Source organism: Taudactylus pleione, unplaced genomic scaffold (genome assembly GCF_031769625.1).
Source record: "Taudactylus pleione unplaced genomic scaffold, aTauple2 ptg000800l, whole genome shotgun sequence".
NCBI classification, from domain to species: Eukaryota; Metazoa; Chordata; class Amphibia; order Anura; family Myobatrachidae; genus Taudactylus; species Taudactylus pleione.
Window position 1 is genome coordinate 1,479,846 of NW_028285202.1, and position 144,179 is coordinate 1,624,024.

General features: G+C 45.7%; 2 protein-coding genes and 2 pseudogenes across 3 annotated transcripts in view; 2 read left to right on the forward strand and 2 right to left on the reverse strand.

Annotated features, from left to right (window-relative positions):
- Nucleotides 1–1,018: 1,018 nt before the first annotated feature.
- On the reverse strand, nt 1,019–66,039 carry LOC148474924 (uncharacterized; annotated as a pseudogene). The gene is made up of 5 exons (XR_015872814.1): nt 65,917–66,039; nt 64,335–64,923; nt 62,075–62,950; nt 43,068–43,562; nt 1,019–5,177 (listed from the first exon to the last, which is right to left on the reverse strand). The product of XR_015872814.1 is annotated as an uncharacterized LOC148474924 (transcript).
- A 30,019-nt stretch (nt 66,040–96,058) lies between these two features.
- Nucleotides 96,059–144,179, forward strand: part of LOC148474925 (uncharacterized) — a 49,955-nt pseudogene continuing 1,834 nt past the window's right edge.
- LOC148474926 (uncharacterized) lies at nt 119,603–139,044 on the reverse strand. The gene is made up of 7 exons (XM_088457993.1): nt 138,993–139,044; nt 137,671–137,817; nt 136,286–136,477; nt 135,887–136,010; nt 135,671–135,768; nt 135,304–135,508; nt 119,603–123,200 (listed from the first exon to the last, which is right to left on the reverse strand). The coding sequence occupies exons 2-7, from the start codon at nt 137,746–137,748 to the stop codon at nt 121,717–121,719; spliced, it is 2,181 nt and encodes a 726-aa protein (XP_088314119.1). The 5' UTR covers nt 137,749–137,817; nt 138,993–139,044; the 3' UTR covers nt 119,603–121,716.
- LOC148474927 (uncharacterized) overlaps nt 140,582–144,179 on the forward strand; it is a gene marked incomplete at its 3' end in the record, with an annotated part of 4,456 nt that continues 858 nt past the window's right edge. Inside the window, exons 1-2 of the mRNA XM_088457974.1 lie at nt 140,582–140,647; nt 142,151–142,262. Of these exons, the coding sequence (XP_088314100.1) occupies nt 140,582–140,647; nt 142,151–142,262 (178 nt within the window). The remainder of the gene's footprint in view (nt 140,648–142,150; nt 142,263–144,179) is intronic.

Genomic DNA, 144,179 nt, shown 5'->3' on the forward strand with positions numbered 1-144,179 from the left:
AGATTCCTCGAAAACTGCGGAATCAGTGTTTTCCCTCGAGCACGAGGCCGAATAGGCCATTTTTACGCGGATTTTACCTCACACCTCCGTGAGGTGCAAGGTAAAGTTAGACTGCGGGGACTCCCGTGTGAGGAATCCCCCCTAATTGAATTGGATCAGCACCACAATTAGCCGCGGGGTGAACTCCCATGGCTAATTGAATATGCCACTATGGACGAGATCCCTAAGAGGTCTGTGGGCTGATTAGTATCTGCCTACAGCGGGCATGAGAAACTCTCAGACCGCGGTGTGTCCTGTAGTGCGGCCAGGCCACCAGTCCAGGATTCCTAAGCTTGCCAATCCCAGGCAGTTACCGGGAAATCCTAAGAAACGATGCAGGTGATGTCCCTGCCAATGCGGCACCTGCTGGCCCGGGCCCGCTCTGCAGCCACGGGTGCAGGCACTGGAGACAAGTGTTGTTGAGCCTAGTTTCCCCTCAGACAGCTGAAGGTAAGCTTGAGACTGGGCTGGCAGCATATAAGGGCATGAGCAGCTCTGGCATATTAGGGGGCACTTAATGTGTGTGTGACATGTTCTAGGATATGCTTAAGAATATACGCGGTGTCAGGCATTAATAGGGAATAGGAGAGGTTGTACTGAACTCATGTCTCAGGTTACAGTCTCCATTAGGTGCTGAACTTCTGCTCAAAGAGAAACTATTTTGGGGCACCACCACCAAAAGGGACAGAGGAACCTGGATAGATGCAGACAGACTTGTACAGACAAGGTACCGACTTTCATGAATCAGATACAAAAAAAAACTTAAACTTTTTGGAACTTGCCTGCTGTGGCTAAAACAATTCTCTGATGTATTTCCTATGGAGGGAGCCCAGCCAGGGAGAAATTCTTCACAAGTGGCCTGGAATGACCACACCGATCATTGCAACGGTTTATGAGCATTGTGAGGATACAGGGTTCTTCAATCACCAAGACACCGAACAGATGACACCAAAGTAATGATTTATTTTTTTTACCGCGCACAGAAATCAGTAACACCCAGGAACAGGATGTAAGTGTTGCAAAGAAACAATAGGCAGGAAGGGACTGGCCTTATAGTTCAGATATGGCCAATCCCTGTAGATTATAAAATTCCACCACAATTCTACACAGTAATTAGAGACACAGGAAAAGTCACTGGACACAGGAGTGATAGCGAATTAGTCCACACTAGAGAATTAAATACTCAAACTCTCTGTCACCAGTGCCACTTCCATGTGGTAACCCACAGGGTTCTATACTATCTCCCATGCTTTTTGCAGTATACATGCTACCACTAGGTGAAATAATCAGACATCATGGCCTGTTCTACCACTGCTATGCAGCTGATACACAACTGTACCTGTCCTTTGCTCCAGGTACTGAGAACTCAATAACAACCCTAAATGGGCGAGCTCCAGGATTGAATGAGCGGGAGTTGGCTGCAACTGAACCCTGAGGTCCTGATGATAGGTCACAGGTCAAGGCTGCAGTATAGCCAACCAACAGGACTTACGCTTGGTGGCTTAAAACTACAAAACACTGGACTTGTGCCAAATCTTGGTGTTGTCCTGGATAATGGCTTGTGACACTTAAACAGCAGGTGTCAGGCACAATCAAATCTTTCTTACATCTGAGGAACACAGCTAGAATCAAGCACTTAATTTCCTTGGAAGATCTGCCTAAAGTCAATATCAACACGCCTAGACTACTGCCACCTCCTCTACCTTGGTCTCCCAGCAAAAGAATTGCAGTCTACAGATGGTACAAAATTCAGCTGCCAGGCTATTAACCAACCAGCCTCGTTCCAGCCACCTAACAGCCATTCTCTACCCCCTTCACTGGCCCTACATAACCAGGGCCCGATGTACTTGAAGCAGTTTCTGATCCCTTACTCTCCCACTCGATTACTGCGATCCTTTGTTGAAGGACTATTAACAGTACCTAGAATCTCTCGGAATTCATTTGGGGGTTGAGCTTTCAGCTTTGTGTCTCTGACTCTATGGAACTTGCCTCCCCGCACAGTTCAAAATGCCTCCACTCTAGAATCCTTCAAAAATAGACTCAATTGTATTTTGTGCAGATACAATTAGCCGTTGGTTGAGTTGCACGATCTGATCTCCCAGGTAAAGTACAAGGAGCTATTCAGTTACAGACCCACGAGCAGCCCCAAGGCAGCAGGTGACACTTATATCTGCTCGCTCATTCATGAGGGTGTGAGCAGAATAAGCAGTAATTGCTGCCTTGTGGCTGTTCACAGGTCTGTTAATTGTAAATGTTTTTTTTTTCAGTTGTGTAGGATATAACAAAGATGAAACAAGTACGATTGGATCATGCACAGTAAAAGCATCGGTAAACAGTTAGATATTAGGCAGAGTAGGCAACAATTGGTGAATAGAAACAGCCTGGGATAGTAACTGTTAGAGAGTGAGAACCAGGAGGAGAGTTAGATCTACAGGGATCTGGGAATGGGAAGGTTGTGGCCAGTGGGATAACAAGTGTTAAGGAGACATGTGGTAGGGAGTAAGGAGTTCAGTGGCGGGTAACAAGGGAGTAAAAGCAGGGTAGGGAGGTAGAAGAGAGGGAGGTAATAGGTTGAGGTAAAACAAAGGGAGAAAAAAAACTGACATATTGTGTAATTGTATTATCTGGGCAGTAGCCTGAACCAGGAAGGTGGTATTACAGTGAGCGTACCCAGGTTCCCAAACAGCATGGATCTTATCGGCTGTGTTGTGCTGAACGTTAGTAATAAACTCCATTCTATTTTATTGTAGATTCTCTTTAGTGAAGATTTTATGGTATTAACATAGGAAATATACACAAGAAGTAAACATATACAGAAATAAAGAATTGAGCAGGAAATTACAAACATGTCGAGGCCGCCATATTATAATATCGTAGATCGCTAATATAATAGAAAAATAATAGAGGACGGGGAGGTGGGTAAAGGGGTCAGTCGGTGTAGGCTGTGAGCAATAAAAAGGTGAGGTAGTAGGAAGGAAAACTATAGCAGCTAAGGGAGATTCCGCCTCAAAATAGGTGGTCCAGGGAGCCCAAACCTACACAAAGTGCCCTGGGGTGTCGTGCCGGACAGGTGCTCCATTCGTTATGTGGACCACATGGCATTTATAGCGGCTGACATAGGAGAGGACAATTTCCAGTGCGGGGCAATTGGACATTTACCTGTATTGAGCATGTGCTTAATACATTTCTATGTTGGGCATGAGACACTTTCTCCGCAAAGCCTTGACGCGTTTCTCCAGGTCAAAAAGCTTCTGGTTTCCTCTGAAGACTTTGCCTTCTGAGGAAACCAGGAGCTATTTGGAGAAATGCGTCAAGGCTTTGCTGATACTGCTGACATAGGCATTTTCTCCAAGCTTTCTAGCCTTTTGCACTGTGTATATATCCCCGTTTGAACAGGACTACTGCACCTTACCGCAAGTCCACCGGCGCGGTTACCACTGGGCTGCACAGCTATTACACACTGCCTTTGTGCAGGCTAACAAGTAACCTATCCGGCGATGTTACCACTGAGCTGCGTGGCCACTGCCTACTGTCTTGTACAGGTTTGGACTGTGATTCCTGTGGCCGGCTCAGAGACCATACAAACAGGTCTCATTTGGGGCAAACCAAATATACCGTAAAAGACCCGTGGCCCAGGAACATAGGAGGATTTGTATAGGTCTCCAGTACTTTGCCTGTGAGTACCACTTCTGGTTAAAGATTAAACGGGACCCTTTACTGCAACCTAAAGCAATATTTAAAAACAACGAACTTTCATTTCTACACCCGTATTGTTCTGCAATATAAACGGGATATATACAACTCAGTGTAGTATCTAAGTGGTAACTCATTTGCTACCATTATTCTACCAATTTGTACGCAGAGTTACTCTACTTATTAATCAAGAAGTATAGTGTGTCAGTTCATAGATGTTACAACGGTGATACTTTATTGATAGTGTTTGCTTGGCTTTAGGAAATACTGATTGCTGTATTATGCCTGTCTGTCTTCATACATTTTCTTTTAAAGTGTTGTTGTATATGAAATATACATTTTATTGCTAATAAACAACATTTTGCTCATCTACTGTTTTTGAATTAGTGCTCACATCTTTTTTTCCGTTACAAGGCATGCTGGGATTTGTAGTTCAACAGCAGCTGGAGGGCCGCTTATTGCCCACCCTTGCCATACATTATACATTTACTCACATCAGAGGCAATAGCGCTCTCATTTACTGTTTATTCTATGCATCAATGCTTTATATTGATTGGGAGCAGCTTTTCACATCCCCCAGTGGAGAGCCTTCATAATCATTGCGAATTTCGAGTTTTGAATTGTCCTCCATAACTGATAGGTGATGTTAATATACCTTAGAGTATACACTCTGTAACTAAAATGTAATCATTAATATCAACGACTTTTACAATATGTAGATTGCAGCAAACCTGTTTCATTTCTGTCAGCTCATTAATATTGGGTTCATCTTATGTGAATTTTTTGATGTTTAACAAGAGCTGATTTATCTATAAAACATTTCCTAAACTCGGAGCATGGAAATGGTTTCTACCCTGTGTGATGTCTTATCTGATGTGTAACCAGCTGTGACTTATGTGTAAAACATTTCCCACACTCAAAACATGGAAATGGCTTATTACCTGTGTGACTTCTCTGATGTGTAACAAGAGTCGATTTATCTATAAAACATTTCCCACACTCAGAGCATGGAAATGGCTTCTCCCCTGTGTGACTTCTCTGATGTATAACAAGGGATCGTTTAGATGCAAAACATTTCCCGCACTCAGAACATGAAAATGGCTTCTCCCCTGTGTGACTTCTCTGATGTGAAACAAGATGTGATTTCTGTGTATAACATTTCCCACACTCAGAGCATGTAAACGGCTTCTCACCTGTGTGACTTCTCTGATGTGAAACAAGATGTGCTTTCTGTGTATAACATTTCTCACACTCAGAGCATGGAAATGGCCTCTCACCTGTGTGACTTCTCTGATGTATAACAAGATGTACTTTCTGTGTAAAACATTTCCCACACTCAGAGCAAGTAAATGGTTTCTCACCTGTGTGACATATCTGATGTGTAACAAGAAGTGATTTCCATCTAAAACATTTCCCACACTCAGAGCATGGATATTGTTTCTTACGTGTGCGCTTCTTCTGTCTAATAAAGACTGACTGATTATTAAGGCATTTATCAATTTTAGAACAGGAAAAGACTGCAGCATCTGCATGAGCTGTACTATGTGCACCAACATCTGAATTAATGGGACACTCCTCATGGTTAGAGGGATCAGATGATATATCTGCACTGTGATGTGCTGGGTGTATAATTGGGGTACTGGGGATTACTCCTGCAGAATCTCGAGTGATGTTCTTCTCTTCTAATGTAACATCTGGAAGCAAAGATAGACATCCCTCCAAGGTATTCCTGCCTTTATGTTCATCTGCTGGAAGGAACACAAATATATGGGAATAAGTTAAGAGTTATGGCAGACTTACCTTTGTTAACTATTTCTTTGAAGTCCACAGGGATACCATGGGGTGTATGTGGTTGGAGAGGTCCGGGCACCAAACAGTTAAGCTTTAGCTGCCAGGATGCATTGGTCCCCCTCCACATATACCCCGGCCCCAGCCATACAGATTTGTAAACAAGCCCAATGTAGGGGCAGGAAAGAAAAGAAGGAAGAACATTACACTCAAGAAACTCTCCCAGAAGATGAAGGAATCAGGGATCAAGAAAGAAAAAAACTCATTGAGGCCAGGTGCGTCATAGTGGGTGCCCTGTGGATCCTATGGACTTCGAAGAAATACAGTTAACAAAAGGTAAGTCTACCATAACTCTTAATTTCTTCTTCAGGATCCATAGGGGATGTCCCATAGCAGGTTCCCTAAGGGTGGGGACGCTCCTGAGCAGAAAGGAGAATCTGACGACCCAAAGGAACCATCCTGAGAGGCAAAGGTATCAAAGGCATACAACCTAAGAAAGGTGACAGAAGACCACATGGCCGCCTTGCACAATTGTTCAGCAGAAGCGCCACGTCGAACTGCCCACGAGTAGAATGTGCTGTAACCCTGTTTGGAACAGGAAGATCAGCTTGCATGTAGGCCTGAGAGATTGTTATGCGGAGCCATTGAGCCAGAGTCTATTTGTTAGCTGGCCAGCCCCGTTTGTGAAAGCCGCACAACACAAAGAGAGAATCTGATTTCCTTAAGGAATTAGAACGATCCACGTAGATCTGAAGAGCACTGACCACATCCTTGGAGGCTTCACTTGCAGAAATATCCGAGGAACGGAAGGCCAGAACCACAATCTTTTAATTCAAATGGGAACGGGATACCCTTTACGGAGGTACCCGGCCCTGGTACGGAGCAGTTCTATCTGGATGAAAAATCAAAAATGGGGAGCGACAGGAGAGCGCTGCCAAATCAGATACCCTGCAAGCATAGGAGATAGCAAGGAACAAGAGCATCTTCGTTGTCAGCCACTTGAGGTCTACCGAGTCTAAAGGTTCAAACAGGACCCTGTAGTGCCCAGAGAACCAAGGACAAATCCCACGGAGCCTCCGGAGAGACAAAGGAGGTTGAATGCGGAGGACACCCTAAAAGAATGTTCTGACATCAGGTAGGGGAGCAATCCTTCGCTGGAACCAGACTGACAGAGCAGAAACTTGAACTCTAAGGGAGGTCAGCCATAGACCAAGGTCTACCCCAGCCTGGAAAAAGGCAAGCATTGGGAGACCCTATGTAGGGTCATAGCCTCTGGGGGAGCAACATTGAAAGAAAGAGTGCCAAACTCTGTAATAGATGTGAGCTGAGGCAGGTTTACGTGCCCTGAGCAACCGAAGTAGGTCCAGGTGCAGGCAAGGGCCCTGCATTAACAGGTCCTGCCAGAGGGAGGAAATGGAAAAGTAGCGTCTATGGAGAGACTCCGTAGGTTGGTGAACCAATGCCGCCTGGGCCAGGCTGGGGCTATTAGTATCACTGTGCCGCCTTCTTGCTTGAACTTTCTAAGTACCCTCGGGAGTAGGGAGATCGGAGGATAGAGGTATGCGAGACTGAAGTCCCACCTTACTGCCAGAGCGACCACAAATGCGGCTGAGGGGGCCTCTGGCCCTTGACCCATACCTGGGTGATTGTGACGTGAGGCCATGAAGTCAATGTCTGGTAGGCCCAATTTGTCCACCAGGAGTTGAAAGACATCAGCTGGTTATATGCAAATCCTGTCTTGTGGGCTTGTCTCTTCAGGATTCTATACAGGATGGTTTGTGTGCCAATTGTACTCACCAGTCCACATTACCAGCTTCTGTCCAGGAGACACCTTGGGTGTCCTCCTTATCCCAGCTTATGACGCAGCTAGTGGATCTTTATCAACTCCCATTAGCGTTCCCGCTAGGCTGTTTTAGCGGGGCGCGGCGCCCTGCCCTCTTTCTGGAAGGCAAAAAGCGCCCTGCCCTCCAGAAGGAGGGAAAAAAGCGCCCTGCCCTAACAGACTGCGGGAGCCGTCTTCACCCACGGGTCGCAGTGTCCCGCGGGTGAAGAAATGTGCGGTGACCCGGTCACCGCCGGAGAATAGACACCGGACGCATGCGCCCGGCATCTATTCTCCCTGTCTGCAGGGCTTGGGGGCTTCCCGGCGTGTCTGTAAGTGCCGGGCATGCCCCCAAGAGTGGCGAAAAGGGGACGCGTCTTATAGACACGCCCCCTTTTCGATGACCACGCCCCCATCTTGGGCGCGCGCACGAACGTGCCCTCTCTAGCTCCGGCGCCCTGCCTCATGCCGGAGCTAGAGTGAACACTACCCCCTTCCTGCTGCCTACCATGGGGTACCCTCAGCTATTACAGCCTACTATGTTGGTACCCCGTATGAATCCTCATTGCAAAGATGTTTATGCCCACTCAGCTTAGAAAATGGCTCAAACATCTGCCGCCTATCAGCCAAGATTACAGACGGACAGACCAGTAGTCACCAAAGCACATAGGTGAACTGTATCGTCCTCTCAGTCTACCCAGCTTTAAAATTCTGATGTATCATCTGAGAAGGCAGATGATGCACAAGGTTCTCTCTCTAGGTCGCACTCGGGTGAGGAGCACCGTCAATCAACAGTGGATGTTCCTGCTTTAGTGAGGGCGGGTAAATCAGTCCTGAATATAGAGGATGATGAACCAGCCACTAAACCTAAAACCCTGATGTTTAAACGTCAGAGGGTGACTAAGGCTGAATTCCATCAATCAGAACAGTTCACTGAGCTCATGGGAGAAGCTTGGGGTACTCCTGGCAAACTGTTCCAGGTCCCAAAAAGACTAGCGTCTTTTTACTCTTTCTATGCTGGTGAATGTACTAAATGGGAAATCCCTCTAGTGGTTTATTCGCATGTGGCATGTTTAGTCAGAAGCTCTAAGCTACATTTACCGTCTACATCCTCCCTTAAGGATGCCACAGATAGAAAATTGGAAAAATTAGTCTACTCGCTTTCGGGCACTATCACTAGGCAGAGTATGGCTACAGCCTGGGTGGCTAAGGCTATCGAAGGATGAGCAGAGGCACTGGGAGAGAGCCTGCCATCAGACACTACCAGGGAACAACTGGCATTCATCTCCTATATTCAGAAGGCGGCCTCTTATTTTGGAGAAGCTGCATTGGATACTGGGCTCCTTACCTCTAAGGCATCTGCGAATTCTGTAGTCGCCCGCCAGGTACTCTGGCTACGGTCCGGACATGGGATCCAAGAGGGCACTCAAATCCTTACCCTTCTCTGGAGATAGACTGTTCCGAGCAGAGTTGGACAAGATTGTGGCAGCTTCAAAATCTGCTTTTTCGCCATCAGCGGCTGCCTTTAAGCCTAGGCTGTCCTCTTCTCGGTCCTTTCACCCCCAGGGTAAGGCAAGAGGACAGTACTTTCCCAGGCAGTCTAGTTCTCACAAGACCACCAAGCCATGGTCCAAGCAGTCCTGATCCGGCTGACGTCCAGCTTCCAAACCATAAAAACTGTAGGGTCATAGCCTCTGGGGGAGCACCATTGAAAGTAAAAGTGCCAAACTCTATAATAGATGCGTGCTGAGGCAAGCTTACGCACCCTGAGCATTGTCTGGACCACAGAGCTAGGAGAAACCTTTAGCCTTTAAGAGGGATGACTCAAGAGCCATGCCATCAAAGACAGCCAGAGTAAATTTGGGTGCAGGCAAGGGCCCTGCGTTAACAGGTCCTGCTGTAGGTTCTACAGCAACATTACCAGTTTCAGGCACTGCCCTTTGGTCGATCAACAGCCCCTTGGGTCTTTACCAAAATAATGGCAGTGATGGCGGCACACCTCAGACACCAGGGAGTCAGAATCCTGCCACACTCACTGGTTGTGTTACAACGCCATCTCCAGCTGACTGTGGACTGTCTGCAAACACACGGCTGGATCAATAATTGGGAAAAAGTCCTCCCTGTCTCTGTACATCTGGGGGCACTCCTGGATTCTCTAATACAGAGGATCTTTCTGCCAGCAGACAAGATTTTGACACTACATTTGCATGTGCACAGAGTACTCCACAATCGGAGGATATCACTCAGCAATTCAGATCCAGGGGTCCATGGTTTCCAGATGCCAGCCTTCCAGGATGGGGTGCGGTAATCAGTCATCAGACCTTTTAGGGACGGTCGACAACCCAGGAAAGTCACATGCCCATAAACATTCTGGAGCTTTGAGCAGTGTACAGAGCACTCACTCAGGCGCAAGACCTTCTTCGGGGCAGGCCGATATAGATCCAGTCCAACAACGCAACTGCGGTAGCGTATATCAATCATCAGGGAGGCACGCAAAGTCCTAAGCAGAAAAGAGAATCCAAATGCCCAAAGAAGGCATTATGAGAGGCAAAGGTATCAAATCCATATAACCTAAGAAAGGTGTGGACGGAAGATCACATAGCCGCTTTGCACAATTGTTCAGCAGAAGCGCCACGTCAAACCGCCCACGAGGGTCCCACAGACCTAGTAAAATGTGCTGTAACCCTGTTTGGAACAGGAAGAAAATCAGCTGGCAAGAAGGCCTGAGAGATTGTCATGCGGAGCCATCTAGCCAGAGTCTGTTTGTTAGCTGGCCAGCCCCGTTTGTGAAAGCCGTACAACACAAAGAGAGAATCTGATTTCCTAAAGGAATTAGAACGATCCATGTAGATCCACAGAGCACGGACCACATCCAAGGAGGCTTCACCTGCAGAAAGATCCAAGGACTGAAAGGCCAAAACCACAATCTCCTCATGCAAATGGAATCAGGATACCACTTTAGGGAGGTACCTGGCCCTGGTCCGGAGGACAGGTCTGTCTAGATGAAAAACAGAAATGGGGAGTGACAGGAGAGCACTGCCAAATCAGATATCCTGTGAGCAGAGGAGATAGCGATGAGAAAGAGTGTCTTTGCTGTCAGCCACTTAAGGTCCATTGATTCCAGAGGTTCAAATGGAGGAGCCTGTAGGGCCCTGAGAACCAAGGACAAATCCCACGGAGCAAAGGGAGGTTGAATGCGGAGAAAACCTTGAAAGAATATTCTGACATCAGGCAGGGGAGCAATCCTTCACTGGAACCAGATTGACAAAGCAGAAACCTGAACTCTAAGGAAGGCCAGGTCTAACCCAGCGTGGAGAAAGCCAAGCAGCCGGGAGACCTTAAAAACTGTAGGGTCATAGCCTCCGGGGAGCACCATTGAAAGTAAGAGTGCCAAAATCTGTAATAGATGCGGACGGAGGAAAACTTATGCACCCTGAGCATCATCTAGACCACAGAGCGAAAGAAACCTTTAACCTTTAAGAGGGAGACTCAAGAGTCATGCCGTCAAAGACAGCCGAAGTAAGTCCGGGTGCATTAACAGGTCCTGCCGTAAAGGAAGTAGGTAGAGAGTGTCTATGGAGAGACTCCGTAGGTCGGTGAACTAATGACGCCTGGGCCAGGGTGGAGTTATTAGTATCAGTGTGCCGCCTTCTTGCTTGAACTTTTGTATTACCCTCGGGAGGAGGGAGATCAGAGGAAAGAGGTATGCAAGTTTGAAGTCCAACCTCACTGCCAGAGCGTCCATAAAAGCGGCTGATGGGTCTCTGGTACAGGACCCATACCTGGGGACCTTGTGGTTGTGATGTGAGGCCATGAGGTCTACGTCTGGCAGGCCCCATTTGTCCACCAGGAGTTTAAGGACTTCCCGGTGGAGAGTCCACTCTCTACGGCGTGTATGTCCTGTCGACTTAGGAAGTCCGCTTCCCAGTTGAGGACTTCTGGAATGAACACGGCAGAGATTGCTGGGAGAGGACATTCGGCCCAGACCTGGAGGTTTGCCACTTCTCACATGGCTGTCCGACTTTGCGTCCCTGATGGTTGAGGTACGCTACCTCAGTTGCGGTAGCGTACCTCAACCATCAGGCAGATGTTTGAGCCATAATCTGATGAGCATAAACATCCATCCAAAGGGAATGCATAGGGGGTACAGACATAGTAGGTTGTAATAGCTGTGGGTACCCCATAGTGGAAGGCAGCAAGGGAATTGATAAATTATCCACAACCTGCGACATAACCTGGGATATGGAGGACACCCAAGGTGGCTCCTGGACAGATGCTGGTAATGTGGACTGGTGTGTAATTTTATAGCAATTAGTACACAAATCATCATGTATGGAATCCTGAAGGGACAAGCCCACAAGACAGGATTTGCATGTAACCCGCACAGGGGCATCAGCATATCTGTAGAAGACATAGGCAGTAAATAGCACACAATAAGTGTAAGCTAACAATGCAATGCGACAGCCTTCACAAGTACAAGTAAATGTGAAGTAATAGAGAACCCCTACACACCTGGTGGTTGAGGGTCAAGGAGAAATAACAGTGATAGGAATAACGGACAGTCAGAAAGTTAAAGTGTATCACCACAGCCGAGCTAGCACAAGTCACATATGATGCATATAAATACAATGGGCTCTAAATCAACTACACAAACACCTAGGTTGGAAGCATTTAAGTGCTGTATAACCTGGCCCCTGGGAGACTGGACCCAAAACTCATGAGACCAGCACCTTCAGTAGAGCACCGAATAATGGTTACTGAGCGTCTCAAATAGGGAGGAGGGTAGGTGGAGGAGCAGCACAGAAGCGGAAAAGCTATTAGTGAGGGATCACTGTCTGGGTTTGGGGAGGGGCTGCCGGGGGAGGGCCTACCTGCCTTGTGCTGCATTAACCCCCGGGTGCGCTGGCCTCATGAAACATGGCCGATGCCACAGTCCCCGGCGCCAGACTAACTTGACCAGGTTGTCTAGTGGGAGAGCGGACGAACCAGTCGCCCCACTGCAGCACCCTCCGGCACATAACCACCACCGCAGGCGGTAAGGACTGCCACTTACCCGCATCTCTGCTGCCCGGCTGCAGTCCTGGGTCCCCAGTCGTGCTGCTAGCTAAGCCCCACTGGTGCCAACCAAAATCACTAGACCAGTTACCAGTGTTGCGGAGCCGGCGGAGGTAGACAGAGCAGCAGCACAGGCGTCCATTAGGACGCCTAGCGCTGCTTGCTCAGAAGTAAAATAAAATAAACTCATAAAAATAAAAGCTAGGGACTGCTAAAGCAGTCCTCGTTAAAAAGTGCAACCGTATCCTTCCGCACCAAACGAAAAAAAAACTGTCTGCCAGTGGCTGGCGATGGGGTATATGTGGAGGATGTATCGGCATCTCAGCGTGCGGGATGCCGACGGTCTGAATACCAGCGCAGAAATCCCGGCAGGTTGGGATCCTGGCACCAGCATCCCGATCGCCAACATCCTGAATGTATGTAGGTGTTAGGGGGAGGTTAGGGTTAGGTAGAGGGGTTAATGTTAGGCACCAGGGAGGGAAGGTTAAGGGTGCGGGGAGTTGGAGGATAGGTTTAGGCATTAGGGGGGAGGTTAAGTTTAGTCACCAGGGAGGGCATGTTAGGTTTTGGGAGCGGAAAGGGGGAGATTAGGCTTAGGCACTGGGGAGGGGGGGTTAGGTTTAGGCAACGGGAAGGAAGGGTTAGGGTAGGGGTTAGGAAAGCACTGACCTGTGTATCCTATGAGTGTCGGGATCCTGGCTGTCGGTATGCCGCTGTCAGTATTCTGACCAGCGGCATCCCGACAGCTGGGATTTCATACCCAACCCATGTACGGCAGAGGACCGAAGCAACCTGGGAGCCAAAGCTTAACTGTTTGGTGATCGGACCTCTCCGACCACACACCCCATGGAATTCCTATGGATCTCCTATGGACCCTGGAGAAGAAAAACGAAATGGCTCATAAAAATAAAAGCTTGGGACTACTGAAGCAGCCCCCCCGTTAAAAAGGTGCAACCGTATCCTGGTGCACCAAACAAAAAACAGTCTGCCTGTGGCTGGGGGCGGGGTATATGTGGAGGGGCACCGATGCATCCTGGGAGCTAAAGCTTAACTGTTTGGTGCTCGGACCTCTCCAACCACACATATCCCATGGTATCACTGTGGATCCCCTAAAAAGCCTGAAGAAGACACTTTTCTTTTTTTCTTAATTGAGGTGGTGAGTACAATATGTCCATCTGGTCAAAACTCCTTGGATCCAGCTACTCATACAGGTTGAAACTTCGGTATAGAGCTTACAGAGAGAGGAACTATCTGCTACTTTGCTTTGGTATTGCAGTGTTAGTTAAATATATTGAGACTCTTAGATCTTAGATGTAATGTCACATGGACTCACACCATTGATTATCTCATACATCAGTATAAGGGGAATGTCCCTAATAGTGATGTTTGAGATACACCAGAGAGTGTGGGGAGGAGACTGGTCAGATCTCTGGGCTGGTAACACACAGTGACATGATGTGAGGAGGAGAGCAGGAGTATAATAGGGGCTGATGGCTCCTGATGTATGAGATACACCAGAGAGTGTGAGGAGAAGACTGGTCAGATCTCTGGACTGGTAACACACAGTGACATGATGTGAGGGGGAGAGCAGGAGTATAATAGGGGCTGATGGCTCCTGATGTATGAGATACACCAGAGAGTGTGAGGAGGAGACTGGTCAGATATCTGGGCTGGTAACACACAGTGACATGATGTGAGGGGGGAGAGCAGGAGTATAATAGGGGCTGATGGCTCCTGATGTATGAGATACACCAGAGAGTGTGGGGAGGAGACTGGTCAGATCTCTGGGCTGGTAACAAACAGTGACATGATGTGAGGGGGAGAGCAGGAGTATAATAGGGGCTGATGGCTACTGATGTATGAGATACACCAGAGAGTGTGGGGAGGAGACTGGTCAGATATCTGGGCTGGTAACACACAGTGACATGATGTGAGGGGGGAGAGCAGGAGTATAATAGGGGCTGATGGATCCAGACTGCCCCACTGGGCAGATACATTTCCCTCATTAGTCTGTAGTGACAGAGGAGAGTGTATGATAAGAGATTGCTGTAGTGACTGGGCAAGGAGAATATTTGACTGTTCTGTAATGTGTTTATTACTCACCTGTGCTGATATCTGTAGGGATTTCTTCCACTTTACACTGCTGATCATCTCTCACATACGTCTCTTCTTTTAACTCTATATCTTCTGCCATCATGTCAGTCACATACGTCTCTTCTTCTGCCTCTATATCTTTTGCTTTTATATCGGTCACATACGTCTCTTCTTCCTCTATATCTTCTGCCTTCATATCAGTCACATATGTCTCTTCTTCCTCTATATCTTTTGCCTTTATATCAGTCACATACGTCTCTTCTTCCTTCTCTGTATTTGTTGATTCATTATCAGTCAGTTGATCACCCTAAATAACCCACAGCATAATAAAATAACTATTTAATAATGTCTGATGTCATTACTTGAGACTAAACAAATTAGATTTAGATTAGATATAAGACAGCTGCTGTACAGATCATATAGTGACAGTCACTCTAGTATATTGGAGAGACCCTAAATCCCATCTACCTGATGCTCCTGTGGGGTCCTGTGATTCTCCTCTGTACAGTCCTTTGAATAAAGAGGATGGGGACATCTCTCTGGGGTATTTCTGTTACTGGTTCTATCTGTAGGAGACACACAATGACTGCGTACATTGTATACAGTCACATATACAGCCATGGCCACAAGTTTTGAGAATGACACAAGTATTGGTTTTCACAAAGTTTGCTGCTTCAGTGTTTTTAGACCTTTTTGTCAGATGTTACTATGGTATACTGTCAGATGTTACTATGGTATACTGAAGTAACATTACAAGCATTTCATAAGTGTCAAAGGCTTTTATTGACAATTACATTAAGTTTATGCAAAGAGTCAACATTTGCAGTGTTGCCCCTCTTTTTCAAGACCTCTGCAATTCGCCCTGGCATGCTGTCAACAGCTTCTGGGCCACATACTGACTGATGGCCGCCCATTCTTGCCTAATCAACGCTTGGAGTTTGTCAGAATTTGTGGGTTTTTGTTTGTCCACCCGCCTCTTGAGGATTGACCACAAGTTCTCAATGGGATTAAGGTCTGGGGAGTTTCCTTACTATGGATGCAAAATTTCAATGTTTTGTTCCCCGATCCACTTAGTTATCACTTTTACCTTACGGCAAGGTGCTCCATCATGCTGGAAAAGCCATTATTCATCACCAAACTGTTCTTGGATGGTTGTGAGAAGTTGCTCTTGGAGGATGTTTTGGTACCATCCTTTATTCATGGCTGTGTTCTTAGGCAAAATTGTGAGTGATCCCACTCCCTTGGCTGAGAAGCAACCCCACACATGAATGGTCTCAGGATGCTTTACTGTTGGCATGACACAGGACTGATGGTAGCGCTCACCTTTCCTTCTCCGGACAAGCCTTTTTCCAGATGCCCCAAACAATCTGAAAGGGGATTCATCAGAGAAATTAACCTTACCCCAGTCCTCAGCAGTCCAATCCCTGTACCTTTTGCAGAATATCAGTCTGTCCCTGATGTTTTTCCTGGAGAGAAGTGGCTTCTTTGCTGTCCTTCTTGACACCACGCCATCCTCTAAAAGTCTTTGCCTCACTGTGCGTGAAGATGCACTCACACCTGCCTGCTGCCATTCCTCAGCAAGCTCTGCACTGGTGGTGCCCCGATCCCGCAGCTGAATCAACTTTAGGAGATGGCCCTGGCGCTTGCTGGACATTCTTGGGCGCCCTAAAGCCTTCTTCACAACTATTGAACCTCTCTCCTTTAAGTACTTGATGATCCGGTAAATGGTTTATTTAGGTGCAATATTACTAGCAGCTCTATCCTTGCCTATGAAGCCCTTTTTGTGCAAAGCAATGATGTTTCCTTGATGGTTAACAGAGGAAGAACAATGATTTCAAGCATCACCCTTTTTTAAAGCTTCCAGTGCTATTCTAACTCAATCAGCATGACAGAGTGATCTCCAGCCTTGTCCTCGTCAACACTCACACCTTAACGTGATAATCGCTGACATGATGTCAACTGGTCCTTTTGTGTCAGGGCTGAAATGCAGTGGAAATGTTGTTTTGGGGATTAAGGACCGGATTCAAACCCGCTCGCAAGATGCGATCACTCGCTGGCAAAAAGGGGCCGGTTATGTAAATTAAGCGCTCGCACTGCGTCGCGTAAAGAAGCCCACTGTGTGTTAGCGAGCTACGGCAAAGTGCGCTCGCAAGTGTCTGAAGACGGCCCCTTGCAACAAACGTCATCTCCGGGAAATGTATGATTAATCGGGACATCATGAGCCATCGGAGCTGCTCGCAGCTCTTGGGGTTGCCTTTCCCCGCCGCAAGCACTGCGATCAGTGCGGGCTGAAATACATGCAGGTGACTTGTACAATGACACTACTTTGCTAATTATGCGCGCCCTTTAAACTGCGTTTTGGCGGGCAGACACGTCTGCGTTGGCAACACCCACGTTCACATGCACCTTCCCGTTACCACCCACAGACGGCACAATCTGTCACTCAAAGCAGCGACCTGATAGTGGCTTACGAGCTACCAAAATCAGATCGCAACGAATGGTTTGCGCACGCGCACTGCGAATTATACGAATGCGCAGCTGGGCGAAAATTGCTCACAGCGAGCGGGTCTGAATCAGGTCCTAAGTTCATTGTCCTGGCAAAGAGGGACTTTGCAATTCATCTGATCACTGTTCAGGACATTCTGTAGTATATGTAAATTGGCATCATAAAAACTGAAACAGCAGACGTTGTAATAACCAATACTTGTGTCATTCTCAAAACTTTTGGCCATGGCTATATATGTGATTATCAGGTGATGTGTGTATATAGAGGGCCCCAATACCTCTCCTCTGTACAATAAATGACAGTCTCCTCTTACCCAGTGATGTGAGGGGCCGGTGATTCTCCATCATCCCGTCCTTGTACAGACCCCTGTGTTCCTCTATATACTCCCCCTCCTGCATGGAGACATAGACAGTGACATCCTGACACCTTATAGGAACCTGACACACACAATGATACAGTCATCACCCAGATACATCCCCTGGTGTTACTGTATAATGTCCCATTCCCAGCAGTCACCTCTCCAGTCATCACCCAGACACATCCCCTGGTGTTACTGTATAATGTCCCATTCCCAGCAGTCACCTTTTCAGTCATCACCCAGACACATCCCCCGGTGTTACTGTATAATGTCCCATTCCCAGAAGTCACCACCCAGACACATCCCCTAGTGTTACTGTATAATGTCCCATTCCCAGAAGTCACCTCTCCAGTCATCACCCAGACACATCCCCTGGTGTTACTGTATAATGTCCCATTCCCAGAAGTCACCACCCAGACACATCCCCTGGTGTTACTGTATAATGTCCCATTTCCAGCAGTCACCTCTCCAGTCATCACCCAGACACATCCCCTGGTGTTACTGTATAATGTCCCATTCCCAGCAATCACCTGTCCAGTCATCACCCAGACACATCCCCTGGTGTTACTGTATCATGTCCCATTCCCAGCAGTCACCTCTCCAGTCATCACCCAGACACATCCCCCGGTGTTACTGTATAATGTCCCATTCCCAGCAGTCACCTCTCCAGTCATCACCCAGACACATCCCCTGGTGTTACTGTATAATGTCCCATTCCCAGCAGTCACCTCTCCAGTCATCACCCAGACACATCCCCTGGTGTTACTGTATAATGTCCCATTCCCAGCAGTCACCTCTCCAGTCATCACCCAGACACATCCCCTGGTGTTACAGTATAATGTCCCAGTCCCAGCAGTCACCTCTCCAGTCAGCAGCTGATTGATCTTGTTGTTGAGTTCCAGGATCTTCTGGTCATTGTGTCTCTCATGTATCAGTGAGTGAGGTGGAGGCACCGTGATGGAGGCACATCTGATGGATGTTTTCTTCACTACTATATAATCCTGTGTATTGAGAGAGACCACATTGAAAAGTGAAATAAAAGACAACTATTTGGAGTTATTCTTTGGGAAGGAAATATAACAGTGTAATATGTAAGGACATCCCCCATCTTATATGTAACCATTACCTATATACAGGATAGTGGAGTGTATATAGCACAACTCCTGCAATACTCAGTGGGCCCAACATTTAGCATCCTCTGTCTATGGTCGGCACCCACAGAAGAATCACCTGCTTTGGACGTAGTAGTACAAACAATAAGATGATGATGTGATGGGAGCTGGAAAAAACAGGACTGAGAACAGCCGCCCACTGAGGGTGACAGGAGCTGCAGGAGACGTCGGCTGTAAGACTGTAATACTATTGTACCTATAACTGATCCCACAGAGGGCAGAAGTGATGTCACCATTATTACTATAGATATAAGTGATGTCACTGTGACACTCCCAGATCCCCTCACCTCCCCAGTCATGTCCCTGTATTATTACTATAGATATAAGTGGTGTCACTGTGACACTCCCAGATCCCCTCACCTCCCCAGTCATGTCCCTGTATTATTACTATAGATATAAGTGGTGTCACTGTTACACTCCCAGATCTCCTCACCTCCCCAGTCATGTCCCTGTATTATTACTATAGATATAAGTGATATCACTGTGACACTCCCAGATCCCCTCACCTCCCCAGTCATGTCCCTGTATTATTACTATAGATATAAGTGGTGTCACGGTGACATTCCCAGACCCCCTCACCTCCCCAGTCATGTCCCTGTATTATTACTATAGATATAAGTGATGTCACTGTATTATTACTATAGATATAAGTGATGTCACTGTGACACTCCCAGATCCCCTCACCTCCCCAGTCATGTCCCTGTATTATTACTATAGATATAAGTGGTGTCACTGTGACACTCCCAGACCCCCTCACCTCCCCAGTCATGTCCCTGTATTATTACTATAGATATAAGTGATGTCACTGTGACACTCCCAGATCCTCTCACCTCCCCAGTCATGTCCCTGTATTATTACTATAGATATAAGTGATGTCACTGTGACACTCCCAGATCCTCTCACCTCCCCAGTCATGTCCCTGTATTATTACTATAGATATAAGTGATGTCACTGTGACACTCCCAGATCCTCTCACCTCCCCAGTCATGTCCCTGTATTATTACTATAGATATAAGTGATGTCACTGTGACACTCCCAGATCCCCTCACCTCCCCAGTCATGTCCCTGTATTATTACTATAGATATATAAGTGATGTCACTGTGACAGACACTCCCAGATCCCTTCACCTCCCCAGTCATGTCCCTGTATTATTACTATAGATATAAGTGATGTCACTGTGACAGACACTCCCAGATCCCTTCACCTCCCCAGTCATGTCCCTGTATTATTACTATAGATATAAGTGATGTCACTGTGACACTCCCAGATCCCCTCACCTCCCCAGTCATGTCCCTGTATTATTACTATAGATATAAGTGATGTCACTGTGACACTCCCAGATCCACTCACCTCCCCAGTCATGTCCCTGTATTATTACTATAGATATAAGTGATGTCACTGTGACACTCCCAGATCCCCTCACCTCCCCAGTCATGTCCCTGTATTACTACTATAGATATAAGTGATGTCACTGTGACACTCCCAGATCCCCTCACCTCCCCAGTCATGTCCCTGTATTACTACTATAGATATAAGTGATGTCACTGTGACACTCCCAGATCCTCTCACCTCCCCAGTCATGTCCCTGTATTATTACTATAGATATAAGTGATGTCACTGTGACACTCCCAGATCCCCTCACCTCCCCAGTCATGTCCCTGTATTATTACTATAGATATAAGTGATGTCACTGTGACACTCCCAGACCCTCTCACCTCCCCAGTCATGTCCCTGTATTATTACTATAGATATAAGTGATGTCACTGTGACACTCCCAGATACCCTCACCTCCCCAGTCATGTCCCTGTATTATTACTATAGATATAAGTGGTGTCACGGTGACATTCCCAGACCCCCTCACCTCCCCAGTCATGTCCCTGTATTACTACTATAGATATAAGTGGTGTCACTGTGACACTCCCAGACCCTCTCACCTCCCCAGTCATGTCCCTGTATTATTACTATAGATATAAGTGATGTCACTGTGACACTCCCAGATCCCCTCACCTCCCCAGTCATGTCCCTGTATTATTACTATAGATATAAGTGATGTCACGGTGACATTCCCAGACCCCCTCACCTCCCCAGTCATGTCCCTGTATTATTACTATAGATATAAGTGATGTCACTGTGACACTCCCAGCTCCTCTCACCTCCTCAGTCATGTCCCTGTATTATTACTATAGATATAAGTGATGTCACTGTGACACTCCCAGATCCCCTCACCTCCCCAGTCATGTCTCTGTATTATTACTATAGATATTAGTGATGTCACTGTGACACTCCCAGATCCTCTCACCTCCCCAGTCATGTCTCTGTATTATTACTATAGATATTAGTGATGTCACTGTGACACTCCCAGATCCCCTCACCTCCCCAGTCATGTCCCTGTATTATTACTATAGATATAAGTGATGTCACTGTGACACTCCCAGATCCTCTCACCTCCCCAGTCATGTCCCTGTATTATTACTATAGATATAAGTGGTCACTGTGACACTCCCAGATCCCCTCACCTCCCCAGTCATGTCCCTGTATTATTACTATAGATATAAGTGATGTCACTGTGACACTCTCAGATCCCCTCACCTCCCCAGTCATGTCCCTGTATTATTACTATAGATATAAGTGATGTCACGGTGACATTCCCAGACCCCCTCACCTCCCCAGTCATGTCCCTGTATTATTACTATAGATATATAAAGTGATGTCACTGTGACACTCCCAGATCCCCTCACCTCCCCAGTCATGTCCCTGTATTATTACTATAGATATAAGTGGTGTCACTGTGACACTCCCAGACCCTCTCACCTCCCCAGTCATGTCCCTGTATTATTACTATAGATATAAGTGATGTCACTGTGACACTCCCAGATCCCCTCACCTCCCCAGTCATGTCCCTGTATTATTACTATAGATATATAAGTGATGTCACTGTGACACTCCCAGATCCCCTCACCTCCCCCAGTCATGTCCCTGTATTATTACTATAGATATAAGTGCTGTCATTGTGACACTCCCAGATCCCCTCACCTCCCCCAGTCATGTCCCTGTATTATTACTATAGATATAAGTGCTGTCATTGTGACACTCCCAGATCCCCTCACCTCCCCAGTCATGTCCCTGTATTATTACTATAGATATATAAGTGATGTCACTGTGACACTCCCAGATCCCCTCACCTCCCCAGTCATGTCCCTGTATTATTACTATAGATATAAGTGATATCACTGTGACAGACACTCCCAGATCCCTTCACCTCCCCAGTCATGTCCCTGTATTATTACTATAGATATAAGTGATGTCACTGTGACACTCCCAGATCCCCTCACCTCCCCAGTCATGTCCCTGTATTATTACTATAGATATAAGTGATGTCACTGTGACACTCCCAGATCCCTTCACCTCCCCAGTCATGTCCCTGTATTATTACTATAGATATAAGTGATGTCACTGTGACACTCCCAGATCCCCTCACCTCCCCAGTCATGTCCCTGTATTATTACTATAGATATGTGATGTCACTGTGACACTCCCAGATCCTCTCACCTCCCCAGTCATGTCCCTGTATTATTACTATAGATATAAGTGATGAAACTGTGACACTCCCAGATCCCCTCACCTCCCCAGTCATGTCCCTGTATTATTACTATAGATATAAGTGATGTCACGGTGACATTCCCAGACCCCCTCACCTCCCCAGTCATGTCCCTGTATTATTACTATAGATATAAGTGATGTCACTGTGACACTCCCAGATCCCCTCACCTCCCCAGTCATGTCCCTGTATTATTACTATAGATATAAGTGATGTCACTGTGACACTCCCAGATCCTCTCCCCAGTCATATCCTGTATTATTACTATAGATATATAAGTGATGTCACTGTGACACTCCCAGATCCCCTCATCTCCCCAGTCATGTCCCTGTATTATTACTATAGATATAAGTGATGTCACTGTGACACTCCCAGATCCCCTCACCTCCCCCAGTCATGTCCCTGTATTATTACTATAGATATAAGTGCTGTCATTGTGACACTCCCAGATCCCCTCACCTCCCCCAGTCATGTCCCTGTATTATTACTATAGATATAAGTGCTGTCATTGTGACACTCCCAGATCCCCTCACCTCCCCAGTCATGTCCCTGTATTATTACTATAGATATATAAGTGATGTCACTGTGACACTCCCAGATCCCCTCACCTCCCCAGTCATGTCCCTGTATTATTACTATAGATATAAGTGATATCACTGTGACAGACACTCCCAGATCCCTTCACCTCCCCAGTCATGTCCCTGTATTATTACTATAGATATAAGTGATGTCACTGTGACACTCCCAGATCCCCTCACCTCCCCAGTCATGTCCCTGTATTATTACTATAGATATAAGTGATGTCACTGTGACACTCCCAGATCCCTTCACCTCCCCAGTCATGTCCCTGTATTATTACTATAGATATAAGTGATGTCACTGTGACACTCCCAGATCCCCTCACCTCCCCAGTCATGTCCCTGTATTATTACTATAGATATGTGATGTCACTGTGACACTCCCAGATCCTCTCACCTCCCCAGTCATGTCCCTGTATTATTACTATAGATATAAGTGATGTCACTGTGACACTCCCAGATCCCCGCACCTCCCCAGTCATGTCCCTGTATTACTACTATAGATATAAGTGATGTCACTGTGACACTCCCAGACCCTCTCACCTCCCCAGTCATGTCCCTGTATTATTACTATAGATATAAGTGATGTCACTGTGACACTCCCAGATCCCATCACCTCCCCAGTCATGTCCCTGTATTATTACTATAGATATAAGTGATGTCACTGTGACACTCCCAGATCCCCTCACCTCCCCAGTCATGTCCCTGTATTATTACTATAGATATAAGTGGTGTCACGGTGACATTCCCAGACCCCCTCACCTACCCAGTCATGTCCCTGTATTACTACTATAGATATAAGTGATGTCACTGTGACACTCCCAGATCCTCTCACCTCCCCAGTCATGTCCCTGCATTATTACTATAGATATAAGTGATGTCACTGTGACACTCCCAGATCCCCTCGCCTCCCCAGTCATGTCCCTGTATTATTACTATAGATATAAGTGATGTCACTGTGACACTCCCAGATCCCCTCACCTCCCCAGTCATGTCCCTGTATTATTACTATAGATATAAGTGGTCACTGTGACACTCCCAGATCCCCTCACCTCCCCAGTCATGTCCCTGTATTATTACTATAGATATAAGTGATGTCACTGTGACACTCCCAGATCCCCTCACCTCCCCAGTCATGTCCCTGTATTATTACTATAGATATAAGTGATGTCACGGTGACATTCCCAGACCCCCTCACCTCCCCAGTCATGTCCCTGTATTATTACTATAGATATATAAGTGATGTCACTGTGACACTCCCAGATCCCCTCACCTCCCCAGTCATGTCCTGTATTATTACTATAGATATAAGTGGTCACTGTGACACTCCCAGATCCCCTCACCTCCCCAGTCATGTCCCTGTATTATTACTATAGATATAAGTGATGTCACTGTGACACTCCCAGACCCTCTCACCTCCCCAGTCATGTCCCTGTATTATTACTATAGATATATAAGTGATGTCACTGTGACACTCCCAGATCCCCTCACCTCCCCAGTCATGTCCCTGTATTATTACTATAGATATAAGTGATGTCACTGTGACACTCCCAGATCCCCTCACCTCCCCAGTCATGTCCCTGTATTATTACTATAGATATATAAGTGATGTCACTGTGACACTCCCAGACCCTCTCACCTTCCCAGTCATGTCCCTGTATTATTACTATAGATATATAAGTGATGTCACTGTGACACTCCCAGATCCCCATCACCTCCCCAATCATGTCCCTGTATTATTACTATAGATATAAGTGATGTCACTGTGACTCTCCCAGATCCCCTCACCTCCCCAGTCATGTCCCTGTATTATTACTATAGATATAAGTGATGTCACTGTGACACTCCCAGATCCCCTCACCTCCCCAGTCATGTCCCTGTATTATTACTATAGATATAAGTGGTGTCACTGTGACACTCCCAGATCCCCTCACCTCCCCAGTCATGTCCCTGTATTATTACTATAGATATAAGTGATGTCACTGTGACACTCCCAGATCCCCTCACCTCCCCAGTCATGTCCCTGTATTATTACTATAGATATAAGTGATGTCACTGTGACTCTCCCAGATCCCCTCACCTCCCCAGTCATGTCCCTGTATTATTACTATAGATATAAGTGATGTCACTGTGACACTCCCAGATCCCCTCACCTCCCCAGTCATGTCCCTGTATTATTACTATAGATATAAGTGATGTCACTGTGACACTCCCAGATCCCCTCACCTCCCCAGTCATGTCCCTGTATTATTACTATAGATATAAGTGATGTCACTGTGACACTCCCAGATCCCCTCACCTCCCCAGTCATGTCCCTGTATTATTACTATAGATATATAAGTGATGTCACTGTGACACTCCCAGACCCTCTCACCTTCCCAGTCATGTCCCTGTATTATTACTATAGATATATAAGTGATGTCACTGTGACACTCCCAGATCCCCATCACCTCCCCAATCATGTCCCTGTATTATTACTATAGATATAAGTGATGTCACTGTGACTCTCCCAGATCCCCTCACCTCCCCAGTCATGTCCCTGTATTATTACTATAGATATAAGTGATGTCACTGTGACACTCCCAGATCCCCTCACCTCCCCAGTCATGTCCCTGTATTATTACTATAGATATAAGTGGTGTCACTGTGACACTCCCAGATCCCCTCACCTCCCCAGTCATGTCCCTGTATTATTACTATAGATATAAGTGATGTCACTGTGACACTCCCAGATCCCCTCACCTCCCCAGTCATGTCCCTGTATTATTACTATAGATATATAAGTGATGTCACTGTGACACTCCCAGACCCTCTCACCTCCCCAGTCAGCAGGTAGATGATCTCCAGGGTGAGATGTAATATCCTCTCAGACGTGTGACTCAGGTCCGTGTCCATCCTCAGTGACTTATACAGGACGCGTCACACAATCACGTGACGTATAAAAGTAAACTCTCTGGATCCACTCCGTGTAATTGTCTAGGAATAAATATAATCATTAAAATAATGTAAATAACATCACATTGTACACATGTAATATAATCAAATACGTGACCATTCCCATTAGTACAAGGAACCAACACCTGAGCATTAATCAGCCGATGTTCTGGTATCTAACAATATAGAGAAAGTTGCAGCCTCTCACACTGTGATAGTGACAGCACTACAGGGGACTTATACACGTCACCAACATCCGATCACTACTATTATCACTATAAGCCAAGGCTTGACAAACTTTTCTAATATCTAGGAGCCAGGATGAACGTGTAGGAGCCAGACCGCTGTCCCCCCAATAAAATTACAGGAGTGAGAGAGGAGCACAAGCTCTGTGTTATGCAACTGTTATACACACGATACTAGTCCACAAAATGTACGCAGTTGAATGGATATAGTAAAATGGAGGCCCCCTCTCTTCTCTGCAGAGCTCCCCCGGGGGCCACATTCCTGAGCACCTACCCCGCCCCCAGGCAACCAACCCCCACAGCCACACTACTGGGGGGTCCCTCCAGGCAAACCCCCGCTCTGCAGCGACATTGCTGTGCAGCTTCCCCCCCCGGTCAAACAACCCCCCTACAGTCACATTACTGAGCAGCTAGCCCCCCCAATGGCCACACAACTAAGGGGGTACCCACCGGCAATCCACTCATCCGCAGCCATGCCGCCCCCCTCGTGGTCACACCACTATCCCTCTGAAGCCACTCCGCAATCCTTGGCCACACATAGACCCTCTTTCCGGAGAGCTCTATGCAGCCGGAGTTAGGATACAGCAGACAGCCGGGTTTTGCAGGAGGATAAACACAGACTGGGACAGACAGCAGGAGTCACAGCAGGCCCAGGATGGAGAAGAGAAGTCAGCGCAGGATGGGACGTACAGGAGAAGCCAGCGCAGGCCAGGACAGAAAGACACAGCAGTCACCGCGGGTGACCCAGCACATGCACTCCTGTGCATAAATTGACCACTGCAATACTACAGACACTAATCTGCACTGGGGCTGACGAAGGTCTGCTTCCGCCCTCCCTGCAAAATCTGGTCGCCAGGCAGCAAAATCTGGTCGCCATGGCGACCTGGCCCCCAGGATTTGTCAAGCCCTGTTATAAGCCTTCTCTCAGGGGAATATTGCAGTGTGGACACCTCTGTCACTCTACCACATACATCAGATATGGTTTGGAATAGATATCACCTGTATAGTAGTGTAAGGAGAGCTGTATTATGCTCTTAGAAAAAATCTCTAAGTAACTACATACTGTATATGGGATGTAACATGTCTGGGATGCCCCCATCATGCGTCATTCATTGCGGTGTCCCCTCTCTCTATCCTGGGCTGCCAGTGCTTCATTCTGATTGGCTCCCCCAGGAGACATTAAGTGGTGAGTGAAAGGGGCAGGAACCAATCACAGAGAGATGATAGGAGATCCTGTATCATGATGAGCTAGTCAACACAGTGAGTGGAATACCGCGGCACCAAGCACATTGCTGGGACAGGCAGCAGTGCAGGGTCTCTATGATCTCACGTGAGAAAGGTTCTAGGCATCAGGAATCCCCCTTATGTGCGCACCTGCAGATTTATTTTTTAATTAGCTCACAATTAATATCAGCTGCATTATAATTTACCCCCATGTACTGAGCAGAAGGATTAAATAAAAAATATGAGATATGGTAAGAACTTACCCTTGTTATCTCTATTTCTATGAAGTCCATAGGGTTCCACAGGATACCTTGGGGTATAGGTGTGACGTCAGTCGCTGGGCACCATAGAGTTAAGCTTTTCAGCCTCCCAGGATGCACTAGGGTCCCCCTCCTATACCCCGCCCCCGAGCCAAGGCACCTCAGGTAGTTATCAAGCCATAGGCCGGAGGAGGAGAAGGAAGAGAGAGAAAAAAGATCTGGACACATACAAGAATCACATTCTCACCAGAGGGAGACGGAAAACCGGTGACCAGAGCAAAGCCCATCTGCAGCACAGGTGCGACAGGGCGGGAGTCCTTTGGAACCCTATGGACTTCGTAGAAATAGAGATAACAAGGGTAAGTTCTTACCATATCTCATATTTTCTACTTCAGGGTCCATAGGGTATCCACAGGATACCTTGGGGATGTCCCAAAGCAGTATCCTTTAAGGGTGGGGACGCTCCTGTGCAGAAAGGAGAATCCGCCGCCCGAAGGAAGCATCCTGAGAGGCGAAGGTGTCAAACCTGTAATACCTCACGAAGGTATGGACAGAGGACCACGTAGCAGCCTTGCAGATCTGAACTGCCGAGGCACCACGTCGAGCTGCCCACGAAGGACCCACAGACCTAGTGGAATGAGCCTTCAGAGAAGGAGGAACTGGTAGGCCTTCATGAAGATAAGCTTCAGAAATAGCCATACGGATCCAGGCTGCCAAAGTTTGCTTTGAAGCAGGCCAACCCTTTTTACGGAAGCCATAGAGGACAAACAAAGCGTCCGACTTCCTAAACGAAGAAGTGCGGTCAACATAAGTCCTTAATGCCCGCACAACATCCAAAGAGGCCTCACCCACGGAAAGACCCGGTGAGTTAAAGGCCGGAACAACGATTTCCTCGTTAACATGAAACTGGGAAACAACTTTGGGAAGAAACTCGGGCCGAGTGCGGAGCACTGCCCTGTTCCCATGAAAAACCAAGAAAGGGGGTCTACAAGAAAGAGCCCCTAACTCAGAAACACGTCTGGCCGAAGCAATAGCCAGAAGGAAAACAGTCTTAGCTGTTAGCCATTTAAGATCCACTGAGCCCAGTGGTTCAAACGGCGGTCTTTGGAGAGCCCTCAGGATCACAGCCAAATCCCAAGGCGCCACAGGTGGAACAAAGGGCGGCTGAATGCGGAGAACACCTTGCAGAAAGGTGCGCACATCCGGGATTGTAGCAATCCTACGGTGAAACCAGACAGATAGGGCCGAAACCTGTACCTTCAAAGAAGCAAGGCGAAGCCCATGATCTAGTCCCGCTTGCAGGAAGGCGAGAATCCGAGACAGACGAAACTCCCGCGGTGCATAACCTATCGGTCGACACCACTGGAAGAACGTATGCCACACGCGATGGTATATCCTCGCGGAAGACGGTTTCCGAGCTCGCAACATGGTACGCACCACAGAGCTGGAAAACCCCCGGGACCTCAGCATGGCCGTCTCAACAGCCACGCCGTCAAAGACAGTCGAGTCAGGTCCGGGCGAAGACAAGGACCCTGAGACAGAAGGTCCGGTCGTAGCGGCAACCGCAGAGGACTGTCCACGGACAGACCCTGAAGGTCTGAGAACCAGTGCCGTCTGGGCCACGCGGGAGCTATCAACAGGAGCGTCCCTCCTTCCTGTTTGAATTTCCGGATTACCCGTGGAAGAAGGGAGACCGGAGGGAACAAGTATGCGAACCGGAACGTCCACCGGACGGACAGAGCATCCACCAGAGATGCCCCTTCGTCTCTTGTGCGAGACCCGTACACCGGCAACTTGTTGTTGTGCCGGGACGCCATGAGGTCGATCTCTGGAAGACCCCACCTGTCCACCAGCAGTTGAAAAACGCCCGGGTGCAGGGACCATTCCCCCGGATGAACGTCCTGGCGACTTAGAAAGTCTGCCTCTCAATTTAGCACTCCCGGGATGAAGACCGCTGAAATGGCCGGAAGATTGCGCTCCGCCCAAACCAGGATCCGAGAGACCTCTACGAGAGCCGCCCGACTGCGAGTTCCTCCTTGCCTGTTTATGTAGGCCACGGTGGTAGCGTTGTCCGACTGGACCTGCACCGGGTGACCCTGGAGAAACCGATGTGCCTGCTGGAGAGCATTGAAGACCGCACAGAGTTCCAAGATATTTATTGGAAGCTCCGCTTCTGTCGGCGTCCACCTGCCCTGGAACAAGTGTGGACCCGAAACTGCTCCCCAGCCCCGAAGACTGGTGTCCGTTGTCAACAGGACCCAATTTGGAACCCAGAACGGACGTCCCTTCTTGAGGTGGGTCGTCTGTAACCACCACGCAAGGGACAGGCGAACCTCCGGGGTGATCACAATCGTCTGGGACTTCAGAGACTGAGGCAGCCCGTTCCACTTGGACAGGATCAGGTGCTGCAGAGGTCTGGAGTGAAACTGGGCGTATTCCACCATGTCGAACACCGACACCATGGAGCCCAGTAACCTCATCGCCGAGTGTAGGGACACCCGGCGGCTGTGCAGACAACTGCGCACCCTTGCCTGTAAAGCAGAGATCTTGTCCTCCGTCACGAAGATCCTTTGCTGTCCCGAGTCCAATAAGGCTCCAAAATGCAGAATCCTCCGAGACGGGATTAGAGTGGACTTCTGCCAGTTGATTAGCCAGCCGTGCCGTTGCAGCAGTGCAATGGTCAGGTCCAAGTGGCGTAACAGGAGCTCTGGAGATCCTGCCACCAATAACAGGTCGTCCAAGTACGGCAACATGCGGACTCCCTGCAGCCGCAGAGAAGCCGCCATGACCGCCATCACCTTGGTGAAAACACATGGTGCTGTCGCCAGGCCAAAAGGTAACGCCCGAAACTGGAAGTAGTCGCTGCGGATTGCAAACCTGAGGAACTGTTGATGGCGCAAAAGAATAGGGACATGCAGGTAAGCGTCCTGTATGTCCAATGACACCATGTAGTCCCCAGGTTCCAGCGCCAGAATGATGGACCGTAGGGTCTCCATCCGAAACTTCGGAACCCGCAAAGACTTGTTGAGTGCTTTGAGGTTGAGAATCGGACGATACGACCCATTGGGTTTCTGTACCAAAAATAGATTTGAATAGAAACCATGGCCCCTCTGGGAGAATGGAACAGGCACTATAACTCCAGCCTGGAGCATAGTGTGCAATACCTTCCGCAGCTCCGTAGTCTTGTTCCGGTCTGATGGTAGACCCGTGGTGAAGAATCGAGCCGGGGGTCTGTGTTGGAAGGAGAGGGCGTATCCGTGGGAAACCACCTCCAGAACCCAAGTGTCTGTCGTAGTGGCCGACCAACACTGGGCGAACTGCAGCAGGCGGCCTCCCACCCTGGGATCCCCCAAAGGGAGGCCCGGACCGTCAGGCCGCAGGCTTGTCATCTGGCTTGGGAGCCGGACATCTGGTACTCCATGCCTGCTTCCGGGGCTTGGCCGATTTCTTAGGGCCAGCCTGTCGAGGAAACGACTGTGGTTTGGGCCTGCCCTGAGCCCTAGATGACCGAAAGGACGATGGTCCAGAACCAGAAGGAGCAGCGGCCGACGGGAGACAAGCCGATTTGGCTGCCGCCAGCGTGGCCACAATCTTATCCAGATCCGGACCGAAGAGAACTTCTCCGGTAAACGGCAACGCCTCCAGACCCTTTTTGGAATCTGCATCCGCCTTCCAGGATCGCAGCCACAAGGTGCGACGAGCAGCCACCGCTGCTGAAGAAATTCTAGACACCAGAGTACTAATGTCTAGGGCCGACTCGTTGATATAAGTGGCCGAATCACGTACAGTCGGAACCAAAAGAAGCCTCTAATGAATCCGCCCAGCGCTCCATCGCTCTGGCAACCCAGCAAATGGCCATAGCCAGCCGTGCTGCCCCCCCCCGCAAGGGAATAAGCGGACTTCAGGCAGATCTCCACCTTGCGGTCCGTAGCATCCTTAAGGGAGGACATAGATGGCATCGGCAATGTGGCACTACGGACAAGACGGGTCACGTGAGAATCCACCTGTGGAGGGGATTCCCACTTTGCAAAATAATTATCCGCGAACGGATAAGCCACCGCCAGGCGTCTCTGCGGCTGGTATCTTTTGCCAGGCTGTTTCCACGCCTCCTCTAAATGGTCCACCAACTGACCCGAAAGAGGAAAGACTGTAGCATCGCCCTTCACATCTTTGAAAAAGGCATACTTAGATTTAGCCGCACTTTGGACTTAGCATCAGTGTCCTTAGCGTGGAGAGGTTCCTGATCGTAAGGATCCAGAATCTCCCCATCATCAGACGTCCCCTCGTCATCCTCATAAGGAGCCGACAGAGACGCCACCGGCCGTTTATGCGGCCGCATCACAGACTCCCCTTGCAACACATCCGACAAGTGCTGTACAGAACTCGTCAGGGAGTTAACCCACGCTGGCTCCTGAGAAACCGGGAGCGGGGAAATAGGGAGACTGTGGGGTACCACCAATTGTCGTGGGAAACCCTGCATGGGTGACGACACCACTGACTGCTGGGACAAATCCATCGGTGTAAACGCGGGCTGCGGAGCTAGCTGGCCCACTAAGGCTGTAAGCGCCTGAGCAAAACAAGCCCAGGGCGGCTCCTGTACCGGTGCTGTAACCGTAAGCGGCCGCGCCATGGACAAACACTGCCGGCAAAGGCCCTCCGCGCTACCCTCCCCCTCCGCTAACGGTACTTTACACGTAGTACACTGTAGCCGGAGGGGAAAATCACTTTCGGACATGATGGCACCACGTATGTGACCTCTCTCACCAATTATATCTTAAATAGGCTAGAGACCACCCTGCAGCACCGCACCGCAAGGGCTTAGCAGAAAGAACAGGGACAGTAATAAAGATGACAGTTTAGAGAAAAGTTACAGGCAGCAGCGCTAGCACAGTCACATACAATGCAAAGAAAATCAATTCCTGCACTAACAGCGCTGATCACTCAACTACGCAGACACAGGGCCTGGTAGGACACAGCGCTGCATACACAGACCTGACCACAGCGGAGGAGAGGTATGCGGGGGGACCCAGACCACGATGCTTCCGTCCAGCGCTTCCAGCAGCGTTCACCATGCGTTCTGGAGAAGAAGGCCGCCGAGGAGCAGAGAGCAGGCTGGCCTGGGGGAGGAGCGCTGCCACAGGACCAGTCGGCAGCATGCAGAGAGGGCTGTGTGCAGCGGGGGAGGCGCCGGCTGTGAGACAGGGAAGGCGCGCTCCCCTGGCATGCATTTAACCCCCGGGACGCCGCAGCGCTACCGCTCTGCTGCGGTCCGCTGTCCCAGGGGGTAGTGGAAAGCGCAGGTTGGTCGCCTGGCTCCATGCCGCAGCCAGTCCCCAGGGAGCCCCCTGCCTGGGGACTTAGGACCATGTGACCAGCGGGGACCCACCGCGGGACCCCGCTGCTTACCTTTGTCCCCCTTGGATCCGGCCATGGTCCGGAACATCTGGGGTCACCGCTAGCTGTGACCCCAGATGCTCACCAGCATCCCCGGATCGGTACCGGCGTTCTGGTACCGGCGGGGGTGTAGGGAAGACAGCATGGACGTCAGGACTGACTGTCCATGCTGTACATCCAGATGTGCAGCCACAGCTGCACTGAAGAAAGCTTCAGGGGCTCTTCTAGCCCCCACTCCGACAGGTGCACCCGACTCCGGCCGGGCACCAAACTAAACTGAGGTGCCTTGGCTCGGGGGCGGGGTATAGGAGGGGGACCCTAGTGCATCCTGGGAGGCTGAAAAGCTTAACTCTATGGTGCCCAGCGACTGACGTCACACCTATACCCCAAGGTATCCTGTGGATACCCTATGGACCCTGAAGTAGAAAAAGACAGATGAACTTAATTAGTAAAGAGTTCTGCTGAGAGTATATGAGTTGTACAGAATTGGGAATAAGACGGGGAGGATGGGAGATTTGGAAGGCGAACAGAATAAAAGAGGTTAATAAAACAGGGACAGGATAGCAATGAGAATGATGGAAAGGATAAAGAAATTGATTTCACTGGGCTTAGACAAAAATAGTACACCACAGGCTGCTCTCCCTGTATAATAGGACAATACAGGCTGCTCCCCCTGTATAAGACACCACGGGCTGCTCCCCCTGTATAATATGACACCACAGGCTGCTCCCCCGTATAATAGGACGCCACAGGCTGCTCCCCCTGTATAATAATAGGACACCACAGGCTGCTCTCCCTGTATAATAGGACAATACAGGCTGCTCCCCCTGTATAATAGGACACCACAGGCTGCTCCCCCTGTATAATAGGACACCACAGGCTGCTCCCCCTGTATAATAGGACAATACAGGCTGCTCCCCCTGTATAAGAGGACACCACGGGCTGCTCCCCCTGTATAATATGACACCACAGGCTGCTCCCCCTGTATAAGATGACACCACAGGCTGCTCCCCCGTATAATAGGACGCCACAGGCTGCTCCCCCTGTATAATAATAGGACACCACAGGCTGCTCTCCCTGTATAATAGGACAATACAGGCTGCTCCCCCTGTATAATAGGACACCACAGGCTGCTCCCCCTGTATAATAATAGGACACCACAGGCTGCTCTCCCTGTATAATAGGACAATACAGGCTGCTCCCCCTGTATAAGAGGACACCACGGGCTGCTCCCCCTGTATAAGATGACACCACGGGCTGCTCCCCCGTATAATAGGACGCCACAGGCTGCTCCCCCCCTTATAATAGGATGCCACAGGCTGCTCCCCCTGTATAATAGGACGCCACAGGCTGCTCCCCCTGTATAATATGACACCACAGGCTGCTCCCCCTGTATAAGACACCACGGGCTGCTCCCCCTGTATAATATGACACCACAGGCTGCTCCCCCGTATAATAGGACGCCACAGGCTGCTCCCCCTGTATAATAATAGGACACCACAGGCTGCTCTCCCTGTATAATAGGACAATACAGGCTGCTCCCCCTGTATAATAGGACACCACAGGCTGCTCCCCCTGTATAATAGGACACCACAGGCTGCTCCCCCTGTATAATAGGACAATACAGGCTGCTCCCCCTGTATAAGAGGACACCACGGGCTGCTCCCCCTGTATAATATGACACCACAGGCTGCTCCCCCTGTATAAGATGACACCACAGGCTGCTCCCCCGTATAATAGGACGCCACAGGCTGCTCCCCCTGTATAATAATAGGACACCACAGGCTGCTCTCCCTGTATAATAGGACAATACAGGCTGCTCCCCCTGTATAATAGGACACCACAGGCTGCTCCCCCTGTATAATAATAGGACACCACAGGCTGCTCTCCCTGTATAATAGGACAATACAGGCTGCTCCCCCTGTATAAGAGGACACCACGGGCTGCTCCCCCTGTATAAGATGACACCACGGGCTGCTCCCCCGTATAATAGGACGCCACAGGCTGCTCCCCCCCTTATAATAGGATGCCACAGGCTGCTCCCCCTGTATAATAGGACGCCACAGGCTGCTCCCCCTGTATAATATGACACCACAGGCTGCTCCCCCCCCGTATAATAGGACGCTACAAGCTGCTCCCCCTGTATAACAGGACGCCACAGGCTGCTCCCCCTGTATAATGGGACACCACAGGCTGCTCCCCCTGTATAATAGGACGCCACAGGCTGCTCCCCGTGTATAATAATGACACCACAGGCTGCTCCCCCCGTATAATAGGACACCACAGGCTGCTCCCCCTGTATAAGTTGACACCACACGCTGCTCCCCCCGTATAACAGGACACCCCAGGCTGCTCCCCCTGTATAACAGGACGCCACAGGCTGCTCCCCCTGTATAATAGGACGCCACAGGCTGCTCCCCCTGTATAATAGGACGCCACAGGCTGCTCCTCCTGTATAATAGGACGCCACAGGCTGCTCCCCCTGTATAATAGGACGCCACAGGCTGCTCCTCCTGTATAATAGGACGCCACAGGCTGCTCCTCCTGTATAATAGGACGCCACAGGCTGCTCCTCCTGTATAATAGGACGCCACAGGCTGCTCCCCCTGTATAATAGGACGCCACAGGCTGCTCCTCCTGTATAATAGGACGCCACAGGCTGCTCCTCCTGTATAATAGGACGCCACAGGCTGCTCCTCCTGTATAATAGGACGCCACAGGCTGCTCCCCCTGTATAATAGGACGCCACAGGCTGCTCCTCCTGTATAATAGGACGCCACAGGCTGCTCCTCCTGTATAATAGGACGCCACAGGCTGCTCCTCCTGTATAATAGGACGCCATTACCTGCACACAGGACACTGGTAAGCTGCAGTCGCCTCGGAGGGGAAGAATCAGGCGGAACTCATACACCGGAAGTCATGTGGAACACTGAAGACGGGAAGTGTAGTGGAGCGCACAGAGCGGAAGTGGGGTGTGCGTGTGTTTCCGGGTCAGCAGGCAGGGGGGTGATAGGAGGAGACATGGATACAGAGGGAGGGGTGAGAGCCGGACCGTGCAGCTGCCTCTCTGGGGAGCTGTGTAATGCGCCTCCCCGCCCGTGGGTGTCAGTGCCTGGGGAGGGAGAGAGCACAGCCGGCTCCCCGCACCCTGCTGCTGTATGGGGAGCAGGGAGATGGCTGGGGGATGGTGGAGGGGAGCAGGGAGATGGCTGGGGGATGGTGGAGGGGAGCAGGGAGATGGCTGGGGGATGGTGGAGGGGAGCAGGGAGATGGCTGGGGGATGGTGGAGGGGAGCAGGGAGATGGCTGGGGGATGGTGGAGGGGAGCAGGGAGATGGCTGGGGGATGGTGGAGGGGAGCAGGGAGATGGCTGGGGGATGGTGGAGGGGAGCAGGGAGATGGCTGGGGGATGGTGGAGGGGAGCAGGGAGATGGCTGGGGGATGGTGGAGGGGAGCAGGGAGATGGCTGGGGGATGGTGGAGGGGAGCAGGGAGATGGCTGGGGGATGGTGGAGGGGAGCAGGGAGATGGCTGGGGGATGGTGGAGGGGAGCAGGGAGATGGCTGCTGGTGCTAAAACTGATAGATCACACACTTGCTGCATATGGGGAGTAGGGTGACAGATATTCTGACTACAGTATTGCCTGTAATTAATAAGGAATTACCCATTGCCCAGTGTAATATTAGGAGGGTAGGGGGCAGTGATTGTGAATGCCAGTGTGCAGACCACCTGCCATACTGTGTGCCGTAACGGGGCACTGGCATTTGGCCCCCTTAGATAATTGTCATAGTGTTACAAATTGTCCAGCAAACTGTTGCACTTTAAAAGAGAGTTGGGGGCTTGAACTAATATTTGTAATTAATATTCAAAGTCACAGTCACTTAACACTCGGTAATCGGGGGAGAGGTACCTCCAGTGGATGTATATTCCTTGTAGGGGCAAATACAGGGTATATATAGTGATCACCGGTAGCCTTGAAATAAGTTTTCCCAATGAAATGTCTTAATATATGTATAAATACATTTTTAGGATATATTTATCCAGACATGTGTTTTATGTATTGACATCAGCGCAGACACCTACTGTGTTGTTTCCCAATGAAAGCCTCAGCGTGCTGGGAGACTGTATCATGCACTTACCTGATGCTGGTAGGGACCTTTATGTTATGGCAAACGGCTGTATGGTATTTGTAGTACACCGGCTGTCTGATGAAATAAATGACCACGGCATTCAGCTTATGCTTCCCTATGGGCTGTACCAGTGCCTCCGTGGCCATACTGCTACTCCTCGTTACCTAGAGGATTCTGGTAGATGGCTTGTGCCCTGATTTCATCTATTGCAGCGGGGAGAAGCCCACAGCGGTAATACAAATTACCCTCATATTAGTAGAAATTAATAATCCGTATAAATAGCACTATAAAGCCATATCACAGTATATCCATCATCCATAGACATAGGGGTCAATCTACTTAGGTGTGAACTGCAAGGTGCATAGCTAATTCATTTTGCAATCCAATTAGCAACTCGCACTGGTCAGTCAGACTGAATTCACAACTTTCCATTCGCACCTCCCTGATGGTGAGAGATGGAAAGGAAAATGTTTATTTTAAGGTTAAAATGTGGGGACACTGTGCTGAACCCCTTGGATACCCCCTCCCTGATGACTAGTTAGGCATTTCGAAGTTTTAAAGTTCGCTTAAGTATTTCAAAAATTACATGTAATTTTTGGGGAGTAAAAAAAAATGTCCTCCAGTTACCCCTAAATCAACTTTTTGGTTAGTTAAGGCACCCCAAAGTTAATTACAATAATTTTTTAGTTGAAAGATAATTGTGTTTATATATTTTTTTCAATGTGCCCTAAAAGTACCCCCAAATCACCCTTTTTCTTGCATTTTTTGTTTCATTCGTTTGAGATTAAAACGAGAAGTTTGTTTTTTATAATTTTCTTGCATTTTTCTAAAAAAGCACAAATCAGCCATTTGACACCATTTGAAAACCTACAGTAACCTCCTAATGGTCACAAACAGCCGTCTATACGGTCCTGCTAACGAAATTATCCATTTTGGGGGTTCCAGGATGGTCTCCCCACATTTTCATGCATTTCTCGCAAATCTCATTTGCGAGTAGTGCGAATAGGTATTTTTAATTGGATTGGAGAATTCTCGGGAGCGCGCTTTGCGGCGAAGTGTGCGAGTTTAAAGAAACAAACTCGCTACTTGCAATTCGCACCTAATTGGATCGAGCCCATAGTCTATACAAATCACACTATAAATCCATATCACATTATATCCACCATCCATGAAAATTCACTTTCAATGACAAATGTAATGTCTCCTCCTGTCCTGCAAAGAAGACAGATGCTGGGTGTTTTTGAGAAAGCATGTTCTCTAAAAGGCCACAATTGTGTGCGTATGCTAAGTTACAAATGTCTCAAGGTGTGAGCAAGTCTTCGCCCACATTACGTCAGGCATAGGTCACGTTCACCTGCGACCATTTTTTTAATACATTTATCCTGTTAAAAACAGCAGGTACAGCTCATCGCATGCAAATAATCTTCCTAAGTTACAGTCGCAAAATCACTATAATGGCACAAGCAATGCAAAACACACCTAGCAGTGCCAGCGATTATTCTGCTATCAGCCAATCAGGAGCAATTAGGCTGCGTCACCATCATTATCAACATGTATTTGCGTTTCCCTCAGTCACCTGCTAACAACACCTTGTTATTAAATGTGTATAATATACTAATAATACATCCAATATGTGTCCATTATATGAGACAGGAACACCTACATCTATACTCTGATCACATGACACCTTGCTCCGCCCCTCCATATCATGTGATTACACAGGAATAATGTACCCAATACATCCGCTCATTATATGAGAGTCACCTAACTATACACTGGTCACATGACACCAGGCTCCTCCCCTCCATATCATGTGATTACACAGGAATAATGTACCCAATACATCCGCTCATTATATGAGACAGTCACCTACCTATAACTATACACTGGTCACATGACACCAGGCTCCTCCCCTCCATATCATGTGATTATACAGGAATAATGTACCCAATACATCTACACTCTGATCACAGTACTAAAGACGTGGTCTGTGGCTTTAGCCCTCTGTAGAGGAAGGGAGGTAATATCACTGGTCTCTGTATATTATCCTCATACTTCATATGTCAGCATTTCAGTTTTTAAAGTTGTACCTTAAATAAATATGAGAAACTCAAATTAATATGACATTTGTGACTTTTTTATTTTCTTTATAAAACTGTGCCCCCTCTACTGTAATATGGTGCAGGTGCATTTTCCCATGAAAAATATTATACCCGCAGATCACCGATATCTGTTACAGAAGTAAATACTGCAAGTAATTCAGAGCAGAAGGACTTTGGAACCTAAGATACCAGTTGGGGAAGCCCTGGACACAAACAGAAATGATCACCTGCAACGAGAAGATCCTGCACAGCTGAGATGCATCATGGAACCTGAGTACTACAGAGAAGTGGGTGATGGAATCTCAGAGATGGGGAAGTTACGGGGAATGCACAAGTCATCTATATCTACATACATAACTCTGCGCAACAGTGACCATGTTTCCTACAGGAAATAGTTCTAATTGATTTCAGAATGCAAAGAACGAATACGACTCTCAGCTCTGAGATATAGCCCATTTATGATGATGTAGGGGTATATTGTTGCGTACTAAGTTTTGGCATCTAGAGAATATATAGTCAGGTGCATAAATATTGGGGCATTGACAGAATTTTCATGTCTTTTGGTCTCTATTCACCACCACAATGGCTTTGAAATGAAACAAACAAGATGTGCTATAACTGCAGACTTTCAGATTTAATTTGAGGGTAATTACATCCAAAACAGGTGAACGGTGTAGGAATTACAACGGTTTCTATATGTGCCTCCCACTTTTTAAAGGGGCCAAAAGTAATGGGACAAACTAAACAATCCTAAATCTAACTTTCACTTTTTAATACTTTGTTGCAAATCCTTTGCAGGCAATTACAGCCTGAAGTCTGGAACGCATAGACATCACCAGACACTGGGTTTCATCCCTGGTGATGCTCTGCCAGGCCTCTACTGCAAATGTCTTCAGTTCATGCTTGTTCTTGGGGCATTTTCCCTTCAGTTTTGTCTTCATCAAGTGAAATGCATGCTCAATCGGATTCAGGTCAGGGGATTGACTTGGCCATTGCATAACATTCAAGTTTTTAGCCTTAAAAAACTCTTTGGTTGCTTTTGCAGTATGCTTCGGGTCATTGTCCATCTGCACTGTGAAGCGCCGTCCAATGAGTTCTGAAGCATTTGACTGAATATGAGCATATAATATTGCCCGAAACACTTCAGAATTAATTCGGCTGCTTTTGTCAGCAGCCACATCATCAATAAATACAAGGGAACCAGTTCCATTGGCAGCCATACATGCCCACGCCATGACACTACCACCACCATGCTTCACTGATGAGGTGGTATTATTTTGGATTCCTAGGCTAATTCCAGACAGTTACCGGGAAATCCTGACACAATGGCAGTACAGCATTGTGTCAGGCCCTCTCTGCTGCTATTTCTCCAGTCTGCCCCATGGCCTGCCTCCTCTGTTTCAGCCACGGGTGCTGGCATGGGAGACAAGTATTGCTGAGCCTAGTTCCCCATCACACAGCTGAAGGAAAGCTTTGAGACTGGGCTGGCAACATATAAGGACATAACCAAGAAGAGAGTTAAGTCTTCAGGGATTTCGGAACGTTGTGGCCAGTAGACTAACAAGTGATAATACATATGGTAGGGGAATGGGATAAGTGTTAAGACGTGGTAGGGGGTAAGGAGTTCAGTGGTGTGTAACAGGGAAGTAAAAGTAGGGTAGGGGATTGAAAGAGAGGGAGGTAATAGGTTGAGGTAGATAGAAAGAAGAAAAGGGGGGACAAGTCCAAGGGACAAATTGTGTCATTGTATTATCTGGGCAGTAGCCTGAATCAGGAAGATGGTATTATAGTGAGCACACCCGGGTTCCCAAACTGCGTGGATCTTATCGGCTGTGTTGTGCTGGAAGCTAGTAATAAACTCCATTTTATTTTATTGTAATTTCTATTTATTGAAGATTTTGTGGTATTAACATGGAAATATACACAAGAACAAAACAAGGTCAGCATATATACAGAAAAGATGTGCAGGAAATTACAAACAACAACGTGTTAAGGTCACTATTTAACAACATTATACATAGCTAATATAACAGAAAAATAATAGAGAAAGACAGGGAGAGGTGGGACATTTAGGTTTTGTCTGCTGAGATAGTTGGCATTCCAAATCCTAATGCCAGAAAAATACACTGCGGTGAGAGCTTGCACATTCTTCTCTACCCAAAGGAATATCCTTGATGTCTCCATGGTCTGGGCACTCTTGAGGTCCCCTGATTATTCAAATATGCTCCTGAGATAGCACTGTCTGTATGAACGTAGATTGGCCGACCCTTTACGTAGACCTGAGCTAGAAACAGGTCTATGTAAAGGAAATTTCGGGCATTGAAGACAGCCCAAAAGGTCCAGAACATATTGTACATGATATGGAGTGAAGAATCTTTCAACATCCAACTGCCCTGAAACCTGGACTGTAGGAGCACTACTCCTCAACTTCAGAGACTGAAGTCCCTTGTTCGAAGGATTTAATCTGACATCACCAAAGGATGACCACTGTTTAGGTTGCCCATCAACAACCACCAGTGAAGAGAATGGTATACTACAGATGAGGATGGGATCTGTACCACTTAAATCTATTTCTGGAACTTCCAAGAGTCAAATTAGGCAAATTAGACTGCCTCATAAGTGGTGACCATCTTGTCCAATGCCTTCAAGCATAAAAGTACAGAGAGACATCTTTTTTTTTTTTAGGAGCTATTTTAACAATCTCTCTCAGAAGAGACTCTTATTGCCCAGAAGGAAAGACCCTTCTGAGTCTGGTATCGAACAGCCTGCCCAGGAAAAGCCTCTTTTGAGATAAAACTAGATATATTACCCAACCATGGGAAACCAAATCTGTTACTCTACATTGATCTAACAATCTCTTGAGAAACCAAAACCACTTTTATCAAAAGGGCATCTCACCCCTCTGGACCTTAGAAATGCCATCAATACTGCTAAGACTTTGGTAAAGACGCTGAGTGCAGTAACCCAAAAGACCTGTTTGGCATCTGAACAACAAAAGATTTAATTAAATCTTATACCTCTCTGTCTGGCGGGCACCGGGATAAATCCTGCTGAAAGCAACTTCTGAATTGCCTATTGTAGAGCCAGACACTTCCTTTGATCCACCGAACTGGTAGAAGTGAAGATCTATCATATGAACCCATGTATCTATACCTCTTACCCAAGTGTCTTAAAATAAATCTAACCACTTATCCCTGAAGCATAACAGATGAGCTTCCACCAAGGGCTTCTCCTTATGGGCGTCCTGTCCATCATGCCTAATGTTTGTGTGTTGGTCTGGGGCCTGGATTGCTGTCTGACCAATCTGGTTTGTCCCAACCATGGAACACTGTGAGGTTTTGTCTTGAATCCAACATACTTTCCTCCTCTGTTCTGGGCCCTGAAAGGAATGTGAGGGAAGGAAAAAAAACTAACCCATCTTCAACCTTGGCAGCCACAAAGGTAAGAACAAAAACATAAAAACTGCCAAAATGAAAAGAGGCTGAAGAAGTGCAGTTCAGAACACTAGCTCTACTCGGCACTAACAAAAACTGATCTCGGAATGACTGATGGGAATAAGAGAGAGAAGCTACTGATGGCGCCGGTTTTCAAAATGCCCAAGCTCTTCACACCACACACAGTATCCATTGTGTCCAGTCTCCCCCAGGGATGAAAGTTTCTTATAACCACCATATCTCTCGGCTGGAGAGCATGACAGGCATTTTCGATTGGAGCTGTTTGTATGCCTGTCACAACTTATTAAATCTGTTTTAGTTGATGGAAACAAGATCACAGTCAAAAGAAATCAACTCCTTGGCTTTGGAAGAGGCAGAGCAGGTACAGACATCTGACAGAATAAGTAGACTGCAATAAGACCCATAGATGTGGTTCTGTTCCAGGCTTATGTAGATGAATCACATTTCACCTATGTCTGTGGATGGCAACAACTCGATTTTTAAATTGCCCTCCGTAACTGATAGGTGATATTAATGTTTACAATTCAGTTAAAGAGTTATATTAACATCAATGACTTTTACAATATGTAGATTGTTGCCACCCTGTTGCATAACTATCAGCTCATTGATATTGTTTTCATCTTGTGTGAATTTTCTGATGTGAAACAAGATCTGATTTGTGTGCAAAGCATTTCCCACACTCAGTACATGGAAATGGTTTCTCACCTGTGTGAATTTTCTGATGTGAAATAAGATGCGATTTCTGCGTAAAACATTTCCCACACTCAGTACATAGAAAAGGTTTCTCACCTGTGTGAAGTCTCTGGTGTTTAATAAGATCTGATATCTGTGTAAAACATTTCCCACACTCAGGGCATGGAAACGGTCTCTCACCTGTGTGAGTTCTCTGATGTCTTACAAGATATGTTTTATGTGGAAAGCACTTCCCACACTCAGAGCATGGAAATGCTTTTTTATCTGTGTGATTTGTGAGATGTGAAACAAGAATTGACTTCCGTGTAAAACATTTCCCACACTCAGGACATGAATATGGTTTCTCACCTGTATGACTTCTTATGTGTGTAACAAGAGATGATTTTCGTGTAAAACATTTCCCACACTCAGAGCATGTACATTGTTTCTTATATGTGAGATTCTTCTGCCTAATAAAGACTGACTGATTATTAAGGCATTTATCAATTTCAGGACAGGAAAAGACTGCAGCATTAGTATGAGCTGTACTATGTGCACCAACATCTGAATTAATGGGACACTCCTCTTTGTTAGAGGGATCAGCTGATATAGCTGCACTGTGATGTACTAGGGGTATTTTTGGGTTAATGGAGATTTTTCCTCCAGAATTTTGTGTGATGTTCTTCTCTTCAAATGTAACATCTGGAAACCTAGTTAGACATCCATCTGAGGTATTCCTGCCTTTGTGTCCATCTGCTAGGAGGAAAAGAAATATATGGGAATAAACTTCTTTTTTTTCTATTTAATTGAGGTGAAAGCATCTATACTATTAGTGAGTTCAATATGTCCTTCTGGTCAAAAATGCCGGAGACCAGCTACTTATACAGGAGGAAGCTTCAGTATATATCTTATGGAGAGGGAAATAACCTGCTAATTTGTTTTGGTATTGCATTAGTTAAACTATATTGAGAAATAAAGATTCATGTATCATAAGACAAGGAATATAAAGAATAATATCACATGTGGTAGTGCAGAGAAATGATCATGGGTAATGTCACAAGGGGTCTCACACCATTGATCAGTGATGGATGAGATACACCAGTGAATGTGGGGAGGAGACTGGTCAGATCTCTGGGCTGGTAACACACAGTGACATGATGTGAGGAGGAGAGCAGGACTATAATAGGGGCTGATGGCTCCTGATCTATGAGATACACCAGAGTGTGTGGGGAGGAGACTGGTCAGATCTCTGGGCTGGTAACACACAGTGACATGATGTGAGGGGGAGTACAGGAGTATAATAGGGGGTTGTGGATCCTGATGTATGAGATACACCAGAGAGTGTGGGGAGGAGACTGGTCAGATCTCTGGGCTGGTAACACACAGTGACATGATGTGAGGAGGAGAGCAGGAGTATAATAGGGACTGATGGCTCCTGATCTATGAGATACACCAGAGTGTGTGGGGAGGAGACTGGTCAGATCTCTGGGCTGGTAACACACAGTGACATGATGTGAGGGGGAGTACAGGAGTATAATAGGGGGTTGTGGATCCTGATGTATGAGATACACCAGAGAGTGTGGGGAGGAGACTGGTCAGATCTCTGGGCTGGTAACACACAGTGACATGATGTGAGGGGGAGAGCAGGAGTATAATAGGGGGTGATGGATCCTGATGTGTGAGATACACCAGAGAGTGTGGGGAGGAGACAGATAAGATCTCTGGGCAGTTAACACAGTGACATGATGTAAGCAAGGGGGGGAGTAGGAGTGCAATAGGGGCTTACGGATCCTGACTCCCTCACTGGGCAGATACATTTCCCTCATTAGTCTGTACCGACGGAGGATGTAGGATAAAAGATTGTTGCAGGGACTGAGCAAGGAGAATATGTGAATGTTCTGAAATAAGTGTTTTTAACTCACCTGTGTTGATATCTGTAGGGATTTCCTCCTCCTTACACTGCCGATCAACCCTCACATATGTCTCTTTTTCTCCCTCTATATCTTCTGCCTTATTATTAGTCACATATGTCTCTTCTTCTCCCTCTATATCTTCTGCCTTCATATCAGTCACATACGTCTCTTCTTCTCCCTCTATATCTTCTGCCTTCATATCAGTCACATACGTCTCTTCTTCTCCCTCTATATCTTCTGCCTTTATATCAGTCACATATGTCTCTTCTCCCATCATATCAGTCACATACATTTCTTCTTCCTCTGTATCTTCTGATTTATTATCTGTCAGATCTTCACCCTAAATAACCCACAAAATAATAAAATTACTTAATAATGTCTGATGTCATTAGTTGATACTAAACAGATTCATATCAGTGTATAAGACACACACAGTTGCTTTACAGATCATACAGTGAAAAGGCACTTTGGTAGATTGGTGAGACCCTTTATCCCATCTACCTGATGCTCCTGTGGGAACCTGTGATTCTCCTCTGTACAATCCTGTGAAAGAGGACGGGGACATCTCTCTGAGGTATTTCTGTTACTGGGTCTATCTGTAGGAGACACACAGTGACTGAGTACATTGTATATATGTCATTATCAGATGATGTGTGTATATAGGGGGCCCCATACCTGCTCTCCCCTGTACAATAAACGACACTCCCCTCTTGCCCAGTGATGTGAGGGGCCGGAGATTCTCCATCATCACGTCCTTGTACAGACCCCTGTGTTCTTCTATATACTCCCCCTCCTGCATGGAGACATAGACAGTGACATCCTGACACCTAATAGGAACCTGACAAACACAATGATACAGTCATCACCCAGACACATCCCCTGGTGTTACTGTATAATGTCCCATTCCCAGCAGTCACCTCTCCAGGCATCACCCAGACACATCCCCTGGTGTTACTGTATAATATCCCATTCCCAGCAGTCACCTCTCCAGGCATCACCCAGACACATCCCCCGGTGTTACTGTATAATGTCCCATTCCCAGCAATCACCTCTCCAGTCATCACCCAGACACATCCCCCGGTGTTACAGTATAATGTCCCCTTCCCAGCAATCACCTCTCCAGTCATCACCCAGACACATCCCCTGGTGTTACTGTATAATGTCCCATTCCCAGCAGTCACCTCTCCAGTCATCGCCCAGACACATCCCCTGGTGTGACTGTATAATGTCCCATTCCCAGCAATCACCTCTCCAGTTATCACCCAGACACATCCCCCGGTGTTACTGTATGTCCCATTCCCAGCAGTCACCTCTCCAGGCATCACCCAGACACATCCCCTGGTGTTACTGTATAATGTCCCATTCCCAGCAGTCACCTCTCCAGTCATCACCCAGACACATCCCCTGGTGTTACTGTATAATGTCCCATTCCCAGCAATCACCTCTCCAGTCATCACCCAGACACATCCCCCGGTGTTACTGTATAATGTCCCCTTCCCAGCAATCACCTCTCCAGTCATCACCCAGACACATCCCCTGGTGTTACTGTATAATGTCCCATTCCCAGCAGTCACCTCTCCAGTCATTACCCAGACACATCCCCCGGTGTTACTGTATAATGTCCCAGCAGTCACCTCTCCAGTCATCACCCAGACACATCCCCTGGTGTTACTGTATAATGTCCCATTCCCAGCAGTCACCTCTCCAGTCATCACCCAGACACATCCCCTGGTGTTACTGTATAATGTCCCATTCCCAGAAGTCATCTCTCCAGTCAGCAGCTGAATGATCTTGTTGGTGAGTTCCAGGATCTTCTGGTCATTGTGTCTCTCATGTATCAGTGAGTGAGGTGGAGGCACCGTGATGGAGGCACATCTGATGGGTGTTTTCTTCACTACTGTGTAATTCTGTGAATTGAGAGAGAACAACATTGAAAAGTGAAATAAAAGACAACTATTTGGAGTTATTTTTTGGGAAGGAAATATAACAGTGTAATATGTAAGGACATTCCCCATCTTATATGTAACAATTTCCTATATACAGGAAAGTGGAGTGTTTATAGCACAACTCCTGCTATCCTGAGTGGGCCCAACATTTAGCGTCCTCTGTCTATGGTCGGCACCCACAGAAGAATCACCTGCTTTGGACGTAGTAGTACAAACAATAAGATGATGATGTGATGGGAGCTGGAAAAAACAGGACTGAGAACAGCCGCCCACTGAGGGTGACAGGAGCTGCAGGAGACGTTGGCTGTAAGACTGTAATACTATTGTATCTATAAAGGATTCCACAGAGGACAGAAGTGATGTCACTGTGACACTCCCAGATCCCCTCACCTCTCCAGTCATGTCCCTGTATTATTACTATAGATATAAGTGATGTCACTGTGACACTCCCAGACCCTCTCACCTCCCCAGTCATGTCCCTGTATTATTACTATAGATATAAGTGATGTCACTGTGACACTCCCAGACCCTCTCACCTCCCCAGTCATGTACCTGTATTATTACTATAGATATAAGTGATGTCACTGTGACACTTCCAGATCCCCTCACCTCCCCAGTCATGTACCTGTATTATTACTATAGGTATAAGTGATGTCACTGTGACACTCCCAGACCCTCTCACCTCCCCAGTCATGTCCCTGTATTATTACTATAGATATAAGTGATGTCACTGTGACACCCCCAGATCCTCTCACCTCCCCAGTCATGTCCCTGTATTATTACTATAGATATAAGTGATGTCACTGTGATACTCCCAGATCCCCTCACCTCTCCAGTCATGTCCCTGTATTATTACTATAGGTATAAGTGATGTCACTGTGACACTTCCAGATCCCCTCGCCTCCCCAGTCATGTCCCTGTATTATTACTATAGATATAAGTGATGTCACTGTGACACTCCCAGATCCCCTCACCTCTCCAGTCATGTCCCTGTATTATTACTATAGGTATAAGTGATGTCACTGTGACACTTCCAGATCCCCTCACCTCCCCAGTCATGTCCCTGTGTTATTACCAAAGATATAAGTGATGTCACTGTGACACTCCCAGATCCCCTCACCTCCCCGGTCCTGTCTCTGTATTATTACTATAGATATAAGTGATGTCACTGTGACTCTCCCATATCCCCTCACCTCCCCAGTCATGTCCCTGTATTATTACTATAGATATAAGTGATGTCACTGTGACACTCCCAGATCTCCTCCCCAGTCATGTCCCTGTATTATTACTATAGATATAAGTGATGTCACAGTGACACTCCCAGATCCCCTTACCTTCCCAGTCTTGTCCGTTTATTATTACTATAGATATAAGTGATGTCACTGTTACACTCCCAAATCCCCTCACCTCCCCAGTCATGTCTCTGTATTATTACTATAGATATAAGTGATGTCACTGTGACACTCCCAGACCCTCTCACCTCACCAGTCAGCAGGTAGATGATCTCCAGGGTGAGATGTAATATCCTATCAGACGTGTGACTCAGGTCCGTGTCCATCCTTAGTGATTTAAACAGGACACGTCACACAATCATGTGACGTATAAAAGAAAACTCTCTGGATCCACACCGCGTAATTGTCTAGGAATAAATATAATCATTAAAATAATGTAAATAACATCACATTGTACACATGTAATATAATCAAATACGTGACCATTCCCATTAGTACAAGGAACCAACACCTGAGCATTAATCAGCTGACGTTCTGGTATCCAACAATATTGAGAAAGTTGCAGCCTGTCACACTGTGATAGTGACAGCACTACAGGGGACTTATACACATCACCAACATCCGATCACTACTTTCCCAACAGAAAAATAAATATCACTATAAGCCTTCTCCCAGGGTAATATTGCAGTGTGGACACCTCTGTCACTTTATCACACATATCAGATATGGTTTGGCATAGATAACATCTGTATAGTGATGTAATGAGAGCTGTATTATGCTATGATAACAATCCCCCTCCAAGTAACTACATATAAGGGCTGTAACATATCTGGGATGCCCCCTTCATGCGTCATTCATTGAGGTATCCCCTCTCTCCATCCTGGGCTTTCAGCGTTTCATTCTGATTGGCTTTCCCAGGACACAGTAAGTGGTGAGTGAATGGGGGAGCAGCCAGTCACAGGGAGATGATAGGCAATAGTGTATCATGATGAGCTGGAGCACACAGTGAGCAGAAAACCGCGGCACCAAGCTCATTGCTGGGACAGGCAGCTTTGCAGGGTCTCTATGATCTCACTTGAGAAAGGTTCTGAGCAACAGGAATCCCCCTTATGTGCGCACCTGCAGATTATTATACTCAGAATCATCTCACGATATCAGCTGTGTTATAATTTACCCCCCATGTACTGAGCAGAAGGATTAAATAAAAAAGAAAAGTGAGCCAAATGAGTGAAGATTTTGCTGAGAATATATCAGTTGTACAGACATGGGAATAAAACAGGCAGGGGGGGGGGGGGACTTGAAAAGTGAGCAGGATAAAATAGTTCAATAAAAGAGGGACATCAATGAGGGAAATGATAAGCAAAACTGGATTTCATTAGACTTGTAACTTCACAGTTGTACTGGAATCATAAGTCACAGCATGCCCTGTCATGCAATCAGACAGTTACGTTGCCAGTGCCACTGCCCTAATATGTATGTCTCATGACCTTTCCAGGCATACGTATGTAGGGTAGGCCGGGGTGAGACATTTGCTGCTCCACCTGTATAATAACAATAATAGGACACCGCAGGCTTTGTCCCCTGTATAATAACAGGACACCACAGGCTGCTCCTTCTGTATAATAAAGGGACACCACAGGTTGTGTCCCCTGTATAATAACGGGACACCACAGGCTGCTCCTTATGTATAATAGGACACCACAGGCTGCGTCCCCTGTATAATAGGAAACCACAGGCAGCTCCCCTGTATAATAGGAAACCACAGGCAGCTCCCCTGTATAATAGGAAACCACAGGCAGCTCCCCTGTATAATAGGACACCACAGGCTGCTCCCCTGTATAATAGGACACCACAGGCTGCTCCCCTGTATAATAGGACACCACAGGCAGCTCCCCTGTATAATAGGACACCACAGGCTGCTCCCCTGTATAATAGGACACCACAGGCTGCTCCCCTGTATAATAGGAAACCACAGGCAGCTCCCCTGTATAATAGGACACCACAGGCCGCTCCCCCTATACAATAGGACACCACAGGCCGCTCCCCCTGTATAATAGGACACCACAGGCCGCTCCCCCTGTATAATAGGACACCACAGGCCGCTCCCTTTGTATAATAGGACACCACAGGCCGCTCCCCCTGTATAATAGGACACCACAGGCCGCTCCCCCTGTATAATAGGACACCACAGGCCGCTCCCCCTGTATAATAGGACACCACAGGCCGCTCCCCCTGTATAATAGGACACCACAGGCCGCTCCCCCACGTATAATAGGACACCACAGGCCGCTCCCCCACGTATAATAGGACACCACAGGCCGCTCCCCCTGTATAATAGGACACCACAGGCCGCTCCCCCTGTATAATAGGACACCACAGGCCGCTCCCCCACGTATAATAGGACACCACAGGCCGCTCCCCCACGTATAATAGGACACCACAGGCCGCTCCCCCTGTATAATAGGACACCACAGGCCGCTCCCTCTGTATAATAGGACACCACAGGCCGCTCCCCCTGTATAATAGGACACCACAGGCCGTTCCCCCTGTATAATAGGACACCACAGGCCGCTCCCCCTGTATAATAGGACACCACAGGCCGCTCCCCCTGTATAATAGGACACCACAGGCCGCTCCCCCTGTATAATAGGACACCACAGGCCGCTCCCCCTGTATAATAGGACACCACAGGCCGCTCCCCCTGTATAATAGGACACCACAGGCCGCTCCCCCTGTATAATAGGACACCACAGGCCGCTCCCCCTGTATAATAGGACACCACAGGCCGCTCCCCCTGTATAATAGGACACCACAGGCCGCTCCCCCTGTATAATAGGACACCACAGGCCGCTCCCCCTGTATAATAGGACACCACAGGCCGCTCCCCCTGTATAATAGGACACCACAGGCCGCTCCCCCTGTATAATAGGACACCACAGGCCGCTCCCCCTGTATAATAGGACACCACAGGCCGCTCCCCCTGTATAATAGGACACCACAGGCCGCTCCCCCTGTATAATAGGACACCACAGGCCGCTCCCCCTGTATAATAGGACACCACAGGCCGCTCCCCCTGTATAATAGGACACCACAGGCCGCTCCCCCTGTATAATAGGACACCACAGGCCGCTCCCCCTGTATAATAGGACACCACAGGCCGCTCCCCCTGTATAATAGGACACCACAGGCCGCTCCCCCTGTATAATAGGACACCACAGGCCGCTCCCCCTGTATAATAGGACACCACAGGCCGCTCCCTCTGTATAATAGGACACCACAGGCCGCTCCCCCTGTATAATAGGACACCACAGGCCGCTCCCCCTGTATAATAGGACACCACAGGCCGCTCCCCCTGTATAATAGGACACCACAGGCCGCTCCCCCTGTATAATAGGACACCACAGGCCGCTCCCCCTGTATAATAGGACACCACAGGCCGCTCCCCCTGTATAATAGGACACCACAGGCCGCTCCCCCTGTATAATAGGACACCACAGGCCGCTCCCCCTGTATAATAGGACACCACAGGCCGCTCCCTCTGTATAATAGGACACCACAGGCCGCTCCCCCTGTATAATAGGACACCACAGGCCGCTCCCCCTGTATAATAGGACACCACAGGCCGCTCCCCCTGTATAATAGGACACCACAGGCCGCTCCCCCTGTATAATAGGACACCACAGGCCGCTCCCCCTGTATAATAGGACACCACAGGCCGCTCCCCCTGTATAATAGGACACCACAGGCCGCTCCCCCTGTATAATAGGACACCACAGGCCGCTCCCCCTGTATAATAGGACACCACAGGCCGCTCCCCCTGTATAATAGGACACCACAGGCCGCTCCCCCTGTATAATAGGACACCACAGGCCGCTCCCCCTGTATAATAGGACACCACAGGCCGCTCCCCCTGTATAATAGGACACCACAGGCCGCTCCCCCTGTATAATAGGATACCACAGGCCGCTCCCCCTGTATAATAGGACACCACAGGCCGCTCCCCCTGTATAATAGGACACCACAGGCCGCTCCCCCTGTATTATAGGACACCACAGGCCGCTCCCCCTGTATAATAGGACACCATTACCTGCTCACAGGACACCGGGAAGCTGTTGCAGACGCCTCGGAGGGGAAGAATCAGGCGGAACTCATACACCGGAAGTCATGTGGAACACTGAAGACGGGAAGTGTAGTGGAGCGCACAGAGCGGAAGTGGGGTGTGCGTGTGTTTCCGGGTCAGCAGGCAGGGGGGTGATAGGAGGAGACATGGATACAGAGGGAGGGGTGAGAGCCGGACCGTGCAGCTGCCTCTCTGGGGAGCTGTGTAATGCGCCTCCCCGCCCGTGGGTGTCAGTGCCTGGGGAGGGAGAGAGCACAGCCGGCTCCCCGCACCCTGCTGCTGTATGGGGAGCAGGGAGATGGCTGGGGGATGGTGGAGGGGAGCAGGGAGATGGCTGGGGGATGGTGGAGGGGAGCAGGGAGATGGCTGGGGGATGGTGGAGGGGAGCAGGGAGATGGCTGGGGGATGGTGGAGGGGAGCAGGGAGATGGCTGGGGGATGGTGGAGGGGAGCAGGGAGATGGCTGGGGGATGGTGGAGGGGAGCAGGGAGATGGCTGGGGGATGGTGGAGGGGAGCAGGGAGATGGCTGGGGGATGGTGGAGGGGAGCAGGGAGATGGCTGGGGGATGGTGGAGGGGAGCAGGGAGATGGCTGGGGGATGGTGGAGGGGAGCAGGGAGATGGCTGGGGGATGGTGGAGGGGAGCAGGGAGATGGCTGCTGGTGCTAAAACTGATAGATCACACACTTGCTGCATATGGGGAGTAGGGTGACAGATATTCTGACTACAGTATTGCCTGTAATTAATAAGGAATTACCCATTGCCCAGTGTAATATTAGGAGGGTAGGGGGCAGTGATTGTGAATGCCAGTGTGTAGACCACCTGCCATAGGTTATGCCTAGAATAGAGGGCTGCAGGGGACCTGTGACGTCACACCCACGTGACCTGGCATGAAAGGGGGAAGGGCGGGGATGCTAACGGGGGACCAAAAGTGTCCCCTCGCGGGCTCGCCATGCTTCGGGCACGGTGGCTCGCGCAAATATTTATTCCCCCTCTATGTCCTCGTGGATGGTAACACGAGCGGTCCACCCCTCCTGCAGCGGTCACGTGTTTGGTATGTCACAGAGGTCCTTTCTGCACATGGGATCTAGCATCAACCACCTAGGTGCCATACTGTGTGCCGTAACGGGGCATTGGCCCCCTTAGATTGTACTATTGTTACAATTTGTCCAGCAAACTGTTTCACTTTAAAAAAGAGTTGGGGGGCTTGAACTAATATTTTAAATTAATATTTAAAGTCAGTCACTTAAAACTCGGTAATCGGGGGAGTGGTACCTCCAGTGGATGTATATTCCTTGTAGGGGCAAATACAGGTAGCTTTGAAATAAGTTTTCCCAATGAAAGCCTCAGCGTGCGGGGAGACTGTGTGCACTTACCTGGTGCCGGTAGGGAGCATTATGTTATGGCAACAGCAGTATGGTATTTGTAGTACACTGGTTGTCTGATTAAATAAACAACCTTGCCTAGTTCAGCTGGTGGTGGAGAGCCTTATGCTTCAACATCGGCGGTGCGGTAATTATGGGACGCCACTCCCCTACAGCAGACGAGGACCGCGGTGTGCTGTTTCCCACGTGTCTGCTATACTTGCAGTCTGTGTCCCATCCCTAAGGGCTTCTTAAAGCTGCAGGATTGGAGCAACAAACAACAATGCATCAAAAGGGAACATTTCTAGCTGCCTCCATATGGGTATGCAGTCGGGAAGCCGGCGGACCTAATCCTGACAGCCGAGTTCCCGACTGCTTAATCCCGGCGAGGGTTAAATGACAGGCGTCTAAATCGAGACGCCTGTCATTTTACCGACACCAGGAGCCCGGCATCCCGATCGAAGGGATGCCGGGCAACACTGCGGACAGCCGCTGGGGGGGGGGTAGGTTTAGGGATCCCGGGAAGGATTTAGGGTTAGACACCCCCCATGGGAGGTTAGGATTAGGCTAGGGGGAGGGAGGGTTAGGCACTCCCGGGGGGAGGTTAGGGTTAGGAACCCCCTTGCTGGACTTAGGTTTAGGCACTGGGGGGGAAGGTTAGGTTTAGGCACCCCTAAGGGAGTATATAGGAAAGGTTCCTCGACTGCACACCCTGAATATATATAATGGGAGGTGCTACCTGATGAGACTAATTGCAGGCACAGAAACAGACAAATCTCAGGTGCACAACTCCAAATTATTGATAATATATAAATGCAATAAAATTTTGCACTCAATAGAGGTTTTTAGCATAATCATGGCCAAGGTTATGGGCCTACCCACCATATCCAGGTAACCTCTACAGGGTAGGAGACTAAAGAGGCCCAGCTAAGCCGCCCCAGGGCACCGCCATAGTAAGAAAAGTGCAGGGTAAAAGAGAGAGTTAAGAGCAGCCACAGCTGCATATAACACATTCTAACTGTTTATTATACATGTACTTCACTTTTTTCTTTTCATTCTTTATATGCAGCTGTGGCTGCTCTTAACTATCTTTTACCCTGCACTTTTCTTACTATGGCGGTGCCCTGGGGCGGCTTAGCTGGGCCAGTTTGGGGGTGTCCTGCGCTCTGGATTTGAATCCAAGTATGTTAGGGACCTACCCTAAAGAGGTTACCTGGATATGGTGGGTTTCATGTACCCCAAATTTGATAGGAATAGTTCTTTTCCCCCCCCAAAAAATTAAGTGCTATTCTTCACCCCTCCTTCATAGCTGCACATATGCACCTGCCACGGCTATTACAAACCCCGACTTCCTTCAGCAGGCAATAATGGGGGTACCCATAGTGATTCCCCATGTCTGGACATCTTTAGGGGTGTCCCAGGCACATTTCCCGAAAATTCCCGTTTTTTTTTTTCATAGATCCAATGTGAACAAGTCTTCACCCACATTACGTCAGGCACAGGTCACGTTCACCTGCGACCATTTTTTTTATACATTTATCCTGTTAAACACAGCAGGTACAGCTCATCACATGCAAATAATCTTCCTAAATTATGGTCGCAAAATCACTACAATGGCACAAGCAATGCAAAACACACCTAGCAGCGCCAGCGGTTAGTCTGCATCACCATCATTAACATGTATTTGCGCTTTCCCTCAGTCACCTGCTAACAGTATACCTCGTTATTAATGTGTATAATATACTAATAATACATCCAATACGTGTCCATTATAAGAGACAGTGACATCTACATCTATACTCTGATCACATGACACCAAGCTCCGCCCCTCCATACCATGTGATTACACAGGAATAATGTACCCAATACATCCGCTCATTATATGAGACAGTCACCTACCTATAACTATATTCTGATCACATGACACCAGGCTCCTCCCCTCCATATCGTGTGCTTTAGCCCTCTGTAGAGGAAGGGAGGTAATATCACTGGTCTCTGTATATTATCCTCATGCTTCATATGTCAGCATTTCAGTTTTTAAAGTTGTACCTTAAATAAATATGGGAAACTCAAATTAATATGACATCTGTGACTTTTTTTTCCCCCGTTTTAATTGTGCCCCCTCTCTACTGTAATATGGTGCGGGTGCATTTTCCCATGATCAAAATATTATACTTGCAGATCACAGATACCTGTTACAGAAGTAAATACTCCAAGTAATTCAGAGCAGAAGGACTTTGGAACCTAAGATACCAGTTGGGGAAGCCCTGGGCACAAACAGAGATGATCACCTGCAACGAGAAGATCCTGCACAGCTGAGATGCATCATGGAACCTGAGTACTACGGAGAAGTGGGTGATGGAATCTCAGAGATGGGGAAAAGTTATGGGGAATGCACAAGTCATCTATATCTACATACATAACACTGCGCAACAGTGACCATGTTTCCTATGGGAAATAGTTCTAATTGATTTCAGAATGCAAAGAACGAATACGACTCAGTTCTGATATATAGCCCATTTATGATGATGTAGGGGTATATTGTTGCATACTAAGGAGTTTTGACATCTAGAGAATATATAGGTTGGCAAACCTGAATACAGGAATGCTGAGACATTATAGGCCACGTTTTGTTTACTGTCTGCGAAATAAATGTCCATCAGTGTCCTCTGGGTGATCTAAGCAAAATTCTTCTGCCCCCATTACACATCAAAATTGGATTTCTGAAGAACTTTGTAAAGGGGGTGAACAAAGATGGAGAAGGTTTCAAGTACCTGATTGGAAATTCCCACTTCTTTAGTGAGGCTAAAAGTAAGGAAGGGATCTTTGTTGGTCCACAAATTCATCAACTTCCTATGGATAAAAATTTTGATGGAGTCCTCCAGGTTGCTGAGAAAATTTAGGCAGCAACATGTCGCACAAAATCCACTTTATAGACTCTCATCTGGACATGTTCCCTGACAGCAGCGGTGCAGCGAGTTACGAGTACGGTGAGCGATTCCACTAGGACATGTCAGCGATGGAAGGAAGATATCAGGGTAGGTGGATCACTTCTACGCTTGCTGACTACTGTTGGACAGTGACAATAGATGCCCCAGAAAAGGACCACACGTTACAAGAAAAGAGCGCTCTCGTGAATAAGCCATTATTTGAGTGGCCTATTTCGGTTGCTATATGTTGTTTCGTATTGTGTTCTCATTTGCGATTGATTGAATTGAAACAACTATTTAAGGATAACCATGCCTGGGCGCAGGTGACTTAAATAGTACCTCAGTCTTTTTGATTTAACCATCTGTGCTTAACCATGGACATCCTTAAAACCTGGACCATTATGGTGCCTTGAGGACCAAGTTTGGGAGTCTCTGGTGTAGCTCAAAACCTAGAGCTAATAAAAACATTCTAAAGTCATATTTGTTTTTCATGACCTCAAATTAGTAAAGTATGACAATTCTTAGAAAGGAAACACATTTAAAAGTATTTTTGTTGTACAGTGTAATTAGTCAAATACCATTCAGCACCCACCAGTATCTCTCATATTTCATGCAGAATTCCCCTGAGGAAATCGTCAGCTAATGAAATGCGTTGGATTATACTCACTGCGTCTAATGACAAATGGTTGACACAGGTTTTACAATTTGCCGAGGGCTAATCATCGGACTCCTGGAGAATTCTAAGGAGACAGTTTTTCTGAGCTTACTGTACTTCTATTCAGGATATCTGCAGAATATAATTGGGGATCCCTGGACCTAACTATAACCATTTAAACACATATATTGGAATCTAAGGATATATCTTATAGTTTAAGATATAAAACACAAAACTATTTGTTATATAGTACTATTATTTTATTGAAACCCAGCAAACTAAATAAAGTTTTAATTCTCATTGGAACAATATTTGTATGGTTTTTGTTACATATGTCCCTCCCCCCACAGCCTCATCTCATTGTATTGTAGAACAGCTGAGAGTAAATATTTCCTAAACTTAAGGCTTACATTAGAACAATGCTTCCTGGTCACTAGCACTTTGGTGGCTTCTGGTCTCTTGTACAACCTGTGGACCTCATTCAGTCGGTCGTTACGGTCGTAGGGGAAAGGGGCCGGATATGCAAATGAAGCGATCGCAAGTTGCGTTGCTAAGATGAGATCGTTAGCTGAACGACCGAGGGTAAGAAGCGGTCGTAAGACTAAATCACGCCCCCTTCTCGATCACAACACACGTCATCTCCTGGGATATAAGGATTAATCGGGACCCATCGGAGATGGTCGTAGAGCTTAAGGCTGACCATACCCTCTTTTAAGCACTACGATCTAGTCTACTCAGTGCAATAACCACCATGTCACCTGTGCCATGACACTACTTTGTTAATTGTGCACTCCCATTAAACGCCGTTCGCATAGTCAGGCACGCCTGTGTTCGGATCTCCACTCCCCTGTTTTCAAGCACCTTCCCCTGTTACCACCCACAAACGGTTCATTCTGTCACTCTAACGACCTGGCTGTGTTCAAGGAGAGAAATTTCTGATCGTAACAGCTAGTTTGCGCACGCACATTGCGAATTTTACGCATGCAGTTTAGCGAACATCGACTGTGTACGACCGTGTGGCCGCAACGACCGACTCTGAATGAGGTCCAGTGCGTGGTACTGAATTACTGCAATGGTGGCTTTCTAGTATTCATATTACGTAGCCCTTAATACAATGGCATTGGGATAAAAGTAGGAAATGTTCCACATTTTACCTCTTATAAATGTGATTCCCTGCACCTGGCACTCTCAGGGATATGGTGGGGATGTCGCCATCTATGTACAAGATCCCTATTTCCAGTGCTTTAGGATGGACACAAGAGGTCTATGTGTTACCTTCTATGAGACACTACTGGGAAATGACTACTCCCTGTTCATCCCTAATTTATCAATTGTAGGGCAACAAGGAGCACAACAGAGACCAATAATTAATGTGAAACGCGTGGCCTTCTGTAGTGCACCCCAACAACTAGATTCCTAGGCTAATTCCAGACAGTTACCGGGAAATCCTGACACAATGGCAGTACAGCATTGTGTCAGGCCCTCTCTGCTGCTATTTCTCCAGTCTGCCCCATGGCCTGCCTCCTCTGTTTCAGCCACGGGTGCTGGCATGGGAGACAAGTATTGCTGAGCCTAGTTCCCCATCAGACAGCTGAAGGAAAGCTTTGAGACTGGGCTGGCAACATATAAGGGCACAAGGAGCTCTGGCATATAAGGGGACACTTAATGTGTGTGTGTTACATGCTAGGGTATAATTAGGAATATTTGGGATATAGCACATTAATAGGGAATAGGAGAGGTTGTACTGAACTCAGGTTACAGTCTCCATTAGGTGCTGCACTTCTGCCCAAACAGAAGATATTTTGGGGCACCACCACACAAGAGACAGAGCCTTTGCATCCATATGTTCTCCAACAAAGGTACCTGATAGATGGCAGGCGGTCTTGTATGGACAAGGAACTATCGCTAAAACAATTTGAGCTTTTTCACTTATTTTAACACACACTGAGCACAGTGGAGCAGGTTGAGCACACAGAGCTATTCAGTTACAGACCCACGAGCAGCCCCAAGGCAGCAGGTGACGCTTATATCTGCTCGCTCATTCATGAGGGTGTGAAAAGAAATAAGCAGTAACTGCTGCCTTGGGGCTGTTCATGGGTCTGTAATTGTAAATTGTTTTATTTCGTTGTGTTGGATATAACAAAAATTAAAACAAGTATGATTGAAACATGCACAGTAAAAGCATCAGTTAGCCAACAAGTGGTGACTAGAGACATCCTGGGATAGTAAGTGTTAGAGAGTGAGAACCAAGAAGAGAGTTAAGTCTACAGGGATTTCAGAATATTGTGGCTAGTTATAAGACATGTGATGGGGGAATGGGATGTGGATAGTGGGATAACAAGTGTTAAGACATGGTAGGGGGTAAGGAGTTCAGTGGCGTGTAACAGGGAAGTAAAAGTAGGGTAGGGGATTGAAAGAGAAGGAGGTAATAGGTTGAGGTAGATTGAAAGAGGAAAAGGGGGGACAAGTCCAAGGGACAAATTGTGTCATTGTATTATCTGGGCAGTAGCCTGAATCAGGAAGATGGTATTGTAGTGACCCGGGTTCCCAAACGGCGTGGATCTCATCGGCTGTGTTGTGCTGGACGCTAGTAATAAACTACATTTTAGTTTATTGTAATTTCTATTTATTGAAGATTTTGTGGTATTAACATGGAAATATACACAAGAACAAAACAAGGTCAGTGCATATACAGAAAAGATGTGCAGGAAATTACAAACAACATCGTGTTAAGGTCACCATTTAACAACATTATACATAGCTAATATAATAGAAAAATAATAGTGAAAGACAGGGAGAGGTGGGACATTTAGGTTTTGTCTGCTGAGATAGTTGGCATTTCAATTCCTAATCCCAGAAAAATACACTGCGGTGAGAGCTTGCACATTCTTCTCTACCCAAAGGAATATCCTTGTTGTCTCCATGGTCTGAGCACTTTTGATGCCCCTTGATTATTCAAATATGCTCCTGAGATAGCACTGTCTGTATGAACGTAGATTGGCCGACCCTTAACATAGACCTGAGCTAGAAACAGGTCTATGTAAAGGGAACTTCGGGCATTGAAGACAGGCCAAAAGGTCCAGAACATATTGTACATGATATGGAGTGAAGAATCCTTCAACATCCAACTGCCCTGAAACCTGGACTGTATGAGCTCTACTCTTCAACCTCAGAGACTGAAGTGCCTTGTTAAAAGGATTTAATCTGACATCACAAAAGGATGACCACTATTTAGGTTGCCCATCAACAACCACCAGTGAAGAGAATGGCATACTACAGATGACAGATGAGGATGGGATCTGTACCACTTAAATCTATTTCTGGAACTTCCAAGAGTCAAATTAGGCAAATTAGACTGCCTCATAAGTGGTGACCATCTTGCCCAATGCCTTCAAGCATAAAAGTACAGAGACGCTTCTATTTTTAAGAGCTATTTTAAGAATCTAAGAAAACCCCTTCTGAGTCTGGTATCGAACAGCCTGCCCAGGAAAAGCCTCTTTTGAGATCGAACTAGATATATGCCAACCATGGGAAACCAAATCTGTTACTCTGCATTGCTCTAACAATCTCTGGAGAAACCAAAACCACTTTTATCAAAAGAGCATCTCACCCCTCTGGACCTTAGAAATGCCGTCATTACTGCTAAGATTTTGGTAAAGAGGCTGAGTGCAGTAACCCAAAAGACCTGTTTGGCATCTGAACAACAAAAGATTTAAATTAAATCTTATACCTCTCTGTCTGGCGGGCACCGGGACAACTCCTGCTGAAAGAAACTTCTGAATTGCCTATTGTAGAGCCAGACACTTCCTTGGATGCACCGAACTGGTAGAAGTGAAGATCTATCATATGAACCCATGTATCTATAACTCTTACCCAAGTGTCTTGAGTTAAATCTAACCACTTGTCCCTGGAGCATAACAGATGAGCTTCCACTAAGGGCTTCTCCTTATGGGCGTCCTGTCAATCATGCCTAATGTTTGTGGGGCCTGGATGGCTGTCTGACCAATCTGGTTTGTCCCAACCATGGAACACTGAGATTTTGTCTTAAATCCAACATACTTTCCTCCTCTGTTCTGGGCCCTGAAAGGAATGTGATAAAGAACAAAGCAGAAGAGGGAAGGAAAAAAACTCACCCATCTTCAACCTTGGCAGCCAAAAAGGTAAGAACAAAAACATAAAAACTGCCAAAATGAAAAGAGGCTGAAGAAGTGCAGTTCAGAACACTAGCTCTGCTTGGCACTAACAAAAACTGATGTCGGAAGGACTGATTAGGGTATAAGAGAGAGGAGCTTCTGATGGCGACGGTTTTCAAAGTGCCCAAGCTCCTCACACCACACACAGTACCCATTGTGTCCAGTCCCCCCCAGTGATGAAGGTTTCTTATAACCACCATATCTCTCAGCTGGAGAGAATGACAGGCATCCTTGATTGGAGCTGGTTGTATGCCTGTCACAACTTATTAAATCTGTTTTAGTTGATGGAAACAAGATCACAGTCAAAAGAAATCAACTCCTTGGCTTTGGAAGAGACAGAGCAGGTACAGACATCTAACAGAATATGTAGACTGCAATAAGACCCATAGATGTGGTTCTGTTCCAGGCTTATGTCAATGAATCACATTTCACCTACGTCTGTGGATGGCAACAACTCGAGTTTTGAATTGCCCTACGTAACTGATAGGTGATGTTAATATACCTTTAAGAATAAACTCTGTAACTGAATTGTAAATATTAATATCAATGACTTTTACAATATGTAGATTGTTGCCACCCTGTTGCATAACTGTCAGCTCATTGATAGTTTCATCTAGTGTGAATTTTCTGATGTGAAACAAGATCTGATTTGTGTGCAAAGCATTTCCCACAATCAGTACAGAGAAATGGTTTTTCACCTGTGTGAATTTTCTGATGTGAAACAAGATGCGATTTCTGCGTAAAACATTTCCCACACTCAGTACATAGAAAAGGTTTCTCACCTGTGTGAAGTCTCTGATGTTTAATAAGATCTGATGTACGATTAAAACATTTCCCACACTCAGAGCATGGAAATGGTTTCTCACCTGTGTGTGTTCTCTGATGTGCAACAAGAACTGATATCTGTGTAAACCATTTCCCACACTCAGGGCATGGAAATGGTCTCTCACCTGTGTGAGTTCTCTGATGTCTTACAAGATATGGTTTAAGATTAAAGCATTTCCCACACTCTGAGCATGGAAATGCTTTCTTATCTGTGTGATTTGTGAGATGTAAATCAAGATTTGACTTCCGTGTAAAACATTTCCCACACTCAGGACATGCATATGGTTTCTCACCTGTATGACTTCTTATGTGTGTAACAAGAGATGATTTTTGTGTAAAACATTTCCCACACTGAGAGCAAGTACATTGTTTCTTATATGTGAGATTCTTCTGTCTAATAAAGACTGACTGATTATTAAGGCATTTATCAATTTCAGAACATGGAAAGACTGCATCATCTGTATGAGCTGTACTATGTGTACCAACATCTGAATTAATGGGACACTCCTCATGGTTCAAGGGATCAGCTGATATATCTGCACTGTGATGTACTGGGGGTATTTTTGGGGTAATGGAGATTTTTCCTCCAGAATTTTGTGTGACATCTGGAAACCTAGTTAGACATCCATCCAAGGTATTCCTGCCTTTGTGTCCATCTACAAGGAGGAAAAGAAATATATGGGAAAAAATTCCTTATTTTTTTTTTTAATTGAGGTGGAAGCATCTATACGATTAGTGAGTTCAATATGTCGGAGACCAGCTACTTATACAGGAGAAAGTTTCAGTATATATCTTACGGAGAGGGAAACAACCTGCTAATTTATTTTGGTACTACAGTGTTAAACTATATTGAGAAATAAAGATTCACGTATCACAAGACAAGAAATATAAAGAATAATGACCTCATTCAGAGTCTCTCGCAAGCGGCCGCTCGCTTGCATCAAGCGTATGCAAATTATTCAAAGTGACGCCACAGGAAGCGATCGCTCGCCAAGGCATAAGCACGCCCACCATGTCTTAGCGAGTGGCCAGCGTACGCCCTATCGCACATGGAGAGCCGCCCACCAGCACACGTCATCTCCAGGAAGTGTATTAAAACATTGGTACATCGAGCACCATCGGTAGTGATCGCAGCGCTTGTGGTTGCCTTACCCTACCGCAAGCACTGCAAGGACTTCAGTGTAAAAATCAGGCATGTGACGTGTACTGTGACGCTGCCTGTTAATTATGCACGCCTTAAAAACGGCGTTGAAACACCTAGGCACGCCTGCGTTTGCAAGTCCACTCCCCCGTTATTAGTGTCCTGCCCGTTACCACCCACAAACGGCCTCTCCTGTCACTTATTTCACTGGGCTGTCTTTGCTGGGCGAGCCAGCAGCCTGCGATCGCACAGAGTAGTTCGCGCATGCACAGAACGAGGCATGCGCATGCGTGTACGCAAACCATCGGGCCGCTTGCGAGAGCACAGCGCTAGCGAGAGACTCTGAATGAGGTCCTAATATCACATGTGGTAGTGCACAGAAATGATCATGAGTAATGTCACATAGGGTCTCACACCATTGATCAGTGATGGATGAGATACACCAGAGAGTGTGAGGAGACTGGTCAGATCTCTGGGCTGGTAACACACAGTGACATGATGTGAGGGGGAGAGCAGGAGTGTAAAAGGGGCTGATGGCTCCTGATGTATGAGATACACCAGAGTGTGGAGAGGAGACTGGTCAGATCTCTGGGCTGGTAACACACAGAGACATGATGTGAGGAGGAGAGCAGGAGTATAATAGGGGCTGATGGCACCTGATGTATGAGATACACCAGAGAGTGTGGGGAGGAGACTGGTCAGATCTCTGGGCTGGTAACATATAGTGATGTGAGGGGGAGAGCAGGAGTGTAATAGGGGCTTATAGATCCTCACTTTCCTACTGGGCACATACATTTCCCTCATTAGTCTGTACTCACAGAGGAGGATATAGGATAAAAGATTGTTGCAGAGACTGAGCAAAAATAAGTGAATGTTCTGTAATAAGTGTTTTAACTCACCTGTGTTGATATATGTAGGGATTTCCTCCTCCTTACACTGCTGATCACCCCTCACATACGTCTCATTTTCTCCCTTTATATCTTCTGCCTTCATATCAGTCACATACGTCTCTTCTCCCTCTGTATCTTCTGCCTTCATATCAGTCACATACGTCTCTTCTTCTCCCTCTATATCTTCTGCCTTCATATCAGTCACATACGTCTCTTCTTCTCCCTCTATATCTTCTGCCTTCATATCAGTCACATACGTCTCTTCTTCTCCCTCTATATCTTCTGCCTTCATATCAGTCACATACGTCTCTTCTTCTCCCTCTATATCTTCAGCCTTTATATCAGTCACATACGTCTCTTCTTCTCCCTCTATATCTTCTGCCTTCATATCAGTCACATACGTCTCCTCTTCTCTCTTTATATCTTCTACCTTAATGTCAGTCATATATGTTTTTTCTTCTTCCTCTGTATCTTCTGCCTTCATATCAGTCACGTACATCTCTTCTTCTCCCTCTATATCTTCTGCCTTAATATCAGTCACATACGTCTCTTCTTCTTCCTCTGTATCTTCTGATTTATTATCTGTCAGATCTTCACCCTAAATAACCCACAAAATAATAAAGTAACTGTTTAATAATGTCTGATGTCATTTGTTGATACTAAACAGATTAATATCAGTGTATAAGACACACACAGCTGCTCTACAGATCATACAGTGGAAAGTCACTTGGTATATTGGTGAGACCCTAAATCCCATCTACCTGATGCTCCTGTGGGAACCTGTGATTCTCCTCTATAAACCCCTGTGAATACAGAGGACGGGGACATCTCTCTGGGGTATGTTTGTTACTGGGTCCATCTGTAGGAGACACACAATGACTAAGCATACTATATATATGTGATTATGTAAGTCACTGGTCAAACTATTTGTTAATGTACTTGGTAAGGCGCTGCGGAACACTTGTGGCGCCATATAAATAAATGACAATAATAATAATTATCAGGTGATGTGTGTATATAGGGGGACCCCATACCTGTTCTCCCCTGTACAATAAATGACAGTCTCCTCACCCAGTGATGTTTGGGGCTGGTGATTCTCCATCATCACGTCCTTGTACAGACCCCTGTGTTCCTCTCCCCCTCCTACATGGAGACAGTGCCATCCTGACACCTTATAGGAACCCGACACACACAATGATACAATCATCACCAAGACACATCCCCTGGTGTTACTGTATAATGTCCCATTCCCAGCATTCACCTCTCCAGTCATCACCCAGACACATCCCCTGGTGTTACTGTATAATGTCCCATTCCAAGCAGTCACCTCTCCAGTCATCACCCAGACACATCCCCTGGTGTTACTGTATAATGTCCCATTCCCAGCAGTCACCTCTCCAGTCATCACCCAGACACATCCCCTGGTGTTACTGTATAATGTCCCATTCCAAGCAGTCACCTCTCCAGTCATCACCCAGACACATCCCCTGGTGTTACTGTATACTATCCCATTCCCAGCAGTCACCTCTCCAATCATCACCCAGACACATCCCCTGGTGTTACTGTATAATTTCCCATTCCCAGCAGTCACCTCTCCAGTCAGCAGCTGAATGATCTTGTTGGTGAGTTCCAGGATCTTCTGGTCATTGTGTCTCTCATGTATCAGTGAGTGAGGTGGAGGCACCGGGATGGGGCTCTGGGTCCTGCTACATGGGGACGGCTGCTGGGTGTCTCACACTCACCGGATGTCTTCTTCACTAGTATGTAATCCTGTGTATTGGGGGAAGACATCAATGAGAAGGTGAATTAAACTCTACCTAAATATAGCTGTGTATTCAGGCGCAATCAAATAATTAAATAATTAATCTCTTAGAGAATGACACAGCTCCTACTGAGTACCTCTCAAATACTCTAGAACGAAATAATTTAATGAAATATCTTTAAAAAGAGCGCAATCTATTAATTTAGTAGACAATTAGACTTTAATTTAATTCTCAGATTAACAAAATACATATAAAATCACATATCAATAGATATAGAATCTCACACATCATAATAAAATTCAAGTGATCCCAAAGCTCTCAGGAGCAAGTGTATAACTGGCCAGCACCAAAACATTTATTTCGTGACTTAAATGCTTTGTGATTCCGGATGTGTTAATGGGAATCGGTATGACATGTCGGCTGTCGGGATGCCTCCTGTAAGAATACCGACAGTGGCAACCCGATGGATGGTATCCTGACGGGGGACTGGTAAGTATACTTACCCTACCCCCTAACCCTCCCTTCTGGTAGCCTAACCCTCCCCACCCCGTACCCTAACCCTCCCCGTGAATTCCTGAACCTAGGTCCCCCTCCTTCATGCCTAAACCTAACCCTCCCCCTTAGTGCCTAAACCTAACCACCCCTTGTGGTGCCTCACAGTAACCCTCCCCCCTAGGGGTGCCTAACCCTAACCTCCCCCCCCAAAAGCTAATGCTAACCCCGCTAAGTGCCCTAACCCTCTCCCCCCCAAAAGCTAATGCTAACCCCGCTAAGTGCCCTAACCCTAACCCTCCCACCCAAAACCTAATGCAAAACCCGCTAAGTGCCCTAACCCTAACCTTCCTCCCCGCGGCTAAGAGGACGGGCGCCCCGTAATTACCTTGTTCGGGCATCCGCCGCCTGCTTTCCGGAATCAGGATTAAGACAGGAGTCTGCATTTAGACCAGCGGCTGAAGCAGCTGACTACATCCCGTGTTAACGTACCTATACAGTGTAATATGTAAGGACATTCCCCATCTTATATGTAACCATTTCCTATATACAGGAAAGTGGAGTGTTTATAGCACAACTCCTGCAATCCACAGTGGGCCCAACATTTAGCGTCCTCTGTCTATGGTCGGCACCCACAGAAGAATCACCTGCTTTGGACGTAGTAGTACAAACAATAAGATGATGATGTGATGGGAGCTGGAAGAAAACAGGACTGAGAACAGCCGCCCACTGAGGGTGACAGGAGCTGCAGGAGACGTTGGCTGTAAGACTGTAATACTATTGTATCTATAAAGGATTCCACAGAGGACAGAAGTGATGTCACTGTGACACTCCCAGATCCCCTCACCTCTCCAGTCATGTCCCTGTATTATTACTATAGGTATAAGTGATGTCACTGTGACACTTCCAGATCCCCTCACCTCCCCAGTCATGTCCCTGTATTATTACTATAGATATAAGTGATGTCACTGTGACACTCCCAGATCCCCTCACCTCCCCAGTCATGTCCCTGTATTATTACTATAGATATAAGTGATGTCACTGTGACACTCCCAGATCCCCTCACCTCCCCAGTCATGTCCCTGTATTATTACTATAGATATAAGTGATGTCACTGTGACACTCCCAGATCCCCTCACCTCTCCAGTCATGTCCCTGTATTATTACTATAGGTATAAGTGATGTCACTGTGACACTTCCAGATCCCCTCACCTCCCCAGTCATGTCCCTGTATTATTACTATATAGATATAAGTGATGTCACTGTGACACTCCCAGATCCCCTCACCTCCCCAGTCATGTCCCTGTATTATTACTATAGATATAAGTGATGTCACTGTGACACTCCCAGATCCCCTCACCTCCCCAGTCATGTCCCTGTATTATTACTATAGATATAAGTGATGATACTGTGACTCTCCCAGATCCCCTCACCTCCCCAGTCATGTCCCCATATTTTTCTATAGATATACGTGAGATCACTGTGACTCCCTATGTCTGAACGTGAGATCGCCAGGTAAAGTTAGACTCCACCAGTCATGAGTAAAGACGCCCACTTTCAGACGTCATCTCCAGGAAGTGTATGAAAACATTGGTACCATCGGGCGACATCAAACCACACACAGTGCTTGAGGTAGATTATAGGCTACCGAAAGCACTGCGATCACCGCTGCCTTTATTTCACTCGTATGACGCGTATGCTGATGCTACGTGTTAATTATTCACACCCTTAAGTTGGTGTAAAAATGCCCAGCCATGCCTGTGCTAGTGCAAGCACACCCCATTTACACAGACTTGCCCCAGTCACCACCCACAGATGCCCCGTTCTGTCACTCAAACTAGCTCTCTGGAAGTATGCAGAGAGCCATCGTTTCTTGATCACAGTGACTGGTTCGTGCACGCACACTACGGCTTATACGCATGTGCAGTTTGCTACAATCGCCCGGCTATGAACGAACGCAGCCTAACGAACGGGTCTGAATCGGGCCCTCTGTATTATAATAACAGGACACCACTAACTGCTCACCCTGTATAATAATAACAGGATACCACAGGCTTCTCTTCCTGTAGAATAATAATAACATGACACCACAGGCTGCTCCCCTTATATAAAAGGACACCCCAGGCTGCTCCCATTGTATAATAGGACACCCCAGGCTGATCCCACTGTGTAATAGGACACCCCAGGCTGCTCCCCTGTATAACAGGACTCCCTAGGCTGCTCCCCCTGTATAATAATAACAGGACACCACAGGCTGCTCTTTCTGTATAATAATAACAGGACCCACAGGCTGCTCCCCATATATAATAATACCAGGATACCACAGACTGCTCCCCCTGTATAATAGGACACCACAGGCTGCTCCTCCTGTATAATAGGACACCCCAGGCTGTTCCCACTGTATAATAGGACCCCACAGGCCGTTCCCCCTGTATAATGGGGACACAACAGGCCGCTCCCCCTGTATAATAGGACACCACAGGCCACTCCCCCTGTATAATAAGACGCCACAGGCTTGTCCCCCTTTATAATATTAACAGGACAACCACAGGCCGCTCTTTTTATAATAAAGACACCACAGGCTGCTCCCCCTGTATAATAGGACACCACAGGCTGCTAACCCTGTATAATAGGACACCACAGGCCCCTCCACCTGTATAATAGGATACCACAGGCCCCTCCACCTGTATAATAATACACCACAGGCCGCTTCACCTGTATAATAGGACGCCACAGGCTGCTCCCCCTTTATAATATTAACAGGACACCACAGGCTGCTGCCCCTGTATAATAATAATAATAATAACAACAACAACAGGACAGCACAGGCCGCTCCCTCTTTATAATAGGATACCACAGACCGCTTCCCCTGTATAATAGGACACCACAGGCCACTTCCCCTGTATAATAGGACACCACAGGCCGCTTCCCCTGTATAATAGGACGCCATTACCTGCACACAGGACACCGGGAGGCTGCTGCTGTAGCCTGGGAGGGCGGAGAATCAGACAGAACTCATATACCGGAAATCATGTGGAACACAGAAGGGCGGAAGTGTTGTGGAGCACACAGAGCTGAAGTGAGGTGTGAGTGTGTTTCCGGGTGAGCAGGCAGCGGCTGGCAGGGGGGTGATGGAAGGAGACATAGATACAGAGAGATACATGGAGGGGGAGGGGTCAGAGCCGGACCCCGAAGCCACCTCTACCGCTTGGGAGCTGTGTGTAATGCGCCTCCACGCCCAGGGATGTCAGTGACCGGGAAGGGAGAGAGCACAGCCAGCTCCCCGCACCCTGCTGCCGCCCCCTGGCAGAGGTAGGGAGGCGGAGCAGGGAGATGGCTGCTGATGCTAAAACTGATTAAACACTTGCTGCATGTGGGGGCAACAGATGTTTTGAATACAGTATTACCTATAATATTAATGAATTACCCATTACCCACTGTAATATTAGGAGGGTAGGGGAGTTCTTGTGAATGCCAGTGCGCAGACCACCTTAGATTGCTGTTCCGGGTGCCGGAATGGGAAGATAACCACTTAAGACAGACATTCCTGGTGCCAGAATGGGGCATTGGCCTCTTTATATAGTCATTCAGAAATTGCATGTGAAGGAGCTGATTCCCACCGAAGGAAGAGGTATAGAGAGAAAGGAAGAGGTGTAGAGAGAAAGGAAGAGGTGTAGAGAGAAAGGAAGAGGTGTAGAGAGAAAAAAGGGATCCAAGGACAGAGTCTTGAGGGACATTAATAATAAGAGGAAAAGGGGCGATGTAGTGTGAGGTGTGTAGACAGAGGAATAGCACTTGAACGGGTAGGAAAAAAGCTGTTTCACTGAAGCCAACGGAGTGGAGAACTTCATGGAGGAGGGTGTAGACAACTGTGCGAAGAGCCGCTATTAGGTCAAGAAGGTTCAGTAGAGAAAATTGATCCTTGGGTTTAGCAGATAGGTAGTCAATACTGTCATTGGTTAGGGTGGTTTTGGTAGAATGGCGAGGTCCAAGATCAGATTTGAGAGGAATGAGGGGAGTCTGTTGTTCTAGGGGTAAAGTGAGATGAGGAGGTAGTTGGAGAGGGAATAAGTCAGTTTGGTTTATTAAGAATGTGGTGACAACAGCATATCAGAAGAAAGAGGTGGAGGTACCTGAGAAGTGGGATACATTGTGTAGGTAGGCATGTGGGAGAATGAGTCAGGAAGAGGCAGCAGTGGAGGTGTGAAAGTTGAGGGGATAGGTGAAGGGAGGAGGGGAGGAGAATGGATTTCAACACCTGGCAGGGTGGAATAAAGACAGAAGAATTGGCAGGCTAGGAGTCTGCAAGGTGGAGATGTTTTGGCTGATCTAATTGATTTTGTTAGGAAAAGTGGGGGGAAAAATTGTGATGAGAGGGGGTTTAGGGCTGGAGTGCACATCCCTCTGTCTGCTATGGCTTTGTGTCTGCGTGAGTGATCGCAATACTAACCCACACGCACTGCGAAGCATGCACAATATGTACCATCGGCCGATCTGCGTACGCCGTTTCAGTTGCGATCCTTAATGAATCGGGCCCATAAAGCGTTTTAATAGTAAAAGCCGCTGCTGTAGAGTCAAAGACAGAGGAAAGGGTTTGGCCGTAGAGGGAGGACAGTGTGGTCTGACAGAGTGGAGATTGTGGATAGGAGACAAAGGATAAGGTGAAACTATCGTGAACAAGGTCGCTGCTAATGAGATTAGCCTTAGAGGAGGTGTACGGTACAGTGCTAGGGAAGGGAAATGCTGAAGAACAAGAGGTGGTGGTCATAGTGAGGAAGGGGAAGTTGTAGATAACACAAAGGTGAATGAAAAATAAGTAGAGGGATTGGCTGTTGTGACAGGAAGGGGTAAAAGTCCATTGAGAGAGGCCAAATGAGGAAAGGAGGATAAGAAGTTTGGAGGTAGCAGGTTTGGTGGGATCATCAATTGAACTATTAAAGTCACCTAGAATGAGGGAGGGGAGAACAGAAGAAAGATGGTGGGGAGCTAGGTAGAGAACTTAGCAAGAAAATGGGAGACAGAAACAGGTGTGACAGATGGTGGCTACACGAAGATGGGCAATATGGAAGAGGCAGAAGCATAGGTATTGGACTTTGTGCAATTAACTAAAAACATTTCAATTACAGTCACACGTAGTTTAAACCACTTTGCTTATGGGTAAAAATTGCATTTGCCATACGACATCATTTAAATTCTTATAACCACTTTAATACAACAAAAACACATCCCCACTTTGTTTACACTAAGAAACTCCCCAAACTTGAATTGCTTAAATACGCTCTCAAAGGCATATTCTATGCCCACGCGGCGAATGAATCGCTGTCAGCCGAGTTCACAAACAGCCAATCATAGACGTTTCAGTAGCTCAAGCCCTGTCATCATCATTGCGCATTTGTAATTACCATGAATGCCCGCAGATTATATGGCTTTACAAGCATATTCCACCGCTTTTGTATAGACTGACAATAGACATTAGCATATCTATGATGGGTGCAGGGTGCGCATAATTATACTTACCTCTCCGGAGTACAGCTGTAATCACTGGGACAATGGCGCGGGATGTAGTTTTGCGGCTGCTGGTCACAATCCCGGTGCCGGAATGCCGACAGGCGTCAAGATACCGGCGCCTGGCATAATCCCAACGCCGGATTGCAGAACGACGCGGGCCCAAATGAGGCAAGTATGGGCGGCCGTCCTCTTAGGCACGTGGGGGGTGGTTTAGGTTTAGGGCAACCCAGGTCGACTTAGGGTTAGGCCCCCCGGGGAAGGTTAGGGTTAGGCACTCCCCCAGGAGGGTTAGGTTTAGGGAGCGTGGAGGGGGGTAAGGTTTAGGCACTAGGTGGGGAGGTTAGGGTTAGGCACCCCTAAAGGAGGGTTGGGGGGGGGATAGGGGAGGGTCAGCTGTACTTACCTCTGCTGTCGGGATTTGAACCGGCGGCAATACAATTCCATTCCAATGGTGCAGCATTCTAAATGCTCACTGCAATGCCCTGCAGCCACAGTCTGTCATGCTCTTCTAGCATAGCCTGGCACTACATAACTTTGGCCTACTAAACTAGCCGCTAGTTGGCGTCAGTGCCCAGAGCAGTGAGTGTATGAGAGTTTTAAACTCTTCCTGTTCCTCAGTGATGAACTGCAGCAGGGTCTATGTAACTGTGAAAACCCAAAGTTCCAAATCTCCCTTGCTGCAAACTGGACAGAGGCCCTCATTCAGAGCCGTACGCTCTGAGCAGAGCGCACGCTCTGCATGAGGGCCGGGCTCCATTTTCATGGAGCGTCCTCCTGGACGCTCGTATAGCTGTGGGTCACCACCCACAGGCTATACGAGCGTGCATTTTGATGGCCGCGATGGTCGTGACCATCGCGACCATCGAAATTGCGAGCCGGAGCCTGCGGTTGAGGTTTTCAACCGCAAGCTCCGGAGTGATTTTGGCTCTATCAGAGCCAAAATCACTCCCACTGACATCACTAGTGATGTCAGTGGGCCGGCTTCTGACGGGAGGCGTTCCCGTGGGAACGCCCCCGTCAGGGAGGCACGCCCCCGGCACGCCCACCAAAGGGGGCGTGCTGTCAATCAACATTGACAGCACGCCCCCTTTGATCGGACACAACGAGCGAAGGAAAGTCCTTCGCTCGTCGTGTCTGGCGCATGCGCACGACGGAGCTCCCTCCGTCGTGCGCATGCTCAGTGCAGACCATCGACCCACTTGCGAGCGGACAGCCGCTCGCGAGTGGGTCTGAATCAGGCCCAGACTTCACTATAGACTTCCTTGGAGGAAGCTGATCCCACAGGAATGTGGGCAATTCAGATGAGAGACAACCCCTCTCACCACATATTATAATTAACTTTTATTATAAGGTGCCACAAACTGTCTATAGCGCCATACAGGGTAAACTTAGCATCACAGAGGTAGACCTTAACGGAAGTAATAAATATTAACATCACACCAAGAGCAAGAGGAAGGCGAGTCCTGCCTGTAAGAGATAATATACTAATGGCAAGGGGTGACCAGTTGGAGGGTGAAGTAAAAAGGTATGTTTTAAAGGCACATTTAAAATTGGGGAGAATGGTGAAGAGTTTGACAGAGCAAAGGAGTGAGGGCCTGATTCAGACCCGCTCGCGAGCGCTAAGCGGGTCGATGGTGGCCCAGTGCGCATGCGCACAACGGAGCTGGCTCCGTCGTGTATATGCACGAGACCCGGATAGCGATGGGCAATCCGTCGCTCCGGGTCTCGTACCAAAGGGGGCGTGCTGTCGATGTTGAGTGACAGCATGCCCCCTTTGGTGGGCAGGCCGGGGGAGTGGCTGCCCAAACGGAGGCATTCCCATGTGAACGCCTCCGTTTGGGGCGGCCCCACTGACATCACGAGTGATGTCAGTGGGAGAGATTTTGGCTCTGTGAGAGCCAAAATCTCTCTGGGGTTTGCGGCCACGAGACCCTACCACAAGGGTTTTGTCGCAAGCCCGATGGTCACGATGGTCTTGACCATCGCGACCATCTTCCTGGCCGCTCGCTATAGCTGTGTGTGGTCACCCACAGCTATGCGAGTGGCCAGGAGGCCGCTCTAAAAAACCAGAAGGCCGGCCCTGATTCAGAGCAAGCGCTCTGTCAGAGTGTCCGGCTCTGAATCAGGCCCTGACTTCCAGGCGATGGGGTACATGGAGCAAAATCTTGGAAGTGAGCTTGTAAGGAGGTGACCAGACTGAAGCTCAGAGAAGAAGCAGATAGGGTGGGTGGGGGTGGGAGATTAGAGATGTAAGGGGATGAGTGGTTTAAGGCTTTGTATATGAGATTGAAGGTTTTGAGCTGGACTCTGGGCCTGCTTAATAAATGGAAGCAGTGTTGATGTCTGATGCAGTTGGCCATTGTTGCAAGTCTACGCAAGTCTCACAGCACCTGTGTAACCCTCAGGTAACTCAGGTTGGCGGGGATTTTCCTGCAGCCAAGGCCAGTGAAGCTGCGTCGGAAGATGCAGCGACTGGCCTTGGCACAGACAGAAGATAGGATCCAGGTGACCCAATGTTCTGGGACGCTTACTGCCCTCGGTCCAACTTCCAAAACTTAGGGGGCACTGTGAGCGACAATGCAGCCAAGATCTGCACATCCCAAAACATTGCGTTTACATAATCCATCGATAGAGGACATCTAAGCGGGACTGGGAGCCCATGGAGCATGTTGCAAAGGAAGAAACATTGTGAATGAGAATAAATTGAAGTGGAGAGAGGCCAGGGAGGAGGTTACAGTAGTGTAAACAGGAAATGAAGGACAGTGTTGGTGGCTTTGGGAATAAGAAGGGTCTGATTCTGGTGATGTTCTGGAGGTGGAAGCAGCAAGATGGCCTGAATGTGGGGAGTGAAGGAGAAAGTGGAGTCGAGGATGACACCAAGGGCCTGATTGAGAGGTGGACGCAGTGTTGCATGTAGATGGCCAATGTTGCAAGTCTACGCATGCGTCTAAGTTGCACAGCTCATGCATCCCGATGGTTAATGCACGGGACGAAGCAACGATTTGGATGCAGAGTCTGTGGATTTCCTGGAGGAAATGAAAGTGGAAGAGAGAATGGAGGGAGAAGGGTCAGGGGAGGAGAGAGATATTTGAGTGTCATCATCTTATAGATGGTCTTCAATGAGCTGATAAGATTAACAAGAGTGGAGGTGTAAATAGAGAAGATAAGGCAGCCAAGAAGGAACCCTCTACACGTAGTGGAAGTGAGGCGGAGGTGCAGTCAAAGGAAGAGACAGAAAAGGAGTGGCTGGTAAGATTGGAGCCAAACCAAGATAGAGCAGAGGCAGATGGAGTGGAAAGGGTGCTCGTTAGTGTTGAAGGCAGCAGACAGATAAGATCCTCGGATTTGGCAGTGATAAGATCATTGGTGTCTGGTGAGGGCACTTTCAGTGGAGTAGATTGAAGAGGGTAGAGTACAGTAGTGAGTGAGTGGAAAGGAATGAGATGAGTATGAGATAGACAATCCACTCAAAGATCTTGGAGGAATAGGGGAGGAGAGAGGGGAGTAGTTTTGGAGTAACCAAATATTGGAATGACTTAAGTACGCATAATTGCAGCCTAAGTAACAAGTAGAAAAGGTGCTACATCTCTGCTCCACAATTAACAGGTCAGGTATGGGATGACGGTGGCCAGAAAAACGATGCTGGCATCCTGACCAGGTTAAAATACTAACACCTATCGGTAAGTATCTTAACCCTAAATCTAACCCTCCCTCCTTGCTCCCTAAACCTAACTCCCTCCCTAGTGCCTAACCCCACTACTTACCATCGGGATGCCTGTGCCAGGATTTTGACTGGTGTTGGGATTCTGGCGCCGGCACGTTGAATGGCGGGATTATGACTACATTCCTAATTAACACCAAGCAGTACGATTATACGTGCATGCACTGGTGCTATAATTATACTATATGTACTATAGCACCGGTGCATACATTCGTATAGTTTTCCTGTTGGATATTGATTGTGGAGCAGAGGTGTAACTCCGCTTCTACTTGTGTTACATAGGCTGCTATTTATGTACACTGAAGTGATTCCAATATTTGGTCACTATATTTCTTTATTACACCTACGGTAGAGTATCACTTTGTGCAGCATGGTAACTGTAGCGCCAGTGCATACACTTCATCACCCACAATACTTCAGGCATAGGTCACGTTCACCTGTTCCCGTTGTTTTATACATTTATCCTGTTAAATACAACAGGTACAACTCAACACATGCAAATAAACTTCCTAAATCACGGTTTCACAATCTATATAATGGCTATCATGCTATCAGCCAATCAGGAAGAGTTAGGCTTCGTCTCCATCATTATCAGCGTGTATTTGCGCTTCACATCAGACACCGGCAAACAATATGCCTCGTTATTAATGTGTATAATATACTAATCAGTGCTCGCCATTAGCGGCTACAAATTACATGGCAGCAACCAGACTGCACCACTGAGCAAGACCATGTTGCTCGGTGGTGTGAAAGACAGTTGAAAAAAAACCATCGGCAATGAAAGGCGCTGTGGTTAAATGAAGTAGTGTGAAGTATTGTTAATCTACCTGCTGCTCTCTAAAAGTGGTGACTAGTCACTCCGGTGGGAAACCCAAGAAATGCAGAAATGGATGAAAGCGCAATGAGATATAACAATTAAATAATAAATGGTAATTTATTCTTAATGAATGATGAATGATAAATTATATTAAAACTAGCAATTTATGCTATAGTGAATTATTAATGCACCTCTGTCTGTGGAACGAGGTAAAATAATAGTCTTGAATAATGCAGGTAAAACCAGTAAAAGTAATCCTGGTATAGGTATATTAACGGTGGTATTGTGCACAATACAGGCTAACCTTAAAGTTGTGGCTCCCGGTTAAAACTTCACTTGAAAACAGAGGGCAGTGTCCGGAATGCCTCTCACCGAACAATAGATGTTCTGACCTCCTACCAATGTAGGGGAATGAGTATAAAGTGCGGTGGCAGGGAAAGTTCAATTGGGAATAACCAAGGGGACCAATGCACCCACTTCTGTTTCATATCCATTTTATGGACTTTATACGAGCACCATACGGAATTTAATAGAGCAATCATACGGTGGCTCTGAACCATTCATTGCCGATCATCTGACGGAGGTCGGAGTTTGTCAGCACGGCCTTTTCCATCACGGCCACTCACCAGCTGACACTGGGTGCATTGGTCCCCTTGGCTCTCCTGCACACGGAGTCCCGATAGCCGACAGCAGAGGCTAATAACAGGTACCGCCGCTTACAGGACGTGGCATGGACCAGTCCTCAGACCTCTATTTAGGGCTTCACACTAGCGGTTATTCCCAATTGAACTTTCCCTGCCACCGTTAATATACCTATACCAGGATTACTTTTACTGGTTTTACCTGCATTATTCGAGACTATTATTTTACCTCGTTCCACAGACAGAGGTGCATTAATAATTCACTATAGCATAAATATCAAATTGAATATTTAGTATTTTGTGTTGTATTGAATTTAATACATGTACATGCTGTATCGATGCCAACAGTGTTAAATGTATTTTTATATCTTGTGTATTCATTCATTTATTGTGACACATTGCTAGTTTTAATATAATTTATCATTCATCATTCATTAAGAATAAATTACCATTTATTATTTAATTGTTATATCTCATTGCGCTTTCATCCATTTCTGACAGACAGCTCCTCCACTCCCACAGTTTCACAGGGCAGGGCTGCTAGGAGGCCTGGGGCTTGGCGCACTTCTCGCGTCCCTTTCTTCTTTCACAGCCCTCCTCGGCTCCTGCCTCCTCCTCAAAGAAAAAGCGACGAAGGCTGGTCGGTTGTTATTGAAGCAGGGAATATTGGGTGGGCGGGTGGGGATGCAAGGAGTAGTGTGAGATATATTCTGATCACATGACACCAGGCTCCTCCCCTCCATATCATGTGATTATACAGGAATAATGTACCCAATACATCTACACTCTGATCACAGTACTAAAGACGTGGTCTGTGGCTTTAGCCCTCTGTAGAGGAAGGGAGGTAATATCACTGGTCTCTGTACATTATCCTCATACTTCATATGTCAGCATTTCAGTTTTTAAAGTTGTACCTTAAATAAATATGAGAAACTCAAATTAATATGACATCTGTGACTTTTTTATTTTCTTTATAAAACAGTGCCCCCTGTTTTTTTCTTGACCTCATATTAGTGCATTATGACAATTTTTAGAAAAGTCACAAATTAAAAGTATTTCTTTGTTGTACAGTGAAATAAATCAAATACCATTCCGTGCCCACCAGTATCTCTCTCATTTCATGTATAATTTTCCTGAGGGAATCAGCAAACAGTTAATGAAATCCGTTGGTTCATATTCACTGCGTCTACTTTGATTTGAATGAAATCTCATATCTCTCTGTCCGATGGGCACCAGGACAACTCTTGCTGAAAGCAACTTCTGAATTGCCTCCTGTAGAGCCAGACACTTCCTTGGATCCACCAAACTGATAGAAGTAAAGATCTATTATATGAACCTATGTATCTATACCTTACCAAAGTGTCTTAAGTTAAATCTAACCACTTGCCCCTGAAGCATAACAGATGAGCTTTCACCCTGGGCTTCTCCTTATGGGCATCCTGTCCATCATGCCTAATGTTTGTGTGTTGGTCTGGGTCCTGGATGGCTGTGTGACCAATCTGGTTTGCCCCAACCATGGAACACTGTGAGGTTTTGTATGGAATCGAACACACTTTCCTCCTCTGTTCTGAGCCCTGAAAAGATGTGTGGGACATGAGGTCCCTGGAAGCAGATGAGGGAAGGAACACCAGCTCTACTTGGGACCTAACAAAAACTAATGTCAGAAGGACTGGTCGGGGTTTATGAGAGGGAAAAGCTTTAGATGGCACCAGTTTTCAAACTGCCCAAGCTCCTCACACCACACACAGTACCCATTGTATCTAGTCTCCTCCAGGGATGAAAGAGTTTCTTATCACCACCATATCTCTTGGCTTGTACTGATGACACTTTAAAAACCACTGAGGTATTGTCAAACTATCTTTAGCTAACATTCTTGACTGACTAATGGTGGGTACACACTATACAGATATATCTGCAGATCGAGTGATCTACAAATATATCTGCAGATGATGGATGTTCGTACACACTGAACAAAAGGTGGGGGGGGCGTGTCCAGCCCCCCTCCTCGCTGCTTCCGCTGTGTGTGTGTACGGGCAGTCGTACACACCTGCCGATGCACAGTTCTGTTTGCAGACATATTTGCAGCACAGCCAATGCCGACGTTCACCGACATATCGCGGGTACACACTGCCCGACGGGCAGCAGATACATTGGCCGATCAATTGATCAGCCAATGTATCTGTCAGTGTGTACCCAGCTTAATACAATGTCAAGTATTTCTATTCAATCTATTCAACTTGATATATATAATTAAACTAATGAAGCCATCAAATCTATTATTACCTATTACTACTTTTTTTTACCTATGAGCCCATTATCCAACCACTTTTAAATATTGACAAACATTTAACATTAGTATAGACTATTTCCAGAAATCTTTTTAACTTTTTTTGTCGACGCACTTTTTGAGATAATCGTGATCAAAAATTTCAGTTTGAATTTGGAAAAAGGTTTTCCTCACAAAGCCTATTGTGTTGTATATCATAGGAAAGGGCATAAAAAACACAGTAACATGACACCACTCCCACCTCTCTAGCTTAATTAGGAGAGCTGCTATGGCGATTTGAAAATATGCCGGTTGTGCGTTTTTGACAGACTATTGAAAACTCTTTTCGAATGGTGGGTACACATTAGACGATATGCTCCCTGAGCGATATCGTGTAGTGTGCCCCCGGCAGGCTGTGCTCAATGTCGTTCATGACATTGAGCACAGCCGCTGAACGATATCATTAACGATATCGTTCAGCGCCGGGCTCTCTCCCCCATTCCCTGACATGCAGCAACCTGACGAGGTCGTCAGATTGTGCTGCATGTTCAGGCGATGGACAATGTCGGAAACTACCAGCGGGAGTGCGCATCGCTGGTCGTTTCCGACATAAAAGTGCATGATTTGTGCACGATGACTGAGCGACTGCACGATTACGAAGTCGTAATCGTGCAGTCGCTCAGTAATATCACCCACTGTGTACCCACCATTAGACTACATATATACTCTCCATATACCAAATTTTAACAAAATCTGAGCTAGTGAGGTAAAATTTTAACAAAAAGTGTGTTGATTTGACACGGAATGGCCGCAGGACAGTCATTACTATTGTTAATCTAACAGCAGATGCGCTGAGTGACTGTGACTCTCGTTCTAATGCCAACAAGCAAAAGCAGATTACATGTCACTGCAAATGCACAGACCTGAGTTTCTATCTTGCCTTGGAGGGTATATTACCTGCAATTTCTGCCTTTATATTTAATAGCTGTAATAAGAGCTGTATAACTCTGTATTGTCCAACAATGTTCTGTGGATGAACCATAATCTCCTACGATGCTGGTCATTGGTATGACATGAATTTTCTCCAGAATTATGACTATTGGTGCATACACACGGTCAGATTTGTCAGATGAATGATTTTTACAACGACTTCATCAACGATGAACGATTTCTGACAGTATTAAAATGAATGAAATAGTTAAAATTTGACTGCAAACACATCAGATTTCAGCGATCGTTATCTGACATGCGGGAACGCGCAACGCTCATCGATGCATGCCCCACATGTCAAAGATACGAACGATTTTTACAATTGTTAATATCTAAAATAAAATCTGACCGTGTGTATGCAGCATATGAGCAGACCGGGTGGTTTTTATTTAATGTCATTGTTTTGTTTTATTTCTCATGTTTTTTTGCATTACTGTAAATTAGTACAGTAAAGAGTTCTGCAGAGAGTATATCAGTTGTACAGAACTGCGAATGAGATGGGGGAACTTGGAAAGCGAGCAGGATAAAAGAGGTTAAAAAAACAGGGATAGGACAGCAAACAGCAAAGATAATGGGGGAAAGGATAAACAAAACTGGATTTCATTAGACTAGGACAATCTGCGACTCTACAGTTCTAGTGGGACCATAAGTCACAGCATGTTCTGTCATGCTAGCAGTCACAGTTACATTACCTATGCCGTAAGATGTATGTCTCATGACCATTCCGGGCATGTGTATGTAGCATAGGGCGAGGTGAGGTGAGACAGTTGCTGCTCCCCCACTATAATAATAGAACACTAGAGGCTGCTCCTCCTGTATATCAATAATAACAGGTCACCACAGGATGCTCTCCATCTATGGTAGTAGTAATAATAATAGGACCTAACAAGCTTCTACTCCAGTATAATAATAATAGGACACCGGCTGCTTCCCCTGTATAATAATAATAATAACAGTACATCACAGGCTGCTCCCCTGTATAATAATAACAGTACACCACAGGCTGCTCCCCCTGTATAATAATAACAACAGTACATCACAGACTGCTCCCCCTGTATAATAATAATAATAATAATAATAATAATAAAAATAATAATAATAATACATCACAGGCTGCTCCCCCTGTATAATAATAATGATAATAATAATAATAATAATAATACATCACAGGCTGCTCCCCCTGTATAATAATAATGATAATAATAATAATAATAATAATAATAATAATACATCACAGGCTGCTCCCCCTGTATAATAATAATAATAATAATGATAATAATAATAATAATATAGTGTTCCCGCTAGGCTGTTTTAGCGGGGCGCGGCGCCCTGCCCTCCTTCTGGAGGGCAAAAAGCACCCTGCCCTCCAGGAGGAGGGCAAAAAGCGCCCTGCCCTAACAGCCTGCGGGAGCCGTTCTCACCCGCGGGACGCAGTGTCCCGCGGGTGGACAAACATGTGGTGACCCGGTCACCGCCGGGGAATAGACGCCGGGCGCATGCGCCCGGCGTCTATTCTCCCTTTCTGCAGCGCTTGGGGGCTGCCCGGCATGTCCGTAAGCGCCGGGCACGCCCCCAAGTATGACGAAAAGGGGGACGCGTCTTATAGACACGCCCCCTTTTCGTAACCACGCCCCTTTTCGGACGCGCGCTCGCCGAAGGCGCGCGCACAACATTGCCCTCTCTATCTCCGGCGCCCTGCCTGCCGCCGGAGCTAGAGGGAACACTATAATAATAATAATAAATCACAGGCTGCTCCCCCTGTATAATAATAATGATAATAATAATAATAATAATAATAATAGTACATCACAGGCTGCTCCCCCTGTATAATAATAATAACAGGACACCACAGGCTGCTCCCCCTGTATAATAATAACAGGACACCACAGGCTGCTCCTCCTGTATAATAATAATAATAATAATAATAATAATAATAGTACATCACAGGCTGCTCCTCCCGTATAATAATAATAACAGGACATCACAGGCTGCTCCCCTGTATAATAATAATAACAGGACACCACAGGCTGCTCCCCCTGTATAATAATAACAGGACACCACAGGCTGCTCCTCCTGTATAATAATAACAGGACACCACAGGCTGCTCCCCCTGTATAATAATAACAACAACAGTACATCACAGACTGCTCCCCCTGTATAATAAAAATAATAATAATGATAATAATAATAACAGTACATCACAGGCTGTTCCCCCTGTATAATAATAATAACAGTACATCACAGGCTGCTCTCCCTGTATAATAATAAAAGTAACAGGACACCACAGGCTGCTCCACCTGTATAATAATAATAATAACAGGACCCCAAAGGCTGCTCCCCCTGTATAATAATAATAACAGGACACCACAGGCTGCTCCCCCTGTATAATAATAATAATAATAACAGGACACCACAGGCTGCTCCCCCTGTATAATAATAACAATTAATAAGAATAAAAGGACACCACAGGCTGCTCCCACTGTATAATAGTAAGGACACCACAACTTATAACAGAACACCACAGGCTGATTCCCTGTATAATAACAGGATACCACAGGCTGCTACCCCTGTATAATAGGACACCAAATGCTGCTCCCCCTGTATAATAATAATAACAGGACACCACAGGCTGCTCCCCCTGTATAATAATAACAGGACACCACAGGCTGCTCCTCCTGTATAATAAAAATAATAATAATAATAATAATAATAATAACAGATCACCACAGGCTGCTCCCCCTGTATAATAATAACAACAACAGTACAGCACAGGCTTCTCCCCCTATATAATAATAAAAGTAACAGGACACCACAGGCTGCTCCACCTGTATAATAATAATAATAACAGGACACCACAGGCTGCTCCCCCTGTATAATAATAATAACAGGACACCACAGGCTGCTCCCCCTGTATAATAATAATAATAATAATAATAACAGGACACCACAGGCTGCTCCCCCTGTATAATAATAATAATAACAGGTCATCGCAGGCTGCTCCTCCTGAAAAATAAAAAGTACTGGACAAGACAGGCTGCTCTTCCTGTATAATAATAATAATAACAACAATTAATAAGAATAAAAGGACACCACAGGCTGCTCCCACTGTATAACAGTAAGGACACCACAACTTATAATAGAACACCACAGGCTGATTCCCTGTATAATAACAGGATACCACAGGCTGCTACCCCTGTATAATAGGACACCAAATGCTGCTCCTCCTGTATAATAATAATAATAACAGGACATCACAGGCTGCTCCCCCTGTATAATAATAATAATAACAGGACACCACAGACTGCTCCCCCTGTATAATAATAACAGGACACCACAGGCTGCTCCCCCTTTATAATAATAATAACAGGACACCACAGGCTGCTCCCCCTGTATAATAATAATAACAGGACACCACAGGCTGCTCCCCCTGTATAATAATAACAGGACACCACAGGCTGCTCCTCCTGTATAATAATAATAATAATAATAATAACAGATCACCACAGGCTGCTCCCCCTGTATAATGACAACAACAGGACACCACAGGCTACTCCCACTGTATAATAATAATAATAACAGGACACCACAGGCTGCTCCACCTGTATAATAATAATAATAACAGGACATCACAGGCTGCTCCCCCTGTATAATAATAATAACAGGACACCACAGGCTGCTACCCCTGTATAATAGGACACCAAAGGCTGCTCCTCCTGTATAATAATAATAACAGAACATCACAGGCTGCTCCCCCTGTATAATAATAATAACAGGACACCACAGGCTGCTCCCCTGTATAATAATAATAATAACAGGACACCACAGGCTGCTCCCCCTGTATAATAATAACAGGACACCACAGGCTGCTCCTCCTGTATAATAATAATAATAATAACAGATCACCACAGGCTGCTCCCCCTGTATAATAACAACAACAGGACACCACAGGCTGCTCCCCCTGTATAATAAAAATAATAATAATGATAATAATAATAACAGTACATCACAGGCTGCTCCCCCTGTATAATAATAATAACAGTACATCACAGGCTGCTCCCCCTGTATAATAATAAAAGTAACAGGACACCACAGGCTGCTCCACCTGTATAATAATAATAATAACAGGACACCACAGGCCGCTCCCCCTGTATAATAATAACAGGACACCACAGGCTGCTCCCCCTGTATAATAATAATAACAGGACACCACAGGCTGCTCCCCCTGTATAATAATAATAATAACAGGTCATCGCAGGCTGCTCCCCTGTATAATAATAACAATTAATAAGAATAAAAGTACACCACAGGCTGCTCCCACTGTATAATAGTAAGGACACCACAACTTATAACAGAACACCACAGGCTGATTCCCTGTATACTAACAGTATACCACAGGCTGCCACCCCTGTATAATAGGACACCAAAGGCTGCTCCCCCTTTATAATAGGACACCACAGGCTGCTCCCACTGTATAATAGGACACCACAGGCAGCTCCCTCTGTATAAAAATGACACCACAGGCTGCCCCCCTGTATAATAATGACACCACATGCTACCCCACCCTGTAAAGTAGGACACCACAGGCTGCTCCCCCTGTATAATAGCGCACCACAGGCTGCTCCCCATATAATGACACCACAGGCTGCTCCTCCTGTATAGTAGTACACCTAAGGCTGTTCCCCCTGTATAATGACCACATGCTGCTCCCCCTATATAATAATGACGCCAGAGGCTACTCCCCTGTATAATAGGCTATAACAGGCTGCTCCCCCTGTATTGTAGGACACCACAGGCTGCTCTCCCTGTATAATAGGTCACCACAAGCTGCTCCCCATCTATGGTAATGATAATAGGACCACAGGCTGCTACTCCTGTACAATAATAAGTACAAAACACCACAGGCTGCTCCCCTTGTAAAACAATAATATTAATAATAACAATAAAAAATAATAAAAGGACATCACAGGCTGCTCCCCTGTATAATAATAATAACAGGACACCACAGGCTGCTCCTCCTGTATAATAATAATAATAATAATAACAGATCACCACAGGCTGCTCCCCCTATATAATGACAACAGGACACCACAGGCTACTCCCACTGTATAATAATAATAACAGGACACCACAGGCTGCTCCACCTGTATAATAATAATAATAATAACAACAGGACATCACAGGCTGCTCCCCCTGTATAATAATAATAACAGGACACCACAGGCTGCTACCCCTGTATAATAGGACACCAAAGGCTGCTCCTCCTGTATAATAATAATAACAGAACATCACAGGCTGCTCCCCCTGTATAATAATAATAACAGGACACCACAGGCTGCTCCCCTGTATAATAATAATAACAGGACACCACAGGCTGCTCCCCCTGTATAATAATAACAGGACACCACAGGCTGCTCCTCCTGTATAATAATAATAATAATAACAGATCACCACAGGCTGCTCCCCCTGTATAATAACAACAACAGGACACCACAGGCTGCTCCCCCTGTATAATAATAACAACAACAACAGTACATCACAGACTGCTCCCCCTGTATAATAAAAATAATAATAATAATAATAATAATAATAATAACAGGTCATCGCAGGCTGCTCCCCTGTAAAATAATAACAATTAATAAAAATCAAAGGACACCACAGGCTGCTCCCACTGTATAATAGTAAGGACACCACAACTTATAACAGAACACCACAGGCTGATTCCCTGTATACTAACAGTATACCACAGGCTGCTACCCCTGTATAATAGGACACCAAAGGCTGCTCCCCCTTTATAATAGGACACCACAGGCTGCTCCCACTGTATAATAGGACACCACAGGCTGCTCCCTCTGTATAAAAATGACACCACAGGCTGCCCCCCTGTATAATAATGACACCACATGCTACCCCACCGTGTAAAGTAGGACACCACAGGCTGCTCCCCCTTTATAATAGCGCACCACAGGCTGCTCCCCATATAATGACACCACAGGCTGCTCCCCCTGTATAATAGCGCACCACAGGCTGCTCCCCATATAATGACACCACAGGCTGCTCCTCCTGTATAGTAGTACACCTAAGGCTGTTCCCCCTGTATAATGACACCACATGCTGCTCCCCCTATATAATAATGACGCCAGAGGCTACTCCCCTGTATAATAGGCTATAACAGGCTGCTCCCCCTGTATTGTAGGACACCACAGGCTGCTCCCCCTGTATAATAGGTCACCACAAGCTGCTCCCCATCTATGGTAATGATAATAGGACCACACAAGCTTCTATTCCAGTATAATAATAATAACAGGACACCACAGGCTGCTACTCCTGTATAATGATAACAGGACATCACAGGCTGCTCCTTCTGTACAATAATAAGTACAAAACACCACAGGCTGCTCCCCTTGTAAAACAATAATATTAATAATAACAATAAAAAATAATAAAAGGACATCACAGGCTGCTCCTCCTGTATAATAATAATAATAATAATAATAATAACAGATCACCACAGGCTGCTCCCCCTGTATAATGACAACAACAGGACACCACAGGCTACTCCCACTGTATAATAATAATAATAACAGGACACCACAGGCTGCTCCACCTGTATAATAATAATAACAGGACACCACAGGCTGCTACTCCTGTATAATGATAACAGGACATCACAGGCTGCTCCTTCTGTACAATAATAAGTACAAAACACCACAGGCTGCTCCCCTTGTAAAACAATAATATTAATAATAACAATAAAAAATAATAAAAGGACACCACAGGCTGCTCCCACTGTGTAATAGTAAGGACACCACAGGCTGCTGTCCTGTATAATAACAGAACACCACAGGCTGCTCCCCCTGTATAATAAGAGGACACCTCAGGCTGCTCCCCCTGTATAATAAAGACGCCACAGGCTGCTTCCCCTGTACAGTAAGACCTTATTACCTGCACACGGTACACCCGAGCCTTAGGATCCTTCAGTAAATGTACCTCTGACGTCACTGTCTCCTGACCCGAAAGCCCAAACACACCCAACTTCCGGTCTATGCGTTCCATCCGTACATTTTCGCCCTCCTGTGTTCCACATGACTTCCGGTGTATGACTTCCGCCTGATTCTCCGCCTTCCGAGGCTACAGCAGTTTAATAATAAGTAGGTAATAGCGTCCTATTATACAGTGGGCGCAGCTTGTGGTGTCCTATTATACAGTGGGAGCAGCCTGTGGTGTCATTATATGGGGAGCAGCCTGTGGCATCCTCTTATACAGGTGGAGCAGCCTGTGGTGTCTTATTATACAGGTGGAGCAGCCTGTGGCATCTTCTTATACAGGGGGAGCAGCCAGTGGCGTCCTATTATACAGTGGGCGCAGCTTGTGGTGTCCTATTATACAGTGGGAGCAGCCTGTGGTTTCCTATTATATATGTGGAGCAGCCTGTGGCATCCTCTTATACAGGTGGAGCAGCCTGTGGTGTCTTATTATACAGGTGGAGCAGCCTGTGGCATCTTCTTATACAGGGGGAGCAGCCAGTGGCGTCCTATTATACAGGTGGAGCAGCCTGTGGTGTCCTATTATACAGGGGGAGCAGCCTGTGGTGTCCTATTATACAGGGGGAGCAGCCTGTGGTATCTTTAATATAAAGAGGGAGCGGCCTGTGGTGTCCTATTATACAGGGAGAGCGGCCTGTGGTGTCATTATAAAGGGGGAGCAGCCTGTGGCGTCCTATTATACAGGGGAGCGGCCTGTGGTGTCATTATTATACAGGGGGAGCAGCCTGTGTCGTCCTATTACACTGGGGGAGTGGCCTGTTGCGTGCTATTATACAGGGGGAGCGGCCTGTGGCGTCCTATTATACAGGGGGAGCGGCCTGTGGCATGCTATTGTAGAAGGGAGCGGCCTGTGGCGTCCTATTGTCGAAGCCAGATAACTGGCTGAGACAGAATCTGTTAAAATTAAAATCTGCACGATGCCATTTTGCGAATGGCCGCAAGACGCCATTTTGCGAATGGCCGCTCAGCGCCATTTTAGCGAATCTCACACATTGTAAGTACATACGGCAATGCTATTATTTAGCGTCGTGCGATTCACACGCACTAGGAGATTTGTTAAAAGTCCTCTTTATATAAATAAAGACAGTTACTGAAACCTATAATATGACCAACCCTACAAAACACGTACCACGATGTACTTCACAAACATGCTAACTAGCGAATATACGCAATATCCTTACGCTTACACACTGCACACTTACATAAAAAGGTTCCCTAGCATAAAGGTTTAAATTCAAGGTTTTATTTTTATTAAGCATGTAATAAAGCGACTGTATTTAAGATCTCAAGTTTAGTACATGATAAACAGACCATGTTTGATGCTATTCTAAACCACTGTTTATTTGCAGGCTTCCGGTTCCATCGGCAAAGAAATCGCAACATGCAAATTATGGATCATAGAGAGTTAGGCATTAAAATGTAGTCTGTAATGCAGCCAGGTTAGACTTGTTATTCATCGGGAAAATGGACACAAACAGCTATTGGAGGCTGGACTGTGATCTTGCAAACTGACCTATGAACTGTACTGTAACAGAAGAACCAATGGGATTATGCCAACTTGCCTATCCCTGTAAGGGTACATATACGGACGCTCTATTTCCAGTATGCTTGGTCTGCTTGTTCTTTCTTCTGACGGAGGCTTCACCTTTGCTGCTGGAAATCTAGATCCAGAGCGCCTGCGTATGTATCGACTGTACCTTGTGATTGTATAATTTGTTTGCGCTAATTGTATTTAGATCACAGCGTGTAACTATCTGCTTTTTGGTGAATATCTTTTTGTGCTTTGGAAACACAATCAAAATCTGAAGAGTAATTATTTCTAGTGCGACTTACAACGCTAAATAGCAACATTTAGAGTGTATAGATAGGTAGGAATCGGTATTATTGTACAGGGGGAGCGGCCTGTGGTGTCATTATTATAAAGGGGGAGCGGCCTGTGATTTCCTATTATACAGGGGGAGTGGCCTGTGGTGTCCTATTATACAGGGGGAGCGGCCTGTGGTGTCTTTATTATAAAGAGGGAGTGGCCTGGGGTGTCCTGTTATTATTAAACAGGGGGAGCAGCCTGTGGTGTTTATTATTATAAAGGGGGAGTGGCCTGTGGTGTCCTGTTATACAGGGGGAGCGGCCTGTGGTGTCCTTTTATATAGGGGGAGTGGCCAGTGGTGTCCTATTATACAGTTGGTGCGGCCTGTGGTGTCCTATTATACAGGGGAAGCAGCCTGTGGCGTCTGATTATTATTATGCAGGAGGAGCAGCCTGTGTGGTCCTGTCATTATTATCATGCATAGTTTGCAGACTGTGATGTCCCTTTATTATTGATATACAGAAGGATCAGCCTCTAGTGTCCTGTTATTATTATTATACAGGGGGAGCAGCCTGTGGTGTCCTTTTATTATTATAATGGGGTAGCGGCATGTGTTGTCCTATAATACAGGGGGAGCAGCATGTGGTGTCCTATTATACAGTTGGTGCGGCCTGTGGTGTCCTATTATACAGGGGGAGCGGACTGTGGTATCCTATTATACAGGGGGAGCAGCCTGTGGTGTCATTATTTTAAAGGGGGAGGAGCCTGTGGTGTCCTGATATACAGGGGGAGCAGCCTATGGTGTCCTGTTATACAGGGGGAGCAGCCTATGGTGTCCTATTATACAGGGGGAGCGGACTGTGGTGTCCTATTATACAGGGGGAGCGGACTGTGGTATCCTATTATACAGGGGGAGCAGTCTGTGTTGTCATCATTTTAAAGTGGGAGGAGCCAGTGGTGTCCTGTTATACAGGGGAGCTGCCTGTTGTGTCCTATTATTATTATACAGGAGGAGCAGCCTGAGTGGACCTGTCATTATTATCATGTATATTAAGCAGATTGTGATGTCCTTTTATTATTGATATACAGAAGGAGCAGCCTCTAGTGTCCTATTATTATTATAGTGGGGTAGCAGCAAATTTCTCACCCCGCCCTATGCTACATACGTATGGCCAGTAGGGTCATTAGTCTACGTTACTGTGTCTGATAGCATGACAGGGCATGCTGTGACTTATGGTTCCACTACAACTGTGGAGTCACAGATTGTCCAAGCCTGATGAAATCCATGCTTATCATTTCCCACATTCTCTTTGCTCTTCTATCCTGTTCGCTTTTCAAGTCCACCCCCCCCCCTTATTCCCAATTCTGTACAACTGATATACTCTCTGCAGAACTTTTTACTGTTCTAATTTAGCTCAACTGTCCATGTGAAAAGCGATATATTGGTATGACTAGGAGACCCCTGATATGAAGGCTACAATAACACGTTGGGTGTGAGAACCTCGAAGACCGATTTGGAGAAATTCCAACAACTGATGTCCGTAGCAAGCCACCATCATGGTGACCCTAAATATCTCAGCATATGGTGTAGAGGAATTAGGAATTAGAGGGGGTGATGTCACCAAGGAATTGCTCTAAAGGGAGAGTCATTGGAGTTTTCTGTATGATGGGTTACAGCCAGTTGGACTAAATGAGAATATTAATTATAGAGTATTTCTTAAGTAATCACGTATCTATTTTAAGTAATCATGGACTAATCTATTTAAGCATATGCAGCTGACTCCTCATAATATGTGTTTGAGGAGACTACGTTTTAGATAATAGTGTATGGAAAGGGATTTATCTCAGAATGTATGAGTCACATATCTACTTGATTTTTTTTTATATATATATATATATATATATATATAATGACCTGTAAGACAGTGTTGGCAACATTGCAAAAATTCAACGAAGCCCGAGGACCACTAAGCTATACGCCACACAGTAGCACAATCTTAATTTACCCGATCATGTATGGCACACAGCAGTGCCCCTTTTACACAATTCCCACATTTGTGCCCCTTATACACAATAAAACTGTATCAGTCTGGAGCTAATAAAACTTATAATTAAATAATATATTCCAGATAATCATATACAAAAAACTACATAGGTGGTGTTGCGCTAATTAAGATGTATTTTGTCATAAACAATATCTTAGCATGGCAGAATATAATTCAAGACACCAAATTTGTATCACAGACAATAATTTATATATAAACAAAAACACATTAATGATACAACAAATATGCCATATAAAATATAAACAACAGCTTATTATTTAAGAAGTCTGTATAGACTAATCTAGCATGCTAATTCCTAGAAAAACCTGCAATGTTCTATTTATTGCAAGAAAGATCATATAAAATTAATTTTGTGATCTATCTAAAAAATTGGCAGTTCTCACTGGACCGTGTTCCACATATGAGGGTCCTTGAGACCTCCGTGTCTTTACTTAGAATAAAGCTAAATGGGACTCCTGATGTACTGGATAGTAAAAGATACTAAACCAGTGTCCTCCGCGCCAATGAAGCACACTGTAAATCCAACCTGTATTGTCCAACAGGTACAGGGAGTGACAGCGTCTCCCAACTGACCGGCTGGTAGACAGGTAAAGTTGTCCTCAAACGGGGAAATTCTGGGGCTCAGGCTATATTAAAGTCAGCATGTGACCACCTACTTCCTCTCTCTCGTCCTGTATAGTCCAACACACACAATGAATGATGGCGTCTCCCTACTGCCCAGCTGGCAAATAAGTAAGGTCGTCCTCTAACGGGGAAATCCCAGGGCTCAGGCTAAAATAAAGTCAGCATGTGACCGTCCACTGCCTCCCTCCGTTCTTAATCGGTTCTCCGGATAAAGGTACTCCTGGCTCTCCGTGGAAATAAACAGTGTCGAGTCTCAAAAGAACAGCAATATACTTCGGCATTGATACACTAACGCGTTTCGCTTCCGTTACAAGAAGCTTTATCAAAGAGTGTGAATCACACACACTTCTGAAGAAACCGCCACGTCATTGGGCGGAGAAATGCGTCTGCTAAACCCGTGAGACGCAGGTGGAAGGCACAAACCGGAAGTACCGAAACCGGAGACAGCGGACCACGTGTGGACAGCGGACCACGTGTGGACAGCGTCCCGTACACCACGATTGTACTAGGAGCAGCCGTGGGGAACCAACACACAGGAGCGGAGGGTTCTCTGTCTAAGGACTGGAGTACAAGCCCGGACTGCAAGGTATTCACAGCTGATACCAAGTAGGCATACCCAGAGTGTACTGGCTACATGGCACAGACATTTGGATTTTCCTCCCCAGGATTGGGAGAGGTAAGGACAGCTTTACAGCAAAGGATACTATATTTTATACACGCTGTTGGAAGCTGCCCTGTATTGCCTACATTACCAACTTTCCTAACTAACTTTGTTCTGCTTTGACATACTACTCCATCCGATTACTAAATCTGCACTAACACCGACTTTGATTTATGCCGGGAATTTATGCTGCGCTATTGCTGTTTATGATAAACACTTCCTTCAGTTGGCTTCATTATTTTTATTGAAACAGCATGTTCATGTTTGTTTTTTAATGCATTAAATTATTATATCTTGGCCAATTCCATCTGCTTACCATGGTAAAGCTATAATATTTTTAATATACGTGATCAATTGTTTTGAGTAGTAGATGGTATAAAAAATACTTTTTTAAAACCAGCAGCTGATCATTTAGCGCTCCCATTTCTTTATTGTATGTCTGGCAAAGACAAGAATAACAGCTCCCACTCTGGTGTCCTGCAAGTCCTGCTTAGCAGGCTTAGCTTCAGAGGATCTCATTCAGGATGGTCTTTGTGCATGATGTTATACGGCACCTGGCCCATCAGCCTCGGCGTCCTCTCCTCAGGACCCTCCCTGGGGTACTATTTCACAGGTGTTGGCAAACATTGCGGACCACCTAGTGGTCCCTGTGGTAGCTCCCCCTATGGGATTGTCACAGCAGGTGCTCCCTGCAAATCCTTTGCCACCCCCATGGGTAGACGTACTTTCTACCTCAGTGCAGAACCTGGCAAATACCACTACAGCCTTCCAACAAATGCTGCAAAAGGAGAAACCCTTACCTAGTAATCCTACTAAGCGTGCTGTGTTATCTTCCCAGTCCACCACCCAGCTATCAGAGGCTGATTTATCATCACGGGAGGCAGAAGACGCAGATCTCTCTCACTCTGACCCCCCCCTCGGGAGATGAGGAGCCCCCCTCCAAGTTAAATATACCTGCACTTGTAAGAGCGGTAAAATCTATCCTTCAAATAGAAGAGGCAGAACCCACTCCTAAGGCAAAAGAGCCACTATTTAAGGTACAGAAGATAGTTTTGCCAGAGTTTCCTCACTCGGATCAGCTATCTGATTATATGAATGAGGCATGTAATATGCCAAGCAAAAGGTTTCAGCTGCCTAGTTTCTTTTACCTTCTTCCAGCTACTAATTGCACTAAATGGGAAGTTCCCCCTGCTTTGGATTCCCACGTGACACGCATGGTTTAGAACGCTACCTTACCTATCCATACTGCAACCTCCTTAAAGGAGACTACGGGTAGAAGGATTGAAGCTTGCCTGAAATCTATACTCTCTTATAGCTATTACTTGTCCTGCCAGGGCTACGGGCTGGGTGGCAAAAGCCATTGAGAGTTGTGCAGAGGCCCTAAAAGAGACATTTCCCTCTGATGCTTTGAGGGAACAGCTGTCCTACATATCTCACATTAGAGATGCAGCCTCCTATTTAGGTGAAGCGGCTCTGGAAACTGGTCTCCTAGCTTCCAAAGAATCTGCTACTTCCGTGGTAGCCTGTCGTATTGTTTGACTTCGCTCTTGGAAGGCAGATTCGGACTCTAAAAATACATTGGAGTCTCTTCCTTATTCAAGGGAAATCCTGTTTGGTTTAGAATTGGACAAGATTGTTACTAGCTTCCAAGACGGTGTTCTTGCCCTCTGCATTTACTACGAAGCCTCGTATGTCATCCTTTCAGTCCTTTCATCCTCAGGAAAAAGCTAAAGGTCGGTCCTTTCCAAGGCAGTCAGCATCCACTAAGGCCTCCAAGCTTAGGCCCAAACAGGCCTGGGCGATTAGACGTCCACCTACCAAATCTGAGGACAAGCCTTCACCCTGATGAGAAGGGCCTCTCTGGGTAAAAGAAGTGGTCTCCCACTGATACTCCCTCTCATTTCTGAGGCGGCCCCCCCAGCAAAGCCCTGCTGCTCCAGAAGGCCATTCAGTCCTTACTGCTCTCTGGGGTAATAATTCCGGTCCCCTTCTCACAGTGAGGGAAGGGCTATTATTCTACCCTTTTCTTGGTTCAGAAGCCCAACGGGTCTCATCGACCTATCCTCAACCTCAAGTCTCTGAACAAATTATCAGGGTGCCCAGGTTTTGTATGGAAACTCTCTGCTCTATTGTCTTGGCTATGGAGCCTGGGGACTTTATGGTGTCTCTGGACATTCAAGATGCTTACCTATATGTACCTATACCGCCTTCTCATTAGCAGTATCTCCCGTTTTCTACACTACAGCAACATTACCAATTGCAAGTTCTGTCTTTTGGGCTTTCTACAGCTCCTCGGGACTTTACCAAGATCATGGCAGTTATGGCGGACTATCTTCGTCGTCAAGGGATCAGACTGCTCCCATACTTGGACGATCTCTTGCTCTCAGCAAGCTCCCCAGAAATTCTTCACCACAATCTACAAGTAACCATTGCCTTTCTACAAACGCACAGTTGGCCGATCAACCGGAAAAAGTCTTCCCTGACTCATTCTCAAAGAATGGTACATCTGGGAGCCCTCCTGGACTCGCCCTCTCTTCCTCACAGCCTAGGAAGCACTGGCAGGACACGAGCACCCCGGTCCGACCTCATCGGGGCCACCAGGCTTAGAGAATCTTCCTGACAGCAGAGAAACCGAGTGCTCAGATTACTCCACAGTCGCCGAGTGTCAATTCACTCTGCAGTGCAGACCTTGGGATCCATGGTGTCCACCTTCAACATGGTGGAGTTTGCTAATTTTCACTCCAGGCCCCTACAACACCTGATCCTATCCAGGTGGAACGGGAGGCCCAATTTTCTCAGATCCCAGATGATGGGCCTCTCTCCAGAGGTTCGCCTGTCCCTAGCCTGGTGGCTACAGACATCCCACTTAAACAATGGTTGCCCCTTTTGTATCCCGGACTGGGCACTCCTCACCACGGACACAAGCCTCTGCGGGTGGGGCACAGTGACCGGCCAGCTCTCCTTCCAAGGACGCTGGACTCCAGCCGAGGCGATCTTGCCAATCAATGTCCTGGAACTCCAAGCCATCTACAGAGCCCTCACTCTGGCTCAGGATATTCTTCAGGGCAGGCCAGTACAATTACAGTCCGACAAAGCCACGGCAGTGGCCTACCTCAATCGCCAAGGAGGCACTTGAAGTCAGGCAGCAATGGCAGAGGTGTCCCGCATTCTCACATGGACCAAACGCCATCTCTCAGCCATCTCTGCAGTGTTCATCCCAGGGATTCTTAGTTGGGAAGCGGATTTCATCAGCTGTCACAACGTGCATCTAGGGGAGTGGTCTCTACATCTAGAAGTCTTTCAGCTCCTGGAGGACAAATGGGGTCTACCAGACATGGACCTCATGGCCTCACGACACATTCATAAGCTTCCAGTGTATAAGGCCTGGACAAGGGAGCCCAATGCAGCTTTTGTGGACACATTGTCTGTGAGGTGGACATTTCATTTGGCGTAACTCTACCCTCCAGTCTCCATTCTTCCTTGGGTTCTTCGGAAGTTCAAGCAGGAAGGGGGCACAGTCCTGTTGGTAGCGCCGGCTTAGCCCAGAAGCCATTGCTACTCCGATCTTCAAAGTCTCTCAATAGACGTTCCTCTCCAACTTCCTCTACAACCACCTGTTGTCTTACGATCGCTGTCTACATCTGAACCTGGCCCATCTGTCCTTAATGGCCTGGCTCTTGAGATATCCCTCCTAAGGTCTAAAGGGTTTTCTAGCTATGTGGTCCAGACCATGCTCAGAGCGCGTAAACCGGCCTCTGCCATTATTTATCACCGGATGTGGCATACATATTTCCAGTGGTGTGCTGCTAAAAACTGTGACCCTCAGATTTATAGGGTTTATAGAATTTTTGCCTTTCTTCAAGCTGGATTGGATCTCGGACTCCGCTAGCCTCTCTAAAAGTGCATGTCTCTGCTCTGTCCATCTGGTTCCAGCACAGAATTGCTCCTGTATCGGATGTTCACATCTTCATGCAAGGTGTTCTACGTATACAACCTCTCTTTGTCCCTCCTGTGGCTCCGTGGGATTTGTCAGTGGTTCTCCACGCTCTTCAGGAACCTCCATTCGAAACCCTGAATTCAGTAGATGTCAAATGGCTCACTGCGAAGACTTTTTCTTCTGGCTATAGCATCTGCCCGTAGGCTTTTGGAGTTAGGGGTTCTTTCCTGTCCCTCCCCATTTAAAATCTTTCATCCGGACAGGGATGTTCTTCCCTGGTCTCTCGTTTCCACCTCAATGAGGAAGTTGTGGTTCCAGCCTTTCAATCACCAGACATCTTGGCAGGTGAGGCCTCTTTGGATGTGGTCCGTGTTCTGAGGATCTACGTGGACCATACTAGTGCCATCAGGAAATTGGACTCCCTCCCTCAAACAGACTCTAGCCAGATGGCTTTGCATGACTATTTCACAGGCTTATACGCAGATTGGCCTTCCTGTGCCGGCTACAGTATCTGCTCATTCTACTCAATCTGTGGGTCCCTCGTGTGGGCAGCTCGACGTGGCGTCTCTGCTGAACAACTATGCAAGGCAGCCACATGGTTTTCTGTCTGCACCTTTCTTAGGTTTTATGCCTTTGCTTCATTTGTCTCTCAGGATGCTTCCTTCATTCGCCGGGTTCTCTTCTCAGCTCGAGTGTCCCTGCCCTTGAACACCTGCTTTGGTACATCCCCAATGTCTCCCTGTGGAGCCCTATGGACCCATAAGAAGAAAAGGAGAGTTATGGTAAAACTTACCCTTGTTAACTCGCTTTCTTCGACATCCATAGGGTCCACAGGGCACCTGCCCTGACGCACCTGGCTTCTATGGGTTTCTTCTCTTGGTCACTTGTTGTGTGAGAGTGTGATTCTTCAGTGTACAAGTCTTCCTTCTCTCATATCCTGCTCCTGCCTAGGGCTTGTTAACTGTTGGTGTCTGGTCCTCCAAGTACTATCTACACCCATGTCTCCCTGTGGACCCTATGGACTTCGAAGAAAGAGTTAACAAGGGTAAGTTTTACCATAACCTTTTTCCTTCCAGCAGATGGACACAAAGGCAGGAATTCCTCTGAGGGCCTTCTAACTTTGCTTCCAGATGTTACATTAGAAGAGAAGAACATCACATGGGATTCTGCATGAGAAATCCCCATTACCCCAATTGTACACCCAGTACATCACAGTGCAGATATATCATCTGATCCCTCGAACCTTGAGGAGTATCTCATTAATTCAGATGTTGGTGCACATAGTACAGCTCATGCAGATGCTGCAATCTTTACCTGTTCTGAAATCGATAAATGCTTTAATAATCAGTCAGTCTTTATTAGACAGAAGAAGCTCACACGTAAGAAACAATATCCATGCCCTGAGTGTGGAAAATGTTTTACAAATAAATCATATCTTGTTACACATCAGATAAGTCACACAGGTGAGAAACCATTTACATGCGCTGAGTGTGGTATATGTTATACACAGAAATCAAATCTTTTTAGACACCAGAGACGTCACACAGGGGAGAAGCCATTTCCATTCTCTGAGTGTGGGAAATGTTTTACAAAGAAATCACGTCTTGTTACACATCAGAAAATTCACACAAGATAAAACCAATAACAGATATAAAACATTGTTGCAGCAATCTACATATTGTAAAAGTCATTGAAAATAATTTTTACAATTCAGTTACAGAGTGAGCTCTCAAAGGTATATTAACATCACCTATCAGTTAAGGGGGGCATTTCAAAACTCAAGTGTCACGTTGATTAAAGTTCTTTCCTAGGTGATGTGAAACACTGCTCCCTATCGCAATAAGACATTGATGCATAGAATAAACAGTACATGAGAGCTTAATTGCCTCTGATATGAATAAATGTAAAATGTATGGAGTGAAAAGAATTTAGACCTAATAAACATAAATGTGGCTGCAAAGACATACACAACACATACAATACTATGTTATAGCTCTTTTGGTGAACAGTCGATAAAGTGACCAGTCACTTTAAAATAGGAGAAGGGATACTGTGCCAATCTTATCCTATAATGATCTTGCATTGTTAGTCATGCCTGTTACTCTGTGCAATGTTCTGCAGATCTTCAGAGGTCTTCTCTGGTTCTTCTGTGGCTGATGGCTTAAATTCTCAGTTTATTCAAAACTCAAGTTGTTGCCATCCACAGACATTTGTGGAACAAGTCACATCGACATAAGATTGGAACAGAACCAAATGTATGGGTCTTATTGCAGTCTCCTTATTCTGTTAGATTTCGCTACCTGCTCTATCTCTTCACCGCATTTTGGCCAAAGCCAAGAATTGATTTATTTTGTCTGTGGTTCTATTTTCATCAACTAAAACAGATTTAATAAGTTGAGACAGGCATACATCCAGCTCCAATCAAGGATGCCTGTCATTCTCTCTTGCCGAGAGATATGGTGCTGATTAGAAGCTCTTTCATCCCTGGGGGTGACTGGACACAATTTGTACTGTGGATGGTGTGAGGAGCCTGAGCACTTTGAATACTGGCACCAGTTCAAGCTCCTCCACCTCATATACCCTGGCCAGTCCTTTCCGACCTCAGTTTTTGTTAGTGCCTGAGTAGGGCTGGTGTTATGAGTTTCACTTCAGCCTGTTTTGAATTTGGCAGTTTTTATGTTTTTGTTCTTACCTCTTTGGCTACCAAGGGGGTAAGTTGGTGAGTTTATTCTTCCCTCTTCTGCTCCTAGGGGCAGGGAGGGGCTTTTATATTGTCCCTTATGATCCTTTTAAAGCCCAGAAGAGCGGAGAAGAGTGATAAGGGGTGCGTTATTTTCCTTCCTCGTGATTATTCTGCTTTGTTTGTACCTGCCGGCATTTACCAGTTTAACCCTCATACAGTCAGGTGCATAAATATTGGGACATTGGGCCTGATTCAGACCCACTCGCGAGCGGCTGTCCGCTCGCAAGTGGGTCGATGTTATGGACTGAGCATCGCGGCCATCACAATGCACGCTCGTATAGCCTGTGGGTGGTGACCCACAGCTATACGAGCGTCCAGGAGGACGCTCCATGAAAATGGAGCCCGGCCCTCATTCAGAGCGTGCGCTCTGCTCAGAGCGTACGGCTCTGAATGAGGGCCATTGACAGAATTTTCATATTTTGGCCTCTGTTCACCACCACAATGGCTTTGAAATGAAACAAACAAGATGTGCTTTAACTGCAGACTTTCAGATTTAATTTGAGGGTAATTACGTCCAAATCAGGTGAACGGTTTAGGAATTACAATGGTTTCTATATGTGCATCCACTTTTTAAGGGGCCAAAAGTAATGGGACAAACTAAACAATCCTAAATCTAACTTTCACCTTTTAATACTTTGTTGCAAATCCTTTGCAGGCAATTACAGCCTGAAGTCTGGAATGCATAGACATCACCAGATGCTGGTTTCATCCCTGGTGATGCTCTGCCAGGCCTCTACTGCAAATGTCTTCAGTTCCTGATTGTTCTTGGGGCATTTTCCCTTCAGTTTTGTCTTCATCAAGTGAAATGCATGCTCAATCGGATTCAGGTAAGGGGATTGACTTGGCCATTGCAGAACATTCCACTTTTTAGACTTAAAAAACTCTTTGGTTGCTTTTGCAGTATGCTTCGGGTCATTGTCCATCTGCACTGTGAAGCGCCGTCCAATGAGTTCTGAAGCATTTGACTGAATACGAGCATATAATATTGCCCGAAACACTTCAGAATTCATTCTGCTTTTGTCAGCAGTCACACCATCAATAAATACAAGGGAACCAGTTCCATTGGCAGCCATACATGCCCACGCCATGACACTACCACCACCATGCTTCACTGATGAGGTGGTATGTTTTGGATCATGAGCAGTTCCTTTCCTTCTCCATACTCTTCTCTTCCCATCACTCTGGTACAAGTTGATCTTTGTCTCATCTGTTCATAGGATGTTGTTCCAGAACTGTAATGGCTTTTTTAGATGTTGTTTGGCAAACTCTAATCTGGTCTTCCTGTTTGTGAGGCTCACCAATGGTTTACATCTTGTGGTAAACCCTCTATATTCACTCTTGTGAAGTCTTCTCTTGATTGTTGACTTTGACACATATACACCTACCTCCTGGAGAGTGTTCTTGATTTGGCCAACTGTTGTGAAGGGGTTTTTCTTCACCAGGGAAATAATTCTTTTGTCATCCACCACAGTTGTTTTCTGTGGTCTACCGGGTCTTTTGGTGTTGCTGAGCTCTCCGGTGCTTTCTTTCTTTTTAAGAATGTTCCAAACAGTTGATTTGGCCACACCTAATGTTTTTGCTATCTCTCTGATGGGTTTGTTTTGATTTTTCAGCCTAATGATGGTTTGCTTCACTGATAGTGACAGATCTTTGGATCTCATATTGAGAGTCGACAGCAACTGATTCCAAATGCAAATGTCACACCTAGAATCAACTCCAGACCTTTTACCTGCTTAATGGATAATGAAATAACGAGGGAATAGCCCACACCTGTCCATGAAATAGCTTTTGAGTTGATAGTCCCATTACTTTTGGCCCCTTAAAAAGTGGGAGGCACATATAGAAACCGTTGTAATTCCTACACTGTTCACCTGATTTGGATGTAATTACCCTCAAATTAAATCTGAAAGTCTGCAGTTAAAGCACATCTTGTTTGTTTCATTTCAAAGCCATTGTGGTGGTGAATAGAGGCCAAAATATGAGAATTCTGTCAATGTCCCAATATTTATGCACCTGACTGTATTTCTAAAGCAAATATTCTATTATTTATCATATAACTAACATCAGGTTATAATTTATATATATATATATATATATATATATATATATATGAACTCGCAAAGTCTTAACCAGAATTTATATGCCTTTAAATCATTTGGATAATTAGGATAATAACATTGCACAGAAGATGTGTTAAAGTAAAGTGTATACAGGTTGAGTCTCCCATATCCAAAATGCTTGGGACCAGGGGTATTTTGGATAACGGAATATTCCGTATTTTGGAATAATTGCATACATAATGAATTATCTTGGTAATATGACCCAAATATACACACAGTATGCATTTATGTGTTATATACACCTTATACCTGAAGGTAATTTTATACAATATTTTTAATAATTTGTGCCGTAGGAAAAGTTTATGTACATTGAACCATCAAAAATCAATGGTTTTATTATCTCAGTCATGCCAAAATAATTCCGTATTTCAGAATATTCCGTATTTTGGAATATTTGGATATGGGAGACTCAACCTGTATATATTAATCTAGTCAATTCTCATATAACAGTAATAATTAAATCAATGCTTATATAACAGTATTAATCAAATCAATCAGTGATGAGAGAGAAAGTGAGAGAGAGACAAAACATTCAAGATGGCTGCTCTAAGAAAGCATGGTGAGGGTGGTGGGATAGCCCATGTCCTATTGTCTAAATCTCATGTTCCCTAGACAAACTCCATTTTGAATGTAAGAGAACCTCCCATTATATACTCCATTTAGAAAACTCACATGGCTATGTTCTGTAATACCAATATAATGCATCCAGTAAATCACATATCTATCCACACATCTCCTCAATACTATCTCATAAATATGCAAACTGGATATTGTCTGCAGATTGTTATACTAATTTCACACACCACAACTGTGTGATATCTTCAGACAAAACATTACATTATATTGTATTCCAGTATCTAATATAGCCATCAAATTCAATGGGGGGAAGGGGAGTATCCCATGTAATGCCATTGTCTGACCCACATGTTGGCAGCCATATTTAACAAAACTGCAGACTCCATCTTGGTATGTGGGGGTCATCCTTATCCCATTCAATGTTGTTATTAATTCAACTTCCATGATATAACACTGATACCAGCCTATGATTAAATCCATGATACTATACAAACTTATCCAGATACTATAACATTGTATAATACATATGAGCTGATTCCTCTGTCCTCTATTATGTTCAACTATGCCATTTCCATCAAATATCTCTAGTAAGTAAGCACCATATAATAGCTTAAATACCAGTATACAACACATACCAAACCTGTCTTTCCCAGGCAGTGCTATTGTTCAAGCACATGGGAAGGAGGGCAGAAAGAGGATAACTATATAACACACATCTACCATTAACAATATATATATATATCTCCCAGCCAGCCATATATATATATAAAACTAATGTATGAATAGATAAAAACTCCACTGTAAACAGTTTACCAAATCACTGCAAACTTGTTACATAATATCATAACCATCACCATGTAAGCCACAACCATATTTTTAACCAAAGCTATGTCCTTAGTAAGTTTCTGTATTGCCAGATACTTAGCATAGATTGAGAAGACCTCTCCAGGCCTCCTGGGGACTGAAGCTGCATCCATCCAGCCTTCTGAGACGTCTTCTCTCCCCTGTGTCCCCTGAGAGTGTTTTCCAGCGTCTGTTCCCAGTGTGTGTCTCTGCAAGAGTGTGTCCTGAGTATCTGCTATTTTTCCCATCCAATCACCTGTGAGGTTGTGCCTATATAAGGGTATTTCAAACCTTATTGTGTTATGTAGGGCCTCAGGCAGGAAGTGGTCCATATGTGTGAACTGCTAAGGCAGTTTGTGCTAAACCAGGTATGTTGATATGTAAATGACCCTGATAAACTGGTTTCTGAGATTCTGAAATAAGTAATTCATCTATATATTATTGATTCTAGTTGTATCAGTAGTGTTCCCGCTAGGCTGTTTTAGCAGGGCGCGGCGCCCTGCCCTCCTTCTGGAGGGCAAAAAGCGCCCTGCCCTCACAGCCTGCGGGAGCCGTTCTCACCCGCGGGACGCAGTGTCCCGCGGGTGGAGAAACATGCGGTGACCCGGTCACCGCCGGAGAATAGACGCCGGGCGCATGCGCCCGGCATCTATTCTCCCTCTCTGCAGGGCTTGGGGGCTGCCCGGCGTGTCCGTAAGTGCCGGGCACGCCCCCAAGAGTGACGAAAAGGGGACGCGTCTTATAGACACGCCCCCTTTTCCGGTGACCACGCCCCCTTCTCGGGCGCGCACGCGCCTTCGGCGCGCGCAGGGGCATGCCCTCTCAAGCTCCGGCGCCCTGCCTCCCGCCGGAGCTAGAGGGAACACTATATCAGGATGTAATATTCATTTATATTTTGTGATTATTATACTATATATAGTGATATTAATATACACACTCTAACAGAGAGTATGTTCGATCCAAGATGAAACCCCATCCAGGCCCCAGACCGCCAGCTCTAAAGATGTGCAAACAAAAAGATCCTACACATTTCCTGTGCTGATAAGTACTAGATAGCCCTCAACAGGAAACAACCTCATGCCCCCGCCCCCCGAGGTCACAAACTGAACACAGTTTATCTCTAAAATGGTGTACATTTCACTGCTTGGCTGGACTCAACATAAGATCCCATTCACTTTAGACCTTGCGCCCTTACGCACCTTCCCTGACTTTACTAGTCTTCAGTAACGCTTTTCCCTTGTTTACCAGTAACAACATTTTTACCAGTGACTTGTAGCCCCTTACAGTGTTACCTCCAGCTCCTATGGAATCACTATGTCGTCGTCATCAATCCTCCAAGGTCCTTGGTAGGAGGAATTCGAAATTAGGTGGTATCTATAGTTTTATATATTAAACTTTTAGCCACTTTTGACATAGATCATATCCCCGTTTCATACATATGTTAATATTATACTAATTAATTACCTTCATCCTATAATCATATATCTATACTTTAATGTATGATATGATGATTAGAGTCATTTATCAGATTCCTATCCAAACACACAATGGATTACAAATATATTAGTTTGTTTTTATTCTGTTTATATGCATATGTTATTTCATCATGCTTTATGCTGAACCGCTTACTTTTGGGAAGATAACGGAGTGATATATAAAATAAAAAAATAAAATACATATCATTGAGCTATGTCCTAACCACCTTAATATTTAACAGGTCCGTTTATTTACATATCAGATATTCTAATATCAGATGGTCTAATAACAAAATGGACAGGGTGACTAACCTTTATGATTTGTATTATAGTGACATGGTAGTTTTTAGCAACCTAAGTTATGCTGACAGGTTGCTCTGCATTATGTTTACTATTTTTTATTGAGAGATGTTCCAAACGTTATTCTATTTCTTAGCATTTTGGGCAGAGATGGCTTTAATTCATTTATTGTAGTTATGTGCGAGGTGCAATTTCTAAACCTTTATATTACATGCTCTGCTTCTAAACTTATCAGGTTGTAGTGGTGAGTGTTATGTTCCATTTTGTTATATGGCGATAGATCTATATGAGAATCTTCATCTGTCTAGCATCGGGCAGAGCTCATTAATTATGTGTCAAAACTCTCGTTCAGGGTATCCCTTGTTAAGCAATTGCTTGAGGAAAAAAGACTGGAAGCAAGCAAGTCTGTATTCAGATTCCTCTGAGTGTATTTTAAAAGTACACAGGTCTTCATAGGCAAAATGATCTCATAGTGTAACATGTACAATTATCAGTAAGTACAAACATTCATTGTTCTCCAAGGTTAGTATTGGGAGTACATAAATCACTCCTTATTCCTTATCTATCTCAGGAAGGGAGGTTAACATACATAGGCCCTCATTCAGAGCCGTACGCTCTGAGCAGAGCGCACGCTCTGAATGAGGGCCGGGCTCCATTTTCATGGAGCGTCCTCCTGGACGCTCGTATAGCTGTGGGTCACCACCCACAGGCTATACAAGCGTGCTTTTTGATGGCCGCGATGGTCGAGACCATCGCGACCATTGAAATTGCGAGCCGGAGCCTGCGGTTGAGGTTTTCAACCGCAAGCTCCAGAGTGATTTTGGCTCTATCAGAGCCAAAATCACTCCCACTGACATCACTAGTGATGTCAGTGGGCCGGCTTCTGACGGGAGGCGTTCCCGTGGGAACGCCCCCGTCAGGGAGGCACGCCCCCGGCATGCCCACCAAAGGGGGCGTGCTGTCAATCAACATTGACAGCACGCCCCCTTTGATCGGACACAACGAGCGAAGGACTTTCCTTCGCTCGTCGCGTCTGGCGCATGCGCACGACGGAGCTCCCTCCGTCGTGCGCATGCTCAGTGCATAACATCGACCCACTTGCGAGCGGACAGCCGCTCGCGAGTGGGTCTGAATCAGGCCCATAGTCCATTCATGCTACTATAAGGTCTAAAACCATCTGCACATTCCAAGGTTCTGAAACTCGAAGGTTAGCAAAAATCCTTCTCTGTAATATTCTTCATCTAAAGTTGTGAATACCCTTAATGGCACACACTATTTTGTAACAAAATGGAGTCTATAAGTGGATGGCTTAATATCAGATTTCTCAATGGTAACAGTTTACCACACATGACTGTTATCTGATTATATCATTGATACTAGTAGCAGCTATAACTTTGCCCACTGTTGTATATGTATGTGACCTATATGTGGACTTTTTAACTATCTATTGCATATATGTATTGTATTGCATGTTTACACATTTTATTTGGATACTATATATGAATTATATGCATATTGTAGAAAGGAGATTTTTCTTGAAAAAGGCGCCAAAACGCGTTGAAGAGTGTCGCCTCATCTATTGTATGCAGTATCCCATCCATTCTATATGCTATCCATTTGCCCTTACTGACCCGGGTCCATCTTCTGCAGGGCAATAGGAATCTGTATAATAATATCACCTAATTTTATGGGCTTACTGCTGCATTTTTTATATATGTTTTTATTTATAATAAATAGCTGTTTTTCATGGTACTGGATGATGGTCCTTTATTTTACATTGTCCTATCACTTGAAAGTCCCCACATTCCGTTAAGGACCACAGATTGAGGTTTCTGAAAACAAAGATACCTTTCTGTGACCATACATCGCCAATACAAGTAAGCATTCATGTAAGACTTAACCTCATTCACATCTGGGTGATTGTTGCAGGTGTTGGGACCATATTAAGATGCGAGATCTTTTATAGTCTTCCTCAGTTAAGTCACCAAATGTAATGCTAAGCTTAGATGCCGAAAAGGCGTTTAATAAAGTACTATGGCCTTATCTATATACAATTTTACAGACTAGACAATTCGGTTCCTCCTATATACACATGATTAAATATTTCTACACTTCTCATACAAAGCTTTTAATTAATGGTTTACTGGGAGATTCCATTGAAATGTATAGAGGAACGCGTCAAGGATGTCCATTGTCCCCCATGTTGTTTAACCTGGCGTTGGATCCATTGTTGCGAGTGTCACAATCTTGGCCCCTTCTTAAAGGTATTCCTTTGGGACAAACAGAAGTTAAAGTTTCAGATTTCGCTGATGATCTTATGCTTTTTTTATCTCAGATCCATGTGACAGTCTGACTCCCCTTCTCTCAAAATTAGATGAATTTGGCAAATTTTCCGGCTTTACCATAAATTACTCTAAATCCACAATAATGGCCTTAAACAATTCCGTTAGAAAAACTATCTTAGATTTTGGTAGATTACAATGGACAGATACTGATATCCAGTACTTGGGGATTAGACTCCCCAAAAATATTTATAATCTGAATTCTCTCAATATCAAAAAATATTATAGCTAAAGCTATAAAGAATTGGCAGTACCTACAATTGTCCAATCTAGGTAGAGCAAACCTTATAAAAATGATTACCTTCCCATAACTATTGTACCCTATACAGGTTCTACTAGTTGTTTTCACTAAAGCGGATATTAGACAAATCGATGCGGCTTTTAGACAGTTTATATGGAAAAATAAGAGACCCCGAATTAGTCTTCAATTGCTACAATGAGATAAATCAGAGGGGGGAATAAATTTTCCAAATATGGAAATATATAATGAAGCAGCGGTATGTAGACAAATAAAAGAGTGGATTTCACGCTCCAGTTTATATTCTAATTACTTAATAGAGAAATCTTTTCTTGAAAATACTGAACTGATCAGTTTCTTACATTTAAGCAAATCTGAAATTTCGATGGAAATATTGAATAGTCCTCTCCTAATGTCGGTTTGGCACACTGTTCGCAACAAGTGGAAACTAAATGCATACTACACTTTTTCTTCCGTTACTAGGAAATGTGAACTTTCAGAATGGAATGGCTTCCTCTCCTTTTAATCTATGGGACTCTAAAGGTTTAAATAAAATTTGCCAACTTACAAACTCAGATACATATCGAGTGCTCCCTTTTTCTCAAGCACACATTAAATTTCAATTGATACAAGTTCATAATCTAGCCTTTTTGCAGGCACAACATTACATATCCAAAGTAATTTCTTTTCTATCTCCCATGGACTGGGCGAATCAGTAAGACACGGCTCTTCAAACCCCAGAAAATTCCAAAGGAGCCATATCCTTATTTTATAAAATATTGAAAACTCCTTATTACTGCGGTTACTATGAAACCGGTATAACTCGATGGCAGAGGCACTTCCCGGATCTTAGCGAATCAAAAATTCTAAAGGCACTTCTATATTCTAATAGAGTTCTTACAGCGGTCACATACTAAGAAATGTTTTTAAATTATTTTACAGAGGCTATGTGTCAACTTCTCATAGTCATCTAATTGGTCTCTCTTCAAAATGCACTAGCTCGGACGCCTCGCTCTATCACTGTCTATGGGACTGTATTTCTATTAAAAGATTCTGGTACCAAATAAAACAACTGGCAATTTCAGAGTTAATAAATTATCTACCATTGACTCCTGAATGGGCTATCTTTGGGATCTTAACAACAGATTCAAAGATTTCACCAGGGTGCCGAAAACTGCTCTTGATACTCTCGGCCGTAGCAAGGAAATGCATACTCCCAACAGTGGATACATTCTTCCCCCCCGTCCATACAAATGTTTAAAGAAAAACTTTTCATACCTTTAAAATGGATTGGATGGAAACCTCATTACACAAAGAACAATGAATAGAAAATTTTTTAGAAATTTGGGAATCCTTTATTGACACTTTAAATATATCAATTAAACAACAAATTCATAGTTGCTTTCGAACAACTCTATGGTATGAAACGAGAGTGTTTCAGTTAGATCCTCCTATTCAACTTAATTGAAATAACCCATTGCGATTTGTGGAGGGAAGCTGCAGACGACCCCACCCCTTCCTCTCTTTCTCTACTTTCCTCTTTTCCTTTTTATTTAATTTCATTGTTCAAAATTTTTGAATAAAAATAAACAATATAAATATGTGATTTTTCTCAAATACGACAAGTTATACATTTTACATGTCAACGAATGTACTACCGTATCAATATCCAAATGTTATAATATGTATAACTAAAGTGTTTGAAAACCCAAATAAAAAAAATGTTGGAAAAAAAAATAGACGATAGGAGATATTCATAGACCACCCTATTCTCCTCATATTCACATCCCCAGGTGGCTACATCATACAGTGATGTTATAACACTATGGCCCATTTTCAATTAGCGGCAAAAAGCCAAGATCCGCAAAAACGTATCGTCGATTGCGACTTTTCGCCAGTCAGAAACTTGTCACTGTATTCAATTCCAAATACGTTTTGCGTACGCGGAAACAATGTAATGTAATAGGTGAAAAAGATTCGCCTCTGAATAGCAGGAGAAAAGTTTTATTTTATTTTGGGGTGCAAAGATGGGGAAACCATTCAGAACCCTTAGGACAGCCCCCCAAAGGACAACTGTGGCAAAAAAAAAATGAGTGGCAAAAAAAAAATGAGGACCACCCCAAAAAAGTACTTCTATTTTGGGGGTACAAAGTGAGGGTAAAGCATAAAAACTAGCAAAATAGACTTTTGGGGGGGTCTGTAAGTATGGGTGAGGTGTTTTTTTGAATGCAGGTGCTTGTTCAGGTGCGCTTTTTACGTATTTTAAAAATTTAGCGACTTTAAAAGATGCTTGCACTCATTTTCCAGTACCCACATTTGCCAGGACTGCTTATATTCACCCCAAAAAAAACAGTTTTATGCCAGTCTTCACCACTTGTGCAAAGACGATAATTAGAGGCAACTGTACCAGCTTAAGTACCACAAACAGTTTTATTAGGGCTAATTGGGCACTACTACATTGATCCCTAAAGTGTCTGCATCTTCTTGGGGGGTTCAGGCTGATTTCCCCGATTCTGACACCACTTTCCTCCTGTTCTGACATCGCGTGTCGCCGTTTTCGCGTCTTTTGGAAGTGAATATAGCGGATAGAGGGAGTGTGCATGATAAGTTTCCACGGCCAAAAGACGCGATGTAGGTGAAAAGTCCAGCAGGCAGAACTTTATCATGGGTGCGAAACTAATTGAATACGCCCTATATTGTGTTTCCCATTTATTTTTTATACCGGAGAATTACCATAACCAAAAACGTGGGACAATTCCTTTGATGGACTTATTGTTGATTTGTTGGAACATTCCAGAGCACAAGTAAGGTTAATGTGTTTTATGTAGAAAAAAGGGGGGGGTTTAACCCCCTATTGTTCCTCAGCACACTGAATTATACTTGCAACAATACATGAACACTATATGGTAATAGAACGTCAGAGATATTGGTTGCATGCATTTGCAAATACATGGGAAGCTGCTAGGCCACGTCACGGCTTCTCTGTCACTAGCAGTCCCTAACACTAAGGGGTTCACGTCCAGGGCACAGAGCACCCTAAAAAATGTCCAGCCCAGGACCCACCCCAGGACATCACACAAAAAGGGAAAAAGAGTGACAGTGCAGTGTAAAGTATAGATGTGTGCGAGTAATTAATAAGTATTGAAAAGGGGGTTAAAATATATGTGAAAAAATACATGAAGAAAAAACAAACATTAAATGTGATGTGAAAAGTAACTATGTGTATTAAGTGGTGATGCCATGAGGATTTTTTTTCACGCACCTCCTGAGCAAGCGTGATTTTTTCTAAAATCGATGATTTTAGGAAAAATCACCGGGACTTGCTTGGCACCCCACCCCCTGAGGACTAATTAAGCAATTGGAAGTATCCAATTAGCTTAATTAGTCCTTAATTACTCACCTTCCGAAGCGCTGTCTTCTGCATCTTCTTCTGCATCCAGCGTCGGGAGCCGGCTCTTCTGCAGCAGGGTGAGTATGTCAGTGTGTGTGGTGTATGTGTGTATGAGTGAGTGTGTGCATGAGTGTGTGGCACCCCCGGTGCGGAGTGTGTGGGCGCTGGGAGAACTACATCTCCCAGCAGTCCTTGCTCCTCCCATCAGCCCCCGGGACTCCCAGCAGCCCCCTATCCAGTAAGAAGAGAGAGGGGGAGCCGCGGAGACCCCTGCCAGGTAGGTGTTTTTTTCTTTTCATTTTACGCGGCGCGGGGTTTTCAGAGCTGAAAACCCCGCGACCACTATTTTTTACATTGAACACCGCGGGTAGCGGGAGCGCGCATACCCGCAGTAATCTGGAATTGGGCGCGAGGTTTTTAACTCATTAAACCTCGCGCCCAATTGTATTTGCCCCTATGAGCGCGTATTTGCACTTACCCTCAGGCACTGGCAATTAATATGAAAAACAGAAAAGGGAGTATCCCCTAAATATCCTCCAGCACACTAAATTGTACATGCAACAATACATGAAAACAATATGGTAACAGAAATTCAGAGATATTTGTTGCATGCATTTATAAGTACATGGTAAGCTGCCAGGCCACTTCACGGCTTCTCTGATACTGGCAGTCCCTACACTGCCTGATAATAGTGCCCACTCTGGGCCATGCAATTATCTGTTGTAAGGCCTCATGATAAAGGCACATACAGAACTACATCCAAATTGAGAGCCAGCTTACCTGGGAGTCACCCCTGGGAACTCCAATTAGCACTACTAGAGCCAGCATACCCTCCAAATGCTGGCTCATTCATGCCTCTCAAAACACCAAACATAAAATGGAAGCTGCTCAAATCAATCTGGCAATACTCTTCAGGTGCATGAAAAGGAGGGGTCATACTAAACAGAAAGGGGAGTATCCCCTAGATATCCCTCAGCACCCTAAATTGTACCTGCAACAATACATGAAAACTAGATGGTAATAGAAATTCAGAGATATTTGTTGCATGCATTTATAAGTACATGGTAAGCTGCCAGGCCACTACACGGCTTCTCTGATACTGGCAGTCCCTACACTGCATGATAATAGTGTCCACTCTGGGCCATGTAATTATCTGTTGTAAGGCCTCATGATAAAGGCACATACAGAACTACATCCAAATTGAGAGCCAGCTTACCTGGGAGTCACCCCTGGGAACTCCAATTAGCACTACAAGAGCCAGCATGCCGGCAAATAATATGCAGTTATTAATGTGTATAATATACTAATAATACATCCAATACGTGTCCATTATGAGTTAGGGACACTGACATCTAATCACATGACACCAGGCTCCTCCCCTCCATGTGATTACACAGGAATAATGTACCCAATACATCCCCTCTGTCAGGTTGCAGCCTAGGATCGAACGTTACCTCGGCACCAGCTTCGCCTGATCTCTCGAGCGGTCAGACGCCAGGTGGCGAGTGATACGCTGAGGATTATACCTGGTGTCTGCTAGGAAATCCACGTTCTGCTCTGTGATTTGGTACCTGTGGCTGCCGTCATAGACGCAGCCATGACAGTCTACAGCACCTGATTCGCCCCTTTACCCAATGGTAGCATTGGTTGCTGTCAGCTGACACTATCCTCCAATGGGCTGCTACCTTAGGGTATTTAGCGGGGCTCTGGACAACAGGAAGTTGCCTTTACAACATCGTTACTTCCAATGTATACATGCTGTTGCAGCGTTCCAAGCTCCTTTCTTTTGGTGATATAATCCTAGTGTTAATCCACGGTGTTTGTACTCAGTACGTCATCCGAGTGCTATCTCCTAGTGCCATTCACCTATATTAGCTCTGCGTCTGGATCAACAGTGTATGTACTCAGTACGTCACCCAAATGCAAACTCCCAGTATCATTCTCCTGTGCTTTCCATCCGCCCCTTTGGTCAGGTCTAGCCAACATCCATAACTTGTGGATGAGGAAGGCATATATCTAGGCGTCTCACCTCCAGTTCCTTTCCCAACCTGGGACCCCGACTTCCAATCCCTCAGAGGATTTCCATAGTCCAAATGTGACACCCTCATTATATGAGGCAGTCACCTCCCAATAACTATACACTGATCACATGACACCAGGCTCCTCCCCTCCATATCATGTGACTACACGGGAATAATGTACCCAATACATCTACACTCTGATCACAGTACTGAAGACATGGTCTGTGGCTTTAGCCCTCTGTAAGAGGAAGGCATGTAATATCACTGGTCTCTGTATATCATCCTCATGCTTCATATGTCAGCATTTCAGTTTTTAAAGTTGTACCTTAAATAAGTATGAGAAACTCAAATTAATATGACTGGGACTTTTTTATTTTCTTTATAACTGTGCCTCCTCTCTACTGTAATATGGTGCGGGTGCATTTTCCCATGATCAAAATATTATACCCGCAGATCACAGATACCTGTTACAGAAGTAAATACTTCAAGCAAGTCAGAGCAGAAGGACCTTGGAACCTAAGATACCAGTTGGGGAAGCTCTGGGCACAAACAGAGGTGATCAACTGTAACGAGAAGATCCTGCACAGCTGAGATGCATCATAGATCCTGAATACTTTGGAGAAGTGGGTGATGGAATCTCGGAGATGGAGAAATGTTATGGAGAATGCACAAGTCATCTATATCTACATACATAACTCTGCGCAGCAGTGACCATGTTTCCCATGGGATAATTCTAATTGATTTCAGCATGCGAAGAACGAATATGATTCTTAGCTCTTGGTTCTGAGATATAGCCTATTTATGATGATGTCCTGGTGGAATCGCTCACCGTAACCTAACAATTTTGGCATCTAGAGAATATATAGATTGGCAAACCTGAATACAGGAATGCTGAGACACTGAGGACCATGTTTTGTTTATTGTCTGTGAAAGAAAATGTCCATCACAGTCCTCTGGTTGATCAAAGCAAATTCTTCGGCTCCCTTTACACATCAAACTCGGACTTATGAAGAACTTTTTAAAGAGGGTGACCAAAGATGGAGAAGGTTTCAAGTATCCGATAGGAAATTCCCACTTCTGAGTGAGGCTAAAGGTAAGGAAGGATCTTTGTTGGTCCACAAATTCGTCAAATTCTTAGGGATGAAAACTTAGGTTACTGACAAAATTTAGGCTGTAACATGTCGCACAAAATCCACTTTCTCGTCTCTCATCTGGACGTCTTCCCTGACAGCGGTGGTGCGGTGAGTGATCACGGTGAGCGATTCCACCAGGACATGTCAGCAATGGAAGGAAGACATCAGGGTAGGAGGAACGCGTCCACGCTTGCTGATTTGTGCTGGACAGTGACATGAGTTGCACCAGAAGACGAGCACAAGCGACAAGCACAGAGACAATGCTCTCATAATTAGGCCACTATGAGATAGGACTTTCCGTTGCTGTATGTTTCATTTTGTGCTCTTATTTGCGATTGATTGAATTGAAATATCTGTTATTTATGTTGTATTAAGATATCTGATTATTTTAAAATTGCTCTTTACTAAGACTATATGACTGAAGTAAAGATAGCACAAGTAGTGTAGCTCAAAGGTTCCCAAACTCAATCCTCAAGGCACCCTAACAGTCCAGGTTTTAAGGATAACTATGCTTGGGCACAGATACCTTAATTAGTACCTCAGTCTTATGATTTAACCATCTGTGCCCAACCATGGATATCCTTATAACCTGGACCATTAAGGTGCCTTGAGGACCAAGTTTGGGAGTCTCCGGTGTAGCTCAAAAACTAGTGCTAATAAAAACATTCTCATGTCATTCGTTTTTCTTGACCTCATATTAGTAAAGTATGACAATTTTTATAAAGGAAACAAATAAAAAATATTTCTTTGTTGTACAGTGTAATTAGTCAAATACCATTCAGCACCCACCAGTATCTCTCTCATTTCATGTATAATTCCCCTGAGGAAATTGGCAAACAGCTAATGAAACGCGTTGGATCATATTCACTGCGTCTACTGACAACCGGTTGACACAGGTTTTACAATTTGCTGAGGGCTAATAATCGGACTCCTGGAGAATTCTAAGGAGACCGTTTTCCTGAGCTTACTGTACTTCTATTCAGGATAGCTGCAGAATATAATTGGGGCTACCTAGACTTCACTATAACCATTTAACCACATATATTGGAATCTAAGGATATATCTTATATTAAGAAATAATGCACAAAACTATTTCTTATATTGTACTATTATTTCACTGACACCCATCAAACTAAATAATGTTTTACTTCTCATCGGAACAATATTTGTACGGTTTTTGTTACATATTTCCTCCCCTCACAGCCTCATCACATTGTATTGTAGAACAGCTGTAACATTTCCTTTCCTAAACCTAAGGCTTACATTAGAACAATGCTTCCTGGTCACTAGCACTTTGGTGGCTTCTGGTCTCTTGTACAACCTGTATGTGGTACAGAATTACTGCAATGGTGGCTTTCTAGCATTCATATTATGTAGCCCTTAATACAATGGCATTGGGATAAAAGTAGGAAATGTTCTGCGTTTTACCTCTTATAAATGTGATTCCCTGCACCTGGCACAGGAGCAGCACTCTCAGGGATATGGTGAGCAAATCACCATCAAGTGTTCCTGCTAGGATGCTTTAGCAGGGCAATGTGCCCTGCTTGATTTCTAAAGGACAGTATGTGCTCTACCCCTCTTGGCGGCACTTCTCGCTAAAACAGCCTGCAGGTGCCGTCCCCACCTGCAAATAATCTTCCTTAATTATGGTCACAAAATCATTATAATGGCACAACCGCAGTGTCCCGCGGGTGCGTAAAATAGCGGTGCAGCATTCATTGTCAGTGCATGGAGCGCCCGGCATGTATCCACTTTGACAGGAGTGCTTGGGGGCAGCACGGCATGTCCGTAAGTGCCGGGTGCTTGGGGGCAGCACGGCATGTCCGTAAGTGCCGCCACGCCCATTTTGGGGTGCAGGAGTGCCCTTTTCTAGAATGAACACTAGCCATCTATGTACGAGATCCCTATTTCCAGTGCTTTAGGGGGACACAAGAAGTCCGTGAGCTGATTAGTATCCGCCTACAGTAGGCATGTAAAACTTGCAGCCAACGGTGTCCTGTAATGAAGCCTGACCACAAGGCTTACAAATTCCAAACAGTTACTGGGAAATCCTATGACACTAAGCCAGTGCGGCACCTGGTGGCCAGGCCCTCTCTGCCGCTGCACCTCCAGCCTGCCCCACAGATTGCCTCCTCTGAATGTTTCACCCATGGGTGCTGGCAATGGAGGCAAATGTTGCTGAGCCAAGTTCCTGGGCTGGCAACATATAATAGCAGCAGAAGCTCTGGCATATTAAGGGGCACTTAATATGTGTTTGATATGTTCTAGGATATAATTAGGAATATTCAGGATATTGCACATTAATAGGGAATAGGAGAGGTTGTACTGAACTCATATCTCAGGTTACTGTCTCCTTTAGGTGCTGCAGTTCTGCCCAAAAAGAAGCTATTTTGGGGCAACACCACCACACATGAGACTTAAGGCCCTTGGAACCACCTGCTCACCAACAAAGGGCATAGGCACTTACTGACAGACATCACTTACTGACACAGCCACACTTACCTACACAAACACCGTTTACTGACGCAAACACAGATACTGACAGATACCGCTTACTGACACAAACATCACCTAGTGACACCTCTTACTGACACAAACATTTACTGACACACACTTATTGACGCATATCAATTACTGAAAGATTCCCCTTACTGACACTACTTATTAGCACATTATTATACAGTACATACATACTGACACCCCTTACTGACACACACACTAACACAGATACCACTTACTCACAGACAAAATTTACTTACTAACCACTTACTGACACACTACCACCACTTACTGACATTCATTTATTATGTATTCACACAGCACAAGACACACAAACCCCCCTCCCGAGCTATAGCAGGTGGATTCTGTAACATCAACCACCCACCCTCCCGCGGCCACCCCTCTCCTGGACTACAGCAGGTGGATTCTGTAACATCAACCAGCCGCCCCCCCCCTCCAGGACTATAACAGGTTGATGGTGAACTGCAGCACAACCACAGACGCAGCACAGCTCACCTATGTGAACATAGCAGCCTCCTCCCCTAATCTCTTTCCTCTGACTGTCCAGGTGATGGGGCTCCTGGACCGGGTCCCCCACACAGCACCATTATTCCTGCGTCTGGCGGGTGCAGGACCCCCCCAGTGGGCCACATGGAGCTGGCTGGAGCCGGAAAGCCACAACCTGCATTCAAACATGCACTGCAGACGATGTTGGAGTGCAGGGCGTGCTCGCGTGATATCACGCGGTGCGCGCTGTGCTCCTGTGGGAACAGTTTACACTGGGCACAGGAACAGTGAATCCAAGTCCAACTACATGATGTCTAGTTTTGTCTGGCCCTGGCACGGGCTGCTTGGGTCCCGCCGGGCCCTAGGTGGCCGCTTTTGTTGCCTTGTGGAAAATCCGCCCCTGCATCTGAGGTTATATTACGGAGAGCTGGAGGCTCTGTGATGTTGACCTTTTCCCAGTTTATTTTGATAATAACAAGATAATAGCGCAGGCACCAGTGGGGGTGTAAAGGACTAGCTCTCCTGCTGGTATTCAATAGTGCACACCTACAAGAGGCTTTGCCACACCTCTAACGATAAAACAGAAAAAGACAAAAGTAGTAGGTGGCTCTTATCACTCACAGCAAGGGATAATATATCAATATTTATTTTAAAAAAAATGCTAAATAGTAAATAATCAACAATTATAAAACTCCCGGGAGTGGGGTAATAGGTGCATCAATATAATCACAATATAAAAAAGAAAAAACATATACATCCAATAAAATCCACACATGTGAATCAGCTTGTGGCAGGTGGCTTTCATGATGAAATCAACCACTAAAGGTGCGTACACACATGATTTTTTGAACGATTTAATTATAACGTCGTTATCGTTAAATCGTTTGTAAAATCGTTCATCTTTTTAAGGTCAACGATGAACGATAATCGTTAACATTTTGTAGTTCATCGTCCATTCTGACTGTCCAACAAACGATTTTCGTTCAGAAAATCGTTCATGTTGTACAGAATGAACGATAAACCATGAACGATTTCCATTCACTGTATGCGTGATTAAAAAATCGTTCATCGTTCATGAAAATCGTTCTGTAATTTAGTAACCAACGATTTTTAGTGAACGATTTTCGTTCACTTTTTCAAGGGAAAATCTGAACGAAAATCGTTCACTAAAATCGTTGGTTGCCAACATCGTTGTATGTGTATGCAACTTAAGTGTGTGATCTCACTATCCAACAGGGTTTTTGATAAATAATATTGTGTAACAGTTCTCAATAGGAACTGTTGTATCACTGATCGATATTAACAATTGTAGCAGGTTGTTATAGCCGTTAAATGCTCATAGTCAGAAGTCAATGTTTCCAATGCTCCACGGTACTCCAATAGTGGAATTCAAAATAACAGGTGTGTATATAGATAATAAATACCCCACGTGACATAATTGAGCCATGTGGGAGTATGAGACTCGCAGAGGTGATATCGGTGTGGTCCGTGTAGAGAGAAGCCGTGACACTGCGCCAGGAGGAATATTCACATTGCTGGAGGATTCACAGTCAGAGGGCCACTGGAGCAGGGCTTCACGCAAGTTAGTGGATGAAATCCACCTGCCACAAGCTGATTCACATGTGTGGATTTTATTGGATGTATATGTGTTTTCTTTTTTATATTGTGATTATATTGATGCACCTATTACCCCACTCCCGGGAGTTTTAGAATTGTTGATTATTTACTATTTAGCATTTTCTTTTTAAATATTGATATATTGTCCCTTGCTGTGAGTGATAAGCGCCACCTACTACTTTTGTCTTTTTCGGTAGTATTTTGATGCCTTTAAATTGATTTCAGGTACCCGCACATTTTCAGATGGAGCTGCACTTGCCCTAGCCTGCAAGACGCGGCTCAAACAAAGCAACCTAATGTCTCGACTCTCATCTGTGATCATCGACAAGAAGAGCCCAAAAAGCATTCCTGTGGAGTACAGGATCAATGACATGTTTTAGTGAGACAGGGGAGGTACCTAGAGAGTTTCACTAACTGCCAGAAGTGTCTACAACCATCCTTACATCTTGGTTTGGATTTGACAGAAAATGACACAACAGCATACAAATTTTGGATGTATGTTACAAGGGCGACAAGGTCCGCAGTTGGATTTGGGGTTCCAACGTAAGTATGCAGAATTCTGTTGGCTGTGATCAGAAATCGTGCATGTGATGGATTACCTGACAACACGTTGCCTAGGTCATCAGAGCAGGTAGCATTCTTTACTGCATTACACGTATTATAAAGATATTTTTGGTCGGTACTCAACTCAGATGTAATGTCCGGGAGGGTAGTGTTTATCTTCTTAAATTTAACGCCAGGAAACTTGTCGCCTTCAAAAAGGCTTTACCCAATGGGACCAGAGTACTGATCAAGCCAATTGCATGTTCCTCTATCAGTCTAATTACTCCTCCAACATGACCATTATTAGCAACCTCTATCAGCACTGGTGGTGTTCTGCGGGCATGCCTATAGGGCATAAATACGAAATCTTTAGGCGCCGGTTGGCCGACTAAGTTGTTATTCGATTTTGCAAAACTAAACGGCAATCATCTTAAGTGGTCCCACAATTTTTTTTGGACCCTTGCAATCGATGCAGAAACTTATTTTTTCCCACCCATCCTAGTGAGCATACCAGGGTTCCCAAACGGAATGGAACGTATCAGCTGTGTTGTGCTGGACACTAGTAATAAACTCCATTTTATTGTATTGTAAATTCTCTTTATTGAGGATTTTTTTGGTATTAACATGGGAATATACACAAGAACAAAACAAGGTCAGCACATATAAAGAAGTAAAGAGTTGTGCAGGAAATTACAAAAATCATCATGTCGAGGCCACCATATAACAAAATTGTAGATAGCTAATAGAATAGAAAATAATAGAGAAACACGAGACGTGGGACATGGGGAACTCCAGATGGAGTCCCTCAAACGTAGGTTCTGTCTGCTGAGACAGTTGGCATTCCAATTCTTCATCCCAGGAAAATACACTGTGGTGAGACCCCACGCTTTCTTCTTTACCCAAAAGGAATATTCTTGATGTCTCCATGGTCTGGGAACTCTTGGTGCCCCCTGATTGCTTGAATATGCTACTGAGATAGCATTGTCTATATGAACTTAGACTGGCTGACTTTTTACGTAGACCTGAGCTAGGAACAGGTCTATGTAAAGGGAACTTCGGGCATTGAAGACAGCCCAAAGGTCCAGAACATACATATGAAGTGAAGACTCCTTCAACAACCAACTGCTCTGAAACCTGTACTGTAGGAGCACTGCCCCTCAACCTCATAGACTGAAGTCCCTTGTTAGAATGATCCAATCTGACATCACATAATGATGACCACGGTTTAGGTTGCTCCTCAACAACCACCAGTGAAGAGAAAGGCAAACTACAGGTGACAGATGAGCATGGGATCTGTACAACTTTCAGAAAATCTATATCTGCAACTTCAAGAAAAAATTGGCAAATAGGACTGCCTCATAAGTGGTGACCATCTTGCCCAATGCCTTCAAGCATAAAAGTACTGAGCCACTTCTCTTTTTTAGGAGCTATTTTAACAACTTCTGTAAGAAGGAACTCTTGTTGTTGAGGAGAAAAAACCCTTTCAAGTCTGGCATAGAACAGCCTGCCCAGGTAAAGCCTCTTTTGAGATCGAACTAGATTTAATTATGAATAATATATCACCCAACCACGGTAAACCGAATCTATTACTCTGATATGAACTAACAGAATCTCTGGAGAAACCAAAACCACTTTTGTTAAAAGGTCATCTCACCTCTCTGGACCTTAGAAATTCCGTCATTACTGCCAAGACTCTGGTAAAGACTCTAATTGCTGTGACCCAAAAGACCTGTCTGGCTTCTCATCAACAAAAAGATTTGAATTAAATCTCGCACTTCTCTATCCGGCGAGCACCAGGACATCTACAGCTGAATACCACTTATTTGGATCCAACAAATCATATAAACCGATGTATCTATACCTCATACCAAAGCATCTGAAGTGAAATCTAACCATAAGCTTCCACCAAGGGCTTTTCCTTATGGGCATCTTATCCATGCCTAATGTTTATGTGTTGGTCTGGGGCCTGGATGGCTGTCTAACCCATCTGGTTTGACCCAACCATGTAACACTGAGGGGTTTCATCATGAATCCAACATGCTCTCCTCACCTATCTACCACTTTGGTAGCCAAAGATGTAAGGATAAAAACTGCCAAATTGAAAAGTCTGAAGTGCAGCTCAGAACAACAGCCCTACTCGGGCACTAACAAAAATTGATGTTGGAATGACTGGTGGGGGTATATGAGGAGGAGGAGCTTGAGTTGGCACCAGTTTTTAAAGTGCCCAGGTTCCTCACACCACACCCAATAATCTTTGTCTCCCCCAGGGATGAAAGACCGTTTCTTATCACCACCATATCTCTCGACTGGAGAGAATGACAGACACCCTCGATTGGAGCTGGTTGTAGCCTGTCACAACTTATTCAATCTATTTTAGTTGATGGAAATAGAATTACAGACAAATCAATTCCTTGGCTTTGGCCAAAATCCAGTGGCTAGAGCAGGTACAGACATCTAACAGAATAAGTAAACTGCAATAAGACCCATACATGTGGTTCTGTTCCAATCTTATGTCGGTGATTCACATTTCACCTATGTCTGTGGATGGCAAAAACTTGAGTTTTGAATTAACCTCCGTAACTGATAGGTGAGTTAATATACCTTTGAGAATACACTCTGTGACTGATTGGTAAATATATTAATGACTTTTACAATATATAGATTGCAGCAAACCGGCTTTATGTCTGTCAGCTCATTGATATTGTTTTTATTTTGTGTGACTTCTCTTATGTCTAAAGAGATATGACTTACGTGTAAAACATTTCTCGCACTCAGAACATGGAAATGGTTTCTCACCTGTGTGAAGTCTCTGATGTCTAATAAGATCTGATTTCTGTGTAAAACATTTCCCACACTCAGAGCATGTAAATGGCCTTTCACCTGTGTGACTTCTCTTATGTGTAACAAGATGGGATTTCTGTGTAAAACATTTACCACATGCAGAACATGGAAATGGGTTCTCGCCTGTGTGACTTCTCTCATGTCTAACAAGAGCTGATTTATGTGTGAAACATTTTTCACACTCGGAACATGGGAATGTATTCTCACCTTTGTGACTTCTCTCATGTCTAACAAGAGCTGATTTATGTGTAAAGCATTTCCCACACTCAGAACATGGAAATGGCTTCTCACCTGTGTGATATTTCAAATGTGTGACAAGATATGACTTCCGTGTAAAACATTTCCCACACTGAGAACATGAAAATGGCTTCTCACCTGTGTGACTTCGCTGATGTTGAAGAAGATCTGATTTCTGTGTAAAACATTTCCCACACTCAGAACATGAATATGGTTTCTCCCCTGTGTGACTTCTTTGATGTGCAACAAGATATGATTTATGGCTAAAACATTTCCCACATTCAGAGCATGGAAATGGCTTTTCACCGGTGTGATTTCTTTCATGTGTAACAAGATCTGATTTCTGTGTGAAACATTTCCCACATTCAGAACATGGAAATGGTTTCTCTCCTGTGTGACTTCTCTCATGTTTAATAAGTTGTGATTTCTGTGTAAAACATTTCCCACACTCAGAGCATGGAAATGGCTTCTCCCCTGTGTGAGTTCTCTGATGTATAATAAGGTATGATTTCTGTGTAAAAAATTTCCCACACTCAGTACATGGAAATGGTTTCTCACCTGTGTGACTTCTTTCATGTGTTACAAGATCTGATTTCTGTATAAAACATTTCTCACACTCCGAGCATGTAAATGGCCTTTCACCTGTGTGACTTCTCTCATGTATAATAAGAGATGATTTCTGTGTAAAACATTTTCCACACTGAGAACAAGGAAATGGTTTCTCACCTGTGTGACGTCTTTGATGTATATCAAAATGTGATTTCTGTGTAAAACATTTCCCACACTCAGAGCATGGATATTGTTTCTTACGTGTGCGCTTCTTCTGTCTAATAAAGACTGACTGATTATTAAAGCATTTATCAATTTCACAACAGTGAAAGACTGCAGCATTTGTATAAGCTGTACTATGTGCACCAACATCTGAATTAATGGGACACTCCTCATGGTTAGAGGGATCAGATGATATATCTGCACTGTGATGTACTGGGTGTATCATTAGGGTAATGGGGATTTCTCCTGCAGGATCCCGTGTGATGTTCTTCTCTTCTAATGTAACATATGGAAGCATAGTCAGACATCCCTCCAAGGTATTCCTGCCTTTGTTTCCATCTGCTGTAAGGAAAAGAAATATATGGGAATAAATTTATTTTTGGTGGTGGAAGCATTTATACTATTAGTAAGTTCAAAAGGTTGAAAATGGTAAATAAAGTACATACATACTGTGTGTATATGTATATATATATATATATATATATATATATATATATATATATATATATAAAATGTCCAATAGGGCGGCACTCCAATAATCAAAGTCCCCGTTGCCTTCCATATAAGGACCTCAGCTGAAGTCCCAATAATATGTAGCGCGGACAGGGGCACTCCGGTGCAGAAAATGAATTCTGAGGCAGGTACGTATACTCCAAAGTTTCAGAGTAGTTTACTACTCCATTTTCAAGGTACAATAAAATACAATACATGAATTTACTTCCAGAGAGATGGCGCACACATGTGACGTCATTACCCCGGGTCCGTAACCATGGAGACTGCTGTACATAAATATAAAACATAGTACGATGGCTGGTTAGTATCAAATTGTGACAACTAGTAGGATCATGTCCTGCAACGCTATATCAGAATATATACCATGAAATATAACAGCATCGATCACATCCCTAAATTAACACGGGGTAGCGATAGGTCCCTAAAACTGTTACAGTGCGAGACACGGTGGATTCACCGCCTTGGGACCATGGCCTGAATGAGAGTCTAGGTCTGCATTGTTTTTTATAAATGGTTTCTTCATGGATTTGTTTATGGATCAATTTCCTATAGATTCTTTTTCATAATTAGTTGTTTGTGGACTTTTGTAAATTACGTCATATGAGCAAGTCTTTGTATATGTTTTCATGGGGAATATATACATAGCAGTATTGGAGGTTTTCAAATACCTGGCTGCATCTGTCTTTTAATAATTATATATAAGTAAGGTATACATTATGTAGGATCGACTATTGTAATAATCTATGACATTGATTAACATACATATATTTACCCTAATTACTGGATATATTGTTATTTTGATTTAATGGATGTGTTTATATGTCGCTAGTCCTATTTAGTTTGTTTATTGGGTTATTACCTTTTGCTATTCTGATGAGGATTGCTTTAATGGGGATATAGCGTTGCAGGACATGATCCTACTAGTTGTCACAATTTGATACTAACCAAACAGCCAGCGTACTATGTTTTATATTTATGTACAGCAGTCTCCATGGTTACGGACCCGGGGCGATGACATCACATGTGTGCGCCATTTCTCTGGAAGCTGCCGGAAGCCTGGGGCTGCGCTGCACGTGGTCTGGTGATGGTGCTATAAAGTAAGTACATTTATGTATTGTATTTTATTGTACCTTGAAAATGGAGTAGTAAACCACTCCGAAACGTTGGAGCATACTTACCTGCCTGAGAATTAATTTGTTGCTCCTGAGTGCCGCCATCCACGCCAGGGGTGGTTAGGAGCAAGCTCAGGAAAGTTATGCATTTACATGCTTGTTGAAGATGCTGTAGGTCTCTCTGCACGTTGGCAGCATATCTGCCCAAATCCTTACAGCTGTGAAGGCCTCTCTTTTAAAGACGAGGGGGTGTGGTTTGCCCGTCAATCTGGGACAGGAAGGAGGAATCTGGGGTATTTGAGGAGTCTGCAGGCCATGTATCAGTATGATCGACGCCTGATGTTGACTAGGGAGTAGGTCTCTGTTAATAAGTGACAGGGCTGTCAACATACTTCTCTGTTAAAGTCACTGTTTTGAGGTCATCCTGGAAGCAATAAAACAGTGGTAGAGAAGATCAGAATCAGTGTGCGTGCCTCTACTATAAGGCTAGCTTACGACAACTGGTGTCAGTGCATAGGATGATAAGAGAAGCCAGTTTACGCTTCCTAAACCACAAAGAAGCCAAAATGGAGGAAATCCTGAGAGTGCTAGTGAGCGGGCAGCAGTAAAGCCAGCAGCTAAATCAGCAGTTTCAGGAGCAAAGCTAGCGGCAGTATCAGCAGTTTTGAAAGCAAAGCCATCGGATTCAGTATGATTTACCGCCGGCCACATGGCCGACGGTTCAAATCCCGACAGCGGCATCCCAGCAGCAGTGAAAATCCCGATTGTCGAGAGGTAAGTATTGACTAACCTATTCTCCCCCCTAACCCTCCCTTAGGGATGCCTCACCCTAACCTCCCCCCAAATGCCTAGCCCTAATCCCCCCTTCCCCGCCGCCTAAACCTAAGTCCCCCGGGGGGGTGCCTAACCCTAACCTCCCCCCGGGGGTGCCTAGCCCTAACCCTCCCTAGCCTAACCCTAAACTCCCGGGGGGGTGCCTAACCCTAAGTCCCCCCGGGAACCCTAAACCTAACCCTCCCCACCCCCGCGGCTGTCCGCGTCCGGCTTACCTTCGACCGGTAAGCCGGGTGTCGGGCTCCCGGCATAGGTAAAATTACAGGCGTCGGATTTCAACGCCTGTCATTTAGCCCTTGCCGGGATTAGACAGTCTGGAAGCTGATGGTCAGGATTCCGTCCATCGGCTTCCCAAGCCATCATAGTATGAGCAGTTCCAACAGCAATTGGTACAGATGCAACAGCAACTGATACAGATGCACTAATCACAGCAGTTGGGCCCTACAGAGGAGCCCAAGCTTCAGAAGATGACAGCTGACTACAACATCGAAGCCTATCTCGCCACCTTTGAGAAAATGGCGAATAGGGCAAAATGGCCACCAGAATTCTGGGTGGAGAAGCACCATACTTGACCGGAGAGGTCCAGCGGGCTTACATGAACCTCGATGAGAGGGAGGCATCGGTGTATACGACCTTAAAGATGGATATACTGTCTTATGCCGATGTTACAGGGCCAGGTCAGGCTCAGCCCTACCATGAGTGGCGTTACTCGAAAAAACTTCCGGTTAGACCTCAGCTAGCCGCTTTAATCAAAATACTAAAGAAGTGGTTAAAGCCAGAGAGAATTCATCCCAATGGATGGTGGAGCTGCTGGGGATTGACCATTGTGTACAGACCTTGGACCGGGGTCTGCAAAAGTATGTGATGCAGGCAGATCCCAAAACCCACAAAGAACTCGCTACGCTAGTGGAGAGGTTTGGGAATTTGCAACAAATGGCAAAGGCTCCTGGCTTTGTGCCAAACCAATGCCAAGATAAAAACGGGTTGGCTGGGAACCACCCGGGCCTAACTATGAAAAACCCTCGGGAAAGAGAGGTGGACAGAGACTGGCTAAACTAACATGTTTCAAACATTGGGAACCTGTACACGAGACACTACAGGAGTCTATGGACTGCTCTATCACTTGGAATGCGGGGCCAGTATACCCAAGCTGCTGTACCATGAGTGTACCCCAGAAGGACAATGGGTAATTTCGTATAACAGTCCTGGTTAACCACAATGCGGCTCTGGTCTTGGTGGATACCGGTGATGAACTAACTTTAGTTTCAGGTTCGCTGATCCCAGCAAAACCAGCACCTCGGTTACCAAGAGTGAAGGTCCTGTGTGTTCATGGGACATCTGAAGAATATGAGAGAACTCTCCTGCCAATCACCCTCAAGGGCTGTGGATGCGATAGCTTCTAAGTGCCTACCCAATCTTCTTGGGGCATAATTTCCCAATATTCCAGGAGTTGAGTTTAGAGCCAACTGGACATACTGGCAACTGATTCATCGGCCGGATCTTTTGATTTAAAGGATATGTCAAAGGGAGAACAAGATCTACACCTTGGGACAACAAAGCTATAGGAAAATGCTCCAACGTCCGCAGGCAACACAGAAATCGCCCAGTTTAAATGACACGGTCCTCCTGGGGTAACACAGACTATCCCATTGCGGTGCCCAATGTGGACATAGACTGGTCACTGATGCAGAGACTATTTCCGTTGCAAGTCTTTGCACGGGACCAAGTTAATGACACTACTCCTGAACAAGCCTTTAAGGCAATGACGGAGGTAAATAGGGTGCCCTGAGTTGCCCCCACTGTCAGGTGGGGCCCTACTTTGTGATTAAGAATGATTGTCTGCATAGAGTGAGTACTGTGCTGGAGAAAATAATAGAACAGCTAGTGGTACCCTAAGTACATGTCCCATTGATTCTAAAAGCAGCCCATACCCATGTTTGGGAAGCACCTGGGTGAGGACAGATTTTATTGGCTGGGGTACACATGGCTGTGAAAAAGTATTGTCAGGCTTGCCTCATTTTTCAGAGAGTCTGCTCTAAACCCTCATACCAGGCCCCTCTTATCCCACTAGAGGGTGCCCTTTGAGTGTATCAGTATGGATTTGGTTGGGCCCTACAGAAGTCAACTCAAGGCCACCAGTATGTATTAATGGTACTAGACCAGGGGTCAGGGAACTTTTTTACCTTTTACCCCAAAATATATTTAGATACGCCGACATTACCCCTTTGATTTGAAAGGAAGGAAATCATATAGTAGTGCTACCATATAATGCCCCTGTAGTAGTGCCCCCATATAATGCCCCTGTAGTAGTGCCCCCCATATAATGCCCCATATAGTGTCCCTGTAGTAGTGCCACCATATAGTGCCCCTGTAGTAGTACCCCATATAATGCCCTGTAGTAGTGCCCCCATATAATGCCCCATATAGTGCCCCTGTAGTAGTGCCCCCATATAGTGCCCCCATATAATGCCCCTGTAGTAGTGCCCCCATATAGTGCCCCTGTAGTAGTGTCGTCCCCATATAATGCACCTGTAGTAGTGCCCCATATAGTGTCCCTGTAGTGCCGCTTGTACAAAAAAAAACACCTTAATCCCCGCTCCTGTATCCGCCACAGTCCTGTCCGCCCGGCTGCTCCTCTGAACTATGGGAGAGACGTCATGACGTCTCTCCCATAGTGCGCATGGAGAGAGGCGGAAACTGGAGTTTAGAAGAGAACTCCAGCCTCCGGCTAACGCGGCACTGCAGGAAAGGAGCCGGGCGCCCACTGGTAATAGCATCTCAGCGGGCGTCCGGCTTAGAGCCTCCCTGCGGCACAGCCGGCATGCATAATGATTCATATGCATGCCCAGCTGTCCGTCCATTACCCCCAGGATTTTCATTTTTACCCCATGTGGGGTAATTTACCCGTTCCCCGACCACTGTACTAGACTATGCAACACGCTATCTGGAAGCAATACCTCTGCACAATATAAAGTCTGGCACGACAGCCAGGGAGCTGGTTCATTTGTATGCCCATTTGGAAATTCTTAACGATCAGGGAACACCTTTTATCTCCAAGCTAATGAAGGATATGTGTCGGTTGCTAGGGGTGAAAACACTCCGCACTTCCGTTTACCATCCATAAACGGATGGACTAGTGGAGAGGTTTAATCGGACCCTAAAATATATCATCAAAAAGGCAGTAGTGCAGGAAAAGAAGGATTGGCACATCCTTCCTTGCCTGCTGTTTGCGGTCATAGAAGTACCCCAAGCCTCAACAGGTTTTAGCCCTTTTGAAATACTGTATGGGAGGCAAGTTGGGGCATTACGAGAGGTTGGGGAAATAAGCCCCTTAGTACGCCAACATGTAGAGGAAGCACAAAGTCGACAGAAGAAATATTATACTACTGTGATAACCCAGTCCTTCTGTCCTGGGGAAAAGGTCTTGGTGCTAGTGCCAAACTAAAAGAGTAAGCTCTTTGCACATTGGCAGAGGCCCCATGAGGTGGTAGGGGCGGTCGGCCCCTGTGAACTATAAGGTCCAACAGGTCGGGAGGAGGAAGTAAGAGCAGGTCTATAATGTAAATTATTTATTGAAACCATGGTATGATCAGAATTTGGTGCCAGGGTTGTTGAGTAGGGTAGTGGACTAGTCCTGGTTGCCATCAAGCCTCCCTTGTCCGCAGAGCAAAAGGGGCAGGCAAAAAGATGTCACAGCGAAATAAGGACGTATTTTCGTCCCTACCAGTGTGCACAGCCTTGATTGAACATGATATTATCATGCCTCCCGTGGTAGTGGTGAAACATAAGCAGGATCCCTGAGGCTAGGCGGAGTGCAGTTAAAAAATAAGTGGAGAGCATGATCCAACTGAGGGTACTTGAGGAGTCCACCAGTGAGTTGTGTAGCACGATTGTGTTGGTTACCAAGCCCAATGGCAGCTAACGATTCTGCAATTACTTTAGAAAGTTAAACAGCATGTCGCAGTTGAATGCCTACCCGATACCATTGGTGGATGAACTGGTGGAAAGTTTGGCCAGCAGCAAATATTTGACCACCATTGGATCTCACCAAGGGCTATTGGCAGATCCCTCTTACATCAACAGCCAAGAAAAAGACATTTTTTTCTACTCCTGAAGGTCTGTTCCAGTACAAGGTCTTACACTTTGGTTTGCATGGAGCACCAGACACTTTCCAAAGGCTGAAAAACAAGGTACTGCAACCACATACTGCCTAGGCGACCGCCTACCTAGATGACATTATCATACACTCACAGGACTGGGAATCGTAGGTTGAAGCCGTACTGGCCACGTTGAGATCTGCAGGGTTCGCAGCTAACGCTAAGAAATGTCCAACAGCCTTGAGAGAAGCCAAGGATTTAGGTTACATAGTTGGACAGGGTCAGGTAAGATCACAAATAGCAAAAGTGGAAACCGTCAAAAATTGGTCGAAGCCTAAGACCAAGTCGCAGTTGAGAACTTTCCTGGGCTTGGTAGGCTACTATAGGCGGTTTATTAGTCACTTTGCGACTAGAGCGGCTCCATTGACAGATTTGCTAAAAACAAGTGAACCAGTTTTGCTGAGACAGCATGGGCAGATCTTCGGCTGGCCCTTAATACCTCTCCGGTACTGCAGGCACTTGATTTTACCCGCAGGTTTTAACTACAGACAGACGCTTCTGATGTTGGCTTAGGCTCAGTACTGTCTAAGGAAAATGAGGGGGTAGAACATCCTGGCTATAAAGTGGGCCTAAGAGGCACTTCGATACTATTTGCTGGGGAGAGAGTTCTCCTTAATCACGGACCATGCTACATTACAACGGATGCAGAGAAACAGAGAGGTGAATGCCACGGTTAACAGGTGGTTCCTGGCACTACAACCTTTTCACGTTATGGTAGAGCATAGGCCAGGGATCCTTCACAAAAATGCAGATGCCCTGTCCCGGAAATTTGCTCTCATCGCGAGGGCCGGGTCGCTGGACTTGTCAACGCTAGGGAGAGGGATATGTGGCAAAAGGGGCCGTGTACTCTGTAAGAAGCCAGGGGTGGTTTGGAACAAGCCTAAGAAAGCTGGGCATTTAGAAAATAAAATACTGTGTCTATCTATCACTCTCTCTGCAGGATAGCAGCATATCTGGCCAAATCTTAACACCTGTGAAGGCCACAAGGATGGGGTGTGGTTTGACTGTCAATCTAGGAGGGAGAGGAGGAATCTGGGGTATTTAAGGCCTCTGCAGGCCATGTATCAGTATGACTGATGCCAGATAGTGGCCTGTCACTAGGGAGAAAGTCTCTGTTAATGACAGGTCTGTGAACATACTTCTCTGTTAAAATCATTGTTTAGCGGTCATCCTGGAAACAATAAAACAGTGGTGGAGAAGACCAGAATCAGTGTGCGTGCTTCTGCTATAAGGCTGCCTCACCACAATATATTCCAAGAAGAGCATCTCTCCAGTAAAAAAAATGCAATTTGCTGTATGTGCACGTAACAATCTTCCACTAGAAAGGCACTCATCGGATTTATAAAGAAATTAAATTACACTCCTGTTATTCCAATGTTTCGGATTTTAATCCGACTTCAGGGATAAACATCAAGACATAACATAATGCAGACGCGTACATGATACCACCACCACCTCCACCACAGGTGTAGAATGCCCAGCTTAACCCTGCTGGGTTAGGAGCCGGTGTCCATATCACTTCCGGTCCCGAAACCGGAAGTACGTCATGGCGTCCGGAGCGCATCCTTCCTCACTGTCTACCCCATCTGTGTCACCTGTCTGTCTGTCCCTCCCCTTTAGATTGTATACTCTCACGAGTAGGGCCCTTTTCCCTCATGTGCTTCTCCGTTCTCTTACTTACACTTATCTTGTACTCACTAACGATGGCACCTAACCTTTGGTTGCTGCCGCCCTACTCCTTATTTTTGTATTATGATCGTGGTTGCAGCAATGTTTATAAATCTTGTCCTTGTCCTGCATTGTTTTGGTTTTACTCATTTGTATGGTGCTGCGGAACCCCTGTGGTGCCAGGGTCAGTTTTGTTGCTACCAGAACTAGGTGTAAGAGTATCTGCCCTGGGTATCTCATCCACCTTTGTTCTGGCACATTCAATGTAGCGGTTACGTATCCTCTTGCTCTGAACCGTTTAATCACGGAGTTAATATTTGACTCCACCTCTGATCCCCAACTGGTAATTCTCCTAATGCGCAAAAATTTGCGAAGACGGGAGTCATCTTTTAAGAGCCAGAGGATGGCGACTCTGGGCAGACAATAGCGTGCTTCTATCCGTTAGCTTGTTATAAGCTGACGTTTCTATGCTCGCGTTGTTGACTTTAATGAAGACATCGAAAAAATTTACAGATATTGTAGGTGAGCTTGATCGGGCAATTCATTTCATTGATTCTCTCCATGTGCGTTCTAAATGCATGTTCTAATCCAATTCGAAACAGTAGTACATCATCTATGTAGCAGGTGTAGAAGAAAATATGTTCACACATCTCTGATGAAAGGTATAATTGCTCTTCAATGGAGAACATGTATGAGTTAGCATATGAGGGTGCAAAGTTTAAACCAATCACACACCCCGTATGATGGAGAAAAACTCGCCATTGAGTAGAAAGTTTCTTGTAAGATTTAGATTCCACAGTTGTACAAAGAAGTCTCGATCGGGGTCATCATATAATGATTCCAGAAATTGTTTCATAGCCTCAATGCCTCCTTAATGTGGAATGTAGGTGTATAACCATGTGCCTTTTTGTAAATCTCCAAGGGCCTTGGATGCAAGGTTGTAAGAAATGGTCCAACAATTTGGAGATAGGATTGTATATCGAATCGTGAGCCAAAATGATTGGCCTACCTGGTGGCTTAGATAGACTTCTCTGGATTTTAGGCAAGCAATATGGAACTGGCACTTTAGAATGTTCTGTTTTCAGGAAAGAGGCCACTTCACTTGGAATGATATTATATAATGCTTCCAGATCCAACAAAGTATCCAACTAATCTTTATATATCTTAGTCGGATCAGGTTTCAATTTTGTGTAGACGTCAGTATTGGATAGTTGTGAATACACTTTTGTCTTAAGTTACAATACTCTATGGGCCTGATTCAGAGCCGCTCGCTATTTGTGGTCGTTCGTTTTTTAAAAAGGGGGTGGCTATTCAAATGAACCGTTCGCTCCTTGCGGTCTGTTCACGCCTCTAAGTCTGAACGAGCGAGCAAAACTTGCGGTTGTAATTTTGAAAAATACGCCCCCTGGCCGCTCGCACCATACGTCATGTCCGCTATTTATTAGATTAATCGAGTACATCGACCAGCGTATGAACTGCTCGCTATTCTTGTGGTTGGTTTTTTCAACCGCTATTTTGCGAGCAGTTCTGAGTTAAAAAAAACAAGTGACGTGGTCAATGACGCTGCTGTATTAATTATGCACTCCCTTAAAACGCCCGCTTTGACCTTTAAGCACGCCTGCGTTCTGAATTTCACTCCCCGTTTTCAAGCACATTCCCCTGTTACCACCCTCATACACCTCATTCTGTCACTCAAAATAGCAGGCATTCGCTATATAGCGAACAAACGATTTTCGGCCGCACTGACTGGTTCGCGCATGCGTATTGAAATCCGTACGCATGCACAGATGTGCGAACATCGCTCATAACAAACGAGCGGCCGCTTACGAGCGGCTCTGAATGAGGGCCTATGTCCAGAATCACTGTACCCCAACTCAGTAGGGCGTATAATGATGTTATTGTAAGTACCAAGTTGTTTGAGAGCTTTCAATTCATCACCAGATAAACTGGATTGAGGCATAGGATGTTATTTCACTCATATCAGATACCTGAGCTTCAAGTGCTTCAATAAAACACACGAGGTGTTATTTGAGATAGGGTCAAACACGATTTCTTCTAGGGTTGGGTATGAAATCCCAGCTGTTGGGATGCCGCTGGTCAGAAAACAGACCACGACATCCCGATACCCATAGGGAAAAAAGTTAATACCCCTTACCCCTACCCTAACCTTCCCTCCCCGGTGCCTAACCCTAACCTCCCCGCACCCTAAACCTAACACCCCCTCTCTGATGTCTAAATCTAACCTCCCCCTTGTGCCTAAACCTAACCTCCCCGCACCCTAATCCTAACCCTCCCTCCCCGATGACTAACCCTAACCCTCCCCTTAATACCTAACCCCACACCCTAACCTCCCCCTAACACCCGGATACTTAACCTTCGGGATACTGGTGCCGGGATCCTGACCTGTCGGGATTTCGTCGCCGGTATTCAGAATGTCGGCATCCCGCACGCCGGGATGCCGACTACATCCCGTTTTATATGGTTTCTCAATGACCACTGGGGCCAGTTCTTTGGATTTATAAAAGTCTTGTAAATCACATCACCAAGCATATTGCATAGACCCAAACGCAGACATTGGCGAGTACCAGTTCCTGAGCATACACAATGCCCAGCTGGCATCATATGACAGGAAGCATCATTAGTCAGCTGACCAACCACAATGGCCATCCAGACACAGCCCCCACACACACAATCACTAGGTCCTTCAATGCTGAGTAGACTGGAGCTACATTAGCAGAACGTCCTACCGTGATCAGAAATCACATGAGGACATCAGCTAGTAATCAACACGTCTTGCGAACGCTCTGCCCCAAGCACTCTGCTTGCTAAAGCAGCCACCACAAGTAATGGCACTCATACCTACTCCATGCTACATGGAAAACATTCGACAGAGAATGGCGTGATATAGCCGTATACACAGCTGAAAATAGCTTGCAGTTGCGTCTACACACCCAATGTACATTACTTGGCCCATGAGCGAACACCAAGTTACCGCACAGTTGGCTCCATCTAACTCCCATTTAGCCGCAGGTCAGATGTGAGCGTGATGCATCCAAATAACTCGTAGTTACTCAGAGTTGCGCATACAGGCCGAGACGCATGCACAGCTTATTGAAAATCACGAGAAGTAAAAAAAATGTGCAATCATGTGCGACGCACATTCAGGTCCATAAATAGCAGCTGAAATCCACAATCAGCATCGATATGTCCTTTTGGTCAACCACAGATAACGAAGTCACCCAGCTAGAGTCCAGCTACTAATTCAGAAGGAAGCTTCGGTATAGATTATATGATGTGAGGAATAACCTACTACTTTGCTTTGGTATTGCAGCATTAGTTAAAATATATTGAGAACCAAAGATTCAAGGAATATAAAGAATAAAGTCACACGTGGTAGTGCACAAAGAAAGAAGCAAATGGGGTCTCACACCATTGATCAGTGATGGAATCACTGTGGTGACGTCCCTTGTACTGATGTATGAGATACACCAGAGAGTGTGGGGAGGAGACTGGTCAGATCTCTGGGCTGGTAACACACAGTGATATGATGTGAGGGGGAGAGCAGGAGTATAATAGGAGCTGATGGCTCCGGATGTATGAGATACACCAGAGAGTGTGGGGAGGAGACTGGTCAGATCTCTGGGCTGGTAACACACAGTGACATGATGTGAGGGGGAGAGCAGGAGTATAATAGGGGCTGATGGCTCCGGATGTATGATACACCAGAGAATGTGGGGAGGAGACTGGTCATATCTCTGGGCTGGTAACACACAGTGACATGATGTGAGGGGGAGAGCAGGAGTATAATAGGGGCTGATGGCTCCTGATGTATGAGATACACCAGAGAGTGTGGGGAGGAGACTGGTCAGATCTCTGGGCTGGTAACACACAGTGATATGATGTGAGGGGGAGAGCAGGAGTATAATAGGAGCTGATGGCTCCGGATGTATGAGATACACCAGAGAGTGTGGGGAGGAGACTGGTCAGATCTCTGGGCTGGTAACACACAGTGACATGATGTGAGGGGGGTGCAGGAGTATAATAGGGGCTGATGGCTCCTCAGGTATGAGATGAACAAAAGGGGTTGCATTATAAGAGACTGCTGTAGTGACTTAGCCAGGAGAATGTGACTCTTTTCTGTAAAAAGTGTTTATTACTTACCTGTGGTGATAGCTGTAGGGATTTCCTGCTCCTTACACTGCTGATCACCCCTCATATACGTCTCTTCACTCTCTGTATCTTCTGCCTTCGTATCAGTCACGTACGTCTCTTCTTCTCCCTTTATATCTTTTAACTTACTATCAGTCACATACATCTCATCTTCTCCGTCTGTATCTTCTACCTTCATATTAATCAGGTCTTCACCCTAATTAAACCGCACACCAAATGAAATTATTTTTAATAGTGTTGATATTTTGAAGTGAGAGTAAACAGTATAATATCAGTATATAAGACACACACAGCTGCTCCACAGATCATACAGTGACAGTCACTATGGTACATTGGTGAGACCCTAAATCCCATCTACCTGATGCTTCTGTGGGGTCCTGTGATTCTCCTCTGTACAGTGCTGGGAATAAAGAGGACGGGGACATCTCTCTGGGGTATTTCTGTTACTGGGTCCATCTGTAGGAGACACACAGTGACTGAGTACATTGTATATATGTGATTATCAGATGATGTGTGTATATCGGGGGCCCCATACCTGCTCTCCCCTGTACAATAAATGAAAGTCTCCTCTTACCCAGTAATGTGAGGGGCCGGTGATTCTCCATCATCACGTCCTTGTACAGACCCCTGTGTCCTTCTATATACTCCCACTCCTCCACGGAGAAATAGACAGTGACATCCTGACACCTTATAGGAACCTGACACACACAATGATAGTCATCACCCAGACACATCCCCTGGTGTTACTGTATAATGTCCCATTCCCAGGAGTCACCTCTCCAGTCATCACCCAGACACATCCCCTGGTGTTACTGTATAATGTCCCATTCCCAGCAGTCACCTCTCCAGTAATCACCCAGACACATCCCCTGGTGTTACTGTATAATGTCCCATTCCCAGCAGTCACCTCTCCAGTCATCACCCAGACACATCCCCTGGTGTTACTGTATAATGTCCCATTCCCAGTAGTCACCTCTCCAGTCAGCATCTGAATGATCTTGTTGGTGAGTTCCAGGATCTTCTGGTCATTGTGTCTCTCATGTATCAGTGAGTGAGGTGGAGGCACCGTGATGGGGCTCTGGGTCCTGCTCAGTCTTCCTGACACATGGGGACGGCTGCCGGGTGTCTCACACTCACCGGATGTCTTCCTAACTACTGTGTAATCCTGTGTATTGGGGGAGAATCAATAAAAAGCTATATCTAACTCTTCATATATGGAGTTGCATTTTGTTTTAGTCATTGTGACACTCCCAGATCCCCTCACCTCCCCAGTCATGTCCCTGTATTATTACTATAGATATAAGTGATGTCACTATCACATTCCCAGATCCCGTCACCTCCCCCAGTCATGTCCCTGTATTATTACTATAGATATAAGTGATGTCACTGTGACAATCCCAGATCCCCTCACCTCCTCAGTCATGTCCCTGTATTATTACTATAGATATAAGTGATGTCACTGTGACACTCCCATATCGCCTCACCTCCCCAGTCATGTCCCTGTATTATTACTATAGATATAAGTGATGTCACTGTGACACTCCCAGATCCCCTCACCTCCCCAGCCATGTCCCTGTATTATTACTATAGATAGAAGTGATGTCACTGTGACACTCCCAGATCCCCTCACCTCCTCAGTCATGTCCCTGTATTATTACTATAGATAGAAGTGATGTCACTGTGACACTCCGAGATCCCCTCACCTCCCCAGTCATGTCCCTGTATTATTACTATAGATATAAGTGATGTCACTGTGACACTCCCAGATCCCCTCACCTCCCCAGCCATGTCCCTGTATTATTACTATAGATATAAATGATGTCACTGTGACACTCCCAGATCCCCTCACCTCCCCAGTCATGTCCCTGTATTACTACTATAGATATAAGTGATGTCACTGTGACACTCCCAGATCCCCTCACCTCCCCAGCCATGTCCCTGTATTATTACTATAGGTATAAGTGATGTCACTGTGACACTCCTAGATCCTCTCATCTCCCCAGTCATGTCCCTGTATTATTACTATAGATATAAGTGATGTCACTGTGACACTCCCAGATCCTCTCACCTCCCCACTCATGTCCCTGTATTATTACTATAGATATAAGTGATGTCACTGTGACACTCCCAGATCCCCTCACCTCCCCAGTCATGTCCCTGTATTATTACTATAGATATAAGTGATGTCACTGTGACACTCCCAGATCCCCTCACCTCCCCAGTCATGTCCCTGTATTATCACTATAGATATAAGAGATGTCACTGTGACACACCCAGGTCCCCTCACCTCCCCAGTCATGTCCCTGTATTATTACTATAGATATATGTGATGTCACTGTGACTCCCATACCCTCTCACCTCCCCAATCAGCAGGTAGATGATCTCCAGAGTGAGGTTTAGCATCTTCTCAGACATGTGACTCCGGTCCGTGTCCATCCTCTGGGAATCAGCGACACATCTCACCTACATGTGACTTCTCATAAAGGTTCCTCACTGCTCGGTTGTCTAGGAATAAATATAAACATTAGAATAACTAGCACAGAATGCACATGTAACATAGTCAGATTTGTAACACTGAGTGCCCATTATATTCTCCTATTTCCCACCGAGCCATAGAGCCCTGTCAGTGTCTTTCACAAGTTCCTCTGCTCCATCATGAAATGCAGCCTAAGATTAGTCCTCTATCAGATGAACGTAATCGGTCTGTGTATCCTCCACTCCTTCCATGCTAATAGAACTCTACTGTATATTATCTGTAACTCATTTCTCTGGCCCCTCATTAGCCAGATATTTGTCGCATCTATAATAACAGGAAACCATAATCTGTGTAACAGGACTTCAAAAACTGGTCCATCTGTGTTATAATAACATGGTACCAAGGAGCTCATCCATAGTTAATCACAGGGTAGCAGGGTCTGCTCCATCTGTGTTATAATAACATGGCACCAAGGAGCTCCCCCTCAGTATAATCACAGGGCACCAGCCAGGGTCTGCTCCATCTGTGTTATAATAACATGGTACCAAGGAGCTCATCCATAGTATAATCACAGGGTAGCAGGGTCTGCTCCATCTGTGTTATAATAACATGGCACCAAGGAGCTCCCCCTCAGTATAATCACAGGGCACCAGCCAGGGTCTGCTCCATCTGTGTTATAATAACATGGTACCAAGGAGCTCATCCATAGTATAATCACAGGGTAGCAGGGTCTGCTCCATCTGTGTTATAATAACATGGCACCAAGGAGCTCCCCCTCAGTATAATCACAGGGCACCAGCCAGGGTCTGCTCCACCTGTGTTATATTAACACGGCACCAAGGAGCTTCCCCATAGTATAATCACAGGGCACCAGCCAGGGTCTGCTCCACCTGTGTTATATTAACAGAACACCAATAAGCTCTCCTATAGTATAATCACAGGGCACCAGGGCATGCTCCATCTGTACTATAATAACAGGACACTCAGATGCTCCCCTATAGTATAATCACAGGACACCAGGAACTGCTCCTCCTGTATTATAATAGCAGAACACCAAGGAGCTCCCCCACAGCATAATCATAGGACACCAAGGACTGCTCCATCTGTAATATAACAGGACACCAGTGTCCACCCCAACTGTATTATAGTAACATGGCACTAAAGCATGCTCCACCTGTAGTATAAGTATAATAATTACCAGTACCTGCTGCGCCAGACACAGCGCCGCTAAAAATGACGCATCGGGCCGCTGACCCGGAAGTTGTTATGAGGAGAAATCACTTCCGTCTCTAGAGGGATAGGATGATCTGGAACGCACAAGTCGGAAATCGTCTGGAACGCACAATTGCGGAAGTAAATTGGAACGCAGAAACCGGAAGTGGTGACGTCAGGGTACAGCTGCTGCAGGGGATCTTATCGCAACCCGAATGGGGTATGGTAGAAAGAAGGTACTTCTATAGCGTGATATAATGTACAGGCATATCCAGACTAGCTCTGATTGGTGTGTGTGTACTATGTATGTGTGTACTGTGTGTGTGTACTTGTATATACTATGTGTCTATGTTTGTACTGTGTATGTACTATTTGTGTGGGTCCATGTAGCAGTCTATGGCAGACAGGGTGTAATACTAATAACACACAGTAGGGGTCACTGGGAGTCACACATGGCTGTAGCCTGTATCTGACTCTCCATAAATACAGCAATGCAGATGAATGGGGAAGATAAAGGATAATTCCCAGTCAGCCTGATCCGTAGATCATGGGGGGTGAGGCATTGCGGGCGTGACTGGCCACAAAGGACCCCAACAACGTGCTGGGTCTATGATGCCAATACTATGGACCTGGGGTAGTGTCTAGATGCCTTTCACGGAGAGGACCCTGACGTCATCAACTACTGTCCAATGTCATTCCCTACCATCCACAGTGGACATAGAGGGGGAAAATAATCCTGTAGCGAGCCACCGAGCCCGAGCTAAGCGACAAGTTTCTTCTTTAGGTGGACTTTATGGGCATGGAACTGCACTTCTGCCCTCACCCACATCCATTCCAGGTCCTTAGCATGAAGGGGAAATAATCTCTACCATGGACCTGGTGTCTCTTTCCATACATTCAGATGGAGGCTAATTGTGTTCTGGCTCTGAGCAGTTTTATCCCTCCGTCACCTGCTTCACCGCCATACGGTTTACAATTACGCGGGGGTTCCTGGGCTAGTATAATACTCTTTGCAAGGATTAAAAGCTCTTGCCATTTCTAACCACACATCGGTGGCTTCCAGGAGGTGAAGATCGGTGATCCTGACGTTCAAGGTATTGTGCTGCCAAAAACTTGTCTTTCCATAATGCTGTCTGCTCAGCGCTGAAGTCTTCTTAGATACTGGTGAATTCAAGCTGATACATGACACTGGTAGGTGTCAGGTAAGTGTTCAGTACCAATTGTGGTATGGTTTGTAGATCCAACGCGTTTCGTCCTAATTGAACAAATTCATCAGCGATGTCTGCGTGTCCAAAATGTCGTCCACTTAAGGCTCCAAGTGAATTGATTGGTGGGGTCAAAGGCCATCTACTTCCACCAGGGGACACACTCCGGGCAGGTATGGCTTGTCAGTGAGCTGCCGGTGGGCACGTTACATGATAGTTAACACTGAAATCACATTATATCTGTAGGTCACCATTACTTGCACAGGGGACACCGGGAATCTGCTGTTACCTCGGAGGGCGTAGATCAGGTGGATCTCTGTATTGTACGGTGTAAGAGCCGTGGTGCATGAGTCAGACGTTATATGCATGTGACGTTATGACAACGTTAATGGACAATCTGACACCAGATGCTGAGATGTATATAAGGATAAGTATGAGAAGCGTAATTGGCTAAATGGATGGTGACCGGGGCTGGTTCCTCCTGACAGCTTACGTATCAGTCAGGGCTGCGGGGTAACAGGCGGATCATTGGCTCCCGGGGGATGGGTTAGAGGTTTAGCTCTAGGTCACAAGGGGGGCAATTCAATTCTTTGTCGCGGTAATTAATGGGTGACCACTGGGCGTCCATCAATTATCGTTCTCTTTGCGGGTAATTAGGCCAGGTTTAGCCACGTAAATCGGCTAAACCCGTCTTAAGTCCAGACTAGGGTGCACAAATTTATCACATATTTCTGCTCGCCTCCACCCAGTAACATTCTGTAAGTAGCATCTTTACCTTGTCTGCCTGCTGACACCGGCGTTCTGGGATCATAATGGTGACTGTCAATCCCGTGTACCCAACCCATACGGTTATATATGGAGAGGGGTTAAACTTCTAAAATAGGCCCTTCTTTTGTATTTACAATTAACCTCAAACAACTTAATATAGGAGAACTTTTAATTTACCTGTTATAGGTGTCTCAATACACAGGATTACACAGTAGTGAGGAAGACATACGGTGACCGTGTTACACCAACCATCTTTTCTACTGTTTCAGGATCCTTACGCAGGACCCAGAGCCCCATCACGGTGCCACCACCTCACTCACTGATACATGAGAGACACAATGACCAGAAGATCCTGGAACTCACCAACAAGATCATTCAGCTGCTGACTGGAGAGGTGACTGCTGGGAATGGGACATTATACAGTAATACCGGGGGATGTGTCTGAGTGATGACTGGAGAGGTGACTGCTGGGAATGGGACATTATACAGTAACACCAGGGGATGTGTCTGTGTGATGACTGGAGAGGTGACTGCTGGGAATGGGACATTATACAGTGACACCAGGGGATGTGTCTGGGTGATGACTGGAGAGGTGACTGCTGGGAATGGGACATTATACAGTAACACCAGGAGATGTGTCTGGGTGATGACTGTATCACTGTGTGTGTCAGGTTCCTATAAAGTGTCAGGATGTCACTGTTTATGTCTCCATGCAGGAGGGGGAGTATATAGAGGAACACAGGAGTCTGTACAAGGACGTGATGATGGAGAATCACCGGCCCCTCACATCACCACATCACTGGGTAAGAGGAGACTGTCATTTATTATACAGGGGAGAGCAGGTATGGGGGACCCTATATACACACATCATCTGATCATCACATATATACAATGTACTTAATCACTGTATGTCTCCTACAGATGGACCCAGTAACAGGAATACCCCAGAGAGATGTCCCCGTCCTCTTTATTCACAGGATTGTACAGAGGAGAATCACAGGACCCCACAGGAGCATCAGGTAGGTGGGATTTAGGGTCTTACCAATGTACCAAAGTGACTGTTATATAATCTGTAGAGCAGCTGTGTGTGTTTTATACCCTGATATGATATGGCTTAGCCTTAATTAATGAAATCAGACATTAGAATATTATTTCATTGTTCTTTTGGGTTATTTAGGGTGAAGACCTGATTAATATTAAGGTAGAAGATATAGAAGGAGAAGAAGAAACAGATGTGAGGGGTGAGCAGCAGTGTAAGGTGGAGGAAATCCCTAAAGATATCACCACAGGTGAGTAATAATCACTTACTACAGACAAGAGTCACATATTCTCCTTGCTCAGTCACTACAGCAATATATTATCCTACACCCTTCTCTGTCAGTACAAACTAATGAGGAAAATGTATCTTCCCAGTGGGGAGTCAGGAGCCATCAGCCCCTATTATACTCCTGCTCTCCCCCCTCACATCATGTCACTGTGTGTTACCAGCCCAGAGATCTGACCAGTCTGCTCCCCACACTCTATGGTGTATCTCATGCATCAGGAGCCATCAGCCCCTAATATACTCCTGCTCTCCCCCTCACATCATGTCACTGTGTGTTACCAGCCCAGAGATCTGACCAGTCTCCTCCCCTCAATCTCTGGTGTATCTCATACATCAGGAGCCATCAGCCCCTATTATACTCCTGCTCTCCCCCTCACATCATGTCATTGTGTTTTACCAGCCCAGAGATCTGACCAGTCTCCTCCCCACACTCTCTGGTGTATCTCATACATCAGGATCCATCAGCCCCTATTATACACCTGCTCTCCTGCTCTCCTCCTCATATCATGTCATTTTGTGTTACCAGCCCAGAGATCTGACCAGTCTCCTCCCCACACTCTCTGGTGTTTCTCATACATCAGGAGCCATCAGCCCCTATTAGACTCCTGCTCTCCTCCTCACATCATGTCACTGTGTGTTACCAGCCCAGAGATCTGACCAGTCTCCTCCCCACACTCCCTTGTGTATCTCATGCATCAGGAGCCATCAGTCCCTATTATACTCCTGCTCTCCCCTCACATCATGTCTCTGTGTGTTACCAGCCCAGAGATTTGACCAGTCTCCTCCCTACACTCTCTGGTAGATCTAACAGAGCCGAAAGCACTCCCACTGACATCACTTGTGATGTCAGTGGGGCCGGCACCAGACGGTAGGCATTCCCATGGGAATGCCTCCGTCTGGGCAGCCACGCCACCGGCCCGCCCACCAAAGGGGGCGTGCTGTCACTCAACATCGACAGCACGCCCCCTTTGGTACGAGAGCCGGAGCAACGGGATTGCCCGTCGTTATCCAGGTCTCGCGCATGCGCACGACGGAGCCGGCTCCGTCGTGCGCATACGCACTGGGCCACCATCGACCCGCTTGCGAGCGCACAGCGCTCGCGAGCGGGTCTGAATCAGGCCCTGTGTGGGGAGAGAATGATGTCTTCTCCCACAGTGCCGTTGGATCTGTTCTTTTGCTCAGACGCCTCGAGAAACAGGCTAGTGCCCCGGAGAAGGCATTAACGCCCACCCACCCCTTGGGGCAATCAGTTATGACTGCTTGAACGCCGCTCAGAGGCCGGGAGCAGCACAGGGCGCAGTGGGCTTGTTATAATATTAAAAAACAGTGATGCGTCCAGAAACAATATTAAATTGACATGATTATGCTGGTATATATGTTTTCCTCTGTAGTAGCCGTAATCATTATGAAATGAGCAAGTTTTTCCTACATAATCATGTTACACACTCCTGGTCATATATGTGCTCTCATTACTGTGTATACATCCAGCATTTGCGTTTATGTATAGGTTTTGCCATTCAGGCAAGAAGACGGCCCCGCTTGTTTACCCAGCGATAAAATGTGTATTTTGTAATGGATAGTAAATTATATGTTTTGGTTAATAAAAATAAACTTTCTAGGAGCTGTTTGTCCAGTTTATAGAGTACAAGGTTGTCATCCAAGGAGGGTTGCCTTCGAAGTTTCCCAAAACAGAATTGAGTTGTCCCAGTGGTCTATATTGTCGTCTATATATTCTGTCCAAGCAGTGTTTTAAAAATGTCTTAAAGTCGTTTGAGTCAGATAAGTATGAGGGAAACCGACGTTGGCAATTACCAGAATGTTCCGGTGCGGGATAGAGAGACAGATATGGGGGCATGATCAGAGAGTAGAATATCATGAAGTT

What these genes read in the sequence shown, in the direction of transcription:
- LOC148474926 (XM_088457993.1), bottom strand. Translation starts at nt 137,748, where the DNA reads ATGGACACGGACCGGAGTCACATGTCTGAGAAGATGCTAAACCTCACT. An exon ending in TCTACCTGCTGATTGGGGAG is followed by an intron (nt 136,478 to 137,670) that starts GTGAGAGGGTAT and finishes CCCAATACACAG; the next exon opens with GATTACACAGTAGTTAGGAA. An exon ending in CCCTACAGCTATCACCACAG is followed by an intron (nt 123,201 to 135,303) that starts GTAAGTAATAAA and finishes TTTTCCTTACAG; the next exon opens with CAGATGGAAACAAAGGCAGG.